This window comes from Salvia hispanica, chromosome 4, assembly GCF_029641045.1.
Source record: "Salvia hispanica isolate PSC_SH4W2 chromosome 4, Shi_PSC_v1, whole genome shotgun sequence".
Classification (NCBI taxonomy): Eukaryota; Viridiplantae; Streptophyta; class Magnoliopsida; order Lamiales; family Lamiaceae; genus Salvia; species Salvia hispanica.
Genome location: NC_142695.1, coordinates 14,253,531 through 14,392,227, shown reverse-complemented (window position 1 = coordinate 14,392,227; position 138,697 = coordinate 14,253,531). Strand labels below are relative to the sequence as shown.

General features: G+C 36.3%; 19 protein-coding genes and 2 pseudogenes across 25 annotated transcripts; 10 read left to right on the top strand and 11 right to left on the bottom strand.

The window, feature by feature from the left end:
- Positions 1-11,031: 11,031 nt before the first annotated feature.
- On the top strand, positions 11,032-13,797 carry LOC125194704 (putative polygalacturonase At3g15720). Its single transcript, XM_089056552.1, has 10 exons — positions 11,032-11,049; positions 11,466-11,618; positions 11,733-11,870; positions 11,970-12,125; positions 12,467-12,490; positions 12,597-12,804; positions 12,883-12,964; positions 13,086-13,194; positions 13,285-13,398; positions 13,467-13,797. Exons 1-10 carry the CDS (start codon positions 11,032-11,034, stop codon positions 13,701-13,703), a joined length of 1,239 nt encoding a protein of 412 aa, XP_088912678.1. The 3' UTR covers positions 13,704-13,797.
- A 1,532-nt stretch (positions 13,798-15,329) lies between these two features.
- LOC125194703 (putative polygalacturonase At3g15720) lies at positions 15,330-20,322 on the top strand. Its single transcript, XM_048092944.2, has 10 exons — positions 15,330-15,989; positions 18,120-18,269; positions 18,375-18,512; positions 18,613-18,762; positions 19,117-19,140; positions 19,217-19,424; positions 19,525-19,606; positions 19,709-19,817; positions 19,892-20,005; positions 20,089-20,322. Exons 1-10 carry the CDS (start codon positions 15,330-15,332, stop codon positions 20,320-20,322), a joined length of 1,869 nt encoding a protein of 622 aa, XP_047948901.2.
- Positions 20,323-21,805: 1,483 nt separating this feature from the next.
- Positions 21,806-24,829, top strand: LOC125192412 (pentatricopeptide repeat-containing protein At1g80150, mitochondrial pseudogene; annotated as a pseudogene). Its single transcript, XR_016128982.1, has 3 exons — positions 21,806-22,004; positions 22,110-23,612; positions 23,716-24,829. The product of XR_016128982.1 is annotated as a pentatricopeptide repeat-containing protein At1g80150, mitochondrial pseudogene (transcript).
- Positions 24,830-25,470: 641 nt separating this feature from the next.
- LOC125192965 (uncharacterized protein At2g34160-like) lies at positions 25,471-27,454 on the bottom strand. Its single transcript, XM_048090652.2, has 5 exons — positions 27,254-27,454; positions 27,091-27,139; positions 26,360-26,422; positions 25,996-26,060; positions 25,471-25,819 (listed from the first exon to the last, which is right to left on the bottom strand). Exons 1-5 carry the CDS (start codon positions 27,368-27,370, stop codon positions 25,730-25,732), a joined length of 384 nt encoding a protein of 127 aa, XP_047946609.1. The 5' UTR covers positions 27,371-27,454; the 3' UTR covers positions 25,471-25,729.
- A 2,610-nt stretch (positions 27,455-30,064) lies between these two features.
- LOC125192425 (Pectin lyase-like superfamily protein) lies at positions 30,065-32,754 on the bottom strand. Its single transcript, XM_048089991.2, has 9 exons — positions 32,463-32,754; positions 32,016-32,150; positions 31,731-31,901; positions 31,593-31,613; positions 31,274-31,481; positions 31,103-31,184; positions 30,928-31,036; positions 30,715-30,831; positions 30,065-30,595 (listed from the first exon to the last, which is right to left on the bottom strand). The coding sequence occupies exons 1-9, from the start codon at positions 32,703-32,705 to the stop codon at positions 30,296-30,298; spliced, it is 1,386 nt and encodes a 461-aa protein (XP_047945948.1). The 5' UTR covers positions 32,706-32,754; the 3' UTR covers positions 30,065-30,295.
- Positions 32,755-32,811: 57 nt separating this feature from the next.
- LOC125192426 (uncharacterized) lies at positions 32,812-34,398 on the top strand. Its single transcript, XM_089069740.1, has 5 exons — positions 32,812-33,021; positions 33,109-33,194; positions 33,285-33,348; positions 33,716-33,799; positions 34,165-34,398. The coding sequence occupies exons 1-5, from the start codon at positions 32,941-32,943 to the stop codon at positions 34,255-34,257; spliced, it is 408 nt and encodes a 135-aa protein (XP_088925866.1). The 5' UTR covers positions 32,812-32,940; the 3' UTR covers positions 34,258-34,398.
- Positions 34,399-40,343: 5,945 nt separating this feature from the next.
- On the bottom strand, positions 40,344-41,129 carry LOC125192721 (MAPK kinase substrate protein At1g80180-like). Its single transcript, XM_048090346.2, has one exon. It carries the CDS (start codon positions 40,982-40,984, stop codon positions 40,589-40,591), a length of 396 nt encoding a protein of 131 aa, XP_047946303.1. The 5' UTR covers positions 40,985-41,129; the 3' UTR covers positions 40,344-40,588.
- A 983-nt stretch (positions 41,130-42,112) lies between these two features.
- On the bottom strand, positions 42,113-43,787 carry LOC125191956 (protein CYTOSOLIC ABA RECEPTOR KINASE 9-like). The gene is made up of 2 exons (XM_048089398.2): positions 43,214-43,787; positions 42,113-42,878 (listed from the first exon to the last, which is right to left on the bottom strand). Exons 1-2 carry the CDS (start codon positions 43,779-43,781, stop codon positions 42,211-42,213), a joined length of 1,236 nt encoding a protein of 411 aa, XP_047945355.2. The 5' UTR covers positions 43,782-43,787; the 3' UTR covers positions 42,113-42,210.
- An 852-nt stretch (positions 43,788-44,639) lies between these two features.
- LOC125192866 (uncharacterized) lies at positions 44,640-50,813 on the bottom strand. 2 transcript variants are annotated; one of them, XM_048090536.1, is made up of 9 exons: positions 50,659-50,813; positions 48,143-48,340; positions 47,457-47,536; positions 47,023-47,082; positions 46,666-46,899; positions 46,526-46,588; positions 45,635-45,703; positions 45,467-45,535; positions 44,640-44,962 (listed from the first exon to the last, which is right to left on the bottom strand). In XM_048090536.1, exons 1-8 carry the CDS (start codon positions 50,666-50,668, stop codon positions 45,485-45,487), a joined length of 765 nt encoding a protein of 254 aa, XP_047946493.1. In that variant the 5' UTR covers positions 50,669-50,813; the 3' UTR covers positions 44,640-44,962; positions 45,467-45,484. The 2 variants fall into 2 exon arrangements, with proteins under 2 accessions (XP_047946493.1, XP_047946492.1); XM_048090535.1 differs by lacking the exon at positions 44,640-44,962 and adding an exon at positions 45,114-45,402 and having other exon boundaries at positions 45,490-45,535.
- Positions 50,814-53,122: 2,309 nt separating this feature from the next.
- Positions 53,123-58,271, top strand: LOC125193460 (uncharacterized). The gene is made up of 10 exons (XM_089070133.1): positions 53,123-53,423; positions 54,708-54,831; positions 55,233-55,319; positions 55,922-56,007; positions 56,076-56,294; positions 56,543-56,709; positions 57,099-57,257; positions 57,347-57,427; positions 57,503-57,557; positions 57,814-58,271. The coding sequence occupies exons 1-10, from the start codon at positions 53,313-53,315 to the stop codon at positions 58,006-58,008; spliced, it is 1,284 nt and encodes a 427-aa protein (XP_088926259.1). The 5' UTR covers positions 53,123-53,312; the 3' UTR covers positions 58,009-58,271.
- Positions 58,272-58,831: 560 nt separating this feature from the next.
- Positions 58,832-59,737, bottom strand: LOC125197481 (uncharacterized). The gene is made up of 3 exons (XM_048096232.2): positions 59,620-59,737; positions 59,394-59,447; positions 58,832-59,287 (listed from the first exon to the last, which is right to left on the bottom strand). The coding sequence occupies exons 1-3, from the start codon at positions 59,665-59,667 to the stop codon at positions 59,021-59,023; spliced, it is 369 nt and encodes a 122-aa protein (XP_047952189.1). The 5' UTR covers positions 59,668-59,737; the 3' UTR covers positions 58,832-59,020.
- Positions 59,738-64,571: 4,834 nt separating this feature from the next.
- Positions 64,572-67,067, top strand: LOC125196634 (uncharacterized). 4 transcript variants are annotated; one of them, XM_048095231.2, is made up of 3 exons: positions 64,608-64,710; positions 65,185-65,289; positions 65,602-67,067. In XM_048095231.2, the coding sequence occupies exons 2-3, from the start codon at positions 65,267-65,269 to the stop codon at positions 66,896-66,898; spliced, it is 1,320 nt and encodes a 439-aa protein (XP_047951188.1). In that variant the 5' UTR covers positions 64,608-64,710; positions 65,185-65,266; the 3' UTR covers positions 66,899-67,067. The 4 variants fall into 4 exon arrangements, with proteins under 4 accessions (XP_047951186.1, XP_047951189.1, XP_047951188.1 ...); XM_048095229.2 differs by lacking the exon at positions 65,185-65,289 and having other exon boundaries at positions 64,572-64,710; positions 65,480-67,067; XM_048095232.2 differs by lacking the exon at positions 65,185-65,289 and having other exon boundaries at positions 64,607-64,710.
- A 1,854-nt stretch (positions 67,068-68,921) lies between these two features.
- LOC125196174 (putative cytochrome c oxidase subunit 5b-like) lies at positions 68,922-71,764 on the bottom strand. Its single transcript, XM_048094581.2, has 6 exons — positions 71,625-71,764; positions 71,422-71,504; positions 71,269-71,319; positions 70,609-70,675; positions 70,447-70,526; positions 68,922-69,514 (listed from the first exon to the last, which is right to left on the bottom strand). The coding sequence occupies exons 1-6, from the start codon at positions 71,728-71,730 to the stop codon at positions 69,443-69,445; spliced, it is 459 nt and encodes a 152-aa protein (XP_047950538.1). The 5' UTR covers positions 71,731-71,764; the 3' UTR covers positions 68,922-69,442.
- A 74-nt stretch (positions 71,765-71,838) lies between these two features.
- On the top strand, positions 71,839-74,047 carry LOC125196173 (cytochrome c1-2, heme protein, mitochondrial-like). Its single transcript, XM_048094580.2, has 8 exons — positions 71,839-71,967; positions 72,124-72,209; positions 72,522-72,736; positions 72,824-73,073; positions 73,147-73,221; positions 73,368-73,478; positions 73,561-73,626; positions 73,777-74,047. The coding sequence occupies exons 1-8, from the start codon at positions 71,964-71,966 to the stop codon at positions 73,891-73,893; spliced, it is 924 nt and encodes a 307-aa protein (XP_047950537.1). The 5' UTR covers positions 71,839-71,963; the 3' UTR covers positions 73,894-74,047.
- Positions 74,048-84,064: 10,017 nt separating this feature from the next.
- LOC125193119 (26S proteasome regulatory subunit 8 homolog A) lies at positions 84,065-87,883 on the top strand. The gene is made up of 9 exons (XM_048090861.2): positions 84,065-84,371; positions 85,012-85,109; positions 85,868-86,092; positions 86,183-86,245; positions 86,322-86,485; positions 86,580-86,736; positions 86,856-86,954; positions 87,113-87,223; positions 87,507-87,883. Exons 1-9 carry the CDS (start codon positions 84,176-84,178, stop codon positions 87,645-87,647), a joined length of 1,254 nt encoding a protein of 417 aa, XP_047946818.1. The 5' UTR covers positions 84,065-84,175; the 3' UTR covers positions 87,648-87,883.
- Positions 87,884-88,178: 295 nt separating this feature from the next.
- LOC125193117 (boron transporter 4-like) lies at positions 88,179-91,599 on the top strand. The gene is made up of 11 exons (XM_048090859.2): positions 88,179-88,474; positions 88,772-88,870; positions 88,937-89,019; positions 89,080-89,272; positions 89,358-89,496; positions 89,576-89,908; positions 89,985-90,158; positions 90,230-90,442; positions 90,515-90,834; positions 90,954-91,233; positions 91,322-91,599. Exons 1-11 carry the CDS (start codon positions 88,443-88,445, stop codon positions 91,430-91,432), a joined length of 1,977 nt encoding a protein of 658 aa, XP_047946816.2. The 5' UTR covers positions 88,179-88,442; the 3' UTR covers positions 91,433-91,599.
- Positions 91,600-91,938: 339 nt separating this feature from the next.
- On the bottom strand, positions 91,939-95,526 carry LOC125193118 (uncharacterized). The gene is made up of 7 exons (XM_048090860.2): positions 95,025-95,526; positions 94,319-94,623; positions 93,413-94,093; positions 93,019-93,144; positions 92,713-92,916; positions 92,428-92,628; positions 91,939-92,353 (listed from the first exon to the last, which is right to left on the bottom strand). The coding sequence occupies exons 1-7, from the start codon at positions 95,290-95,292 to the stop codon at positions 92,246-92,248; spliced, it is 1,893 nt and encodes a 630-aa protein (XP_047946817.1). The 5' UTR covers positions 95,293-95,526; the 3' UTR covers positions 91,939-92,245.
- Positions 95,527-99,382: 3,856 nt separating this feature from the next.
- LOC125195937 (pectin acetylesterase 7-like) lies at positions 99,383-102,772 on the bottom strand. Of its 2 annotated transcripts, none has more exons than XM_048094228.2 (13): positions 102,502-102,772; positions 101,888-102,021; positions 101,737-101,819; positions 101,512-101,641; positions 101,250-101,329; positions 101,034-101,114; positions 100,818-100,942; positions 100,648-100,708; positions 100,424-100,477; positions 100,250-100,327; positions 100,061-100,145; positions 99,837-99,976; positions 99,383-99,704 (listed from the first exon to the last, which is right to left on the bottom strand). In XM_048094228.2, exons 2-13 carry the CDS (start codon positions 102,018-102,020, stop codon positions 99,597-99,599), a joined length of 1,158 nt encoding a protein of 385 aa, XP_047950185.2. In that variant the 5' UTR covers position 102,021; positions 102,502-102,772; the 3' UTR covers positions 99,383-99,596. The 2 variants fall into 2 exon arrangements, with proteins under 2 accessions (XP_047950185.2, XP_047950186.1); XM_048094229.2 differs by having other exon boundaries at positions 101,034-101,117; positions 102,502-102,770.
- Positions 102,773-103,790: 1,018 nt separating this feature from the next.
- On the bottom strand, positions 103,791-105,673 carry LOC125195938 (V-type proton ATPase subunit c''2-like). The gene is made up of 4 exons (XM_048094232.2): positions 105,474-105,673; positions 105,282-105,359; positions 104,258-104,428; positions 103,791-104,159 (listed from the first exon to the last, which is right to left on the bottom strand). Exons 1-4 carry the CDS (start codon positions 105,596-105,598, stop codon positions 103,994-103,996), a joined length of 540 nt encoding a protein of 179 aa, XP_047950189.1. The 5' UTR covers positions 105,599-105,673; the 3' UTR covers positions 103,791-103,993.
- A 667-nt stretch (positions 105,674-106,340) lies between these two features.
- On the top strand, positions 106,341-107,635 carry LOC125197383 (uncharacterized). The gene has a single exon (XM_048096119.2). The coding sequence runs from the start codon at positions 106,456-106,458 to the stop codon at positions 107,539-107,541; it is 1,086 nt and encodes a 361-aa protein (XP_047952076.2). The 5' UTR covers positions 106,341-106,455; the 3' UTR covers positions 107,542-107,635.
- Positions 107,636-132,530: 24,895 nt separating this feature from the next.
- Positions 132,531-138,142, bottom strand: LOC125199151 (uncharacterized; annotated as a pseudogene).
- Positions 138,143-138,697: the final 555 nt, after the last annotated feature.

Genomic DNA, 138,697 nt, shown 5'->3' with positions numbered 1-138,697 from the left:
TCCTGGGCTTGGCGGGATACTATCGAAGGTTCATAGAAGGGTTCTCCAAGATAGCGAGACCGATGACCCAACAGCTCAAGAAAGGAATCAAGGTGAATTGGACGCCGGAGTGTGAAGCGAGCTTTCAACTTTTGAAGGAGAAACTGACCACCGCACCAGTGTTAGCTGTGCCAGAGCTTGGAGTGAATTACGTAGTTTACACCGACGCTACGAAGGTCGGATTAGGATGCGTGTTGATGCAGAACAACAAGGTGATCGCTTACGCGTCGCGACAGTTGAAACCGCACGAGTTGAACTACCCCACCCACGATTTGGAGTTAGCTGCAGTAGTGCATGCCCTAAAGATTTGGAGGCACCATCTCTACGGAGTTAGGTGTGAAATCTTTACGGATCATAAGAGTTTGAAGTACTTCTTCGAGCAGAAGGATCTGAACATGCGACAACGGAGATGGCTCGAGCTGGTGAAGGACTACGATTGTGGTATCAACTACCACCCTGGCAAGGCAAACGTAGTAGCAGATGCTTTAAGCCGTAGAGACCATTCGCAACTCGCTGTTTTTCTGACAGAAGAGGAAAGCCTAGTACGAGAGTTGAGTAAGTTGCGGATAGAAGTAGTTAGAACACCCGAAACCATGGAAGGTCGAATCGACGCGTTAGTAGTAGAACCTGATCTAAAGACGAGGATCGTTGCAGCACAACGGCTAGATGTGAGATTGGAGGAGATTCGAGTCGAAGTGAGAACCGGTGAATCCGGAAATTTTAGCGAGGCTTCCGACAACGCTCTCACCTTTGAAGGGAGACTGTGCGTGCCGAACGACGAGGGACTTAGGAACGAGATCATGAGCGAAGCCCACGAAACCCCATACACTGCTCACCCCGGGAGCACAAAGATGTACCAGGATCTAAAGAAGTCCTTTTGGTGGAACGGCATGAAGAGAGATGTCGCAGCTTTCGTGGAGCGTTGCTTAGCCTACCAACGGGTGAAAGCCTTACACCAACGACCGTACGGGAAGCTACAACCGCTGGAGATCCCCGAGTGGAAATGGGAGCACATTGCTATGGACTTCGTGACTGCATTGCCAAAGACCCTCAAAGGGAACACCGCGATCTGGGTGATCATAGATCGACTTACCAAGAGTGCACATTTCATACCAATCCCCGTAACCCATGGATCGGATAAGCTATCTCGGATCTACATTCAAGAGATCGTGCGATTACATGGAGCCCCAGTGACGATTACGTCTGATCGTGACCCGAAGTTTACCTCGAAATTTTGGATTAGTTTACAGCGCGAGCTTGGAACACGCTTAAACTTTAGCACCGCTTTCCACCCACAGTCCGATGGACAATCCGAAAGAACGATACAAACTCTCGAGGATATGCTAAGACCCGTGGTGCTCGACCGAGGCGGAAGTTGGGAGACCGCACTCCCTTTGATCGAGTTCGCCTACAACAACAGCTTTCAAGCAACGATCGGCATGGCGCCATATGAAGCACTTTATGGGAGAAAGTGTAGATCTCCGCTTTACTGGGATGAAGTTAGCGAACGAAGAGCGCTTGGACTCGATGCAGTCGAAGAGATGGTCGAAATCGTTCGACAAATCCGCGCGCGAATGAAGGAAGCCCAAGACAGGCAGAAGTCGTACGCCGACGCCCGACGGACGGACTTACAATTCCACGCTGGCGACAAAGTTTTCCTCAAAGTATCCCCGTCGAAAGGGATAACGCGTTTTGGAGTCAAAGGCAAACTGAAACCGCGTTTTATCAGGCCGTACGAGATTCTAGAAGGGGTAGGACCCGTAGCCTATCGTTTAGCGCTGCCGCCCAGCCTTGGGAATGTGCACAACGTTTTTCATGTGTCGCAGTTGCGAAAATACGTGTTCGATCTGAAGCATGTGATTCGTTACAAGGATATTGATGTAAGCCCGGATCTGAGCTACGAGGAGCAACCCCAGATAATCTTAGATCGAAAGGTCCAAACCATGAGAAATAAAACCACTGCCTTCGTAAAAATTCAATAGAGAAACCACAGGCCCGAGGAAGCCACGTGAGAGCGTGAGGATAAGATGATAGAACTATACCCGGAACTCTTTCCATAAAGGTACCAAATTTTGGGATGAAATTTCATTTAAGTGTGGTAGGATGTAACATCTCGGAATTTAGAATCCTAATTTTAGAGCCCTAGAATTAATTGTTGATGTCGTGGAATCGAGAATGCATTTATTTCATGTGATGATATGGTCGAGTTGAGTCTAGGGTTTGCGTTGAAAGTTTGAAAAGTCAAACTTATTGATTTAATGATGTGGCATGTGATATATTAATTTATGAGATTTATGTGGTAAATTAATTGTCTAAGGGTGAGTGAGAATATTAGAGAAAATTTCCATAAATACTTGTCACCCTAATTCTTGAAATTTTCGACCCCTTGGCCTTTTAGAGGAGGAATTCTATTTTTCCGGATTTAATTTAATTCTTGGGATATTTATCCAAATTAAATCCAAGACCCAATTATTTCCTTTTGAAGAGAGAAAAATCGAGCCCCTTTGTTTCTTGGTGATTTTCGAAAATCACCTATTGTGGGAAGGAATGAATTATTTTATTTTAGTCAATCCCTTATTTGATTTCCTTCCATACCTAGAATTAAATTATTCTACCAAATCTTTCCATACTTCAAGAGATCTTGCCTTACCTTATTCTAGGCAATATTAAAAATACATGCCTTATTTAAATAGGCATAGGGACGCCTATTTCCATCCCAAGTTGGGAGAATCCTTATTTTTATTTTGCTCCGTGATATTTTATTCTACTCCGTAAAATATACCAAAACAAAATCTTGGCTAATTTAAAGGCCAAATTTTCGAAACCTACATGCCTTGGAACCCTAGAGTTTAATTTTGGTATTTCTTCCACCCTACTCTATAATATTGATTATTTAATTGTGGAGAATAACATCTTACCAAATATTCTAAAGATCTCATTGGACTCTATAAATAAGAACCAAAACCCCTAACCCTAGCCCCCACATTTTCGAAACCCCCTCCCCTAACTCTCTCAAATTTTTCTTCTTCCACACACCAATATTTTGTCATCCTTTGAGAAGAATTAGAGTTTGAACGCCAAGATTCTTGAAGAACTAAGTCTCTACTTTGTTTCTACCGATCGTTTTTCTCTAAAAAGGTATTATGTTTATGAGTTCTTCTTATTCTTCTTCTTCTCCTTCTTTTTCTTCTTCTAACCGATTAATCGGTCTTCTTGAACCCCCATGCATCTTGATTGAGTGAAAGAGGGATAAAAGGGATGTGGGAATATGTTCATGTGTGTGTGTGTGGCGTGAGTGTGTGTGTGGCGTGAGTGCGTGTGTGTGTGTGTGTGTGTGTGTCGTGTATGTGTGGGTTGAGTAGTGTGTATTTGATGGCTAAATAATCTTGTGAGAAAAACATGATCTTGATTAATTAGTAAGGATAAGATAAATCAACGGGAAAAGGGAAAAAGTATTGAGACATGCATGAGTAAGAGTAGTATTGAACCTAATTTGTGATATGTGCCTATGTGATTAAAAGGTGAACCTTTGGTTGCGAAGCCGGATAACGGAAAAGCGAAACTACTTGAAAACTAAGCAGTCGAGGTGGGCTTTACTCTAAAAACTCTCTTTTTATTTTGTCAAAAATATTGCTTGGTGTTATAAGGGTGGTTTAACTGTTATGCCATGCCTATGTTTGTTTAAATGTGATGTTGGATATGCTTATACGAATTCGGGTCTGAGTATGGGCCGCAAGCCCTACCAGGCTGTCTACAAGATGGGATCGGGAGCCGTCCTTGCTAGTCAGCCGGTCTCGTGGGCGAAAAGTGTGGCCACACTTTCGTCGCACCATGGAATGTTGTGACTGTTATTTTGGTGAGAAAATGGGGGATTATTTTGACTGGCCAGTCTATGGAAAATATATATTGTGATACTCGTGATATTTCTCTTATAACTGCTTAAAACTCGAGTTCACTTGGTATGGGTGGCATAACTTATAAAATGTTTTGGCAATGAGCTCACTGAGTATTTCAAAATACTCAGCCCTGCATGTGTTTTCCTTATGTGCAGGTTGAACGATGACGAGCGGTGGCGGATGTTGAGCATGATAATTAATTAAGATGGATAATCTGAACTTCAAGTGTAGTTGTGTCTTCATACATAGCTGCTCTTTTTCTCTTGGTCGTCTTCCACTGGTTTTTGATACACTTAGGATTTGTTTTTGGGATATATGCATCTTGACTTCGATTCGAGGCCTTAGCCCTTTTATTGCGATTTTGTCTTGGATATTATGTCGTACCCTTGAGATTTGATCGTTATTTAAGAGACCCCTTTCTCTTTCTCATTTAAGCTTCTAGGTTAAATTATTGCTTTAAATACTCTGATAGTTCTTTCAATTCTTTTGGTCAATACTCTTTAAATGAAACCCTAGCCTATGTTTACATCTTTAGAGTCGGTTTGGGTAGCAGCCGCCGCATTTATTGTACCCTAGGAGGGCGGGCTGTTACACCTTTAACTTAACATGAGACCCGACAAACCTGCACTTTCAGTCCTCATACTCAATCTTAACATCAATATTCTCCAGATCATCTATCGATTTATTAAACCCCTCTAAAATAGGTCAATCCAACTCACAAAGCATCTTTTCTCGCTTTAAACAAACTTCGATCACAATCCAGGCTCTTCCATTTCCATATCTAGTCTTTTGTTCAAATGAACTAGGACTTAAGAAAAATGCAGCCTTTATGAATTCGTCATCTATCATGTTACTTTCCTCTAACAGTAACATAACGACTATTATTCTGAAGATTTTCTACTTTTCAGTTAAACCTTCTTGTAGTCATTTCTTGTTACTTTAGGCGATGACTTGTGTCAGAAACTATTTGAGTGATCAAAAGATCCTCAAAACATTTTGTCACTCTAGGATATTTCAATCGAATCATCTTGACAGATCTATTGATATCCATCTTTCATCGCCATTAACCAAGACTTATCGAGCTACTTAAAGGAAAATAGTTTGACCTTATTCCTCAAAGAGTTTGTCAAGTACATGCATAATGCATTCTCGAACATTCTTCGTGGAATTATGTCGAGGAAACGGAGGACATGAATCATTGAGTATAAACTCCAAGCTTTCAGCAATGAGAATCTTATCCATATTCGTTTCCGGTCTACATAATTTAGGCATTCGAGTTTACTTTCTTTAAGGATCGCAGACAAATATTAAATGACATAATGAAGATTTGGCAAATAAACTTATTATTACATAGTCATGCTCAATACATAATCACAAATAACCACAAAACAATTATGTATCTAACAACAGCAAAATTAAAAAATTGTACCCTCCAAAGGAGGTTTATACGCATTAAAATTTTGACAATTTTACTGGTCACAACACCGACGAATAGTCCAGAGACCACAAAACATGGCATGGCCGCCTAATGTTGCCTAAACACAGCCATCAGATTTAGCATTACAGAATTTTATCTCTACAACACACTCCCATGATAATGTTCATGTGCTGATGACAAAATCAAGCTATCTCATAAATTCTTATTGAACCCTGAAACTCGTAGTTCCTTAGGATTATTGTCCCCACAAAGTGGGTGGCGATAATATTAGGAACCACTTTCTAGTTCATTCTATTTATTGTGTGAGAAGTCCGCCCTTATGAACTTACTGTTTTGTAGGATTATTGTCCCCACAAAGTGGGTGGCGATAATATTATAAACTAGCTTCACAGAATTTGGCAGACCAACCGATGGAGACCGTATACAACGCACTTGTTGTAATCATCACTTAGATATTTTGTATGGTTTTTGCATAATTATCACATAAGCAGATAAAGCAGATAATCCACTTAAAATAGATAAACACCAAATAAACAGATAAATCCATTTAATGCATGGCATTTAAACACACAGGATAATTAACGACAATTATTTAATTTAGTCAAGAAAGAATCAATTAAATAATTAAGTTTTATCTTGGATAGTGTTTATCCATTTCATTTAGGATTTATCAAGATAGTATTGACTATCTAAACACATTTAGGATTATTCTAGATTTTATTTCGATAAAATCAAATCCTACAATTCAAGATAACGTTGATCTATGATTATCATTATTTATATCATACTAGGATATTACTAGATAGAAACAATTCCACCATCATCCATAAGATAAAAATAAAATCCTATCAACCAAGATTTATACAAATCTTAATTCTATTTAGAATAGACATCCAGAATATATCAAACATTTCTTAGGATTTCTTAGATAAATAAATTTATCTTTATCCAATTAAATAAGGATTTTCTTATATATCATCTTTATCCTAATCTATCTAGGATATAAATCCAAATGATAAGGATAACTTGGATTAATACTTATTTTAATCCATCTAGGATTTGTCTTAATAGAATTAAATCTATTCAAAAATCCATAGGATTAAATAAATTAATATAAATTTTATCCTAATTCATCTAGGATTTATCTCGGAGTAAATCCATATAAATCCATAGAATAATATAATATTATATTATAATCATTCAAATCTATCCAAGATTTATCTAGGAACAAATCCATATAAATCTATAAGATAAGAATAAAATATTATATTATCACTATCCAAATCCATCTAGAATTTATCTATGAATAAATTCATATAAACTCATAGGATAAGAATAAAATAATACTCTAACTAGGATTTTATATTTATCTAAATCCAACTAGGATTTGTCTAGGGATAAATCCACATTAATCCATAGGATATAAATAAAAATTAGATTGTCATTATCCAAATTTAACTAGGATTCATCTAGATATTAAATCCCTACAAGTCCATAAAATAAGGATAGAATCTATAATTAATCCATGATTTAATACAAAATCAAATCATATATAATATATAAAATCCACAAGATATATTCAAACCTAATTTCCAAAATGATCTTGAATTATTTCCAAAATTGAATCCAAAGATATGAAAATCCTAATCAATTTTGGAAAGCGAAGTCACGGGACGAGACGACGTCGCGCATAGGAAAATCCTAATCTTGCACGCTGTCGGACTCCCTCTTAACCGCAGCCGCTGGGCTCCCACTCGTCTCGCCAGCTCGCCCAGCCTGACGCCAGCGACGCTGCTGCGTCGACTAAACTCCACCGCACAACGCCATCGCTGCAGCCGCACGCAACCTTGTGGGTAAGCGTCTTGGGGCTACGACGTTCTTGGCGTGGAAGTTCACGGCCAACATCATTACGATGCAGTTTCGAGAAGATCTCTTGCGGCGAATAATTCCATATTGACGCAATTCAAATTCCACCGTCCAAAAAAAAATTTGCGGCGCATGAATTGATTCCATGTGTTCATTATTTGTCAATTCCATAAAACATGTATTGCAACAAAATTAAGAGAACGATGATGTCAGGTAATCATTGCAAGTAATCAAAACAAATAATGACAAGATGTTCACACCAAGGAATATTCTCTTCGACATCAAGCCTTGCTCGTTCGGTGACGTGCAGCCCTGGCTAGAGCGCCGGCTGCGCGTCCTCACCAAACGTGTCATTGTTGTCATTCTAATCATGCATTCAAGCAATTCACATAACATGAAATTAATCAACATAATCAGAGCCAAAAAGTTGGCTTTGATACCAATTGCTGGGGTTTGGTGCCCCTTGCACAGCGAAAGACTTGTACAAAACAAATAAATCAGATACGGATCTATTTGACCGATTATGCGATTAATCTATTCACATGTTAAATAGATAATTGCATGCTAGAACGCAAATAATTCATGCTTAGAAAATATAAATCCTAAAACATGATTTCTACGGTTTAGGGTTACCGATATGATTCTCCAAAGAATCGACGATTGCTTGCGCCTTCTCCACGTGATGATCTTCAATACTAGACCACGAATCTTTTCTCTGATTCCCGAACTGTATCTCGATATCAGGGTGGGCTGATCTTATCAAAATACTGGGACTCAAATAAAGAAGACAGAAAATTCCTCACGGAGGAGGAGCTGAAAATTTCATCCTAGAGAGAAGGGACGAAAATTTCATGTAAATGAAATAATGATGATTATGTCTCATTTATTCTCCTATTTATATTAAGTTCCTTTTGAGCCCAGACAGAGATCTATGGAAGGTTTTGGATATAGGCTCCCCCAATTAGCTTTTTACTAATTAAATTGAACCCACAATTTAATACAAGCTTATATTGGAATATTACGAGCAGCCACTACAGAAGTAATATCCCCATCCAAATCCGAAATTACAAGTAATCCGGGTTTCCGTTATTTAAATTTATTTCTCGCGCTTAAGATATAAATGTCCATTAATTAATTAATGTCTGCTATGTACTTAATTAATTAATATCTTATTAATTCCAAGAGTGGACTTAGCAAGAAACACTTATTTATTATTCATAGAGTAATAAAACTCCAACTGACCAGTTTTCCGAATAATAAAACTTTTGTTCGAGCTCCTCTTGAGGACATTATCAACGAGACTCACCTCGTGCACGATTCAACATAATAGCAATCCTAGCACCGCTAGATATTAATCACCACTACCCAATATATCAGGATTATTGGGTTGCGAAAAACCCGCACCATTTGATAAGTCAAAGTAGTGCATAATCAATACCGTATGCTCAATGCTAACATATGTAGATTAAGAAATAGTATTTTATCAAGACCTAGTCTTTCAGTAGATAGCATAAAGACACGTCTTGCTGTTAGATCCGTTCAGTGCTATACCACACCAATGTCATCTTATTTCAGTAAGGCTTAGAAATATGCGTACTGACATTGCAACCTTTCACGATAGGTAGCCAAAGCCTATCTAGGTTGTGAAATTCTTTTTTTTCTTTTGCAAAGCATTGCATAGATCTGACCGTGTTACCTTAAAGTGGACGACGCCCACAACCGGTCTACTAAGCAAAAGACTTAGGCTTTGTTTGCTTCTTATACAAGCAAACACAATGTAATAATAATAGTGATTCTATTCGTGCGAGACTGCTCGAATAATACTGAATCGGGTTAAAAGTGGATTGTAGAGTTTTACGTATACAAGCAAGATTCTATTCGCGCGAAACTTGCTCGAAACATGTTTTTCAGTATACCAAACCTAACATCAAGATCAACGTGTTGTACGCTTTCTCTGCAACTTCCTTCTTCTTGGCTACCAGCTTCTCATCCGGTTTCTCATCGCCTTCTCCCTCTTTCTTGGGCTCAACCTCTTCGATCAGGGCATCCGCTAGCCCTTGCTGGATCAAGATCGCTCGCATCTTGATCCTCCATAACCCGAAGTCATTAGTGACGGTGAATTTCTCGAGATCAAATCTAGCGGCTGCCATGGTTCCCTCGGACGTCGCCAATTTGTGGTCCGTATTCGAAGAAGATGAAGAACTACCGAAGGCTTTGAGATATAACTCCAAGAAACTCACACAAATTGAAGAATGAGAGACAACAGTTTACGTGGTTCGGCCTTAGAGACCTACGTCCACGGAGGAAAACGATCACAATGTATTATTACTCTCAAGAATATAACAGGGATTTTACAAGATGAAGATGAACACATACACTCAAGCTATGCTCTCGTTTACAAAGAAACTCTCAAGCTATATGCCTCACAAAGATAGTGTGTGATGAAGATTATGAATCTAACTAACTCCAGCTGTGCATACTTGTGTATTTATACACTACCCGTGGTCCCCAACGGCTATATTCCCGAGCCAACCCGCTCCCTAACCGCTTTAACCGAATATGCTCCCAGCTCAACCCATAGCAGATTCATACTTTCACTTCATTAAATGCTTCCATCCTTAACAAGGGGCAATACAAGATGATTTGAAAGGGTTGACATTCGACGACATATCACCTAATCTGCCTAAGCTCTCAGGAGAGTTTATTTTGGTAAATACTTTTCAAATCGACATTCATCAATCGAAATGGGCTGATTTGAGCATTATATTCAGCATGATAATCATATATATGCTCGTCTTCTTCATAATGATAAAAGCCAATGAAGATGCCTTACCATGGATTCGACGTTATATTGCCAGCAAACAAAGAACGCAACCAACTAGTATTATTACAACCAACTAGCAATTTTCTTGTACGAATATTAATACAGTATTTATTAACTCATTTATGTATTTATATATACAGAATTTCATAGAAATATTTCTTGTGTTTTCTAAAAATAAGCAAGCAGCACACATGAAATTTCACGAAATTTTGAGGCATTGATATTTTCTTATTGCAATATTTTTTGAGATTTTTATGCATAAGATCCCAAAATTAATAAAAAAAATGTTTGAAACACAGAGCCTATAAGGGTTATAAATTTCACACGGTTGAATATTAGTGTTGAGTTTAAAGCAATTGTCTATATAATTTTCTGCATATTAATTTCCAAATAAATATACATTACGTTGTTTTAGAAGTTGATTGTCACTTTCGAAATCACTTTCAATCAACGATGTGAAGACAGGGCGTTTATATATCCATTTTCTTCCTAAATTTACGATTATACTTATTACTTTCGTAGATATATTTAGGACTAAATATTCTTTTATGTTTTGTCCGATCTCTCGCCCCTCTTTTGGGAAACCTTAAAGCAGTTTCTTGAATGGTTTTAAAAACCTAGCAACTTAATTTCATAAAATTTAAATAATAATAGAATTATCAAATTAATATGCTTATTTAATAAATTTTTGGAAATATATACATGATAAAGAAAAATTATTGACTTAGTATATCCCTTTTTTTAAAAAAGGGATATAGTAATAACTAAAGTGGCTATAGAATGAATCAATGAATCCAGAAACAATTGTCTTTTCAGAAATGGGGAAGAAACTTTAATGGGACATAAAAAAAATGATAGGGTGTTTTCACATCTACATATATGAGTTATTTGATTTGCAAGATTATATCGCGGGATTAAGTATGTATTGTGTTTGGTTCATGATATTGAATCTCACAGCTCAATCCTAGATGGATAATCATGTGATGGTTAGTCATAGACAACCCCCGGCCTACAACTTAAATAATCTCACAACTCAATCTTAACTACATTTCATGATTATTTTGTGTAACAACCCGCATATAGTATAAATCCAGTGAAGAGATTTAGAAAGTTAAGTTGGGGCAAATACATTGCAATGTTATAAATGAATCAAATCTAGTTTCAAGATAATACACCCATAATATGGAAAACTGATCATAAATTGACTGCATTAAGGTTTCTCACTATAAATATTAAACTTGTAGTAGTTGATTGGCATAAGATTATAAGTTCGTGAAAAAGTAAAGCATTTACATTGTTAAAAAGACAAATCAGAGACATGGTATACACTAATATATTTATCTTCTTGTGCGAACATATTCTACTGAACTTAACTAACGTTATATTTTGAAATGTAATGCAGGGTTTCATGGTGTACCTTTTGTTATTATTGGGTTCAATATTTGAAGTGAGTGTTGTGAAGTGCGCAAAAAGTAAAGGCTCATCTGATTCGGGTACAACATTTGATGTGACCAAATTTGGAGCTATAGGAAATGGGAAAACAGATGATGCTAAAGTAAATATTTCCACATTGGTTTAATTTGTTCTATAGAATGTTTAATTCTAAAATTAAAAGATTGAGGATCTATGATTGTCAATTGTTTGAACTAACAATGTTTTATATTAATAGGCATTTACATCGGCATGGGAAGCAGCCTGTAGCAAAGGTTTGGAAACAAGTAAGGTGACTGTACCAAGTGGAAAGACATTCTTGATATCTGCTATCAAATTTGCTGGCCCATGCAAATCAAGATCCATAACTTTTGAGGTAAGTTATGTAATTTTCAAGGTTAAGATGAATTTTAAAATATCCATTTTAAAAAAAAAAAAAATAGGTCACTTTCACAAGATTGATGTCATTTTGTAGATATTGGGATCCATTGTTGCACTTCCAAAACAAGCTTGGGGAAAAAGGGATGACGATGGTGATGCGTGGATCTTGTTTCATCAAGTTCAAGGGCTTTCTGTGGTGGGAAATGGGAAAGGTGTATTTGATGGCCACGGTGCTTCTTGGTGGCCCCATGTAAGTTTATATGATCGAGCTTCCTTCGTCTGAAATAAACGTCTTACTTTTTTACTGTTTGAGTTTTAAGAAATATGGATGGAAAGAATTAATTGTATATAAGTCAAACTTTTGTATATTAGTTTTATATAGAAATATGAGTGGAATGAATTAATAGAATTTGAACTTACTTGCCACGCTTTGTAAATGAAAATGAAATAGTGACATACATACTAAAATACTAGCAAATAAGGAGTCTTTAATAGCGGACATAATTTTAAAATTTTTAAAGTGCAACTATATGATTGTTTCTCATGGTATTCTATTAAATGTTTTGACTCGTTTTATTATTCTCTTTTCAGGAACGTAAAAATGATTCACCAACAGTAAGTTCAAGATTGAGCACCTTTTACAAAATACTAACAAATAATATATCAATTATAATCAGCATCTAAATTCTAACAATATATCTTGTGATAAAATTAATTTCAGGCAGTGAGATTTTCTCACTGTGACAACCTTCGTGTGAGCGGATTGAAACATATGAATAGCCAAAAAAACCACATTTCAATAAATGGATGCAATCATGCAAATATTTCAAATCTCTATATTACTGCACCTGGAACTAGTCCTAACACAGATGGCATCGACATAAGTTCTTCAACAAGTCTTTTCATCCAAGATTGTGTTATGGCAACAGGTATATTTACCAGTCCCTTTTCAAAATTTCAAATTTTTGTTAGTTATCTATACAATATAATCGTCGTTGCCGTAATAGGGGACGACTGCATCGCGATCAATGGAGGCACTTCTGATGTCAAGATTTCAAGGATCACATGCGGTCCTGGTCATGGTATAAGGTGTGATTCTTTGTTTTTGATCCCTTAATTAGTTTCGTCTCACAAAACTAACTCATACATGTATCCTCTATCTTCAATAGAATTATGTACTAAGAGAAATTCATGTTCTTGATTCTTGCAGCATTGGGAGTTTAGGTAAAAATGGAAAACACGAAGAAGTTGAAGGAATACATGTAGAAAATTGCACATTTATTAAGACCCAAAATGGTGTGAGGATCAAATCATGGCAGGTGAGATCAAATTAAACTGATATAGTATTCAACACATGTGATTTATAATAAAATCAAACTTATTAATTAAGTGCAATTGATATTATGAAGGGAGGGGCAGGTTTTGCAAAGAACATCATATTTTCCAACATAAACTTCGAATCAGCAGACAATCCTATTATTATAGACCAATACTACTGTCCTCACAAAACATGTGATACCAAGGTAAATTTTCAAAGAAACATCAAAATGCTGATCAAATTGGCAATTAATTTGAATTGTTGACATACTAGGTCGGTGCTGTGAAAGTGAGTGGTGTGAAGTACATTGGACTCCGTGGAACGACGGTGGCAAAGGACGCAACAATAGACTTGAAGTGCAGCAAGACAGTGCCGTGCACGGATATCGAATTCAGCGACATCAACATCAAAAGTGTTGGTGGACATGCTGGTAATGCTATAGCAAAGTGCACCAATGCTCATGGAACTGCTCGTTCTTGCACTCCTCCTGTCCATTGTGTCCAAACATGATTTCATTTTTAATACTAGATATTGTATTGGCATTTATCACAATTCACATATATAGCCCATATCTAGTGTTAGGGAGATATAAAACAGAGAAACAAAAACCGGATATCTGAAAGTCGTGTTTATCACTTTCAGATCAAATCAATTTTGGGGTTCAACCAAAATGTTTGATCGGATAAAATTCAGAGTATTAGAAAATCATATGTTTGTATTTTTTTCGATATATTGAACCAGAAAATGATCAGTAGAAGAAGAAGATGAAACAGTGCAATGAAACATTGCAACTGTTGGGAGATGAAACCGAAAATAACCGAATTTCAAAGGTTTCCTAAATTGCAATTTAGTCCTTCGACTTTCGGAAATAATATTTTCGGATGAATTTCCGATACAGCTCGACCCAAGCCAGGGGCTCTGCCCCTTGGACCCCACTACCCGGGGGCGCTGCCCCCGGACCCCGTTCATCTATCTAGGAGCTCCTAATATTATAACGAATTCAAATAAGCGTGCACTCCGCACCTCCATACTTAAATGATGTATCATTATAACAATAACCGATCATTCAAGTTAATCCAATTACACTAAAATATCTAACAATCCTCCCCTATTTTAGTGCAATCCTTGATTAACAAAAACAAGTCATCTCAAACATTCAAACTTTTGCATAAATGAAATATTGTAACGATTGAATTCCATATTAGTACATTACACATTCCAAATATTCGAATACCCCGGGTGTCTCTAAGGATTGAACCCTGGGAACTCACATTGAATACACGAAGATAATGTACACAAAAGTTTACATATGAATAGTTCTATCTTGACACTATATTTTACTAGCCTATGTCCTTATCCTTCATAAACATATCGAAACCAAGTCCCAGCTTCTTGAAGCGGCTAAACTTCATGCTTATATAGGTAGCTCCTTTATTCTTGCACCTACATTTGCAATTTTTCAAAAGAACTATTAAGAATCTATATTTTCAACCTCCTTAACTTGTAGGTCCGAACACATACCTTGGGACGAATTTTCAAATGTGTTCCAATCTCCAACATTAAGTTTTCCACATTGAATTCTGCATCTAGTGTCATACTAAATGGGAATTGGGTATCTTAATATCAGAGATTTGTAGTGGACTTTAATCCCATCCCTATAGCCGATTTGTACACAATATGTCGAACAAAGAAACGATGAAGGAAGGAGCGAAAGGTTTCGCAAAGTTAGATAAGTTTGTTGGCCAGGACTTTAGACGCTGGCAAAAGAAGATGCATTTCATGCTGACAAATCTCAAGGTGGTGTACGTTCTGAGTACTCCCATGCCCGAGGCTGTTGATAATGAAACTCTGGAACATACGAGGAGGCGGATGAAGTGGGAGAACGATGACTACATATGTCGTGGTCACATCTTAAACGGTATGTCTGATTTCCTCTTTGATGTGTATCAAAATGTAGAGTCTGCTAAGGAATTGTGGGATTCTCTCGAAGCCAAGTATATGGCAAAAGATGCCTCTAGCAAGAAATTTCTTGTTGGTAACTTTATCAACTATAAAATGGTTGATTCGAGGCCTGTCATGGAACAATACAATGAATTGTTGAGGATATTGGGACAGTTTTCCCAATATGATATGAAAATGGATGAATCTATTTCTGTTTCTAGTATTATCGATAAATTGCCACCTTCTTGGAAGGATTTTAAAAATAATCTGAAACACAAGAAGGAGGAACTAAACTTGGTCGAACTTGGAAGTGATTTCCAAATTGAACAGTCCATACGTGATATGGAAAAGAGTTCTGGTGGTAATACTAAAAATGTGGTCGGTTCTTCTGTGAACATGGTGGAAGAGGGTGAATCCTCAAAGGCTGGTAAAGAGAAACGTAAGTTTCAAGGGAAACGGAAGTTTCAAGGTTATAACAGTAAGGATGGGAATAAGAAGCCCAAACTGACTTGCTGGAAGTGTGGCAAATCCGGGCACTTCAAGAAGGATTGTAAGTCTGGAAAGGGTGGAGGAAAAGGGGAAAACGAGGCTGGTCAAAATGGATCCAAGGATCCGGAAAAGCAATCAGGTTCGTCTTTTGTACCTAATGATCATTCGGTTGAGAATTATTATACATCAATAATCTCTGAAGCATTTTATGTGCAGGATGATGATATCTCATGGTGGATTGATTCGGGTGCAACATGTCATGTATGCAAGGATCGTCAATGGTTCAAGGACTTAAAACCAATTGAAGATGGATCTTCCTTGAAGATGGGCAATGTTGCAACTGAACCAATCAAAGGAATAGGATCTGTTAGCCTAGTATTTACCTCTGGAAATTCGTTATTGTTAGAAAATGTTATGTATGTACCTGGAATTCGTAAAAACTTAGTTTCTGGTATTGTATTGAAAATGTTATGTATGTAGCGGGGTCCAAGGGGCGGCAGCCCCTGGCGAGGTCCAAGGGGCAGAGCTCCTGGCTGGGGTCGAGTCAGCTTGGAAATTTTTTATTTCCGACAAAGTTACTGTATCGGAAATTCATCCGAAAATATTATTTCCGAAAGTCGAAGGACTAAATTGCAATTTAGGAAACCTTTGAAATTCGATTATTTTCGGTTTCATCTCCCAACAGTTGCAATGTTTCATTGCACTGTTTCATCTTCTTCTTCTACTGATCATTTTCTGGTTCAATATATCGAAAAAAAATACAAACATATGATTTTCTAATACCCTGAATTTTATCCGATCAAACATTTTGGTTGAACCCCGAAATTGATTTGATCTGAAAGTAATAAACACGACTTTCAGATATCCGATTTTTGTTTCTCTGTTTTATATCTCCCTAACATCTAGTCGGCTAAACTCTGATTATAGAATGTTTTTGCTTATTATAATACAATTTCAAAGTCCTAATCGAATTATAGTACTCCACAACAATCTCTAACTATGATGAGATAATAAAACAATGATGTTGACATTGACAAGGAACCAAGTTTTACGTGCATTATAAGGATACATATATACCCAAGTAGCGCCTATGGACTTCCTCATCACAAAAATTAACCGAATTAATAACATGTAGTAGAGTTAGGCTCAGTTCATCCGGCTTGGACTTGACAACTCGGCATGCATTGCATCTCCAGCTTACTACTATTCGTTGATAATATGAATGTGTCTTACCAACCAAACTATGTCGTCGATAAAACTAGTAATATTTTGCATATACATAAGATTTCCAAGCATCCTGATAAAAAAAATAACATATCAAGTACTGTGACATCCAAGAAACATTCACAACCCAACCCCAATTATTAGGTAAAACTATAAAAAAAAAATTACTACTTAAGGATACAAAAATCGAGAGCATTGGAAAATTTGAAAAAATAACAATAATTTAGGACGCAAAAAGTGTTCCTAAATTAAGGACAAATTAACTTAATCTTTTGATTTTAGGACGCTTCTATTTGTGTCATATAATTTTAGTGGGACACCAACAATAAGGACGTTTTTGAAGCGTTAGTGGTATATTTAGAAACACAAATTATCGTCCTTAATTGCATTATAAAATGTCAGTAACGATTTTTTTTGTTGTAGTGTATACTATTCACCTACTGCATCAACATTTCAAATTTGAGCCAACCACAAACTTCTAGCCACAATGTATTTTTAATACATCATTTTTTTTTTTTTTCATGTATATATACATTAATTTGTGATATTTCTATACTGAAAATAAAAGATTAAATTTTTTAAAAAAAAACTATTTGATTAATTTTGCATAATTTCTTGAAGGAATAAATAACCTAGATACTTAAATTCTTAACATTTTAATAATAACAGAAATATCTAAATTTATATATTTATTTAATATTATTTGTAAATATATGTATATATTTTAGAAAAATTATTGACATAGTCAAGTTTCTTAGAAAAGGGATATGGTAATAACTAAAGTATCTATATAGAACGAATCTCGAAGCAATATTATCATTTCAGAAACGAGAAATAAACTTTAATGAGACATGCAAAAAATAATTTGGTGTGTTCACATGTTCATGCACATCTACTATATAAATCCAGTAGAGGTTAAGAAAGTTAAGTTAGGCAAAGAAATTTCAATGTTAATTAATGCACAAAAGAATCATATCCAGTTTTAAGTTAACACGCCCATAATATGGGAAAGTGTTCTAAATTGATTGGATTAAGGTTTCTCAGTATAAATATTTAACTTGTAGTGGTTGATTAGGACAAGATTACAAGTTCGTGAAAGATAAGGCATTGATAGACATTGTTCAAGAGACAAATTAGAGACATGGTATGGCACAAATATATTTATCTTATGCCTTGATAGTCGATCGTTAGTTGTTATCTATTCTCCTATTGTACTAACGAGAGATCATTATATTGAACGTAAATCGCGTCATATTTCTGAATGTGATGCAGGGTTTTATGGTGTACCTTTTGTTATTGTGTGTTGCAATATTCGAATTAAACGTTGTGAAGTGCGCAAGAATTACAAGCTTGGATTCGTATACAACATTTGATGTGACCGAATTTGGAGCTATAGGAGATGGGATAACAGATGATGCCAAAGTATATATTTTCATGTTGGTTTTCATTTGTTCTATTGTTCAATATAGAATGTTTAATTCTAGAATTAAAAGATTGAGGCTCTACTATTGTCTATGGTTTGAACAGGCATTTAAATCGGCATGGGAAGCAGCCTGTAACAAAGGTTTGGCAACAAGTATGGTGACTGTACCAAGTGGAAAAACATTTTTGGTATCTTCTGTCAAATTTGTTGGCCCATGCAAATCAAGATCCATAACGTTTAAGGTAAGTTATGTACAAATTTTCAAGGTTAAGATGAATTGTATATATTCTTTTTTTATATATAAAAATAGGTCCCTTTCACAAGATTTATATCATGTTGTAGATATTGGGAACCATTGTTGCACATCCAAAAGAATCTTGGGGAAATGGGGGTGTTGGTGAGTGGATAATGTTTCATCAAGTTCAAGCGCTCTCTGTGGTGGGAAATGGGCAAGGTGTGATTGATGGCCAAGGTGCATCTTGGTGGCCCAATGTAAGTTTTTATGATCGAGCTTCCTTCGTCCACTAATAAACATCTTACGTTTTGACAATCTGGGTTTTAAGAAATAAGAATGAAAAAAGTTAGTTAAATATGAGTTGAACTTTTATATACGTATTACTTTTGCAAAGAAATATTATTAGAATGGGTTATTAGAATCTGAGATCTACTTATCATATATAGTAAAAATGAAATAAAGTAGTAATAACAAAAACATAAAAATGGCAAATGAGACACGTATGACAAACAAAAAGAGTGGTTTTAAAATTTTTAAAAATATTCTATAAGTGCATAATATTTCTTGTATTATCATAATGTACTAACTCGTTTTTATTCTTCTCTCTTCAGGACCGTGAAAATCATTCACCAACAGTAAGTTCAAGATGGAGTACCTTGTAGTACTATTGTCAATTATAATCTGCATCAGAATACTAACAATTAATTTCAGGCATTGAGATTTTCTCATTGCAACAACCTTCGTGTGAGCGGATTGAAACATATGAATAGCCAAAGAAATCACATTTCAATAAATGGATGCAATCATGCAAATATTTCAAATCTTCATATTACTGCACCTGGAACTAGTCCTAACACAGATGGCATCGACATAAGTTCTTCATCAAATCTTTTCATCCAAGATTGTGTCATGGAAACAGGTACATTCCCTAGTCCCTTTTCAGAATTCAAATACTATTTGGTATTGGAATATTGTAATTAGTAGTTATCGATTCAATACAATCGTCATTGCATTAATAGGGGACGACTGCATCGCGATCAATGGAGGCACTTCTAGTGTACTTATTTCAAGGGTCACTTGTGGTCCGGGTCATGGTATAAGGTATGATTCTTTGTCTTCGATCACTTAGTTTTTGCACCCTTCGTCCCATAAAACTAACTCGTATATATCATTAATTTTAATTCCTATTTTGGTTCCTTTCAGCATTGGAAGTTTAGGTCACAACGGAAAATATGATGAAGTTGAAGGAATACATGTAGATAACTGCACATTTATTAAGACTCAAAATGGTGTGAGGATCAAATCATGGCAGGTAAGATCAAATGAAACCGTTAATAAAATTCATGTGACAATAAAATTTAATCAAGTGCATTTGATAATTTGAAGGGAGGGGCAGGATTTGCCAAGAACATCATATTTTCCAACATAATCTTTGAATTAGCTGACAATCCTGTAATTATAGACCAATACTACTGCCCTCACAAAACATGTGATACCAAGGTAAATTTTCAAATAAACACTCAACCTAATCAAAATACTAAACAAATTGACAATTGATTTCAATTTTGACATACTTGGATTAGGTTGGTGCTGTGGAAGTGAGTGATGTAAAGTACACTGGACTCCATGGAACGTCGGTGGCGAAGAACGCAACAATAAACTTGAGGTGCAGCGAGACAGTGCCGTGTACGGGTATAGTGCTCGAGGACATAAACATCGAGAGTGTTGGTGAACAAGCGGCTAATGTAGCACATTGCACCAATGCTCATGGAAGTTCTCGTTTTTGCAATCCTCCTATCAATTGTGTCGAATCTTGATTTCGGTGTTTTACAAATCTTGTTGTGTCATTTCTCATATATAGCTCATACACTGTTGGGCCCAACTCTAATTTTAGATGAAGAATGTGCTTAGTTTCAGTGATAATTTAATATATGAAGAACCTAGTTTTACGTCAAATTTATTTACTAGTACATACTCAAATTAGCAACTATGTATGTACGGACTCCTCACTACAAAAATTAACAGAATTGGAAGAAAAAAAAACGCACACCACTCACAAAATCACTTAATGCTACGCTCTAAATTGGGCTTATATGGAAAAATTCAATCGTGAGACTAGGCCGAGTCAGCCTCAAGTTGATTGGGCCTGGCAGCACACTTAACAACTCTACATTGCAAGGTAATTCAAATCTCAACTTATTAACCAACGGGTCGTAGCGCAGTTGGCAGCGCGGAACTGTGGTGATCTTGAGGTCACGGGTTCAAACCTCACCATCCGCTGGGAGACTTTCAGCCTTAATCCGCAAACCCGGTCGAGCAGGATTAGTCGGATTCCGCAAAAGTGGGTTCGGTATACCTGTGGTCAAACCAAAAAAAAAAAAAATCTTCCTTATTATAGTAAGTACAAACATAATTGGCACAAAATTTCCGGCTCTTGATAAAAATAACATATCAAGCTAAACTCTATTTATTTAAAATGTGATACTATAACTTAATTAAAACTCTTGAAATTACATGATTAAAATGTCAAAATTAGTTAGAAGTTAGAACAGGAGAACTTCAGGTGGCTTTGAAAAATTGCTCAAACAACCCCTATATTGAATTGCTTTTTCCATCGTTCTAGAATGTTCCTAAAGCCCCCTCTTGGAATATCATCCTAACTTGCACTTGGTCGAACATACCTTCTACAAATTGGTAATGCAATCGACAAATTTGTGACGGTCTTTTTTAAACCCGCCCCAATGCTTGCAAAGATGGTCAATCCTACTTAGTGGTCATGACCATTGAGTCATATTTTTGTACTATCATTTTAGTACATGTGCGCCAATATATCTTAATTCCTTCACTTCAAGTGTAAGAAATCTTCTTGCCTTGATTTTAAAAGGAATTGTTGTTGCAAATTTGAGTCTGGGTTTGAGATTGAGATTGAGATTGTTTTGAACCATTTAATTGACTTGAGAATATTAGGAAGAAAAGGGTTTGTTGGACGAATTAAAGGAAATGTAGTTTTTGTAGAAAAGGATAAGTAGCTGTATAAAAAATGTTAAACTAGTCGTTGCCCCAAAATGTAATTGTACTTGATCCGCTCTACCAAAACTAATGGGCTAATTGCCGTTTTGGTCCGAGCCCACTGTGGTGCTACAAGGAAACAAATAGCATTTCGCCACATCACCAGAGCGAAAAATTTATCGTGCAACCGCGTGCATCAGATCAGTAAGACCTCAATTCAGGAAAAACTGAATCCAAAACCTCAAACCTAAAATTCTCATGGGCGCAAAACCCTCCATCACCACCAGCTCCCCCTCCCCCACCCACCCAAACTCATTTATACATACAAATATATGTGTGTATGTATAGCCCGTCTCTTCTCCTGCCTTGATTATCTGATTTATCCGTACATTCTCTACACAAAGTTTATCAGTTCATTCGCATTGCTTTAGCTATTCCATCACTCGCAGATTACAATCTGCAATTTCGAGATACCCCATTTGTATTTTGAGTACGTTCTCTGCGAATTTGGATTGCACTTGATTGATTTTGTGTATTTCTTAAGATGAGACTGAATTAATTTTCCAAGATTATTCTTTTGATTTGGATGTGATAGGAGAATGCATTTTTCGGTGATATACTGATAAAATCTGCGATTTTGGATGGTGGAATTAGGGCTTTCCTAGAACATGCTCACTCTGCGACTAATTCGCAGGTTTGGCGCCGTACACCGTAATCTCGCCGCCGCAGCTTTTTCTTCATTCGTTGGAAAAATTAGTGATGTTAGCAGTAGAGCTGGAAAACCTAGTTCAGTAGATGAGCCTGCATTGGTTAAACTAAAGAAGGAAAGGGACCCTGAGAAGTTGTTCAATTTGTTTAAGGCTAATGCCACAAATAAGGTTGTTGTTGAGAACCGATTTATCTTTGAGGACACGGTCTCTAGGTTAGCTGGGGCAGGCCGGCTTGATTATATTGAGATCTTGCTTGAGCATCAGAAGACTCTGCCACAGGGTCGTCGGGAAGGGTTCACTATACGAATAATAATGTTGTATGGGAGGGCTAGAATGACTAAACATGCTGTCAATACGTTTTGTGATATGCATTTGTATGGTTGTGTGCGGACCGTTAAGTCATTTAATGCTGCTTTGAAGGTATTGACTGACTCTCGGGATTTGCAGGCGATTGATTGGTTTCTAAATGATGTTCCTGGTAGATTTGGAATTGTGCTAGATGCATATTCGTTTAATATTGTTATCAAGGGTTTCTGTGAGATGGGTATACTGGATAAGGCGTTTCTTGTCATGGCTGGGATGGGAACATGGGGACTAGCTCCTGATGTTTTCACGTACACCTCGCTTATAGAGGCCTGTTACAAGTCGAACTGGCCAGAGATTGCAAATGGGCTGTGGAGCCGGATGGTGTTAAAAGGTTGTCTTCCCAATATTGCAACCTTCAATGTGAGGATTCAGTTCTTGGTAAATAAGGGGCGGACATGGGACGCTAATAAGTTGTTGGATTTCATGCGGAGATTGAAGAAATCTCCTGAGTTTCCTGATGAGATCACATATAATTTGGTGATCAAAGGTTTCTGCAAAATGGGAAATCTAAAAATGGCTATGTATGTGTATTCTGCTTTTAGGAGTGAGGGCTACAAGCCAAATCAAAAAATTTACCAAACCTTGATCCATTATTTCTGTGAAGCAAGAGAATTCGACATGGCATACAACATGTGTAAACAAAGTATGGAGAACAACTGGTATCCTAGTGTGGGTACCATTAACAATCTGATCGAAGGCCTGGTCAGAGATGGAAAACTCGAGAAGCTTGATAAAGCGAAACATATTTATAGTCTTTCTTTGAAAAGGAAGCCTCCTTTTAATCCGGCTCAAATTGAACTCATGAAATCCATAGTATCAAGGAAATGAACTAATTTATTGTATGGGTCAGCCGTCTCATTGGGAGATAATTTAATTGATTGGTTATGAAGCAAGGTTGGTTTTAGCCTTGCCCTTGAGATACTATCTCTGATGACTGCATGGAATTTCTTCAGTCCGATTCTGGTTGTGCCCAAATGAGTTCTTAGTGAGATGAAAACTCTAAGAGGACAGCTCACTAAATTGTAAGTTGGTTTCACTAGTTTATTGGCTTTTTTACAATCTATAGAGCAAAACCAATAATGTATCTGTTAGTTGTTATAATCTAGATATTTGTGTTTCCTTCAGGTTTGAGGTGATTGCTGGATGCAGCCAGCGACTCCCGTTTGATTATGATGAAGCTCTAACAGTTGGTAAATCGAAGGGCTGCACTATTTTTTGTTTATTCAGCTGATTGCTGCATACTAGTTTAGAAGAATATACAGGAACAAGTTACAGTAGATTGCCAAAGTGAGCATGGGGGAGTTACAAAACAGGGTGCTGATTTGTTGTGTATTCACATCCTATTGATATGCCTTAATTCTACGACATACACTGACAGCACTAGTCTTACGTGTTAGGTTGTGTTAGTTCCTCCGTTTTCTCTTTGCAACTCCCTCCTGCTGATATTCCTTGTTGAATTCTAATGCATGCTTGACAAACTTAGAAAGCAAAATTTTTGTAACATGATGGAACTCATGTTTGAGTTCTTGTTCAATAAACCTCTAATTTAGCTTGCTAAAGAAGCTCACATCTTCATTTTTGTGTTAGTATTTGTGACATAGTATTAGTATGTTATTTGATCATGAGTAATTGTGAGACAAAACATATTTGATAGAATGACCTGGAATTTCTGAATGCAACTTTTTGTTTGTGTAGTTTATGAGGCTCTGTACAAGGGATGTAAAAATAAATTTTCGTCCATACATATATAAAAACTTGTAGAAGCAAAGAATTGCTTTGAAGTTTTTGTCTTTTGTAAGCACACGAGGATAAGGTCACCGATCATGTTCTGGTTTGCGATCATAATGGTTGGTGCAACTAGCATTTGGTTGGAAGTGAACTCTTATTATCTTCAAATTTATTTGTAACTGTTCCATTAGTATTTGAGCTCAATCAGTCTAAAAGTAAGTGATTATAGAATTTTATTCTAGTTAGGAAGTTCAACTGCTGTTAGTCATGACTATGAATTCTTTTTGCCTGTTTTGTGAACAGAGAAAGGCCAGCTGCCTATTCCTGTACCACGAGTTCGACTTAAGCTTGTTTCATGCCAGTTGTGTTTGCATAATTTTGAAACTAGACTACTATGATAAGATGTAGTGTTATGTTGATTTCCTTGCACAGTTGGCATCTTAATGCTGATTAGAGGCGTTTGCTTGTAATGACTTGTACTTGTATTAATTATAACCAGTAACCACCATTGCCAAGATTGATCTTTCACCTTTCATGCAGAGATTCAATCTGCGGTTTTGTCGTTGTCATAGATGATAGAGAGTTTTTCACAGTATTGTTGCCATAAGTTCAACTCTTGATTGATTTGAACTAAGTAGCTATTCCGGTCAGTTATTTGATGTTTCTGATGCAGGGCTTGAATTTAAGAGATTTTGATATTGCAGTTTCGGAGAATACAACTTTTTTGAAGTACATGACTCTATTGACATTAAAAATAAATTATGCTAACCAAAAATTGAAAGCACTCCCATAACTTGTAGTAGTATTAAAATAATGCTCTGACGTTTCAAGAAAAAAAATATATAAAAAAACTTTAGTAGCTTAACAACCAAAACTTAAAAAGTACATAGGCCAAAAAATCAAGAATAGTGATTTCAATTGTGAAAAAGGCGACTAATTTTATGAATAAAAAAGTACTCCATTATTAAGAGTGTGGGCTGTTATAAATAAAAGCTACTCCATAGTTTTTATAAATGAAAACAATTGATATTGCATCTCATTATTTACACAACTGATACGTCAATGTTGTGTGTATTCATGAAATAAAACATTGATATAGGTATCAGATATGCAAGGAGGCCATGACCTTGTTAAAGGGGTGCCATCAATATCTCGCAGAACAAGTAACAAAACATAATTTCATCAGGATTTTGTTAAAAGTGTTAATGAACAACATTAAAAGAATAGCTACACCTAAAGAAAGCCTTAAACCACCACACATCCAAGAAAAAATTTGTTACAAAACGTGAAGCCACATACCCACTATTCAAATTTTCTCTTGTGCCATTTTACACCACTCAAACTCACTCAACATCCATAACAGTAGGCATAATAATCAAAGACTGCTTCAAACATCAACTTGGATCCATGTTTATTCCTCACCATTTCCATTCTCCCTGGCCTCTTGGGCCGCAGCCATTAAGTCATCAAAATTTGCTGTTTTCCCAAGTACTACTTCAATCTGTATGAGAGAGAGACAGAGAGAGAGCACCAGATGTAAGACTTTAAAGAAAAGTACCTAAGCATCAACTCATGATATTTTTATCAAAGACTGGAAGAACACGTCCAGGATACAAATATCAACAGTTCAACACTACTCCTCATACACAGAACCAAACTGAACAGGAATCGACTTACCTTGGCTTTTTGGACAGGCCTTCCACGAGAATCATCCTTTATCTCCACAGTGGATGTCATGATTTCTACATATTTAAAAGTAGATGCATTTAGTTCAATCTTTGTAATATAGTAGTATGATGTATTGGTAACGTTAATACAGATGATTAGATACCAGCAATCAAATGGAAGATTTTTTTATTTATAGGATTACGCAATGTCCTTCATTTTGTAACACCATTTTATCCCACCACCCACCAAAGTTGCTGCTATATTTAATTACTCAATCAACCTTTTCATACCAGTGTGGCATTTTGTTTCAGAAGTAGCCTATGTTGGTTACAAAATAATAGTAAAGAATACGGGATTTTAAAGAATAACTCACTCTTCTCAACAGCAAATCCATTGTTCTTCAGAATTTCAGCAACTGAAACAACTGTTGAGATTGCTATAATAACATAAGAATTAAAACAAAATTAGTACAAAACCAGGAAACAGAGCATAAATAAAAAATATATACGATGCGATGCACTCAGAAAATCCAAAACAATAAGTATAAAGATTCATAATCAGCTCTCTAAATAATAAGCGTTGCTTCTCTCCGCCACATAATGGGTTCAGTAATGAGTTCTCATCCTATTCAAATGAGTTGTCTTTCACAGCACAGAAAACACCCACAGCAACTAGCAGAAAAATGACGACAAGGTTGCCAGCACAAATTCCAAATATACATTTCACTTCCACATAACTAACTGGTCTAGACTCTTGAGAGAAGCGCAGCACAATCTTAGAAACACTTGGAGCAGTGTAACTTAAGGCTCATCAGAAGAAAACAGTAATCTTACCACTAGACAAGCATTCAACTTGGAAGTAGTAAACAGGCACATTGCTGTTCTAGAAAATGGAAGTGGCTAATGAGCTACTCTTACAAAGCTACACATTATACAGCTAACTTTCCACAGTCAGCTAGCACCTACTTATTCCTTGCATAAAGTGTAGACCAACACAACTAAACAATTTAGCACATCACCTTTATATTCATCGATATATAAAACGAGAATCGAATCAAAAACAAGGAAGAACACACTTAATGTATAAGCAAGGATTGGAAATTACCCATGCCAAGTCCTGAAAGCTCCACCTCATTGTGTTGTTGCATATACCTCTAGATAAAACAAAAATAAACAGCACAGACTAATAAAAACCCAAATTCATGACAGTAATCGAAATTGAATTGAATAATCAAATACGGGCACAGAGAAATTTATTTATAGTATACCTTAGCGAGATTAACGTAAAAGAAAAGCGGCTTCTTTGTATTGGAGACCTGAATTCGGTTCTTCTTCTGGGTTTCAGTAATATTAATATTGTTCACTCCTTCCGTTATCTCTTCCATTTCTGCCACGATTTTTGCTGCCAAGGGTTTTAGAGAGGGCTAGGGTTTTTATTTTGTGATTTGGGAAATACCCCAAATTACAAACACATCTAAAGATATTAATAGCCAATAGACTACATTTTATGTCACTGGGTCATTCTACATATTTTTTGTTTCATTACATATCTGGACAGGACTAATGAATTTTTCTCGTTTAGCTCATTTTATCATTTTTTGTTTTGTTAAGTTATTATACTAATTCAATTTGATTTAAGAGGTGCTTTGATTAAATATTTATTTATCAAATTTCATAATTTAATTGGCTAATTAAATTTATTTATGTTTCTTTTTCTTTCTTGTATATTTTGAAATTAATTCAGTTGCAATATCGAGTCAATAATCATTAGAAAAATGATAAATTGATAACGGACAATATCAATAAATTTTTCATTTTCTTACTAATTTTTTAGTCGATATTAATTGAATTCATTTTAAAATAAGAAATAAATAAACTTAACTAATATATAAGTTAATTAATTTTTGAAGTCTATCATAAAAAATTCAACCAAATTAAAAATAAAAGTATAAAATCTCTTAAATCAAAATGCATAATGACTTAATGAAACCAAAAAAAATGTAAGAGAATCTAATGAAATAAAATCCATTGATACAAAGACCTAATGAACAAAAATTTTGTAGATTGACTGACCTAGTGAAACAAAATGTATTAATACAAGGATATATTCTGCCTAAATTTTACTAGGTAAATGTTGAATATGCTCAACGAATTTGAAACATAAGATTAGCTAAATGCATAATTTGTTGCTCTTTTTATCAAATCTTAAACTTCTATAAAAGCATGGAAAAATCAAGTTCGATTGCTTAAAATTCCTTATACTATTAGATACCGAAATTCTTTTACGATTCAAATTTGCTAAATCCACATTTATGTTTCCATTCAATTCTAAAGTTAAAGACTTTAGGAACAGATTAGAGTTTGCTGCTATAAATGCATTACAACAATAGATCATTAATGATGATTTAAAACTCTCTTGTGCATTAAAATTCTCAACCATTTCAACTTAGGCATTTTGGCTATATAAAAATAAAATAAAACATTTATTTTTAATATTGATTAGTAGTGGTACTTTTCCATATGAATATTATATTAGTATTAATGTAAATCACCCATACATAACTCAAAAAATCCCCATGAGGTTGGTGATTTAATTTTTTTTTAGAAAAGATCACTCTACATTAAATTTACGAAAACAAGGGAAAATATAAAATATTTCAATATCAGAGAAAAACACAAAGATCAAACAATATTAACATCAAGAACAAACTGAGATCGATCAACACTGTTTCTTACTTACTACTACTACTTTATTGGTAAATCAGATAACATGTGTACACAATATATATACTATATCATATATGGTTATATCACTCATACACAAACAATTTTTAATGCAATAAATTATTCATTGGATATAGTAATTTATATAAGTACTATAATAATTAGTAAACACCCCTTTTGATCATCTGGTCGTAGTTCTTCTCCATTGACTCCCTCCACTGTTGAAGCAGCTGTCGTCTAAACCTCTTAATAAATGCTTCTGCACTTTCGTTAATGTCTCCGGCCGGCTTCATCTCTGCTGCTCCTCGCTGCCGGCCCTCAACCGCAGCCTTGTTTATTGTGTACAAGTTTTGCGCTTCTTTGTTGTAAACCATTCTTCCCTTCTTTGGGATATGATTTAATTTGTGGCTTTGTTTTGCTTGTTTGGATCAAGTAGAATAATAGGCAATTCCATATTTATAGATAAGAATCATGAGATACATTTTTAATTAATTTGAGTTCGCCGTAGCTCGTAGTTAGATAATAATTTATTTCATACTGTTATAGATTCATTTGCATTTGATATGCCACCGTGATTTACTTTTACTAGATATGATGAAATAGAATATTTGCACAAAAAGCTTGATCTACACATGATTTTTGGGAGATGATAGAAGTGTACGAGATTCTTTGTGCTTCACACAAAGCACTTCTTTTCTTGTATTATCATCATTCATGTGATCTCTCTAGAACCAATTTTTCTTGCAATATATGTATAATTTGAAAATCTCTAAAATGGATCAAATCAGCTAATGCTTTTATTTTTAATCTTCTGATGAAAGTTATTGACAAAATTATTTACCCAAGTGTGAAGAAAGGTTTCAAGGGAGTTATCATAATCTTATGATCAATTTAGACTAGAACGTTTTAGTAAATTCCAGCAAATTAGAAATTAATACTTTCATTATTCTATGTACATGCCTTCCTCTTTTTTTCAATTTATGGACCAATAAACTAAATAAAGGTACCTATATAGGCATATCGAATAGAAAATATATTTTCAGTCTTTCCAAGGGGATATCAAATCAGGCTAATATTCTCAATTATTCTAGATGCATGGAACTTATAACTTATCGGATTAAATAGAGAGATTATCATTATTTCCTTCCTAGTCATTACACATTACAAAATGAATCAATTCCTACATAGGTAAACAATTACTATTATTCCCTTAAAAAGCAGGGAACTTTATTTTTTCGGTTTTCTTTTTACAGCTTCTTTTGAATTCTCGAACTTGTTTGTTTAGGACCTAATTTGGATAAGGAGTTTCTAGAACTTTAGTAGCTTTCAGATATGTTACTGGAAAGTGTAGAATATTAGGCAGCTAAGTTCTTTCTTTTCCACAATTAATTAAGTAACATAAGTAATAAATTTACGACAGTTCAAGCCATTAAAAAATAGATAAATCAAATCTAGCATATGCTCAGGGCATACATGAATACAAGCCATATTCACAGCAAACTTCAACGAATCATGGAGCTCGAATGTGATGCAATGGAGAGCATCAAGGCAGCAGCTCAAACGCTACCCACCCCTCACTTGTACGCTTAAATGGAAGCACGATCATCATCACTCTGCACTCTTGTTGGCTCGGACTTGATGTTGGGTAGAAAGATAGTCTCTGGATATGATAAGCAAGACGGAGGGCGTATCAGACCCGAGCTTGTCCCGTACGCCTCCCAGCAGAATGACTTTGCAGTCCCAGACAACGACACGAGCTCAATATCTTCCAAGTACAGTTTCTTGCATGGATGACTGTCGCTGCATGACAGCGTGATAGCCTCCTCTGTTGCTGATGTGCCTTTGATGTTCCGGAAAGAGATGCTGTCGATGCTCACTGCTGAAGTCTATTTTTTGCGAGAAGACACGATAATGAAAGAGAACTAATTAATCTTGGACAGAGTATATGTATGCTTGCAGATAACTCTTTCAAAATTGATTGAAAGTAGGATAATTTAAACAATACCTGGTTTGCACAGGGCGATGGAGAGTCGCAGTAATATTGATCTATGATAATGGGATTAGAGACATTATGCATTTTTATGTTCCGAAAGATAATCTTGCGTGCATAACCGCTGCCTCCCTATGAATTTCGTAATATGGAGACAAGACACACGGTTAGCAAAATAACAAATCTTTATAAGTATATCAAGATTTTAATGAGCTGTTAATGTATTACCTGCCATGTTTTGATCCTCACCCCGTTCTCAGTATCAAACATAGTCACCCCATCGACAACAATATTGTGCACTGTAGCTGATGACTTCGATTTTCCCAAACTTCCTATGCTACATGATGAGAAATATTAGCAATGTAGCAATTGTTACAAATTTTTTCAATCTTATAACTAATACCTTATACCATGACCAGGTCCACAGATGACATTCTTTATACTAATTCTTGTAGAATTACTGACTATGGATACACAGTCGTCTCCTACAAACAATTTTGAGGAATGTTTAAAGCTTGAGAAAATTATTGGAAAATATAGAAGCAACAAGATTCAGAGATTGCGAGCAACTAGCCTGTAGCAATAGTCGAATCCTTGAGTTGGACATGTGTTGATTCACTTATGTGAACCCCATCAGTGTTGGGGCTATCAGATGGTGCTATAACTCTGAGACGGGAAGCTACAACGTGCCTGCAGTTGGTAAACACCAAGTGATTCTTTTGACTGTTAACCAAAGTAATGTCCCTGATTTTCAAATTGTTGCATTTGTGGAAAGTGATAGCCTGCATTAGCATTCATTGACATCAATCAGAAAGGCCACTAAACAAGTCGGAAACGCATCTTCTTCTAGATTGATGAAGTGAAATTCTTGGTGAAATGCAGGAAGTACTAACCCTTGGTGCATCGGTACAAGGCTGCCAAAGAAAATTCACAAATAAGTAATATAAACATTTCTTCGTCAAGTAAAGAAAAGGAATGCAGTTTGACCAAGCAGTTCCTCGGAATATATTGAATGAAAAAGGCGTACATACATGCGATTTGTTTCTCTTGCACGATTGATCCCACCATTTTTCGCCCATACCATTGATCGCTCCACCCCCCTCTACTGTGAGGTCGTTTACATCATGGAAGTAGAGCCATTTAAGAGCATCAAAAGCATCCCAGACCTCAGGTTCTCGTGGAGCAACGATAGTACCCGAAATCTACAGCCATTGCAAAGCATTCAGTAGGTTCTGCTATGAGGGCTCGTCTGACATCTAACTAGTAAAAGCCTATAAACTGCACATGTTGAGATGGGAATGTATGTAAGATCTTACACTCAAGGTCACATGTGATTTGCAAGGCCCACCTAAGTTGGTAGGATTGACTAGATAAGAATTCCCAGAAGGAATAACAATTTTCGCAGGCGACGAAGACATGGAACAGGCAACCATCCAAACATCTTGCAGAATCTGATGCCACCAAAAGACAATAGGCTTCAGTTATAAATGCCAGTTAAAAATGGAAGCTTGCAACAATGGTAAGATAACTAGATAAGTATACAGCAATAGGATTACTTTTTTTTTTTTTTTTTTTTCTGGAAAACATCAAAATTCCAAGGAGTCCCAAAATGTGAGTATTATTAGCATGTCAAAGCACCAGCAATCACACAGTTGTCAAAGCACCGACAAACACACACGTCTCAAATAAAGAACGAATGAAATGCTAAATGCACTGAAAATGTGATGTTCGTTTGAAACAGAAGGAAAGTAGAGAATTTTGACCTTGCTGTCATCAGTGATTCCATCCCCTCTAGCACCAAATTTATCAATGTTTAGAACCACAGTTTTTTGGTTGTTGCTGTTTCTTGAGAGCCCAGATGAAGGGAGCTGAATTATGGAGTGGAAAGCATTTGATTTTGCAGTGTTTGAGAGAAAATAAAGGATGATGCTTAGTAAGTGAAGAAAAGAATATTTGATGGTGATTGGAGAAGAAGCAGATTTCATCTCAGCTAATTCACTTTGCATTTTTGTAACCGGATAACATTTATGTAGCTTTATTAGAAGTACTTTTTCTCGAGACAATGTTTCACATAATAATTTGACGACAATAATTTATGCGAAATTGAGTTTCTGCGTAATGACATAAACATCCTTCCCAATTTGCAATATTTCACATTTTTCCCAATTCAAATTAGGGTTGGATCAATCAATCCATAAATTTTCAAATTTTAGCAACGATCTCAAATTAAAGTGGGGATCGATGGCGAGTACAGCGTGCTTTATAATTGTGAGCAAACACGACATTCCGATTTACGAAGCTGAAGTTGGTACCCTCCCCAAAGTATGTCTGTGTTGTTCAATATTTGTGTTTTACTGAAATTGAGTGTAACTTGGATAGTAATGAACAATCCGTGATAAATGATTGTAGAAAGAGGATGCTGCTCATCAGCACCAATTCATATTACATGCCGCTTTAGACATTGTTCAGGACATTGCCTGGAATACGAGTGCTATGTGAGATCTCCACTCCATTCACTCAGTATTTTGTGTTTGATTTCTAATTTAATTCTGTGTTTTTGAAGTTTTTGGCATATTGTGAATCAGGTTTCTAAAATCAGTAGACAGATTCAATGACTTGGTGGCATCCGTTTACGTCACTGCTGGTCATATCCTTTCATTTTTAGATCATGTTAATGCTATATAATCATGATAAATTTTTTCAGAATCTTTCCTCCTCCCTAACAGGTAACCACAAAAGCGAAAATGACCCGAAATTATGTGTTCTGATGAAAACAATGGTGTTTGATATGATTGGGAAGTTGAATGCTAATTCTAAAAATCTTTAGTTTGATGGGGTGAGAGTGTGATTCACTTGATATTATGATTTTTTAAACCTGAGCTAACATCTTTCTTACACACATTGGGTTTTGGCAGAACTATCAAATGATTTTTTTGCTCCAATCTTAGATGGCTATTAGAACTCTCTGTAGCTATTCAGTACATATTTGATTCCTTAACTTTAAATCGTGATACATGCTCGGCTGATGCTGCTTCATGATTCTCGTAACGATGATGGAATCAAGAGCTTCTTCCAAGAGGTTCATGAGCTATATATCAAGGCAAGTTCTGTTATCATCTTTAATCTGATATGATAAATTATGTTGGAAGTTTTATATTTGTTCTCTTGTTTAGCATTCTGCTTATCAGATTCAAGTCTTCAACTAGTTTTGCCTTACGTAAATCAGTGTAATTCCACTTTCACTGCACTTTCCTACATCATGAACCTGTTCTAATGCTACAAGTAAACCAAATGCTTTCCTAATATGAATAGAATATCTTGATCTTCTCTACTCCCTACTGAAAAGCAAAGAGAAGAAGAAATTGAAAAGAAAACATGTTAGTAGTATATTTTGTGTTGGTGTTGACTTGTTTCATGGAGTATATAAGACTAACAAACTGGTAACTTGGATTTTAACATTTTCAGACTCTTCTTAATCCGCTGTATCTCCCTGGAAGCCGTATCACCTCATCGCATTTTGATACAAAAGTCCGGTCCCTCGCTAGGAAATATTTGTGAAGCCCCCCTTCAATTCAGTGGTGTCTATGTAAATGTTGCTTTCAGGTACAAATATATTTCTGGGAAGTTTTTGTTTCAATACATGTAATGGAGCATCTATTTTGTAAAATCCAATGTTGTTCCTTTGGTTCTTCATCACCATTTTTGTTTCTGAGAAACTCACTAGTCAAGTTCATTATCTATTTTCAAAATTTTATTTGACCAATATTGTAAATAATTAAATGTGCTTAAATGCTTAACAAGGATTAAATACTTATACTGTCGACAAGGTCGGCAATGATGGTAAGACTATATAGAGAGAGATTAATATTTTATTGAAGGTTGTCTCATTACAATTGTCGCTAGTTTATGGTGATAGACATAGTATTAGTGGCACATGACTTGTCTAATTATTTAATGGCTTCTTCGACCACGTAGCCAGATTCCAGATATTAACAAATTGTAACGACTTTATCTGTTAATAAATTATAAATATGATGGCGTGGATCTATATTTAGTTTGATTTTTGTGTCGTTTATATTCATTACTAAAAAAATTCATTTAATTCACTAATTATGAATCAGAGTCTCTTCCCAAATTCAAATAAGTGAAATCGGTTTGAACCAAACACATTCTCATTTGTGCACTAGTCTTTCATACTATTTTATAACACTGCATAACTTTACTACTAATTTGATTTTTAATAGTGTCACTGGTGCGTATTTTTCGAGCTTTCATGTTAATGAATTAATAACACACGAGTATATCAAATAGCTCTAAAATTACAACTTTTCTGTAAGAGTACAAATGTAGTTGTAGTAAAAGACTAAAAGAGTGTCGAACCACATGGAGGCGTACGGTTATCTAATTTGAAAGCAAGTAAATTTTGGGATTTTTGGATTGAGAAACCAAATTGAAACAAAAACAAGTGAATAAATAAAATGACAACACAAAATATAACCAAGAGAGTGAGAACATTGCTCCTAATATGCTCCAGATGTGAATTAACTTAATGGACCAATAAACCTATGGATTAAAGATTAATCTAATGAAAGTTGTAAATATCTCGTTCATTCTACTCACAGAACATGTTCGCAGATGCTTGAATTTAACCTTGCTGAACACTAAGATCAAATTCGTACTCATCGGATTATCACTCCTACAGTAGCGTGGTAAGCTCTAACCCAACTTCTAAGTTCCAACGTACATGATTCATTTACAAAATCAATTGAACATTCCTACGGAAGCACTGTAAATGTCCAACAATTATTGTAACGACATGTAAATTAACTTATCCAAGATTCATATGCTAAACACAATACAAATCTCAAACTTTGTATCTACGTTTCCACCTTTTAACCAAGTTAAAGAGACATTGGCTAAAAGACATGATGAAATAATAAATCAGGCCAGAATTATAATTCAATGTAAAAAGCACCGTAGAAAAAGATCATAAATTAATACTAATCCATAGAATCCAAAAGTAATTCACATCTATCAAAATTAGGAGCAACTTAAGAATTTAGTTACACATCCACAACCAATGAAGAAGAACCATAAAACTCATGAAATTGATGTGTAGATGGTATCAAATCTCCTCCGGGATGATGGAAGTCGAATGATTGCACCTCCATGAAGGGGTTGGCAGCGGAAGCGCTCACATAAATCAATTACATAATAATTCTGATCTATTTAGCAGATTATTTAGACAAATTCTATTCGCGTAATTATCACATGTATCATGCTCATAACTCAAATAAAACATGCTTTAAATTAATTGAAACCTAAAACATGCTTTTCTAGGGTTTAGCCTAGCGCCTTCTCCACGTGAAGATATTTAGTAGAAAACCACGGATTTTCTATCTGGTTCCCGGACTGTAAACTGATATTAGGGTGGGCTGATCTCACCAGTATACTAGGACTTAAATAAAGAAGACAGAAATCCTATCCCACAAAAGAGAAAAATTCGACCACTCCTAGGAATAGGGGGGGCGAAAATTTTGAGTATAAATTAAGTATTTTTCTGTCTCCTTTATTCTCCTATTTATAATAAGTCACATATTGGGCCCAGACAGAGATTTATGAAAGGCTTTGTATATGGGCTCCTCAAATCAGCTTTTTACTAATTAAATTAAACTCAATTTAATATAAGCTTAAAATTGGAATATTACGAGCAGCCACTACAGAAGTAATATTGCACTCCCCATCCAAATCCGAAATTATAAGTACTTCGGGTTTCTATTACTTGATATTTATTTTCCGCGCTTAAGATAGAAACATCCATTAATTAATTATTGTCTGCTATGGACTTAATTAATTAATATCTTATTTATTCCAAGAGATGACTCAGCAAGAAAATCTTATTTGTTATTCATAGAATAATTAAACTCCAACTAGCTAGGTTCCGAATAATAAAACCTTATTTCAAACTTCTCTTGAGGATGTTATCAAACGAGACTCACCTCGCGCACGATTCAACATAATAGCAATCCTAGCACCGCTAGATATTAATCACCATTACCCAATATACCAGGCTTATTGGGTTGCGAAAAACCCGCACCATTTGGTAAGTCAAAGTAGTGCATAATCAATACCGTATGCTCAATGCTAACGTGCATTGATTGAGAAATAATTTACGAGACCTCGTCTTTCAGTAGATAGCATAAAGACTGTCTCGCTGTTAGATCCATTCAGTGTTATACCACACCAATGTCATCTTATTTCAGTAAGGCTTAGAAATAATCGGACTGACATTGCAACCTTTCACGATAGGGAGTCTAAGCCTATCTAGGTTGTGAAATTATTCTTTTTCTTTGTTTAGAACTGACCGTGTTACCTTAAAGTGAATGACGCCCACAACTGGTCTACTAAAACAAAGACTTAGACTTTGTTAAGTTACTTATACATTTAAACATGTAATAAACATCCATTAAATGTAAAACATAACAACATTATGACAAAAATAATCTGTTTATTCCTTTGGAAAATAAAATAAGAGTTTTAATAGTATTCAATCACTCGAAAGGTGATTTCTAGTATACAAACTCTAACACTCCAATCTTCCTCACTTCCTTTCTCCTATCCTTTCCCCGCTCCTTTCTCGTCTGGAATATCTGAATAACCCCCCAGAAACCGCTCCAGAAACCAATTTGAAGATTAAATTCGGCAGTTTCCGAGAAAAACGCCTGGGCCGGGCGTTTTTTATGCCAACCCGGGCGTTTCCACTGTCCCCGGGCGTTTTTGTACTGCTCCGCGCAGCCTTCATCAAATGGTCATAACTTCTTCATCCGAGCTCCGATTGAGGCGTACAAGGTACCCACGCGAAGCTATTTCAAAGACGAAGATAACTGTGGTAAGATAAAAGAATTTGGACATCATCTTAATAGGAAAAGAACACTTTGAATCAAACCCCACCACTTTGGCTCATTGTAGTCACTCCACATGTACATTTATCAACTATATAATAATCAAACCTTAATGATCAATTGATAGATGATTTATATATACAAAATAGGAGAAAACTTAGAGTATGATTAGCACTATTTGATTCGCATCCGTCACGCTTCGATAAATTCTTTTGAACCTAGGGATGATTGAATAATTTAAGTTGTAGTAATAGAAAATTACTATTAATTTTTCTTGTGATCAATCGTGATTTCCTAATAAATCATAATCTACAAAAATTAGTATGACTAAATGTTTATCAATTTAGACAGCTAACAAATTCAAAACATATTTTTGTCATGGACCACATTGGAAAATAAGCTGCCGATTAAGTTGTGACAAAAATTAAAGAGTCTCCACAATAATGTCCGAAAACGGTAGCTAGGTTTCAGACACACTTTTAATTATGGAGTTGTTGCTCTAATATTTAGATCATTGTTTATTGTCCGAAAACGGTAGCTAGGTTTCAGACACACTTTTAATTATGGAGTTGTTGCTCTAATATTTAGATCATTGTAGTATAATTTTGTCATGTGTTGTTCATTCACTTTATCAGGTAATCTAATTTGTTAAATAATCAATTTTGGTAAAAGTCTAATAAGCCTTAATTTACTTGCTTTATTTTCATTATGGACACTCTCAACACAGGCCCCACGAGTATAATTTAATAGGTCTATAATCGTATCTTTAAAGTAGTATTTAGTAGGAAAATAATACTCCAGTGTCTAATTTTTGCTGTCAATACTCAATACTATATGCGTGCGCGTCCAATTTCATTATAATCACCTCCATATTTCGTATGTGCGTGTTAATTTTGATGTGAAAAAAAATACTCTAAGCTTTGGTATATAAGTATGTGTGTACTGTGTGTCAATGTGTGCGTATTTTATGGATTAAGAGGGACAAAGCATATACTCCTTCCGTCCCAGATTAAGAGTCACTTTTTGCAATAAAAATCCGTCTCAGTTTAAGAGTTATTTTTAGAATTTTCCATATTTGGTCATACAATTTTACAAAATTACATAAAAATGTCATTATCTACATTAAAATAAATCAAAACAAAAGTCAAAAGGGACCCACCTTCAACCAACTCCACCATCTCACTTTATTTATTACACACTCTACCATCTCACTTCATTTATTACACACTTCACCTCTTTCTTAAAATCCGAGTCATAACAATAAGTGACACCAAATATGGGACGGAGGGAGTAGGTAATAGGTTTTCCACTTTAATTATCTATGTTTGTTTTATTTTCTCTCTTAAATTTTTATCACCATCCAAAAAAAATTAGAAAACAAATTTCAAGATTGTTATAACATATGCCTACGTATACGTGCACGATAGGTTCCATTTTGATAATATGAGAAGTAAAGTATATATCATTCACGTTAAACGTAAGTATTTTACATCGCTATAATAATATAGACAATTCGCCCTGGTGCTCAAGCAATTATTCTTATTTCTACTACTTTCTTGTGACAGGGTATTATTCTTATTTGTGTAATTTCTTTTATTAATTCTTTCGAAGAAACGGTTTCGTTGATGCCAAATCTGATGACCTAACTACCTAATGCCAATACATGAGAGTATCAGGCAATAATTATTAGGGATCTGAACAAATACGATTCACATATTTTTTATTTTAAAACGGTCGTTAGGCCATCCGCATCCCTCTCTCTTATCTGTCTCTTAACCGTCTCATCTATTTACTATTCATGGGCCTTACTGTACTTTTCACCTCATCTCTTAACCATCTCATCCCTTAACTATTCATTCAATTTCATTTTCTATTTTTAATTCCAACAAATTCAATTAATAAAAACACACTTCATTAAATAAAATAAAAATTACAATTTAAAGGCCTAAAAAATTTAAAAATACATAATTAAAATCCTAAAAAAAATTAAAAATACATAATTAAAATCATAAAAAAACAAAAGAAAACATACCATTAAAAAAAATTGAGTGAGAATAGAGGGAATGATTTGGTATTTATAGAAGTGATTGGAGGCTTTAAAAAAATTGAAAAAAAATTACAAATTTGAAAAAAACAGCTACAAACGGCTAGTATAATTTATGGATTTTTATATATATATATTTTTAAATTTTTAATTTTTTTCTGATTTTAAAAAAAAAATCAATTTTAACGAATATAAACGACGCGAGTGGGCGTCACGCACGAACCACAGCTCGCCACGTCGCCAAGGCGCGTGGCGAGACGTCTCGAGGCCGGTCTCTTCGAAAGGAGACACGGGACGAGATGTCCCGTCTCGTCGAGACAAGATGGAGGCTGCATCGCCGTCTCGATGCGGTCTCGTCTCTTCGAGGCGAGGCGAGATAGAGCCCGCATCGAGACGCGATACGGATGCCCTTACTAGTACTTTTTTAAAACGTTGGAATAAATACTTCTACTAGTCTACTACTACATGTGGTATTATATCATTTGCACTAAATTCATCATATTATCTCGAAAAAAAGGTAACGAAACGCCCCGCAAATATTTTCATTTATCCATAAGTAAATCAGTAAATATGCATACCTTTCCAGAAAAGAAAATAAGATTAGTCAATCTGTTACTATATGATTTCAAGATCGATCGAAATATAAACGATAAAAAGTCATCGAAATCTGGCTATTGTTCGATCTTCAATCATCGAAGTTATTCAAATCTCAAATCTCGTGTATTTTTTTTATTAAAAGATGCTTAAATCTCCACAATATTTCCCCAAGTATACACAAAAGCATCAAGAATTTCCACTGATTTCTAAGATCCACACATAAATTACTCAAAAAGAAAGAGGATCTATAAGCTACCTAAGGATCAAATCCACGAGGAAATAGCAGAAAGACAACAGCAAGATCAATTCAATTTTCTCGATTCAAAACCTCATCATCAAGGAATCCTCACATCACGCGCTTACCGGACTTCGGAGGCCGGCGGCGCGTCTTCTCGCGTTTCCCGAAAGCACCGCAGCATCCGAACGCCGAAACCCTAGGCGAAGGCGGTTCCACCGCCGGAGAAACCTTTCCGGTACGGAATCCCCTTCCGCCGTTGGATCGGCTCCTATCGATCGCCAATCCAGCAGGCGGCGGTGGCGATTTCTTCGCGGCGGTGGCTATTGGAATTGGATCCTCTTTATTCTCCTCCGTGGTGGTGGTGGTGGTGGCGGTGCTGCTGCTCTCCTCCTTCCGCTCGTTCGCGACCTTATTAAACTGGTCGGCGAGGAATTTGTCGTCCCATACGTATCCCGACGAGCCTTGTCGCCGGAACGATATAGCAGATCTCTGCAAGCTCTCCATTACTGACCTCGAGATTTGTCTACAGGTCTAGATATATTTGTGTTGGATTGCTGAAAACCGGAGTTGTGGTTGTGGGAATTCCGTAGGATTTTTATGAGATTTTTCTCCCAAACTCTTTTGGACTGCGGAGATTTCTTTGTGATGTTTGGAACGGTAAGTAATTATATAGGATAATTTTGCATTATTTTATTTATACAAATAATTATTTTAGGTAAAATTGCATTTGAAAATTGAAATTATACTAAAAAAAGACTAGTACTCTAATAAATAAGATATTGAAAGCTAGGCAATCCAAATGATGCTAGAAAGAGGATTATCAAGAATATATAGAAAAGATATGATCATTATCAAATTGATGTGGGACAAGAATGAGTGTTCAACATGCCCATACACGTGTGAGTTGGAATGCTTTACCGGACTTCCACACGTGCAACGGAAAAGAAAGATAAAGAGATCCCCATCGAGTTGGACATGTTCTGATACATGTAGAAATTAGCCTCTTACCTTATAAAAATACCTTATAAGGGGTGTGTATCTAAGAATATGTAGATAGATAGTGTACGATCATCGTCAAATCGATGTGGGACAAGAATAGGAGTTTCAATAAATTTTGGTACAAATTCGGCCGATTCTTACTGGAGTTACGGAACCGCTGTGTGGAGCGCCCATAGCTATTTGGTTAACATGGTATTTTATGGTAAGAATTTGATCACTTATACCTCACACCATAATACACATAATGGAGAATAAATTCAATAACATGTGACAATGTACCAAGATCCAACAATACTTTCCAACCTCAATATCCAATAAAAAAAAAACAGGTGCAACACTGAGACATCCATAGATTAACTATACTTATGAGATACCTCTAATGATGAGATACCTCTAATGGAATAAAGACTTTGATCCGGGATTCATAATTATTCTTAAATTTTAAGATTAAAATGCAAGTATGAATTTGAGAATCAAAAGAGTGTGTTATAGAGCTATTTACTATGAGTGATCACTCTTGGTATTGAAAAAATATCATGATTTGATCGAGAAGGTTCCCACTCATCATTACAAGAAGTATTTATAAGTTTAAATTTTGGACAGAACTAATACTAAAGTGTTGAAAGAACAATATACACATAAATCCATCTCTCTAAAATGGGCAAAAAGCTACTCCATACATCTACAAACACTCGTTCCTAAATAATTTTCTATATACATGTGCACAAAACCTAAACAGGCAACTCAGGTTGCAATTGAGGTTGAATTTCCAAGCAAGTTGAAATTCTGTAAGCAATTTGTGTCATATCTGGCCTTGCCTCACAATCCTCAAGCAGAGCAACATTTGCAACTTCCACCAAAAATTTGAGTTGTTCAACATTAACATCACCAACTTTGAGCTTAGGGTCCAACATTTTGACCATGACCTCCACATCATCGCTCTTCCGGTACTCCTCCGTCCACTCAGCCAGCGTGGACGAGCCCTGGAGCGACTTCATCCCCGTGATGAGCTCCAGGAGCAAGACTCCAAAGCTGTAGACGTCGCTCTTTGGGGACACTATCCCCGTGTCTAGGTAAATAGTGTCGATGTAGCCCAGGGAGCCCTTGACTGCTATCGGGGTGTGGGCCCTCTGGGCGTGACTGCCAAGCTTGCAGAGGCCGAAGTCTGCAAGCTTGGCATGGTCGTCATTGATGAGGAGCACGTTGGACGACTTAATGTCGCGGTGTATGACAGGGGGGTCCGCCACTGAGTGGAGATAATCGAGGGCGTACGCAATGTCCAGCGCGACACTGATGCGATTGCGCCATGTCAGCGTGCCCGAGTAGTGGCCCTGCCGCGTGTGCATACGGTCGAATAGGCTCTTGTTTGGGACGTATTCGAGAAGTAGCAGTTGTTCCCCTGTTTAGAGAGCAGAGTGATCATTAGACTATTTTACTATATGGTGTCAATTTGTACTTAGTTTACCTCATATACAAAAATATTAATCAATCAAGAATTTTAATCCCAACTTATATATTTGCATGGAGTGAAAAATCAAAATTCATAAATAGGTTGTGCAGAATGGTACAATTCTTTATCGAACTGACTCAAATTTAAAGCCTACATATATATACTGCTGAGTTGATCATTTTCTTGTTTCGGCCTAGCTATATTATTGGATAAGTTAAAATTTCAGTCTACAGTCGACAACCCGATTTAATATCATGTTAGAAGATTATATCGAAAAGGCCTACCTTTGTCGAGACAGAATCCGAGCAAGCCAACGAGGTTAGGATGAGAAATCCTTAGCAAAACCGAGACCTCGTCAAGAAACATCTTCTGGCTGCCACCTCTCTCCGCCAACACACGCTTCACGGCGCCGAATCTCCCGTCTCCAAGCTCAGCGAGGTACACATAGGACGTGGCCCCGACCCCAATCCTAATCCTAAAATCGCTCGTGGCCACCTTGAGTTCCTCGAGGGCGTACGTCCTAATTATCGACGAAGCAACTCTTGTCTTGTGATTGATCGCTTGTATCGAGTGATCTGGATTGCTCTTATCCGCAATCTTGCTCGATGATCTGCGGTCGCGATCATTGGACTCGATGTAGATGGCCCATTTTCGTACAATGACGGTGAGGATTATCACCATTGCTATCGCGCCCATGACCAAATAGCTTCGTCGATTCGACGTGGAGAAACCAAGGAACCACATTCTTGCTTGTGTCTCTCGAGATTTATGATTGATTCTTGTTTTTTCATTGTTTAGTTTTTGTCTTGAATGTGTGGATATATAGGGGTTTGATAAGTGAGGAAGATTCATGAATTTGTATTTTTGCATGCCTAGATTGTGTTTGTGTTGTGCATGAGAGAAAACATGTGGATCACAAGTCATGGTTGTGTGACTTGTGTCTTTTATTGTGGTCAATAGAGAAGACTTCAAATTCTTACTTATTTATAGTGATTTAATGCCGAGTTTTGTTCATGTGATGTTGATATGTGTTGTGGTAATTTTGTGGTAAGACCGTTAATTAAACAATCTGAGTGATTAAATATTCTCTTAACCAAAGCCATATAGACAAAGGGCAATTCTATTTGTCTCATATTCAATTTGAAATTTGGACTTGTTCTTAATACTTTATATCATAATGTTCACGGAATTCACTTATATGTACAATAATATAACTTATTCTTAGGCCTCATGGTAGTGAAGTTCACATAAGTTTTTATTCGAAACAGATCAACAAACGAAAAGGGGGAGAAAAGAAGTGAATTGGGTTCATTCATCTTTATTTTCCTTTGCCAATAAAGTCATTTCTAATTAATTTGTATTTCACTACATACCAATGAGTTATTGCATAGCACCCCCCAAAAGAACCATCAAGATAAGCTTGTTACAATGAAATAAAATATAAAATGTTGTTCAAAATTGTCGACTTAATTTGTAATTTTGCACTTTGTTGGTGAAAATGACCTAAAGTGCTTTTTGACACATGGAAACGATAATTTAGTTGGCCCCATTCATTATTAGGACATTATTTCAAACTAAATACCACATTCGTTCCCACCACTAATTTCTAATTTACGTCAAAAGGTATCATCATCTCGTGCCCAAAATTGTCAAAAAAATAATCAATACTTGCAACAAAAATTAATGAAAAACAATCCACCGACTAAAACCTAACACAATATGTATTTATATTATTTTGTGCTTAATTGATCCTTTTTCGTGTATCCTTCACATTCAAGAAAAACCATCTTCTTAAAGGCTTTATGAGATCTCTTAAGTTGAACAGCAATGCTAAACTGTAGATGTAATGGTTAAAACTAGAGACATGATGCAGAGGAAAGGGCTATAAAAATCGAACAACTGGTGGACTTACAGCTTCGGCCATCCAATCAAGGTGCAGCTCTCGGTGATCCGACCAGCGTTATAGGGATACCTGGAGGTGATTCCAGTCCGATTTTCCCCAAGAAACTCATTGGTCACGAAACATAAGCCCTCTGCACGGAACCAGCACTAATCAACGAGCTTTTATCGCTTCAAAAAGTTCTAGAATCATATGTCTAGAGCTCTTGAGATTTAGAATCAAGAATTCTAGCAAGGAAGCCAAGTGAGAATGAAAATTCACCAAGAACTGGAAAGAAGCTAATATAATGAAAAAAGTCGAATCATGGAATACATTTCGATAAAAATGTAGCGTGGTTATAGAGTCGGTACAGCTGATGGATACACACAACATGACAAATCACGTAGGATCTACAAGAATAACTAGTTTTCTATTTATAGGCAACAAATACATAAGAAAATTCATAGAGCTAATGCATCTGTTCATTCAATTTGTTCAATCTAATCACGATACTAGGCTATTGGAGTTTTCATAGTAATATCCCAGGAAAGGAAGGAAGGACAGCAATAAGAGCATCACCATATCCAACGGGATCTGAGAACATAAAAGTGAATAAGAAGCGTATCAGTGGATGCAAAACAAGAGATTGAAGAACTACAGAGTTTACTGAAGGATGCTAACCGCCATCTTCTTTAAGTATCTTAACGACCTCGCCAGAAATGTCGGACTGCCAAAAAACAAATAAAAGGGAATGAATGGATGAATGTATAATTTTAACATGCATAGTGTACAGTGACAGAGAATGGTGATTGAAACCAGGCCAAACCTCAACAGGTAGTTCACCACCTAGTTGTTCGATGTAGCAGAGCACCTGACCCTCCTTCACTGTATCCTTCTGTTAAGCAGTATCATAAACTGTTCAGTTGAGGAAATTGCAGATGATATTATAGTACAAGGGTGCTAATAATGAGCCATGGTAACAATGTTAAACTCGTCCATAAACGAACGAACAAAATATGGAAGCTCACCTTTAGAATTTTCATTCCATACCAAAATATGTATAATTGATATAGAGAATCCCATTGAAGGTAACTAAACTTGGATAAATGTCCTTTTCCACTTTAACATTGGCAAAATCTGTAATGTCCCATATCGAGTGGGTAATGGACTCTTCTAGCCCATTGTGCCGCTATAGCACTAGAGCCCCACCCCTCATGTGGGCTTGAGGCGTTATAAAATTTTATGTTTAAAAGTTGTAGAATATAGAGCTCTGATTATGCAAGTTGATATTATAAATGACATTTTGATGAAGTTGTGGTATTATGAATGAAAAATACATTTCAAGATTTATTTTGGGCAAGACAAATGGTTTCAGCTTTTGGCAACCTAAAATTGATACCCCGGAAGAAACCCATGAACCCATTACATAAGACTTTCGATTATGTGTATCGCCATAATATGCTTCAGCAATTGTGGCAAGAAAACAAAGTCCACCACTGAGAAGCAAAATCAAGTTAAAATGCATTTGAAAGATGCATCAAACTGGAGGGTTCTAATGCACCAATTTATATTTGATCGATTGATCTGAGGTTATCCATACACCAAATAATTAAAAACAACTTGTGTCTAAGAAGACCCTTTGTTTCTTTTGTCCAATATTTTCTAAAACCCAACAAAATAAAATAAACAAAGCAACACGACTTGAAGAAACAGATACCTCTTTGCAAGATGGAGGAGCACGTTTCCCTTTAATCGTCCTAGATCTCCTAAAGTATCCAACCTACATCACAATAACAAAAGTTAATGGCTATATTGAAGAGACCATCATGTATATGAATAGCACCCGTGCATTCTTACCCTTGGAGATTGAAGTATCGCCAAACCTTCATCCACTGCCTTGTCAAGCAAGGTCTGAACTCTTCCAGAGAAAGATGATGATTTGGTGAGGGCTAAAGGCGGTGACGGTTCAGAATTATCAGAGGCAGGGGTTTCAGTAACTGATTGGGCAGCAACTGGCGCAGGAACTGGAGCTTGTGGAGGAGCACTCTGCTCAGCCGATTCTCTAGTCACATGTAATTGAAACTCCCCAAGCTAATGATGGGAAATATATATAAGAAACCAGACAGACTATTAGACTTTCTTAATAGAAGCATTCATTGTGTATATAATCTTGCCGAGGATGAAAATATAAAAGGAAATGGTGAACTTTCTTACTTTAAGTTCAAACTGCATTACTGATTTTGTGTCACACATAACTGTCAGAAGAGATTCTACCTGCAAAATGAGAATTTAAGTAAGCCCTCATTTATGAACTGTGTGTGTTCATGAGTGTCAGAAAAGCATAACAATTAACAAGTACAACAAAATGTGAATCTTTGCATAGGATTCAGGCAAAAATGAAATTGAATCCTAATGGGTAGTTGAGCATTAGAAATGAACTGATAGGAAACTGAAGGTTATAAAGTGACAACTCCGGAAAACATCAGTAAATTCCCCACCTTGTACTTTGGTCCATTAGTCCAAAACTAATGTTCAGTATCTTTCTTTTCATCAGAATCAATCTTATAAACAAAGAATGCAATGAAGTGACAATAAATCCATGACTAGGATTATACAAAATTATCTTCATGCAAATAACAAAAACTCACCTCAAACGGATTGGGAACGTATGTGCTTGGCACATCAGATGACAGACTTTCTTCAGGGTTGTCCTCCAAATTTGTAGTGGCTGTTGGTTAAAGAATATGAGAAAAACAAAGTAATCAAGGCTGTGACATCGATCCATCTGCCAACATCTATCACACACTATAGGTAACATAAGAACGAGAGGACCCTCTCTTCCCTATCACTGACATTTCCATTTTCATTTTCATTTTCATGTTCTTTTTTGGCACAGAATTTGACTGCCAAATGTGTATCTAAATACTGCAAAACGTGCATCTAAATCCGACACATATATCATTTTTGCTTCTTCTGACATATAAATCCACTGAAACAGGTTGAGCTCAAAATGTATCTCCAATCAATAACTCACATTATTCAAAATGATCAAGTGCCTACAAAAATAAAACAGATGAAAATTTCCGAGACAGATAAGCATAGTCCACCTTGAGAAACCAACTCATATAGTAATAAGAACCACAAAGTCTGGGACTAAAATCAATAAACTCACTCAAAAAATATTCTTAATTTTCTACATCTTTTACTACTTTTAGAACATGCCACAGAAACCATCAAACAACTACAAAACTATCTCTCAATAAACACAAGTATCAAAGCTAAACAGAATGCATGCAGTAACTTAAACAACCTAGCAAACAAAATTAGCACTCACAATCAGGCCCAGCCTCGGATTTCGAACTCCGGCACCCAATCATCAAAGCCTTGTTTGATTTGTATGACAATGCCAGATCATCAAAGGGCACATATTTTGGGGCCTTCAAACCATACAAAGTCTGCAAATTGATGAATTTGGGTGTAACAATGCCCCGTTCCAAGTTTGCAACTTTAAGGGTTGAAGTCCCAAAACCACCTGAAATATATATGTATACATATCAAAACCCACAAAATTGATGATACACATTCTCATCTCGGTGCAAGTTCCACAAAATTCTTCTTGCATAAATTTCTGGGAACTAAAGCACGAAGATTCCACGAAATCGGGAAGAACAGAGTGAATGCAGGATATGTTACGGGTGGGATCGATCAATAATCGTTAGAGCACTCCCAATGGAGTTCCCTTATTTCTCCCTTATTTCTCCCTAACTCCTGCCACATCAGCGCCACATCAGCATCACATTTTATCCCCAGTTTTTAGCCAACCCCTACAATGGTTTCTCCCTTATTTCTCCCTTATTTCTCCCTAACTCAACATTTCATTTTTACATCATCACTAATTTAATTGTTTTATTTTTATATATAATAAAGCTAGCTTATTTAATTTATAAAGATAAATCAAATAAATAGTAATAAAGTTCGTTGTATTAAACACGGGTACACATTACAACGAAGAAAATTAAAAAAAAAAAAAGTACACGAATGGAAATAAAAAATCAAAAAAAAAATTCAAAGAAAAAAAAATTCAAGGGCGGTGGGCGCGGTTTCTATTTGCCCACAATTCTTCGATGATATCGTGTTGTAGTGCTTGATGGGCCTCCTTCTGGTGTATGTCCATGAACGCCTGGAACCGTTCATGTTCGTTGTGCGGTACACCCTGGCGGGCGGACTCGGTTGAGACACCGTGACTCGATGATGCAACACTTGGGTCGTTGGTGACGTCGAGGACGCCTTCGTGTTCATCTTCGATGATCATGTTATGCATGATGATGCACGCATACATGATATCGGCAATATCCCCCTGGTAGAAAAAGCGCGTCGGACCCTTTACCAGTGCAAATCGCGATTGGAGCACCCCAAATGCCCTCTCCACATCCTTGCGCGCAGACTCTTGCGCTCGGGCAAAATACCTTCTTCTATCTCCGAGTGGGCATCTGATCGTCTTCAGAAACACGGGCCATTGCGGATAGATGCCGTCAGCCAGGTAGTACCCCATGTTATGCACATTGCCATTGGCCGTGAATTCGATGGAGGGGCCTAATCCGTTGATCCGCTCGTTGAAAAGGGGCGAGGAATTGAGAACATTTAGGTCGTTGTTCGACCCGGCTATACCAAAATAAGCATGCCAAATCCAAAGCCGTTGGTCGGCAACGGCTTCAAGAATGATGGTGGGATGCGTACCTTTGTAGCCGGTAGTAAACTGGCCTCGCCACGCGGTTGGGCAGTTCTTCCACTGCCAGTGCATACAGTCGATGCTGCCGAGCATCCCCGGAAAGCCGTGGGTCCTCCAGTGCCAATCCAGTAGGAACTGGCAGTCAGCTGCGTCCGGCGAGCGAAGGTAGTGCTCCCCAAATATCTCTCGCACGCCCTGACAGAAATTCTTCAGGCACTCGTTGCCAGTCGTCTCGCCGCATTGCAGATACTCATCGAACATGTCGGCGGACCCTCCATATGCCAACTGCCGGATGGCAACAGTGCATTTCTGTAGGGGCGATAGTCCGGGCTTCCCTGCTGCGTCTCGCTGGAGCCGGAACTCGGGGTAACGCGCGGACAACGCATTAACAATGCGCAGGAAGAGGGAGCGGCGCATTCTGAACCGGCGACGAAATACATCTGCCGGATAACGTGGTTCCTCCGCGAAATAATCGGCGAACAGCCGATCGTGCGCACCAGTGTGGTTGCGAGGGATGTATCGGCGCCGCCGGCGGATTGGCCGTTGGGGGGGTGGCTGCTGCATTCGAGCGATCTCGCTTTGTATGCAGCGGGAGATATAGTTGTTGATTGGGTTGTTGGCGAAACCCGCTACATCCCATCCGGTGGGAGCGGGAGGTACCTCTTCTTCGGAAGAAGAATGTGATATTTCCTCGTCGGACTGAGCACGAGACGATGAATCAGAACTCATTTAATAAAGATGGAGAGAAAAAAGATTGAAAATTTGTGTGAATGAAGTTTGTGGGTGATGAATGGAGGAAGAGGATGAAATATTTATAGGGGTGGGATAAAATAGCCGTTCGGCCAAAAAAAAAAAAAAAAATTTTAAAAATCGCCGATTATCGCCGAGCGTCGCCCACAGTGGCCGGCGATCGCTCGGCGATAATCCGGCGATAAATCGCCACTCGGCGAAGCAACGGTAACATTATCGCCGAATTATCGCCGACTTCGCCACAATGGCCGGCGATAATTCGGCGATAATCGGCGATTTATCGCCGAGAATTCGCCACCTCCATTGGGAGTGCTCTTAGAGCAATTACATAAACGAGAATTGTTAGGCAGAGAGGGAGAGGGAAGACTAACAGGCAGCCATGAGAAAGTGATGAGAAGTTGATAACAGAATTGTGTTGTCGGTGGTGCGGCAGTTGGTGGCGGAGTGACTCAAGAGTTCAGATTCTCTAAGCTTTCCACAAACGATTAATTATCCTTTCGTCTCTTTTCTTATTCTTACTAGTATTTTATTAGACCTCCATGTAGCAGTAAATAATTTGGCTATAATGGACACACGCTTAGACTATGTTTGACACACGGAAATTTGTATTTGTATTTGTACTTTGAAATTGTAATTGAAGGCCTAAATTTAAGTTCTGTTGTTTGGCAAGTACTTGTTATATAAATATATGGATTTAAATTGATTTCTAATTCTAATTCTAATTTCACAATTTCACGTTTGACTCAAAGAATAGTTCTATTCTACTTGTATATACAGTATTGGAGAGTGTCTGTATTTATATAAACTAGTATCACACCCGTGCATAGTACGGTTAATTTTATTTAGGGTCTATAATTGTAAATTTATTATAAACACATACTCACGATAATACATTTGATAAAAGTAGTAAATTTTGTTAGTGTAAAAAGATTACTTATTCTTAATAAATCTATCATTTCGTTGCAATATAGTGACCCTATACACTAAAAACTCAAACATTGAAACCTAAATCCTAAACCCTTAACTTTAAAATATACTCATCATGACCAACAAATGAGTCAACTATCAATAAAAATTTTCCTCTATGCCAGTTCAATTTTACTTTGTTGATCACTTATCTGTTTTGAGGGTTTTAGATCTGTATTCGATATCTTACACTGCATCGGCCTACTTAATAATCCTTACTGAGAGCCTGAATCTTTATAGTTGAAAGGTCTGAGCCTTTCTTTTTATCCAAAAAAAAAAAATTTGCAAGTGAATTAAATTGATGCCACACGGTACTCTACAAATTCTTCAAAAACTTTTTCCACTTTTACTTTTTCCTGATTATCAAAAAGTTAAATATTAAAACTTTATCGCTTTCTCAATTTTAATAAAAAAAAGTATTACTAATAAATTGCGTAAAGAAGAGCATATTTTAGGGATGTTCCAATTCTCTTAAGAATTGTTAAAAATATTTAGATAAAATTCTTATACAAACGATACTATAACTATTACAATTGTAAAACAAGCAATAGTAAGAGGAATGAAAATATTTAAAAAAAAAAAAAAACTGTAAGTCGAGTCGAGGAAAGTCATTTTTCCACAAGACAAATTATGTTGTGCTAAGGCTCTCGGATTGACGTATTATCTCCAAAAATAAAACGACTTCCTCCTAGCATGTAGAAACACCTCAAACTCGCTATGCACTGGAAAAGTTGATGGAACTCCGAAAATCAAGCAATACAACTTATAAAATACGCAATGTAGAGCACTTGAGAAATGAGGAAGGATGCTTTTAGTGATGTGTATTCCATATACAATTCCAAGCCTTTTATCGGCATAAAATAAGATAAACGCCTTAAACAATAAAATTAAGATAATTAAGGTTATAAGAGGTGAAAAGTCAAAGGGCTACCATGATCACATTCCATAACTCACGCCATTTATGCACATGGATGGAAAACGCCTAAGCTTATTATTATAGTTTTCATTCTTAAATGTCTAAATTATAGTAGTATCTAAATTATATATTTAAGCTTAAATAGTAATTCCATAAATATCCCCATATCTCCCCTTGGTAATTCCATAAATACCCCTATAACTTTCCCTTTATGTATGTATAGATAAGGAAAATTATAAACGCGCGACCATATAAGGAAGTATGGCTAATTTTAAATTTTAAAATCAACTTTCTACGTAATTTGCATTTTTTTATAAAGTAATAATAAACAATTTTAAAAAGTGGGCAGTAAAAGCTTTAAAAAATTTATATCAAGTTCAAGAATAATGTAAAGGAAAAATAAAATAAGTCTCACCTATTTAAAGACACATTGTTTGAATTTTTAAAAGAAATAAGTGAAAAAATTAATAAATATTGATCTCATTTATAGCACTCGCTCCGTCCCCAAAGAATGTGCACTTTAGGTTCAGCATGAGTTTTAATGCATACTTGGTAAAGTAAGAGAGAGGTAGAGAAAAAAATAAATAAATTATTGTTAGTGAAGTATGACCCATCTCATTAAAGAGAAAAAAGTTCCAAAATTAGAAAATGCATATTTTTATGGAACTGACTAAAAAGGAAAGAGTACCTATTTTTATAGGACAGAAGGAGTATTAAACTATACTTAATGGAGTAAAATATAAGTCCAATGAGTTGGTGGAGAATTAAGTAAAAATGAAATGACAAAATATGTAAGGTTTTGATGGAAGGAATACTTTAATATAAATGTTACTTAGAAAACTTGGTTATTTATATTAAAAATTGTAAAAGCTGTTTAACTAAATTTAAAATCAAGGGCCAGGAATGGCGGGCGCGGGTGCAGCGAATCAAAGGTACGACCCACCACACGGCGCACTCTACAAGAACCCGCAAAATAAATTCATTTCCCCAAACCCCAACATTTATACGAGCTACAAATTGAAAATTTCAGAAGAAAAAAAACTAAATTTTAATTGCCCTCAGAGAGATATACGTTGGGGAACGCAGAATTTGAGAAAATTCCGATCGATATACATTTAATAGAGAGTGAAGGAGTGAAAGAAAATGTCTCTAACGAGCGTGAAGATGTCGGAGGATGTGTGGTTGACGTGTCTGACCCATGCATTGTCCACTGAGACTGAGGAGATCATGGGCCTTCTTCTTGGTGATATTCAGGTTCACTAATTTCCTTGCTTTCCTTATGTTAGCATTTTTGACGGGGTTCAGCTTTCTTCAACTTTGCGTCGTTGTTTTGTTGTTCCAGTTTGGTTTTTGTAGGGAATGATGCGTTTGTAGATTTTTAGGAGTTTATACATTTGCTTACAGAGCTTATTTTGAGGACATTCTTGTTATTGTTCCATTTTATGATTTAGCTTTGTAAATTAGTAGTATTAAATTTTATGGTTTGGTCCTATTTCAAGTGCACATTGTGGTTTCACTGATTATTTTGATGTTTCTACCCAATGGTTTCGTAAGTTATGCCTTGTTGACTTACTGATTGCAAACCATGTGTTTCTATTATAAGAAGAAAAGGAGTCAGTGTTTAGTTGCTCAACTGGTCAAATTAGGATTGAGCTGGGTAAATGTGAAAATCTTACCGGAAGTTTGGATTTGGTTTAGCTAGAACTAGGATCTTGTGGATCCCATTCAGTTAAATTTTGTGTTTAAGTGTTTATAGGAGTATTTGTTATTTTCACAATTCAAGTTAGGATGATACACTTACTGGTTTGGAGGAATTGACAACCAGAAAGAAATAAAAAGGGTGTTAGGAGGAGTTGCTGGAAATGTCGATTAGAGTATTTGACAGTGCTTGGATTATTGTGAGAGGTTCTGGATTATGGTAATGATAAGCTGGGAACTTATGAAGTATTTCACTTGCAAGACCATATATTATTTTTGTCCTATGATTTTTGGGACTTTTCAGCAATGTAGTCTTCAAATTGTTTTGAGCTCCATCTGCAAAGGCACTTATGCCTGAAAATTTTAAAGCTTCCAAAATTGTGTTTTTCCAAGGACAGAAGGACCTTAAGTGCACAGGCATTTGTAAACCTGAACTGAAGGATTGAGATATTAAGGTTCTGAAGCGCATGTTGTTAGATTTTGCTATATTCAAGTTGAATTTTATTAAAGTAGAAAGTCGTCCACGTTGATTCCATTTTCTTTTGTTCTTCTACTTTTTGGAAAAATAACGGTCATCTATTATCTATTAGTTGTAGTAATGACGGAATAGGTGATTTGAAGAGAGCAGCTTTCTGCAATGATCGGGTGTTAAAATTTGTAATTTAGTAGTAACTGATACCGTAGAGGCATGTAGCTCAAGCCATTACTTACAGCCAGCTACCTGAACTTTATATGTTGGCGGTATATTGAATCAGTGCACTTCTAGTGAAATCTTTAGCCACTCTTTAAAGAATTTACTTCTTCTGCTGATAATGTTTTTGTTCTTTTTTTTTATTTTAGAGCACAAAGAATGGTGTAACTGCATTGATCTGGGAAGCACTTCCACAACCACGTTCTGATCGACAGAAGGATAGAGTTGAGACTAACCCAGAGCAGCTGACTGCTGCATCAGTTCATGCTGAGATATCCTTTTACTACATATTTATCTTAGTATACTTCTATGGATCTTGTTGAAAATTGACTGCAAAGTGAAATAAAAAAGGCAAAAGGAGGAAATTGACAAGAATAACTTTAGATGTACACTAGTAGCTTCATATCAATTAGTATGTTTTTTTACAAAAAGTACAGATCTAAAAGTGGGCTTTTTGGTAGAATTTTTGTGCGCTTTTTCTATTAATAAAACGGACATAAATTTCGACTGCAAAAAATCTTTAATGCAGCGACATTAATTTTCTTAGTACCCTTTGTGGCTGCATTTATGCAGAGCATTTGTTGGAGAATTCGGTTATTATATGCCATTTCTTTGGCTTATGTGTTTTATTCTGTTGGTTGTTGATGACTTTGTCCAATTAACCTTATAACACAGAATGACAATGGCAACGGGAACTACAACAAGAGTGATTGGCTGGTATCACTCGCATCCTCATATCACAGTCCTACCATCTCATGTTGGTGAGTTTTTAAATGACTCAGTATGATTATTATGGTGTGATTTGGCTGTGTTTGCAGAATCGCAGTTTTACTTCACTACCTTATGTTACATTGCGTTGTTAAAAAAAAGCAGAAATCATTAGCAATCTTGCTAGGACCCCTTTTTTAAACCCATTTCTTATTTCTTGCCTGGCTTGGTTTTAGTTCTTCTGAATTTGTATTTTTACCTATTATTATGTCCATTTATAGAACCCATGGATTCTGGAGTTCTGTTCTCCATCGAATTCGAAAAAATTTCGGTACTAGATTGACTTGTGTGCCCTATTCCGAACTAGCTAAGTGCACACTCTGAGATAGTTTTCCTATCAATACTGTCTAGACTGTAGAGGTTATGAAATCTAAAAAGATTTGTGCAGTTGGTTAATATTCCGAATATAATCTTCAGTGTTTCTGATACATTAATCTTTTGGCCGGAGGCTCTTTTCAAGAGAGAGGAACTTTTGCAATATCAAGGTGTAGAATAACAGTCCTTTACAAAATTGACTAACCTTGGTTCTTCTTTTCCGCTTACTCTTTTCCTCACCCGCTATGGTAATGATACTGTTTTTCTGGGATTTCTGCAGATGTGCGGACTCAAGCAATGTATCAGCTATTGGATCCTGGGTTTATTGGTTTGATTTTTTCCTGTTTCAGTGAAGATGCTCAAAAGGCTAGTGTTAATACTATTATCTGCGTTGTAATCAGTTTTTTCTTTTTGGCTAATATAGATCATTACAGGTCGGAAGGATTCAAGTCATTGCATTTCAGTCTATGGATGGGAAGCAGGGTCACATGATGCAACCTCTTTCTCTCACTCCCGTTCAAAAAAGTTCTGTTATAGATTTAGAGTCTTCCATGAGTTCTTCAGACAATGCAAATGCTGTGTTTGGCTCTTCCAAAGGAGAAACTATGGAACAAGACACTGGAGATTCGGAGGCAGCTGGTAGGGTTTCGAAGGTATGCCTGAATCAACAAAGACTTGATTTCTGTGCATTTTCTGTCTCTCAAGTCTATGATGGCTTGGTTAATAATAATTCCATGTAGCTGATCTGTTAACTTTTCGATACAGAGTTTTTCGTAGTTTCCTTAGAGTCAAATATACTGGGCTACTGAAAATAGTGTAGAGTGAAATGCATTCTTTTCCACTAGTGTATTTGAATGATTACTTGATTGCTCATATATAGTAACTGAATTTGTCTTGCTAGGGCTCGGGGAAATCACCACGTTTGGGAGGTTTTTTGGCTAATGCTACTGCTAATACAGGAAACAATAGTCATGCTAACAGTTTGAATGATGCGATTAATGGTTTGGATCCCATGGATATGACTGAAGGTATGCAAGAAGCGATGCATTTGTCAACTTTGGAGATGAGGTAATGTGAGTATATACTCTTATCACTTTAATATTCCATTTCCTGAACTCATTGTCAACTGATAATTTTATATCGGTTCTAGTTTGACTATTGTAAAATGATATTTTGGCATTTTAAGAATAGATAGAATAAGAAATTGGAAACTTTTACCGTTGATTGCTTGAGTTTGGGCTTCAACAATGTCACTAAATATTCCTTAAGCATTAAACTTTTCCAATAAAAGATTATGCCAGTCGATTTTGTCTAGTCATCTTTATTCTAGGGTCTTAATGTTAATTCTCTTACTGCCTAAATTATTTTTCTCACATTTTACTTTTATCTCCTTGTGCTGCCTTTGTTCCGCACATCTATTTTGTCTCGAATCTTAAACATATTTTGTTTCCTGGCAGTGGTGCAGAATATATCAGAAAGGAAATTCCTCTTCATGTTCTCCCTACATCATCCCTTCTGAGTATCGATTCTCCTTCGTCATCCTTTACATATCTCCAACGGGTACTGTATGAAGAAGAGAAGACTGCATATAATCAAGCGATGGCACAAAACACGAGGTGACATTACGTGACTCGCATAACTCCCATTATCTTCTTTGACATTTTATTTTGTCATCATTAACCACCACTATTTGATGCATCTTCAGGGACGGCAAAGTTCACCCCCTCTCTTTCATTCATCACACAGCCACATACAAGTCTTCCATGTGCAAAATGATTGAGTACTGGTAAGAATCATCAAACCTTTTCCACTTTGCTACTTTGGCTCAACATTCTGACAATTTGTATGTTGCTCTTCGCAGCTTGAGTCCTGCCATGACTGTTCTTCAAGATCGCTTGAGAGAAAATGAAATTCAGGTAAGTCATGCATTGCCCTAAATGCCCTTAAAGGTGTGGAGTTAATTTTGTAGTTTATGTTTCACCCTTGTGTTGGTAAGTCATGACTGTTTGTGTGATTTTGAGCTGTTCTTGTCTCGACTTGCCTAAATTCATCTTCCCTTTCCCAAATCAATCCCTTCCCCCTTCAGCTCACCCTCAGTCAAATTGAGCTGAAGTTTCATTTTCTGGCCCAACTTTTGTCGACCTTGCTTTAGTGTGGCTTTTCTTGAAACAGTTAAATCTGCTCGCGGAAGAAGCCAATCTACTGGAATCAGAGGTCTCAAGAGGAAGCCCCTCAAATTCGTCTCCTCGCTCTCCATCTCAGGGGTATCGGAGTAGTACCTCCGGTCACAGGGACCTGTATCCGACGGACTTGAGCCAGGTGAAAAATGTGGGTGGTAGCCGGAGCCGAAGAGGGTCCCAGTCGTGAGAGAGCTAATTCTAGTGTGAGCTGAGCCTTCCCTTTTTGGTGCTAAATCTTGCAATCGTTTATGCCATCTCTCTACCTGCTATTTCTGCTTGTCTACTAACTACTGTCATTTTGTCATGGAAAGAAACAAGTTTAAATATGGCATATTCATTAAGTGTGTAATCACCTTTTTTGGGATATACTGGTGAGTGGGGAACCTCCGTTGTTTCCAAAGGCTACATTTATATCAACATCTCATGGAATCTCATTTATAGTATATTTCATTTATACTCAAATTTCCGTAATATAATTAGTACAAGTGTTTTTAACTTCTTTTGTTTGCAGATTCAAGTACTCATAATTTATTGTTAAATGAACAGAAATTTAAAGGTGAGTTGAATTTGGGATCTTTGGCCTCAAATATTAAACACTCTATTATACGTGTCTGCATTCTTAGTTTTTTCAAAAATGTTTTTGTTCTTCATCATGTATTACCGTTTTAAAAAAAATACTATGATAACCGCATTCAATTATTGTGGAAGATAAATTGTTCATGTCTTTAAAATTTCATTCGATTTTATGAATTGAACACATAAAAGCATCATAAACTAATCGAAAATAGAACAAAGGCCATTTTCGTGAAAGAAAGGTTGTTCATATCTTTTTAGCGTCAATCTACTTTACATAAAAGTATCACAAACCTTTTTAAAATATTAATACTACAAAAGAGAATATCCGATATCTTATAGTAGCAGTACATAATATAAATAAGGATAAGATCTATAACTTGCATTTTTACGAAAAAGGTATAGTTGGTGATCGACTCTTATTTTGCAATAGAATATAAGGGGAATTGAACGATATATCAAATAATCAAATCATCCACATCCTACAATTAAATAAAATCCTATGAAAGATGCCTTGGATAAGATGCACCATCAAAATCAAACAATATGTATGCACCAACAAAGACTTATTTAAAAATAAAGTGAAATTTCAAATCTAAAAGTGATAGTGTGTAGTAGTAGATGGTTTAGTTAGGGTGGTGTGCATAGCCAGGCCTGTTGGAATAAGTTGATTGATTTGCACTTGGATTATTCGAGTTGTCCAAGCTAGCAGCGTTGCTGTAATTATGGGCGTCGGGAGCGCCCGCGAAGGTATTTTTGACAACATCGGCTGCCCCAGAGGCCACGTTGGCCGCGCCTGTGGCCACGCCACGGGCAAGGCTGGCTGCCCCGAGCACGGCTCCTTTGCCAACATCAGCTGCGCCTTGCGCCATGTTCAGAGCATGTGTTCCAGTCTTTTATTTTAATTAATCCATAAAATGCATAAGTTTTTATACATCAATGACTTTTTAAAAATTAAAAAACAAGAAAGAAAGAAAGGAAGATTAAAAGAATTCGTACCTCTTGAAGGAAATTTTGGTTCTCACCTTGATCTTGCAGGTTATCTCTTCTCATCTAGAATGAAGCCATGATACAATTGCTCATGTTAGTGACTTGAATCATTATCAAATTTGATATACTTAGGAGTTTTTTTTTTTTTTTTTTTTGTATTTTGTCTTCTTAATGAAGCTTATAGTAGAACAATTTAATACAGACACAAACATCAAATTGCATAGAAATTAAATACCTGAGCTTGGCCTGAGAATGAGGTGTTGTGGGGACCTTGGCCTGCCATTTTTGTTTTTTTCTGCCTTAGGAAATTGAGACTGAATAGGAATCTGATGAATGCTTTGATTTTATCACAATTTTACAGGTGAATTTATAGTTAAAAATACGTCTATCTTTGGTTTTTTCAATTAGTAATAATATGTGCCTAAATTTATGCATCACTTAACAATCGGAGCGGCGACGCGTACAAATTGGGAGATAATTTATCAATAGAATTTCTTTGGAGTTTGTAGAAGTCGTTGTGTGAGAATGATGTTGGAAAATTGAGAGATTATTTCACCATCGAAATTGTAATACTACCACTTACTAATACTATAAGTCAATGATTGATATTTATTATATATAAAAAAAATATCTTTTTTTGTCTTACTATAAATGAATTATGAAAAAACACACCTTTTTCATGAGAATCCTAGACCAAGTATTTTTTTATATGTTATAATCTATCCTACCGCACCCATCATTAATTAATAAAATCCAGCATAATGAAATGTTTCTTTTACTATAATTGGTTGGTAATATAAACTACAAATGTGTTTTAATCGACTCCATAATTGTGACATATTTAATGTGATATATACCAACCACTCAAGTATTTCGTGCACAAAAGAACTCTAATTTAATAACTTTTATATCCTCTGATTAAAATTAGGGATGGGAATATGGATATCGGGTATTGGGTTTATCCGTACCCGACCCGATATCCACCGGGTATGGATACCCAATATCCAATTTTATGGGACTGGGTATGAGATTGGATATTAAATTTAAGATAAATCGGATATTGGGTAATCCGAATGGGTATCAGATATTACCTGAATATCCAATTTATTATTTAAAGCATTTTTTAAATTAGGTTTAGCCATTTTAGGCTTCTAAGAGCTGGACTAATATATTTACTAATTACTAGTACTATAATTTACTAGGTTAACTTTCTCTAAACTTATATAAATAAGTCGATCTCTCTTACTCTAGGTCACGACTTCTCCAAACTCTCAAGTTTTACGTATTGACCAACTCATGTGATTTTTATATTTTATTATTTTAGTTAATTATTTTGACTTAAATTATATTATTGGTTGCTTCTAAATTTTAATTAAATGCATAACTTTTATTATTTTACTTACATATTGCATAATCAATCTCCATAAATATAATCATATATTTAAAAATAAAAGTAAACTATTTTTTTTAGTTTTATGCTACAAAATAAATGCAACATAAAGATATAGTCAATTTATTTTTTTTTTTATATTTATTTTAATATAATAAAATTTGAATTTTTTTAACACATGTAAAGAGTCGGGTATTTGGGTATCCGATACGTCGGGTATGACCTGGAGCAGATATTGGAGAACCCGAAAATATATCGGATCGGGTTTTGGATAGACATTTAAATGATTTTCGGGTTTGGATCCCCGATTTTTTTGAGTCGGGTATCCACAAATACCCGTATTCCCACCTCTAATTAAAATCAATGGCTTTCTCACCCTCCCTTCAAAAAATAAATTATACGAATTCTCTTTGACTTCTCATCTATATTACTACTAAATTATCAAATTGTCATAATTAAGTATAGTTCTTTTGACATGCTAGAACTATTTTGAGCAAATATGACTTTGAATAGTATTTCGAGAAAATCATCGACTTGAATCATATACTATATATATTACATATTAATATTGAAACTATATATATTACATATTAATATTGAAACGGGAGTGATCAATTGCTAATTCATTATTTAATTGCTAATTACAACTAATTTAAGGTTATAGGATTTTAGAAAACGTATGGTCTACAATTTGCAACGTGTAGTTTTCGTTTTTATTAATAAAATTAAAAATGATAAAAGAAAACTCCAAATTAGGGTTTTGGGTGAAAATGCCAATGTAGTGTTTCGAAAATATCAACACAATGCTTTGAGAATGTCAACACAATGCTTTAAGAATGTTAGCCCATTGCTTATATTGACAATCTACATGTATTATATTGACATATTTTATATAGTATGTTGACATTTCTGCTTGTACGAAAAAATTTAAAAATTTTGAATTTTTTTTTCAAATTTTGATGTCGGAACATATGCATGTAGGATATCGTTGGAATCCTTATGATATTATCTTTAATTTGATATATGTTACTTCATCCGTCCCACAAAAGATATCACACTTTTATTTTTAGTTTGTCCCACAAAAGATGTCACATTTCTATTTTTGGAAAAAGTTTTCTCTCACATTAATAGAAAAATTATATTTTCTCTCTCCATTTAACACACAAAATAAAACCTTCTAAAATCTCGTGTCATCCCATAAGTGTGACATTTTTTGTGGGACGGAGGGAGTATATGAATTTAAAGTTTTTGGATTTATTTTAAAAGTTAGTTATAACTAAACATGTAGTTAATTGACATTAATACACCTATTGATATTTTTTGGAATTAATCATATGGCCTTAATACGTTTTTCATTAATTGTATTAGCATTTAAGGATTAATGATCTAAGCCCTTAATTTAAATATCTAATGACTATTATTTAGTTATAGTTAGCAATTAAATTATCAATTAGCAATATAACACTTCTCGTATTTGACAATGTGTCTCGTTAAAAAATTGATACTACTTTTATTCATGTCACTATTATATTCTCATGACATCCTTTTATTCATGTCACTATTATATTCTCATGATGTCATGAGGTAGATTAGCCCTATCAAGCATGCCCACTAATATAGAGAATTTATTATAGTCCATATAATTACAATTTACACATGCACATATAAAACTAATTAGACATATACCAAATTTATTGATGAAAGTATAACGAGATTTAGAGGGGTGGGTCCTTTTAAATTCAAGGCGCCTCGAAGCATAAATTATGCATAAAGAAATATCGGCGAACATTATGATTATTTTAAAGGGTTATATATCTCCTAATATGACCTATATGGTCATGGTGAAATTATTAATTTTTAAGCTTTATAATAAATTCAAGGCGCCTCAAAGCATAAATTATGCATAAAGAAATTTCGGCGAACATTATGATTATTTTAAAGGGTTATATATCTCCTAATATGACCTATATGGTCATGGTGAAATTATTAATTTTTAAGCTTTATAATAAATTCAAGGCGCCTCAAAGCATAAATTATGCATAAAGAAATTTCGGCGAACATTATGATTATTTTAAAGGGTTATATATCTCCTAATATGACCTATATGGTCATGGTGAAATTATTAATTTTTAAGCTTTATAATAAATTCAAGGCGTCTCAAAGCATAAATTATGCATAAAGAAATTTCCGCGAACATTATGATTATTTTAAAGGGTTATATATCTCCTAATATGACCTATATGATCATGGTGAAATTATTAATTTTTAAGCTTTATAATAAATTCAAGGCGCCTCAAAGCATAAATTATGCATAAAGAAATTTCGGCGAACATTATGATTATTTTAAAGGGTTATATATCTCCTAATATGGCCTATATGGTCATGGTGAAATTATTAATTTTAAACTTTATAATTTTATTATACTATGAGAAAATATATTTTACTACCAACCGGTTGTAGTACAATTGAAGGGTTCAAACTTTATTACCGCTGGAAAACTTTGGTCTTAATCCACAAATTCAGTAAAAAAGGATCAATCCGATTTTATTGATAACGAATCCAAACAAAAAAAAATACTATATATTTTACTCATTTCGTATCGTATTTTATTGGGCTTAACTGGCCTTATAAGGCCAAATTAATATCATAAAACTTAGTGTTATATCCAATGAATTTGGATACGATTAAGAAGATACTGATATGTACTAAATTCAATGGTATTGACCTTTTCGAATATAAAGTTGTCACAATGATATCCTGGATGATTTCAAGCGAAAAAGTTGGGAGTATTAATATTCCATTTGATATAAAATCTACATTAGTAATTATTTTTGCTGGGGATTAAATGTAAGGAATAATGGCTATCAAATAAATGGGCTATTAGTAAATGATTAGAGCATCCGCAATGGTCGGCTAGCGACCGGCTAGCCGATTCGTCGCGCTAGCCGATCGGCTAGCCGAACCATTGCAATCGGCGAGGACGAAATCGGCGAGCGGATCGGCGTGGGCTGGCCGATCGCTCGTTGCTGGCCGAAGCGCTGGCCGATCGGCTAGCCGCCATTGTGGCGGTCCGATCGGCCAGCGATCGGTCAGCGCTATTTTTTAATTCCTTTTTCAATTCTTTTTTTAATTTTTTTTTAATTCTTTTTTTTTAATTTTTTTTTATTCTTTTTTTTTTATTTTTGAAAAACTATATAAACGCGATTTTCTCTATCTCTAAATTTCTTTACAAGAGCAACATCTAGCGATGGACAACAACAACTAGCCCAATACAAAATTAAGACCTAAAACAAAAACATGTCATACCGTCGGGCCGGGGGCCCCGTTCGGCTAGCGGCAAACTATAACGGATTCAAGGCATACTAACATTTTTTTATGTATTTTTTTAATAAATTAGTGAGGAGTAGAGTGGGGCGGTGGCTCGTGTGTGGAAGCCCAGATTTTTTTTTATTATGCAATTTTTTTTATTTTTAGTTAATGTACTTTTTTTTAAAAATAAAATTAATGAATTTTCCCGTATATGTCTCGTAAATTTAATTCGGTAATTTAATCGTGATTTTAATTCCGTAAATATAGTATATTTTGAATTATTTTTATTACGGCTGGCCTATGGCTGGCCTAAATCTGATGTGGCAGGTGGATTTTTTAGTGTTACTGACGTGGCAGGGGAGAGAATGACTAGCCTATTGCTGGCCTATGTACCATCGCGGATGCTCTTAATTAAATTTTAATTGAATTTGATGCTTATGCCGTTATAGGAAAAGCAGAAGGGTATTCCGGTAATTTCAGGTAAACAATTACAAGAATTTAGCCCTTCTTCTACCTGAACATATTTTTTCTTTCACCCAGCAGCTGTGCCATTTCTGAATTCTTCACCCCTTCTCGAAACTTCCTCTGCCCGAATTCCTACCTGAATTAGCACTGGATCGGGCCTAGGTATGTTCAATATTTGAATATTTTGCGCTTTTACATCGGATGGAATTTGTTTCGTTTAATTCTGTGAATTTTGTGAGATTTGGATCTTTTTCTAGAGTTTTAATGGGGTTATTGTTGCTGTAGGCCAATCACGTAGGGTTTATGGCTTGACATGCTTGATTTGCTAGTTTTTATTCATGATTATTTGATAATTGCGTGATTACTTTCATTAAAGGTGATTCTTTTTTCCGTTTTTTTTTCTTTGGAAGTAGATTTTGTGAACTATCTTCTGTCTACCTCTTGTTTTTCGTCATACTTGAGATTTTTTTAATGTTCGTAGGGTGAGATGAGAGAGAATGTTTTGAGTTTGTATGTTTATTACTCGGGCATACAAGCTTTTAACCCGAGGTTTGTATGGTGTTTGCTTTTGATTAGGGTAAAACCGATTTGATTTGTTGGATCTCGGTAGTTATTGTCTTTCTTATCTTTTTTCAGTGATTTGCTTTTGTATAAAGTGGAGTTTTCGATAAATTAATGGTGAATTTCCAGACCACGTCATAGTTTTTGAGTTAAATCGATGGTAGTATCAACCAGCATTTGGTAAATTTTCTACCTTGTTTAGGGTTTTCTGGAGGTTGTACCTTGTTTCATATGCTTATGTTAAAAAAATCAAATAAGTTTCATAATGGTTTCGGACTTTTGGTGAAGAAATATGTGTGGTGATGTTTCATGCTTTCTGTTATAAAAAGTTTGTATTGTCTGACGTTAAAACGATTGAATTGGATGATAGGAAGCAGTTTCGGCGTGCAGAAGAACAGATCTTGTAGTTCTTTAATTTCTCAGAATGCCAAAAGATAGGAGGGTGAATTCGTCATCTTTTGACCGGTCTATGGTGTCCCCTTATTCTTGCAGCTCGAAGGTATCAGATTGCAAGAATGGCAAAAGCTCTTTGCCTCAAGTCGGGGATGAGAAGGAGTGGGAAGAAGTTCGATGCCCTATTTGTATGGAGCAGCCTCACAATGCTGTCTTATTACTCTGTTCTTCCCACGAGAAAGGTTGCCGCCCTTTTATCTGTGACACAAGTTATCGACACTCCAATTGTTTCGATCAGTACCGGAAGTCATCATCGGTAGCAGAAAATTTACATGCTTTATCAGAAGAACACCAGTCTAAGCTTGTATGCCCTCTGTGTCGAGGGACGGTGTCAGGGTGGGATGTTGTCTATCCTGCAAGAAAATTCTTGAATTCTAAGAAAAGAAGTTGTTCTTTAGAAGCTTGTAGCTTTGGTGGGAACTATGCAGAGCTGAGGAAGCATGCTAGGCTCGAGCACCCATCTAGACGCCCATCAGAGGCCACTCCCAATCGTCAGGCAAACTGGACAACACTGGAGCAACAAAGGGACATCGAGGATGCACAAATATACCAGTCAGATATGGAGTACGATGACTTTGACATGTGGGCTGACTGGGATGAATTGCTTGCAGATGATTTCTGGAATTCAAGAAGTGAATTACTGGAGTGGATGGCAGACGATTTTTGGAGTGGAGGAAGCTTGTTTGACTTACCGAGTGGTATATCCAATTTTGAGGATGATCTATCAACTTTAAGTGGTATCTCTATGCCACTTTTTGGCTCGTACTTTTCATTCCCGGGGGATGACATAATGGATTCTGGCAATTCAAGAAATGGAGATGATGACATGATAGATTCTGGCAGCTCGAGAAGCGGAGGAGATGGGCCACAGTGGGGTGGCGTATCTGGTTCAAGATTGAATCTTCATTTGGGAAATGCCGCAACAAATTCAGGGCCCGGGCCAACTTATCATAGCGAAAATGATGCAAATGTTTCGAGGTCAAGACCAAGCTATCAAAGGGATGCTGATGCGTTGAATTCAAGGTCGAGGTCTGGCCATCACAGAGAAAATGTAAGAACAACTTCAAGCAATAGATCTAGTTATCACAGTGTCAATGATCCTGCGAGTTCAAGGGAAAACAATCCAAACAATTCAAGATCAAGGTATTACAGAGAACTCGATCATGGAAGTTCGAGAAGGAGATCAAGTTATCGTAGGGAAAGTGAGCAGCGTGATTGGAGGTCGAGGTTTCCTCGTAGTAGGGAATTTGTTGCTCCCGTTAGAGGGTTCGGTACAAGGAGTTTTCATGGCTCCTCAAGACAGACGCGTAGTGAAAGGGGTGGTCGAGGAGATTGAGAATGTACTAATATTCTTGTATTTGTTGCTTTCTTTTTGGCCTTTCGGATCTATCCTTTTCTTTAACTCTGCGAGCTCTGTAATTTTTTTTTTATTTATGGTCGATTTTGTTTGTTGTCCAACTGTAGTACCTGAGCTGCACATACAGTATTATGATTGATTTTTTGAATTTTCTGATGATGAAAATAAGAGAAGAAAGTTCCAAAAATATGGGTGGTTGGAGTTGTTTGGTTTTTGTCCTTGACCATCTTTTTTATTGCAAGTTGTAACTAAGTTTGCACGGTCCAAACAAAGTTATAATCCGGAAATTTATTATTTCTTCTTTTTATTCAAATCTTTATTTGTTTATTAAATCATCTCATTTTAAATTCTTATAGCGTGCATCATTATTATAGCTTAATCTGATGAAATATTTTACAAAAGTTTCAGAAAGATGAGGAATAGCCGAATAGTAATAGTTGAACGATTCATTATCATCTAGAAGCATTTTTACCACTACTTTTCTTCGGACCAGTTGTGATATTTGATCTAAAAGCATTTTGGAGTGATGCTATGCAGGTGCAGCTAGGGAGAGGTGCAGCTAGGGATGTCAATGTAGCTCGCAATTCGTGGGCCGACCCGAATAGCCCGCCAAATTTACAGGGTTAGGACTGAAAATTTCTAGCCCGATAAAATTACAGCCCGATTAGCCCGCACCCGATTAATCCGCAACCCGTTAGGGCCAGGCCCGGAAACCCGATAAGATTTCTATCGTTCTATTTGTTTGACTCTAATTCGAAAATTCATTGGTTATTTTATAATATAGATTACTAAAAAAATAATTTTATTAACATAATAATAGATATATAAATGAGAAACTTCAAATTCATTAAAAAATATACTTATAAATTTCTAAAACATGCTTTAAAATTTCTTGATTTTATGTTTTATTTTACATAAATCTCAAATATTAGTATTTGGTCATGTTTATGTTTGAGTTTAAGCATATATCTCAAATTTATCATAATTAAATATTTTACATTTTATAAATATAACTAATTTTCACTATTATTTATTCGATTGAGCGCATGTTAATTTTATCGTTAGCAACCCGATTAGCCCGCCGGGCTAGCCCGAAACCCGAGCTTTTAGGGTTAGGGTTGAACTTTTACAACCCGAAAAAATCACAGCCCGATTAGCCCGCACCCGATTAACCCGCAACCCGAATAGGGTTGACCCGAAACCCGATGGGCTGGCCCGATTGACATCCCTAGGTGCAGCCATATAATATTGTGCCACACACCTCTAAAAAAGAAATATAAATGAAATTTTTTAACAATTTGGTTATTTTTAGATTTGAAATGATTGATAGATTACTAAAATAAAACGACACAACAATAATTTAATTTATCTCTATTTATTATTGGTGGGAAATGGTATGTAAAAGTATTTGAACAACAATAAGATTTAGTAATTTATTACTAGTACTATTATTTTTTTATTACTAATAGTTATTATTATAAATATACTTTATTAGCAAACCGGCATCAAGAATATTCCGTAGCTACCGACCACTCGTAGGATCTCTGGCCTGTAATATTTGAGTATGTCATAAAAATAACTAGTCTTATTGAAGAAAATCAATAATGACGATATGCCCGTAGACAGAGTCAATTGTAGACTAAATTTTTAAGTTCAAATTATGATATTCATAAGATGGTCATCTAATTTTTACGTCATAACAATAACATAATTGAATTCATAATTATCGTATGAAGTAGTAATATAAATAAGATATTGAATATTTTCTGAGGAATTCGCCAATATTATCTATCTACCCTAAATTCGACAATATTAGCAAAATAAAAATTCTCCATTAAACCATTCATTCTCATTACAGTAACACAATAAATGGGCCTATTACCGGAATAGATGTCGACACTTCAACTTAATATTGCAATGATCAATTGCTTGCATCCACAATCCAGCCAAAAAAAGAAATCAACTTTCAACGGGAGTATTGTGTAGTTGCATTACATAATAATTTTACTTAAAACATAAAAACATCAATTCTAAAATTCTAATATGGGCCAATGTGCTGTATGGAATTTATACACATTATATAGAAGATGTGACTAGACAGCATAACTAGCGATTATATATATTACTTCAACCACCTTCGGAACTCGAAAAATACAAACAATATAGAAAAACAAAAAACAAAAAACAAAAAACAAAATACAAAAAGATATTGGATTAAAAGTGTGTAGTCTGAAAGTTCCGCAGAACAGCAAAATATAACTAGACTCAACTAATTGCTGTCAACAATTATTGTATCCTCAATGGTTTAAAAAATTGAAATCCATAATTTCTATGGATCACCTTCCCATGTTTTAAATCCCAAAAAAAGGAGAGGAGAAGCAGGTTCAATTGTTGCCAAAGCAACAAGGCTATAGTGAAAGCAGATCGTTCCGAAAACCAATGAGTTTCGAAACCTGAAGAATATTAGAAAACTCCTCATCCTGTCACCAGATCTTATTCTGGCAGAAATTTGCCGACTATCTTCTAGTGGTGATGACCGCCATCATCTCCATCTCCATGTCCGTCTGGAGGTCCACCAGGGCCTACCACATCTAACTGTGGACAAGGAAAATTTGTGAAATTTCGTCGGAAATAAAGCGTTCAGAACATGGATGTTCTGTATAGTATTTGTGTAACATAAGTGAAGCTTATTTCGAATTTTCAGGGTGTTACTAGTGAAGCACTACTAGCCACAAGTAAAGCACATAGAACATAGCAATACAGTAATCATCTACTCAGCCTAACATTATACTGCTGAACTCCAATACAGCCCCATGACAAACCATGGGAGAGATAAAGAAGCATGGGCAAGAAGGTGATGCAAAAGAAACTGATTTAAGTATGGAACAAGTGGCCTTCACTAGAAATGCGCATAAATTCTTAATAGTATGAATTAAGAACATACATTTTAAAAAAATCATAATTATGATTGATTTGGTTTAATAAATTGTGTTGACTCTATTGCAATGAATGAAAAATATATTTCAGAAATCTTCATGTATTACAACTTCAAAAATTCAATTGAATTATGTCCAAAGAAGCATAAAGCTCAGGTAATTGTTGTTGTCACACAATCTGTATAGAATCATCTAAAGACTAGAAAACAGGTAAATTACAACAAAAGAGCTGCTATCAGCAGCCTATCCCTGAATTCATTAGTAATGTCCACTCGCTCATTTGCAGCTTGTTGCATTGTTAAGCAATTGAAATTTGAAGCAAAGACATAATTATTGTGATTCCATAACATTTTCATCTGATGAGTTTTTCCAGACAAGTTCTTACATCAACATGGTTACAGAAACGTGAATGAGTCTTAGAATCGCAAGGATGAACCATGTGTGGTTGTAAGTTAATAACATATCTATGAAGCTTTCGTGAATCAGTTGTTATGACATTAAAAGGACTCCAAAGGTATTATAGCGAAAATTAAAACATAAATCTTTTTATCTTTGATTATATGCATTATTGCTGAAGCTATACATACTCACCGTAAAATACTGTGAGCATACTGGGCATTCATGTGGGCTGCCCTTCTCTAGCCAAAACCAAACCACATCATGCTCATCCTCTGTTGAGTTTTGGGCAGAAAACTGATTATCACACCCAAAACAGAGCCAACCAAACAATTAAAGAACACATAAAAGACTTACCGCCTTCACCACCAGGGCATCCCACAATTCTTTTGTCGTAATAAGACTTTATCACGGCTGGGGATTCCTGCAAACCAAAAAAAGGTAGATATACAGATTCTCCTTTGTGTGCATTTCAAACATTTCAAAGCGAGACAGGAAACATAAGTGAACATTCTTTAAGAAGATAAATGAGTGAACATGCAACACCAATCAATCCTACGCAATAGAGGTTGCATCTCAACACTGCCTCGAACTTACCCCAGACCCACAAAAGTAGTTACACGCATACAATTTACAGAAAATAACACAATTACCAGATTGGTAATATAGTCTTTACAAACAGGCATTATGCCATCAGCTTTAAAAGACTACAAGGAAAGCAATGAAACACAACAGAAACACTCAACAAATCCAAATCAAGGAGCTTCTCTCAGTTGAGTATAAAAAGCTGGAGGGGAAAAAATCAGAGAGATGAAAACACAGAGAGTGGATATGAAGTACAAATACATTTGATCAATAAAACATTTGTGGCCCATACATCTTGATTTCCAGTTCATGCCTTGATGTAGACAATGTTCTATGTACATTAAACATTTCTTAGTAGTCCTAGTTCAGAAGCTAAAAGACAAAATAATTCCATCATAAAACATGAAAAGAAGGAAGATTCATAAGGCTAACCTTCGTTCCAAAACGACCCGATGGGTGGTTGATTTCGAGAATGTCCTTTCCCTAGTATAAAACGATTCTATAAATATCCAAAACAAACCAAAATACTAATATTCAATTGATAAAAGCGAAAAATCTAGCCAAAGATAACGATAAAATACTAACTTGAAGCTCAGCTTCCAACTCCTCTCGCTCATGACCAGTGGCGATCGGCACTACATCTTCCACTCTTAATGCAGAAGCATTTCCTAATTAAAAAAAAAAATCTCGTTTATCATTTTTCATTCATCATCGTCGTAGTCATATGCACCAATCCATATCATAAAAAAAGCTAATTAAAATAAATTAGGGTTAGGAGGAGGACCAACCAGATGCAGAGAAAAGGCGATAGAAACCAGCTGGTCGGCTTGAAGTGGTGGTGGCGCATCGAACGGGCCTGAGAGTTCGTAGCTGAACCGCGAGCCTTCTCCACATGATTCTGATCCGAGAGATTTCACTCTCTCAAATTTCTCAACAAGACGAAGAATTGAAATGGAAGAGAGAAAGAGAGAGACTTTTGCGTATTCACTGTAGAGATTAAAAGGGTAAATTAGTAATCTTATTTCCTCTGACGTGTACCGCCGTACCGGTATATGGTGGTGAGTCTAATCTGAACCGCTCCTTTTTCCTTCCTCCTCCACTCTGCTAATTTACGAGAAAGACTGAAAATGAGTAAGCTTTTTAGCCCTTTCTATCTATACTTGTGTTTTTGTTCAGTTTTCTGATTTTAGTGATTTTCTGCATGCTCCTTCAATTTCCAACCGCAAAACCTATGGGTTTTATTCGCTTCATTATTTATGTTTAATTTTTTTTTTTATAACCAAACAGGAACTGGAAAAATTAATAGATTGATCAAGCATTTCAGTCGTCCAGGTTTTTTGAGCCAACCTTCTGTTGCAGCCTCCGTGCTCAAGGTATTGGAATTCATTTTTAAAAAATACTAGTAATAAATAAAAATTCTTTGGCGTAGAGATAGCAACAATTAAATAATGAAAATGATTTTTTTTTCTTTCTGTTTTAGAGAATTTGTTTGACAGTTTGAGAAATTTGCAGATTTGGTGTGTTAAAGTTGGTTCATTTGTAAACCAAACCAAGAAAAGTGGGATTTTTTTAGTACTATTACCATTCTTGGAATGATTGCATTTTATGCACTATACAAAAATGCTTACCTCATATGAATGTTGGTGGATACTGTTTTTGTTTAATTATCTGAGCTAATTTTCCAGGCTGCTCCTTTGCTTATTCCCAAGCCTGGTCAAGCTCAATCTGGCTCTTCAGGCTCACAGTTTTCCAAGACAATTGCACTTTTTGGTGCCGCAGCTTCCGGGTTTCTGGGGTGTGCAACAATAGCATATGCTTCCGATGAGGCTGAGCACGGTTTAGCTTGCCCTAGCTATCCATGGCCTCACAATGGCATCCTCAGTTCATATGATCATGCTTCGTAAGTAAATCACTTTTTGCCTAGTTATCCTGTGCAACGGTTGTGAAAGATGTTTTTTTACTGTTGAAAGCTGAATTTCATGGGCAGGGTTCGTCGGGGTCAACAGGTTTACCAGGAAGTTTGTTCATCATGCCACTCAATGTCACTTATTTCGTATCGTGATCTTGTCGGTGTGGCCTACTCTGAGGAAGAAACTAAAGCTATGGCCGCTGAGATTGAAGTGGTTGATGGCCCTGGAAAGTTGAGTGATTGTCTTCCTCAGCCTTACGCAAACGAGCAAGCTGCAAGATTTGCAAATGGAGGGGCCTATCCTCCTGATCTAGGTCTTATCACAAAGGTGAGTTCTAAAACGTTGAGTTTTCATCTCAAAGAAAATCCACTTGCTGTTTCTAAGTTTTGTTCTGCGACAGGCCCACCATAATGGTCAGAATTATGTATTTGCTCTTCTAACCGGCTATCACAATCCTCCTCCTGCCGGTGTCATGGTAATTTGTCCTCTTACCATTTTACTTTGAAAAGCCATGAATAGATCTGTTTTCTGAAGAGCTGTCTTATATCTTTCCGAATAAATATGTTAGTATGTTATAGTTATTAAAACTCCACACTTTTATACACCTGTTTAATACTGCAGATCAGAGATGGGCTTCACCCTCATTTCCCTGGTGGGGCGATCGCCATGCCTAAAATGCTTGATGATGGTGCTGTTGAGTATGAAGATGGTACCCCTGCAACTGAAGCACAAGTATGTTTCGTCTCTCGTTTCTCTTTTAGTTAATATACTCACGCATAATGAATCATAGATATGAAATGTTCATCTTGTGCAGATGGGAAAAGATGTGATGACCTTTTTGTCTTGGGCTGCTGAACCAGAGATGGAAGAACGGAAACTGGTAAGTCTTTGTTTCTTCCTCTCATGATCTATCTTGTGTGTCTGTTCATTCACCGACTCATATATCGTGCTTGGCTATTGATAGATCTTAGTATTACGGTGTTTTCTCTTAGTAATGCAATGCCCGGTTGCCTAACCATTGCTCATGCAGATGGGTTTCAAATGGATCTTCGTACTGTCACTTGCTCTTCTGCAAGCCGCGTACTACAGACGTATGAGGTGGTCGGTTCTTAAACCGCATAAGGTGGTCCTTGATGTAGTCAAGTAAATAGCATGGCTTTCTTGCATCATGGGGTTGAGATCGGGCTTTTGCTTTTGTACTCCGTATGAGATATACTGCATCATGTAAAGATACAGATTTTCAATTTCCCTGGGTGGTGCTTCGGGACGATTCAAATCAAATGTACCAATAACTTTTATCATCCCTCCAGTTAGCAGCATGTGAGTGTTTTAGAATTTAATGGAAAAAGTTCAATCGCCACAACTGTCTCAATCCTAGGTTAGGCCTTAAGTTAGAATCACAATTGCTTATGCGGACAGTCACATACGGTTCTAAATACACCGACACACGAATAAGATAAACCCATTCCAACATATGCTGCTCGGCATTTATAGGTTGATTCTTAAATAAAATAATAATAATAATTAATTTATTTATTTATTTATTTATTTATTTTTATTATTAAAACCAATCTTGAATAATGTCAAAATAATATTTTAAACTCAATAATCATTATTTTAGTAATTTTTTATCTAGTAATCTATACTTCTATACTACCTTAAAAGCAAGGTTTTTTAGGGGGGAAATTTCAAGGAACGGAGCCAATTTTCAAATTATAGATTGGGAGGTAATTTGTGAGAAAGCATGACATGGTTGATTGGTTGGGTAATATTTTACGCCAACTTGTAGCAAAAATGTTTTGAAATATGGACTTGCTTAATGGTTTTGAAATGGTTTGGGTAATGTTTTGATTGGTTGGGTAATATTTTACGCCAACTTGCTTAACCCTTAGGGCCCGTTTTTTAACCCGGACTTCTATGGAGTTTAAAATATGGACCAAGTGTCCGCGTGACAAAATACTACTCCATCCGTCCTGCTTAAGATAACACGTTTTCCTTTTTAGTTTGTCCCAACTAAGATGACACATTTCCTTTTTTGGTAACTTTCTCTCTCCAATTAATATACTCAACCACTTTTTCTCATTCCTATTAAAATATTCATCTTTCTTTATCTCTCTACTTTAATACTTACACCCACCTTCTCTCTCTCCAATTAAACACTTTAACTAATAACTCCTAAAATCCCGTGCCGGCTAAGCAATGTGTCATTTTAGCCGGGACGGAGGGAGTAATAATCAATCAAATCATCTTACGCAACTCTCATATTAAGATTTTGAAAGGATTCTCAAACTTGAATCCAAATACAAGGTTTATTAGAGTAAAAAACAAGTACTCCCTCCGTCCTACTCAAGATGGCCACATTCTTGAGTGGCACGAGATTTTAAGAAGTATTGTTAGGTGGAATAAAGTAGAGAGGAAAAAAGTAGTTGTATATTTTAATGAGGAGAGATGAGAGAGGGGATTATTTCCAAAATTGGAAAGTGGTCATCTTGATTGGGACAAATAAAAAAGGAAAGGTGGTCATCTTGAATGGAACGGAGGGAGTATTTTTTTAGAGCTAAAATTTTAGGGGGCAAAATGCCAAAATGAGACCATAAAGGATGGTATGGGTAAATACACGAGTTACATACACGTTGTTCTGTATATACCAACCCAATAAACATACTCCATAACCCTGATTTTAGGGGAAAATTTTAGAGAAATAGAGCCAATTTTCAAACTAATTTTTGGGAGGGAATTTGTGAGCAAACAAATGGTTGTTTCCACGAGAATGCAATGGGAAAGGTTTTTTCATTTTTTTTTAAATTTTAATTATTGTATTTTTAAAAGCTGCAATGACATCAGATTATCCAATGGTTGGTACAATTAGATATCATGAACCTCATTTACATGTTTAGACTGTAGGGATACAGAGTGCGGAAGCGTGATAAATTCAACCAAAGATAATGAGAAATTGATAAAGATAGTAAAAATGACACAAGGGTTTTTAGGTGGAAAAACCCTCCGTAAATAGAGGTAAAAAACCACCGGCGAGAGAGCCAAAAATTCCACTAAAATATTGATGGGAGTACAAAATATTTTCTCCAGACTAACAAAACAAATAGCCAACAAATTCGCTACAAGGATAATAATCCCAAAATAAGAAGTAGAGAACAAGAGAAAATATAAATGGAGGAAGAGCTATAAATTTGATGTGAGAATAGCGTATGGTGTTGTGCTCTGGGGTTGAACATTTGCAACAAAGAGGAAGCCTATTTATAGGCAAATGCAGCCAACTACTTGAAGACTTAGAGTATGAAATCATTTAAGGCCATTAATGAGATAAATTAGTATGAACTCATTTAATAGAATGGCAAATGTAGTTGAAGGTTGGCCGCAACTTTTGACTCCCCAAAGGAGAACATTCCCCAACAAATCTCCACCTTGGTCTCCTTTTGAGTGGAATACTCTCTCGCCATGAACTCTTGATTAGTTACAAATTATGCCCGCTAAGTCCAGACAATGATCGAGTTGGAAGTGGTTTGGTTAACATATCTGCAGGATTTTCAGTTGTGTGGATTTTCTCCACAGTAATATCTCCTGCATCAACAATATCACGGATGAAGTGGTGCTTAATATCAATATGCTTGGTCTTTGAGTGATGCTTGTTGTTCCTGGTCAAGTGGACAACACTCTGACTGTCGTAGAACACAACAAGAATGTCTTATTGTAGACCAAGTTCAGATACCAAGCCTCGGAGCTAGCTAACCTCCTTCACTCCTTCAGTAGCAGCAATATATTCTGCTTCAGTGGTAGATAAAGCTGTAACAGCTTGAAGTGATGAATACCAACTGATAGCAGAACCGCAGAGTGTAAAGATATAGGCTGAAAGTGACCTTTCCCGGTCTAAATCACCATCATAGTCGGCATCAACATAACCAACTACGCCTCCTGGATCAGACTTATGTCTGTCAAATACCAAACCAATATCAGGAGAACCCTTCAAGTAACGAAGGATCCATTTGACAGCTTCCCAATGCTGTTTGCCAGGATTGTGCATGAATCTGCTAACAATGATAACAGCACAAGCCAAATCAGGCCTAGTACAAACCATAGCGTACATAAGGCTTCCGACTGCGTTAGAATACGAGACATGTAACATGCGCCTTTGGTCCTCTTCGAACTGTGGACACTGATCTGATGACAACTTAAAGTGGGCGGCAAGTGGAGTATTAACAGCTTTGCAATCTCGCATTCCAAATCTGTCAAGCATCTTCATATCATACTTTTCCTGTGATAGAAAAAGTTTTCCAGCTTGACGATCTTTATTAATCTCCTTCCAAGAATCTTCTTGGCAGGACCTAGATCCTTCATATCAAATTCATTATTGAGCTGCACCTTTAATTTGTCGACAAGAGTTTTATCTCTTGCAGCAATTAACATATCGTCAACATATAATAACAAATATATGAATGACTCATCAGATGTCCTTTGAAAATAAACACAATTATCATAACTACTTCTCGAGTCGCCATGTCCAGTCATGAAGGAATCAAACCTCTTATACCATTGTCTTGGTGACTGCTTCAAACCATAAAGAGATTTCTTCAAACGGCATACATAGTTCTCCTTTCCAGGAACAACGAACCCCTCCGGCTGCTGTATATAAATCTCTTCCTCAAGATTACCATGAAGAAAAACAGTTTTCACATCTAACTGTTCCAGCTCCAAATCATACAAGGCAACTAGAGCAAGTAATACACGAATTGAAGAATGTTGAACAACAGGAGAAAATACTTCGCTAAAGTCAATACATTAATGTTGATCAAAACCTCTTACAACAAATCTTGCTTTGTACCTTGCATTCTCAACACCGGGGATGCCTTCTTTTATCTTAAAGATCCACTTGCAACTAATGACTCGTTTGCCTTCTGACAACTTCACCAATTCCCATGTTTCATATTTTAGAAAACTCTTGACTTCTTCTTGCATAGCAGCAATCCACTTTGATGAGTTGTCACAGAGATAGCTTCGGAATAATTCTTAGGTTCACCATCTTCACCCATCTCTTGTGCAATAGTCAATGCATAAGCAATGTTGGCAGATTCTGCGATCAGTCTTTGAGTCGGCTTTCTGGGTCTTTGTTGTGGAAGTCCTTGAGCCATAGACCACGGTTGTGGTAAACCTCGACACTGAGGTGGATGTTGTTGTGGACTCCTTTGGTCAGCAGTGATTTCATCTTCTTGAGTGGTGGAAGAATTAGGGACATTTGCGTCCTGAATAGGAGTTTCAGTCTCAAACTCCACCTTCTCTTGAGTATCCTCCTGATTATTTGTATAAGTGGAGGGAACAACAATATCTTTTCCAGAAGATAGCATAGCATTTTCATTAAAGGTTACATTTCGACTGTGAAATATTTTGTGAGACTTAGGGTCATACAAACGATAACCTTTAACCCCTAAGCCATAACCTATGAAAATGCATTTCTTAGCACGAGGTTCCAATTTTCCCTCGTTCACATGAGAATAAGCAGGACAACTAAATAATTCTAAAATTAGAATAATCAACAGGGTTACCTGACCAAACTTCTTCTGGAATTTTGCAGTCGAGTGATCGATTTGGTGAGCGGTTGATCAAGTAGCAAGCTGTTGAAGCTGCTTCCGCCCAAAATTCTTTCCCCAAAGTAGAATGGGAGAGCATGCAACGAACTTTCTTCAAGATGGTTCTGTTCATTCTTTCCGCAACTACATTTTTGTTGTGGAGTTCCTGAAACGGTGAAATGCCTGGCAATACCTTCTTTCTTGCAGAAATCATTGAACTCATTTGAACAAAACTTGAGGCCATTGTCTGTCCTTAGCCTCTTGATTTTCTTGCCAGTCTGGTTCTCAATCAATAATTTCCACTCTTTAAAAGTGGAAAATGCATCATTCTTTTGCTTGAGAAAATAGACCTAGAGCTTACGTGAGAAATCATCAATAAATGTCAACATATAGTGACATTTACCTTTGGAGGGATCTCTCGATGGACCCCAAAGATCTGAATGGATGTAATCCAAAGTACCTTTGGTCCTGTGAATGACTTTGGGAAAACTAACATTTTTCTGCTTACCAAATATGCAATGTTCGCAGAAATCTACCTTGCCGGTACAATGGTTACCAAGATAGCCATTCTTCTTGAGAATTTGGATTCCCTTCTTACTCATGTGGCCCAATCTCAAATGCCACAACTTGGTGTCGTCTTTGTTGGAAGAGGCGACGGCTGCAGAACCTGTAACAGTTGAACCCTGCAGCAAATATAAACTGCCAGATCGAATTGCCTTTAGTAACACAAGAGATCCCTTGGACACTTTTAGAACTCCACCTCCAGCTGAGTATCTACACCCTTGAGATTCAAGAATGCCTAGGTAAATGAGATTCCGTTTCAAATCAGGGACATGTTTGACACCGGTCAGAGTTTTAACAACTCCATTATGTGTCTTGATTTTGATTGTACCTTTGCCGACAACTTTGCATTGAGCATCGTTTCCCATTAAGACAAGACCACCATTAAATGATTCATAGGTGGTAAACCAGTCTCTATGAGGAGACATGTGACAAGTACAACCAGAATAAAAAACCCAGTCATTTTTAGACCTTAGCTCAGTATCAGAAGCAATAAAACAATCCCCATCAGATTCAGTTTATGCAAAACTAGCTTCGGCAGATTTATCGGGTTGCTTACCCTTATCTTCTCTGTTTTGCTTATTTTTCAATTTATAGCACTCAGAGATTTCGTGCCCTTTTTTCTTGCAATAACGACAATACTTAGAGTTTTTACCTCTAGATTTTAGTCGATTTGGATTTATTTTTACCGTTGGAACCTACTTCTTGGTTTCTCCCTCTAACTACTAGTCCCTCACCCGAACTTTAAGAATGAGTTTGGGTATCAATTTTTTCTTTGGACAGTAGATTAGATTTGACATCATCAAAGCTCAAGGTAATACAATTACCATAAAGCATGATTTCTTTGAAATGTCTATATGAGGGTGACAAAAAAACAATAAGTAGTACGGCTTTATCCTCATCATCAATTTTGACATCCAAATTTTCCAAATCAATTATGATGGAATTGAATTCATCAAGATGAGATTGAATGGGAGTACCTTTAGACATACGGAGAGTGAAGAGTCGCTCCTTTAATCGGAGTTTATTTGCAAGAGTTTTGGTCATGTATAAAGACTCGAGTTTACTCCATATACCTGCTGCACTTTTCTCATTGATGACTTCACGTAGCACCTCACGGGATAGACATAATTGGATTGTGGACAACGCCTTTTCATCCATCTCCTCCCATTGCTCCTCCGTAGTAGTGGATGGCTTCATCATTTTGCCGGATAGAACCTTCATCAGGCCATTTTGGGCAAGAACAACCAGCATCTGGACTCGCCAAATAGCAAAACTAATTTAACATCAAATTTCTCAATGTCGAATTTCGTCGACATATTTAAAAAAATATCCCAGTTGAACTATAGCAGCTCTGGTACCAATATGTAGGGGTACAGAGTGCGGAAGCGTGATAAATTCAACCAAAGATAATGATAAATTGATAAAGATAGTAAAAATGACACCAGGGCTTTTAGGTGGAAAAACCCTCCGTAAATAGAGGTAAAAAACCACCGGCGAGAGAGCCAAAAATTCCACTAAAATATTGATGGGAATACAAAATATTTTTTCCAGACTAACAAAACAAATAGCCCACAAATTCTCTACAAGGATAATAATCCCAAAATAAGAAGTAGAGAACAAGAGAAAATATAAGTGGAGGAAGAGCTATAAATTTGATGTGAGAATAGCGTATGGTGTTGTGCTATGGGGTTGCACATTTGCAACGAAGAGGAAGCCTATTTATAGGCAAATACAGCCAACTACTTGAAGACTTAGAGTATGAAATCATTTAAGGAGAACATTCCCAACATAGACTTATAGTCAATAGGACATAAGGCTTATTTTAACTAAACCAATTATACTACTCCCTCCCTCCCGCTTTAGGAGTCCCGGTTGAGTCGGGCACTTGTTTTAAGAAAAAAGTATTTGAATGTGTAATAAATAAATATTGTAGTGGATGTTGGGACCCACTTTTAATTGAGTGTCCAATAAATAAATGTTGTAGTGGATGTTGGGATCCACTTTTAACACTTTTTTATTAATTTTAGTGGATGTTGGGACCTGCTTTTAACACTTTGTAGGCATTTTTTATTAATTTATCTCAACCGGGACTCCTAAAGCGGGACGGAGGGAGTATCAATCAATCATACTCCATCAATTTGCAAAAGATTTAACTAAATCAATTATATACACCAACAGATAATACACAATTACCAGTTAATACTTGCCTCCCAATATTAAAGCTGAAAATTTAATCAATCAATTAAATCAGGTGCAAGACTAATCCAAAAGTGATTTCTTGATTTTTTTAATTAAATATATTTCAAAATACAGTTTATTCTTTACACCAAAAGATAATACACAAATTACCAGTAAATCTCCAAGCATTATAGTTGAAAATTTAATCAATCATCAATCAATCAAAGTAAAATTAAATCAGATGCAAGACTAATCCAAAAGTGATTTCACTTTTGTTGATTTTTTTTAATTAAATGTATTTTAAAATCCAATTTATTCTTTCCACGAATAAACAAATACACGTTCCACTTTAAAAACCCTGCTAATTAATAGAGTGTAATTTTGGGTGATTGATATTTGAGTAGATGGAAATGATAATTCAGTATTTTGTAAAACGAAGTGCATAAATAGTGATTGACAATAACTTTAAAAATGATAAATCATAGGAGTGTTTGATTTACTTAATTAGAGTGAGAATCTATCAAAATTCGGACGCTAACCTAAATTTTATTAGGTTAAAATATTTATATATCTATAGGATTTGCAGTGAAAATTTTGTTTGCCGACATGAAGATAAAAATTGGTAAAGTCCTAGCCGCCATAGCCTAACTAAATTTCTGAAAGACAGATTTTTTATGCAACAAAAGGTTTTGGGCAGCAGTTTGCATTGTATATCGATTGGAGTGCATATAGTATATCTTTCCACATGGGTTTATCAATGTATTTACACGTTTGATGTGTATTAACCTACGTGTAATATTGTGGAGCTTTTCTTGAAATGTAAATTTCCCACAGAATTTCTTCTATAAATAGTTGATAGTTGGCTTATTAATCATCATCTCTCCATCATTAATAGGTGATAGGTGTTGGTGAATGGTTGATAGTATATTTTGTGAATGGCTGATAGGTGTTGGTGATGGTGTTATTGGTGATTGTAGTGATGGGCGTGGACAAGTTGTTATTTCGGCATATTTATTGTTGAATGTAATGGTGATCCTTTGCGGAGTATTGTTTCTTCAACTTATCCAACATACGAACAAAATGTTGAGGATGTGTCTTATTTAGAAGATCGAGCTATATTAGCGCCGACTTTAGAAGTTGTTGAAATGATAAATCAGTATATGATGGCTCAAAGTGGTTTGGAGGATCGAATTTATCTAAGTGTTGATAGTACAATGCAATGTAGTACGTTCTGGTATTTTAGATGAGATTCATACTCCGGAATTGTTGAATGGGATACGATGTTCTGTATTCCAAATCATGAATTACATCTCAAGATAGGCACTCCAGTGATGTTGTTGAGAAATATTGATCATGATTTGGATTGTGTAATGGTACTAGGTTGGTTATTACTAGACTTGGAAATTATGTTTTGGAAGCAAAAGTTCTTACAGGTTGTTGTGCTGGAGATTTTGTTTTTGTGCCTCGATTATGCCTAATCCCTTCTGATATCAGGTTGCCTTTCAAGTTTCAACGATGGCAATTCCCATTGATTGTATCTTATGCGATGACCATTAATAAGAGTCAGGGGCAATCCTTATCCCATGTTGGTTTATTTTTGAAGAAACCAGTTTTTAGCCATGGTCAACTTTATGTGGATATTTCAAGGGTTACAAGTCGTAAGGGTTTGAAAATTTTAGTATGTGGAAATGAAGATGAACGTTGTGATGTTACTGACAATGTAGTGTACAAAGAAGTTTTTTGTAATGTATAATGTATTTTACATTTTATTCATTGTAATTACCTATGTATATTTTACAAAGAAGTCTTCTTGTGTTTTTTTTTTGTTTTGTGTAGTCATCTTTAGGTTCTGTTTATGAGTTGCAAGAAAGTATTAGGCTCTGTTTTGTTTCATGAATTATATGCAGCAAATACATGTTAGAGTATTCCTTTTATATATTGATTATATATTGACCTAAGCAGATTGATTACTAAGGATGTACATATTCTATGGCAAGTTAAAGCTAGATGGAACTTTAGGGGATATGTGGCACCTCATACTATGATATTTCAGATGCTGTAGTTTTCCTAATTTTAATACGTAAAGCTGCTTAATCATAATTATAGTTTAAGAAGTTTCTCTAAATAATCTTTAGTTAAAAGTTGAGCAAATTATAATGATTTTGTTGGATTATAGAATGAGTGAAAAAGGAGCCATTGAATTGATGTTTTAGTGTTGGAGTACTGCTCCAAGTCTCTCAGTTTAAATATATTTTTCATCTCACTAAATTGAATATTCTAAAATTTAATAATAACAATCATAAAATAAATGATTAATATAACCCAAAGTTATGTACTAACACAATTGATATAAAAAGTTCGTCAGCAGCGCAATGTGCGGGGGATGACTAGTTTGTCTTTTCGTACTGAGTTTATTTAAACAACAAAGTAATTTAAAATGAGCTATTAATGTAGGGAAGTTGGTCTCTAAAATCATGAACTTTGCCTAAAATTTGGTATTTCCCATGAACTTTGAAATTGGTATATAATATCACGAACTTTGCATTTTGTTTGGTATTTCCCAAACTCACTCAAATAAAATATTTTCATCAAAATCTTATTTAACATAGGCAACCTTGATATGTTTTATAATATTTGAAACCACTTTTTAAGTTCATAACATGTAGCATTAAAAGTCACGTTGAAAACCACGTTGATTTAATTGTTCCAAGTATGATAAAAAAGCCTCGTAAGTTAGTCAAATATAGCAAAAACATGTCGTGGGAAATACCAAACAAAATGCAAAGTTCGTGATATTACATACCAATTTCAAAGTTCATGAGAAATACCAAATTTTAAGCAAAGTTCATGGTTTTAGAGACCAATTTCCCATTAATGTAATTGACATGAACGTTTGGGGCCGAAAATGCATATCATGAAACCCTGGGGAATTTCTAAATTAAGCGAAACAAATGTCCTATATAATAAATAAAAATAAGTAACAAAAAAATTGAGGCGGTGTAGACTGTGAGACTCCAAATTCAAGGACTGTGGTACCCTTTTTGGCTTGGCAAAGACGAAAACCCAATTATTCTCCGATCTCCTCACATATCGAACGACGACGTATCAATGGCGACGGCGGCGATTATCGCTCGGCAGGCCGATGAAGCGAAGCGCCAACACCAACAGGGCGCTGCTTCCGGCGGCGGTGAAGGGCTCCGCCAGTATTATCAGCAGACTATACAGGATTTGCAGCTGTTGTCCCGTCAGAAACATCACGATCTCCAGCGTCTCGAAGCTCAGCGCAATGACCTTAATGCTCGAGGTTTTCTTCAATTCGCTCATGGATTTAAATGATATGTGTAATTTTAATTGTTGCTTTGCTGAAAACCCTAGGGTCTGTTGTAGTAGTTTCGCTTTCATTATTCTCTACAGAGCTCTCAAAATGTGAAATTAATTGCACCTCTTTTTTAGCTTTCTCCAGCTTCGTATTCTGTTTATTCTCGCCTTATCAATTTATATTGGGTTTTGTTATGGGCAGCCTGTAGTTGATAATTTGAAAGAATTCCAATCCGTTGATTGCCTTATTTCGGTTCTATGGGTTTATATCATATAGTTGTTGGAACTTTTCTTCAAAAAAAGCAGTACAGCGGAATTTTACAGTCTGTTAAATGCCTGCTTATGTTCCTCAATGAGAAGCAAGTAATTTAAGACATAATTTTAAGGTTCATGTTGCTAAAAGCATCCTCATATTATGTAAGTTCTGTGTTTATGTTTTGCCACACTCAGGTCTTCTATGAATGTTGATTGTGACGGAGCTTTTATCTTAATCTAGATACCATTATTGTGTTTCCGAAGCGCTATGAGTAGAAATTAGGTCATAAATCCTAGATAAGAACAATATCATTCAAGTAAAAGACATGCTTGGCATTCTTATAAAAAACTACTTGCTTCCTTAATGACAGTGCGATCATTAAAGGAAGAGTTGCAGCTTCTCCAGGAGCCTGGATCATATGTGGGCGAAGTTGTCAAAGTTATGGGAAAATCAAAGGTCCTCGTTAAGGTTGGTTTTTAACTACTGTCAACAACATTTCTTAGTTTTTTTTTGTGGGTGACAATATCAAATCTTTCAATACCATTTTGTCTCCTTCACTCAGTGTTATGTATGTAAATAAGAAAAAGAAGAAAGGAAAGGAATTATGGTCTTCTGGTCTAGTGTGCCTTTTGCCTAATGCTTCCATCTGACACTAGAAAAAATGTGTTGTTGTATCATTCTTTATTATAACTAGACATCCTCGTGCCTGTGAATGCTTCTTCCATTCCATGAATGTAGCTGCTATTAGTAATGGGTTTAGGCAACCTTTAATATGGAGGTGACAGTTAAAATGTGTTTCTTGTGTTATTCCTTGTTACTGCTACAGAAAAATTCACGCACTGAATTAGGTCCGTGAATATCATATATTTGAATATGCAAGTATGCAACCTAGACATATATTTGAGTATGCAACCTAGTTACCTAGAATAAGTGGTCGGAAAAATAATACTTCCAGGGTGTTATTTTTTAGTATTTACTTTAGGTGTTTGGGAGGTCTGAGTTTGAGATTGCAACAATGGATCCACCAAGAAATAAGTTATATTCAAATTCAACCTCCTTGACTGAAAAGATAGGGGGAAGAGAATGGTTTATGGCTTCATTTTACACTAAGAGGTTAGAGGGAGATAAAAAACATGTGCTATGTCTCAGCCTGATATATTGTTATATTTGCTGTCACATTGTAACATTCTTTCTCAATTAGTGTTTATTTTGCTCTCTTTGCTTAGGTTCATCCTGAGGGCAAGTATGTAGTTGACATTGACAAGAGCATTGATATCACTAAGATTACCCCTTCAACAAGGGTTGCTCTACGTAATGATAGTTATGTGCTCCACTTGGTCCTGCCTAGTAAAGTTGATCCGTTGGTGAATCTCATGAAAGTTGAAAAAGTTCCAGACTCCACTTATGACATGATTGGTGGTCTTGACCAGCAAATTAAAGAGATAAAAGAGGTACTCATTCTATGGTTTCACTTTATTACAGTTTGAGATAGTAAATGTTAGAGAACTATCTTTTTTATATCCTTATGTCTTGTGTTATAGGTGATTGAGCTTCCAATCAAGCATCCAGAATTGTTTGAGAGTCTAGGAATAGCCCAACCAAAGGTAACTACCGACACATCGTACTATTGTTACTTGACATCCTGTGTTTTCTAACATATACATTTTTGGACTTCTAAAGGGAGTGTTGCTATATGGACCTCCTGGAACTGGTAAGACACTGCTCGCAAGGGCAGTGGCTCACCATACTGACTGCACTTTCATCAGAGTTTCGGGCTCTGAGCTAGTTCAAAAGTACATTGGAGAAGGCTCTAGGATGGTTAGAGAACTCTTTGTCATGGCCAGGTTAGTTCTTTTCAGCAGCAAGTTATCAACCATCTCGACATATTTAATGAAAATGTGTTTCCTATGATGCATTCCTGATCATGTTTTTTGACAGAGAGCATGCTCCATCCATCATCTTCATGGATGAAATTGATAGCATTGGATCTGCTCGTATGGAATCTGGAAGTGGAAATGGGGATAGTGAGGTTCAGCGAACTATGCTGGAGCTTCTTAATCAACTTGATGGCTTTGAAGCCTCTAACAAGATAAAAGTATTCCTTACTGCCTGCTGATTTTATACCTAATCTTATACTTTCCTTTTGATTCTGTTAAAGATTCATCATAGATGAGTTTAATGACAATTTTGTGTCATTTTCTATGCTCTATACAGGTATTGATGGCTACCAACAGAATTGACATTCTGGACCAAGCTCTTCTTAGGCCTGGAAGAATTGATAGGAAGATTGAGTTCCCAAATCCTAATGAAGAGGTTAGTGGTGCTTGTTCTAATCATACATTTATCTGTATAGTGGACTTGATGCTATAAAACTTTTGAATTCTAATTGTTTCCTCATAATTTTCATATGTAAGTCTAAATTGATATTTTTATTTTGACTCTGAAATACTAATCTGTGGAAACTTCTCCAGTCTCGGTGGGATATCTTGAAGATTCATTCAAGGAAAATGAATTTAATGCGAGGGATTGATCTAAAGAAGATTGCTGAGAAGATGAATGGAGCATCTGGTGCAGAACTCAAGGTATGCCTGGTGCTTGCTTACATGAAAGTTTACCTCTTTAAATTAGTGAACTATATAGGAGTTCTTGGTTATAGGTATTTGGATGAAAAATCAGAAATATGATGCAACAGCTTGACTTATAGTTACTGCCTAAATTTGAGTCTTAATGAAATATGTTGAAAATGATGTTTTCATCAGAAGCACAGATTCCAAGCAGAACTCGCCTCTTTTCCTTGCATCTTTCTGAACCAAAATTAATAAAGCTGTTGCCCTAATAAACTGTGGAACTTTGTAATTTTGGCAGGCTGTTTGCACTGAAGCCGGAATGTTTGCTCTGAGAGAGAGAAGGGTTCATGTCACTCAGGAGGACTTTGAGATGGCAGTTGCCAAGGTCATGAAGAAGGAAACCGAGAAAAACATGTCTTTGAGGAAGCTCTGGAAGTAAATGAATGATAGAATGGCATTACCGTTGGTCTGGGTCATGAGGGTCCTTAGACGACTTACCAAATTTATAATCAGCCAGGCAGACTCAGTTCAATTTGATTACTCGTAGTTCATATGATTTGATGTATTTGCACCACTTGTTATAATTCAGCTTTTGTGCATTCCTTTTCTGCTTGTTGCTCTTGATTGGTATGGACTATGGATCTTGCTGAATACAGGGCGGAGATATTGTTCGTATGCACAGAAATTATATTCCAATCGCAGAATGCTTGAGAATAGAGGACTAAAAAGTCGTTTTTAGAGGATGCCTCAAATATTTCTATTCTGTTATATTCCTATCGCAAAATGCTTGGGATATAAATATATTAGTACTATAATTTACAATCAAGCATTAAATATGAGATATAAGGGCTACACATTATAATTAGTTCTGTCCTATTCAAAATAGATATTTACTAAACTTTAATAACTTACAGCCTATTAGTTCCTTCTATATAAATATGATCTACGTATCGTACAAAAGTATTTAATTTTTATATTTATAGAGCTGAATTCTGACTTCTCATGGAACTAAAAATTCTCTGTATAATTAATAGGAGTACTATTTGAACTCAATCCAGTAACCCCAGAACGTAATGGATGACAAAAATTATGTGCTTAATTCATATTTAAACATTTAAATTCACAACTTTCCAAAATAAAATTCTAAAAAATTCTTCTCCAGACACTACAAATACTCATGCAAAATCTTATTTTATGTATGTAAAACATATATGCTGCATGCATAAATTTATATATGGACTTTGCAGCTGGACGCGTCTTGATCAGGTGATCATGAAAAATGTGCTACAGACTTGTTACTTTTTCCAGTGTTAAAAGTTTAAGGATACATAAATAATCCATGCTCAATTGTCTTCATCATTGATTTCATGCACCAATAATGGTTTTCAATTCAGGTTGGAAACTAAATTTTTGGCATTGACTTTCTCAGCATTCAATTATACTATTCCCCAATTTTCTCTGTTTCTGTGCACTCAAATAAACGCCTGCATGTCTACTTATATGCAAAAGCCATTTTTTGCAATGTGTGTGACTTGATACTACACTAAAAGATATTTTCACCAGAAAAATGAAGGGTCCATTGAGTGGGATTAGGAAGGATGTTAATGCTAGAATATTTTGTTACAAGCAGGATTGGATTGACGGCTTTCGCACTGGATTCGGGTACTTATTATCTCTTCATCCTTCAAGAAGAATAAGAATAAGATGATCTTGTTTTGTTTGTTTCAGGATACTTGCTCCAACTACCTATATCTTCTTTGCATCAGCTCTTCCTGTCATTGCCTTTGGAGAGCAGATCAGCAGGGAAACTGGTAAACTTAACTGTCTTTACTTTTTTGTTTGAGAGTTACTGTTTTCTTTTTTCATCTCAGATGGGAGCTTGAGCACTGTGGAAACTCTTGCATCGACTGCTATCTGTGGCGTCATACACTCGATCATAGGCGGACAGCCACTGCTGATACTAGGAGTTGCTGAGCCAACTATGATTATGTATTCTTATCTCTACAAACTTGCCAAAGGGAGACAAGATTTGGGGGAGAAGCTCTTCTTGCCTTGTGCTGGATGGTACCTACTACCATAATAGCATCACTTTTTTAGTACTATCTTTTTCCAACACATTCTTGTTGATGCTGTGTTCTTAATTGGACAGGGTTTGTGTTTGGACATCTCTCCTCTTGTGTCTTCTTGCAATCTTTAATGCTGCTTCAATCATACACAAATTCACCCGAATCGCAGGGGAAACATTCGGCATGTTGATCACTGTCCTCTTCATCCAAGAAGCTATCAAGGTATATTGATTACTATTCCAAATCACCAACTTTTACATTTTTAGTGATAATAGTCTTATTTTCCTGATTCATATAATAGGGAATGGTGAGTGAGTTCAAGATTCCAAAAGATAAGGATCCTAATCTGGAAAAGTATAAGTTTGAATGGCTCTACGCAAATGGCTTGCTTGGTGTCGTCTTCTCATTCGGCCTCCTATACACTTCTTTAAAGAGCAGACGAGCACGATCATGGTGGTTTGGGACAAGCAGATTCAGAAGCTTTGTTGCAGACTATGGCGTGCCGTTGATGGTCTTACTCTGGACTGCAGCGTCATTCGCCATACCTAATCGAGTCTCATCTGGAGTTCCTCGAAGATTATGTAGCCCTCTTTTAATGGAATCACCCTCTCTTTACCACTGGACAGTGATGAAGGTATCCACATTTTTGTTGTCATGTTAGAAATTTTAAGGTTTCTGTGATGGTTCAGAAATGGAGTTTTTTGGAACAGGACATGGCTAAGGTTCCTATGTTGTACATATTTGGTGCGTCGCTTCCGGCTGTAATGATAGCCGGGCTCTATTTTTTCGACCACAGTGTCGCCTCACAGCTTGCTCAGCAGAAAGAGTTCAATCTCAAGAATCCATCTGCTTATCATTATGATATCTTGTTGCTTGGTTTGATGGTACGGAATTAATTAGGCCTATATTTTTTAAATTGTTTGAATGCCGTTTGGTTTGACAAATGCGCGTGCAGACTTTACTGTGTGGATTGATGGGACTGCCTCCTTCGAATGGAGTGTTGCCGCAGTCTCCTATGCATACGAAGAGCTTAGCTGTTCTTCGGAAACAGATCATTAGGAGGAAGATGGTTGAGTGCGCTAAACAAGGCATTAAGCGCAATGCGAACGCCTCAGAGATCTATGGAGAGATGCAGGCTGTTTTCGTTGAAATCGACAACTCTCCTGTTGTATGTTTCTTCCTCGAATATGAAACAAAGTTTTGGTGATTTTTGTTATGACGACTGTGAATGTTGTTGCAGACCAACAACGTCGTCAAGGAGTTGGAGAAGTTGAAGGCTGCAGTGATGAAGATCGAAGAAGAACACGAATCAAAATGCATATCAACGGCTGAAAAGCTTATTGACGAGCACTTGCCTGTTCGTGTGAACGAGCAACGCCTGAGCAACTTGCTCCAATCTCTCCTAGTCGGGGCATTGGTATGCAGCATGCCCTTGATCAAGCGAATCCCAACGTCGGTTTTATGGGGCTACTTTGCCTACATGGCCATCGATAGCCTTCTCGGTAACCAATTTTGGGAGAGGATGGTCTTTCTCTTCGTTGCACCCAGTCGTAGATACAGGTAAGTTTTCTCTTGTAAACTAGTAATTTTTTTACCTAACATTTAGTATTACTTTTGTATCAATACTTGATTGTAGCTAACAAAACCTATTTTTCTGATCATATGTATAATGTGGATAGGGTTCTTGAACAATTTCATGGATCCTATGTTGAGACAGTGCCATTTAGACACATTGCGGCCTTCACTATTTTCGAGTTTCTCTTCCTGATTGTGTGTTTTGGAGTTACTTGGATTCCGGTGGCCGGGGTTCTATTCCCATTACCCTTCTTCCTTCTCATCGCCATTCGGCAGCACTTGCTCCCGAAGATTGTCCAGCCTCAGTATCTTCAGGAGCTGGATGCTGCCGAATATGAAGAAGTCGAGGGAACTTCACAACGCTCCCTCAACTTGTCCTCGAGAGTGCGTTTTTTCACCCAAATTTGGTTTGTGTGCGTGTTTTGAGTGTGTTTATGCTAAAATTGGATCTTGTGATGAACTATTTGATTAGGAAGTGGAGGTGCATTTTCAAGTAATTGAGCAAGTGGAGATGGAAATGTGTGATGCTGAGATATCGGATGAACTATCAACAAATAGAGGAGAGCTCAAGGTTAGGAGTTAGGAGTTGGATCATTTGCTTTAACGTCTAACGGGGATAAACGCTCTCATGACAAATGATTGATTTGTATTTTATGTTTTTATATTTTTCTTCTGATGAAAAAAATCTGGATATTAGATGAAACAAATAATTTGTTGGAAACTGAATTTGAATTGTGTAATTTTTTGTGATGTTTTAAGTTGTTCAAAATTTTGCCATTTTTACTTTATTGACTTAATAAAGTACTATAGTATTTATTCTCTAACATGTACTGAAACGCATCTCAAGAATTTTGCATCAACACGTAAATAATTCAATCAACACACAATTAACCAGAATTATTGAACTCATGAATAATTAAAACGATAAGGTCTAAACATTAAATCAATAATTAAATTACCATCAAAGTCAATTAATATCTTAACCCTAAAATTCTAGAAAATTAATTACCCATAGAACCTAACAGAAGAATGTACTAAGTAATTTAATTCATGTCCAACAAAAATCCAAACTAGATGAAATCAATGAAGTAAACTATTCAAGTTTTCCCTGGGATTGATGTACTAATAGGAGACCCAAATTTGTTGTTTTACAATACACAAGACTGTGATTACTCATTGTATTACTCTTCTCCATTCATTCAAGTGTTTTACAAAACTCATGTTTAATCAAACTTCCAACAAAAAAAGAAAGAAATAAAATGAGGGAAAACATAAATAAATTGCAACCAAAAGGAGAGCACAACTTGGGCTTCTTCCTCCTGGAGAGAATATACAAGACAAAACTACCTACCAACTAGTCACATAAGTATGCCCAATCAGCCTATAGCTTTAGCAATTATGGTGTTCGTAAAAGCTTAGTAATGAATGGAGATATGGCTGCGAGCAACGCCTTCGGACATTCCTCATGTGGAAGATGGCCACAACCAGATATAGCCACCATTCTCTGCAGATAGATGAAATCAGGTGATGAGAGAGGAGATTGAAAGAGATTAAAGATGTGAAAAGTGAGGAACTCACGGAATTTAGTAGTTTTGAAGACAAAGTCTGAACAGACTTTAAAGGGACAAGAGCATCTTCTGTCCCTGCAATAACTAAAACTGGCAACTCCTCAACTGCGTTGAGCATCAGTGCTGCGGTTTGTGGTTGTAAGACAGTTTCATATGATAGTCTACCGATTTCACGAAGGGCCTCCTCCCAACCTTCCACATGTAATGGGGCCTGGCATCACCCACAGCAGTAAAAAGTAAGAGTCGTTAGACATTGGTCAATAAGCAGAATTGTTAGACACATGAAAAATACTACCTTATATAGGCTCAAGACTTCAGTGGTTAGTTTGGTGGCATCGTACCAAGCTCGCCGATTCACTACTTGGGTGATCTCTGTTCGTAGCAGAGGACGCACCATGTGCTTTTTCCTTAGACTAGTGCGTAAAAGTATTCTGGCAAAGGCTGGAACTAGTTCTCTCGATAAACTAACATTCAGCAATATGACACCCTTTATATCCAGCTGAGAATATAGCAAATGAAACTAATTCTCAATCTCAAGTTCTGTATTATTTTGTACCAAAAATCACATTTACATCATAATAAAGTCTCATAATCAGCTTACATTCACAGAATTTGCTGATGACCCAAGTTTCTGCACAGCTTTCAGGGCAAGTAATCCTCCATCATCGTGGCCAACTAGCACTACTGAGGAAAACATCTCCGTGCAAAAAGAAAGTAGCAGATCCACCTGATAAATTTAAATCCTATCATATTTCTGACACATGAGCTTTACAAACCATAAAAATAATAATGCTTATAATTATAGAAATGCTCAAATGCAGGACCAACCTCCTAAGAGAGTAGTAGGGACCCTTAAATGATATTTCACGTTTAGAATAGTCGTTGCACACATTATGACGACCTATAGTTGCAATGCCAGAATCATATGCAGTATACATTTTATTCTTATCTATGCTAAGTTAAGCACATCACAGATACATAAGACTATCTATTACCTGACTATCAAGCTTGTAAGGATTAGATGATTGATTTTCCTCCCAATCATTCTTCACTGGCCTTGATGTCAAACCCCATCCAGGTCTGTCAAAAGCAGCAACAGGACAACCTGCTTGTTCGGCAAGAGTGCTAATTATCTTTCTCCAAGAGAAGACACCACCTCCAAATCCGTGGATTAGAACAATCCCACAATTTTCGACCACATCCCCATTTCTTTCTACCATTGGAGACCCTAACTTGCTGAGTTCAACCTCCTCAAAAGACTCATGCAAGCTCAAAATAGGCATGTCCTCAGATATTGGGGATGTTGGAGTGCTCGCCAGGAGGGGAGTTTCAAGCGGGGAACGACTACTATAGAACTGGTTACTGATACTCCTACGAAGACTATACTGGGTCTTCTGTGGAATGCATAATGATGGTGCATCAAAAAGTGTAGTGGAGGATAAAGAACGTGAAGGTGATCCTGGCATGTGTATCTTGTAATGAACCGTTAGCCCAAGACAAGAGAGGAATAAACTGTCCTTGTCAGCAAGTAAACTGACTGGAAGTTCCCCATCATCCAGCACCAATCCCGGTGATCTTCTCCTCGTGACACTCTCACTTCGGAAAGATTTCCCTACAGGAGTGGGTGATCGTGGAACCTTCTGGTAACCAGTGAAAATCATTTTACAAGAAAGCACCTGATAATCAAATAAAAGTATATTAGCTAAAACCTTACCTAGAGCAAAATAGATATAGAGTATTAGGAAAAATATATTTCATCATCTTTCTTCATATAATAACATGATATGAGCATGTTATGTTCTTAAGGACATTCTAATGACATTGAGCACCCATTTAAAACAATTCAGCTTTGCCTAAACAATGAATAGAAAGTACAAAGGTATGAAAGATGATGAACTAACTGCCTCAGGGTCATGGTGAAAACTGAATTTCCTTCTAGCTTTGCAACTTGTACGATACGCCACAACAATGTGGCCAAGAGCAAACACAAGAGATGACAGAAATAACACAGGCATCCCCCAAGATTTCTTCAGGTGGATCTTTTTCCTCGAAAGAGAAGCCGATGCTTCACCATCAAGTTGTGAATGAAGAGTGAATACACACGCCTTGATGGAAAGAACAAGCATTGAAAGGAATGAGCAGATTGTTACAGTTCCTAGATAGGGACCGTGTGATAATGCTGGGCCATCACACATTGTATATACACCTGCTCACATTCAAAACTGATCAGAAAAGGGCTTCACAACTCTTAATTTGATCAGTTCGTTAGTGCCAAAGCTGGATACTCGAAAACAAACAAAAATGTCAGTTCAAATATAGTTAATTATAATCCCTGATAAGTAAAACATGTGTTATATACATTCTGTAAGGAAACTAAAACAAAATCATAACTCAATCGCACTTTGAATCTTATTCAAGATTGCAGATTTATCATTAGGAGCAACAACTCTAATTTTAGAATTGCAATTTACTACATTTGCCATATGAGTTAATTATATAAAAGGACACAAACACACATTGGCAAAGCAGAGAGGTTGGTAAAATTAAAAAAAAAACATGGTCTTTTGCATTCATTGCAGCAATAAGTAAAGAGAGAAGGAATCGTACAGATGATAAGGAGAGATCTGATAACGGAAACAAGAGGAATATCCAGAAGCGAGCTCTTGAAGGCGTATCTCTCCAAATGTTCCCTAAAACTAAAGCAATTCACGCACGTAAAGCTAGATATCAACAAACAAGGAAAAACAGCGTCGGCAATCGCCACCACCACCGGCAACGCCACCAGCAGCAGCGACGAAACCATCGCCACCATGAAATAAACCGTCCTCACTCCTCTCCGCACCTTCTCCCACCACAAACCGCCCTTCGCCATCATCTTTCAAGTAGAAAACAATCGGAATGTGGATCGATGGGAAACCAGAACTCCACAGAAATCGCATCCCCGGCGTCACAACACAGAGATTGAACAAATTACAAAAAGGAATTGGATAGAGAAAGAATGAATTTTCTTCTTGTCGGAGTGTTTTTATGATTATGAATGTGTGAGAAATGAAGGGGGAACAGTGTGTGCTGTCTGTCACTTCAATCCGAGGTGTTATCATCGAATCAAATCAAAAGTCTGTTGTCTCAACTGTCAAATATTTGAATAAAATTAAATTATGTATGGAGTTGACAGTTGGTGATCAAATAAATATTTACAGTATATTTTAGTTGAAATTTTAAACTAATTGGTGTGTTATTTAATTCTACATGAACAACTTTAGCAATTTCCCAACATGCACATCACGATAAATAGAATCAAAATATAATCAGAATTCTACGATACTCATCAATAAAATAGAATTGGTTGTAAGTAACTTTTGAAAAATATTCCATAACTTTAATAAAAAACATCAATAAGGATATTAAGGTCAATTTACAACAAATTAGTTGTAAGTAACTTTTGAAAAATATTCCATAACTTTAAAACGCATATAACTTTCTCGATTTAAATTATTTTTTCGCACAACATATATCAAATTAAAGATAATTTCATAAGGATTATAATGAGATCTCACTTGCATATGTTCTGATGTCAAAATTTGAAAAAAAATTTTGAAAATTTTTAATTTTTTCGTACACAACAAATGTCAACATATTATATAAAATATGTAAATATAATAAATGTAAAATAGTATCATTTTTAAAGCAATGTGTTGACATAAGAAATGTGTTGACATTCTCAAAGCACTGCGTTAATATTTTCAAAACACTATATTGACATTTTCATCCAAAACCCTAATTTGACAGTGTTTTTTATCTTTTTCGATTTAATTAATAAAAACGAAAATTACATATTTTAAATTTTAGACCCATAGATTTCTAAAATCATATGGTCTTAAATTGGTTGTAGTTAGCAACTAGAGAGTGGGTTAGCAATTGATTACTCCCCTTAATCGATATATCATGCACATTTCTTGTAAAATATTAAAAAGACAACAAATAATTTGCGATTTGTTTTTTTTCTTTTTTTTTCTGAATAGATCTAATTTGTAAATACTAATTTTATCCAAATAATTATCTTTCATAGTAACAAATATAGCCAAGAAAATAAGATAATTACGGTGACATGGTGAAAGACATCTTGATGATACGTAATGAGATGAAAATAATTATTTTTAATTTGCATAATTATAAGGTGGCGCCGCCCAAGGATTATGACCGTTTGATATTAAACGTGATTACATGCATCATTGACGTTAACGGAAGACATGCTGTCGGCTCCATAAATCTAACTAATTTTGCTGCGCGGACCCCACCATACCATTATTCATTCCAATTTTATTGTTTTTTTTCTTTTGTCCCTTTTACCAACGGCGAAGTTGTAACAGGCGGAGTTGTAACAAGAGGGAAAATCTCACAAGATGCTATGCATAATAAGCTTACATCATAGTAGAATTTAGAGTAAAGGCCAAATGTGGTCCCTAACATATGATCGTTTTATTAATTTGGTCCTTAGCATTATCTTTTTACTTATTTGGTTCCTTACAAATAAATTCGGACCCGAATCGGTCATCACTTAACAGATGCATAAAAAAATAGACGGTGCAATCACCAATAGTCGGCTGCACAACGCCGCTGCTGTTATCGTTCCGAGCAGCCATCGTCACCAGTGCTACTGCCGATTACTCTTCGCCTGAGGTTGCCGTCGTCGCTCAACAACCCCGACAACATTCGAACACACCCAAAACTGCCCGCATTCACCCCAAAAGATAAGTTCTCTTTACAAAAATTATGTTCTTTTCGCAATTTTCGATTTGGCCGCGGAGGTGTTTGATTGGTTGTGTTTGGTTGAGATTGGTTGTGTTATTTGTTAGAGTTATGTTTTCGATTCTCAACTGATTTATATGCTATGAATTGGTAATTTGAGAGGGGAGGTTTATACCTTTTTTCATAACTTGAATTGTGGTGATCAATGTGAAGGACAAAGAGATCCCTATGATTTCTGTCAAAAGAATTTGAGTATGCTTGAAAATTCGAAAGAAATGGTGGAGACAAATTACCTAAGGTTGGATTTGAGATTGGCCGTGCTCTTCTGTTTCTCTTCCCTTGAATTTGCAGTTGGTATGAAACTGTGGTTTTGCCGATTGTGGAATGAAGAGTGTTTGTGAGATTGTGAATTTCAGGGAAAGATGAGAAATCGTGTAGTCAAATTGCATCACCGTCTATTTTTAGGGGGTTTTGTTAAGTGAGGACCGATTCAGATCTGAGTTTATTTGTGAGGGACCAAATAATAAAAAAGATAATGTTAAGGACCAAATTGATATAACGGTCATATGTTAAGAACCACATTTAGCCTTTACTCTAGAATTTAAAAATGAACCTTTTACCTTTAATACTATGAGTACTTACTACCTCCCTTCATCACATTCAAAACGAAGCATACATTTTATACTGCTAAATGCGAATTATGAGATGATAGGAGTATTAATAGGAATACTTAACATTGGCGCACACACAAAATGTCAAGGAGGGGGGCTTAAGCCCTTCCCAAACTAATTTTATGCATTTTTTTAGTTGTAAAACATTATAACTTTGTTAGTACTTTATGTGAATTAATATGTAAAAGCTCTTATTGAAATAATAAAATATAAAAAAATTATTATCTCATATACAAAATTTAGAATATATAGCCTCTATTATAGTACTAATTTTTTGCATTCGCCCCTGAATACGGGATAGGTCGGTACGGTATACCGTACCGAGAACCGCATACCGTTTTGAGAACTACGGTATTACAAAATTCGGTATGATACCGCATTTTTCGTATACCAATATTGCGGTATACCGTATCATATTTCACTTTGCCATACTTTAACGGTATACCGAAATATGATATCATATTTACATATCCAAAACAATAAAACTCCACCAGGATCAAATTTTTTTCATCATTCAAATCAATAAAACTTCAATAATCAAATCCAAAAAAAATTATGAAATCATGGACAACAATGTCTTCATTTCTTGAAACATAGAGTGGTCGGAGTTTTGACGTTTTTTTCCCGGAAGTTAAGTTTTAATGGTTATTTTCTTTTTAATATATATAGAAATGTAGTCAATTGCAAACTTATCTTTCCTATAAAGTGTACAAACTAAAATTTGGAATATTTGAATTCTAAGATACTATGTAATCCGAACAAATTTTGACAAATTTTGTGGTACAACATTTACATTTTCTGCATATCTTGAATTGTAATTTGTGTCATTTCTTTAGTCGTGTCCCCAGATGATTACCTGTATATTATGAAAAAGTGTAGTAGTACTCAATATTTCAATCTGTCAGTAGTTGAATTTTTGAAGATTATTCTAAATAATTACATTGAAAAAGAATGGGGCCCCCTTATCACAATTTTTACGTTTAAAAAGGATGGGCCCCTTATCATAATTTTTAAAATGGATCCAGTTGAAAACCTTATCATTACATTTACAAATTATATACTACATCATACATGCATACACAGAAATTCAAATAAAACCATATAATATGAGTATATTATATCCAGAATGTAAGAATAAATAAAAAAGGCTATAAATGATGGACCCGCAGCAGATCATATGTCAAAACTTTATTGCTGGCGCATTCAAATCACGTTAATTTAGCTTTTAAATGTTTATTGGCGCGCTTATTATTTTAGCGACTTTTACAGCACCCCAAGATTGCGTTTTTTGCTGCACTTGATTTTGATTCGACATCCATTAAAATAAACTCAACTTGTATAAACAAATCCATTACATTCACAAAACTTTCAAAAAAAAAAAAGTTCACTAAAGTTAAACTCAACCAACAATCATTAGAGTTATTGTCAACGAGAAAGAATAATTTACTGAATTTTGAATGCATATCCTCCCTTCAATCAATGTTATTAATAACATGGTGTGGTATTCTTCTACAAAACAAAATTGGAATCATAATAATAGTATCATTGTCATGGAATCATGATATTATTAAATTTCTCGAATATTAATGCACACACCGAGTTCGAGTTGCTAGTATTTCATTTGAAAATATGAAGCATACACTTATTTTTTTTATGAATATAAAGAAGATTACATTGGATAAGGGAAAGGTAGGAGTTTTAGTTGATTCAGAGGAAAAAGTAGTTAGCAAATGGAAAATCTTATTGGATTATATACCAACTACTCACAAAAGGAATTGGTACAGTTTTTTGGCGAGTCACTTTTAGTATCTATTTCTCGGAAAGAACTTCGATCAAAATACCAATCTGCAACTGCTTGCCTCATCGTCTGAAAATTGCATATACCAAATAAGTTCAGCTCACCCCAAAAGAGATATGGTACTATGAAAAATATAATTTGTTTTCCTAGATAACCACATATAGATCAAAATTGAGAAATTAAATTGAAAGAAAATCTTACTCTATTTGCAACTGTGAGACATGTCCATTCATCTGATTTGAGGACATGGTCATGAAGATAGCAAGAATGAACAAACAGTCCTCTGTTCGGAGAGTTGTGGATTCGTCGCGCTAATGTCTTTATAAACGTCCTTCGAAAATCTGAAATCACACATATTGAAAATGAAAATATTTTCATTTATTTGTTAATTGGTTCACAATTGGAGTAATGGAAAAATAGTTTACCTCTCATAATTCCTAATTCAGTAGAGCTGCAGCTCTTTAAGTTATTGGTGCAATTTGTGACTCCTCCTAGTACGAGTGATGTTAGCTGCAGGAAAAAAATAATAATATATAAATCAAACCAATATATAAACTAATTAATTAATTTATTGTTCTAATTCTTGTCATAAATCAAACTAAAATATATGATACCTGAAATCGATCAAAAGCTGATTCTAGTACAAAAAGTGGCGTTTGGATATCCTCAACCAAATATTCAGGGAAGAAGCACTAATATATGATTATGATTAAATATTAGCATCTCAAAATAGACTTAGCAAAATTAACAGAATGAGAATTTATGAAAATAGATTAACAATTCCTCACCAAACTCGACTTCCTCTTTGATGTGCACGTTGAAGGCAAGGACTTGGCCAACTTCTGCAAGCCACATTTGAAAATAAAATTTACATTTAATTAAAAGCTATGGTCAGTTTTAAATAAGTTATATAGTTATAAAATCACATAATTCTTAATTTTCTACAATTGCCTCAAAATTATTAGCAAAAGGGCTGGAAAATGGAAAACATAAAAGTTAGGAAGATTAATACGTGTGTTGTAATCACATCACCAAAAAACTGTTCCCTGCTCTTGTATCCATGGTGACCCTTTCTGTCAACAAAACATAAAATGCATTAATTGAATAATATTTCCTATAAATACATAATAAAAAGTACTTCTATGAGAAAAGCTTTGTTTAAGAATACTTATTTGATCTTACGCGTGAATGAAAAATCCAGAATCGGAAATGCACTTGACTCGAATCTCATCGGAAAACAGTTTCCGAAACTTATCGCAATGCAAGATTGTTGCTAGTCCACCCGCTGAGGTCCCTGTCAGTATAGCCTGTAAACAATAAAAAGCGCTATCAAATTTAAAGAATTAGTAGTACAAAATATCGAATTAAAGTACAAAAAATATTCATGAAAAATCTTACATTCCGAGCATTTCGCATTCCTTTAGCGAGCATTTCTTCCATCATAACGTTAAATATTCTTGCACCCCTAAACGTGAGGTTCTTCTTCAGAAACAGTAGAGTAATTAATCAAATTATACATAATCTGTGCTTTTATTATTCACTGGTCTAAACACAAAATGAAAATGAACATTTTAGTTGAGATTACACTCTAAAGAAAGGGAAAAAAAGACTTACTGCATGGCTGTGTTCAATATCCGACATAAATGAGGAACCATCACAGTAATAAATGAAAACCTTATGCCAATTGCAGAAATCTAAAATAAAAAACAAATCAAATTAGCATCCAAACCATAAAATGAAGAAGAGTCATTTGATAGATCAAATCCCCTATCAAATATTTCATTCTTATTCACTCATTACTTAGCTCATTAAACATCACTTTTATTAATTCTTGGGTAAAAAGAACATACATAACTTAGGAGGGATTGATATTTACCCGGATTAGAAGCACAATCGAAATCCAGTATCCCCGAGAAGGTGGTTTGAGAAGCCATCAAGTGACTACTCCCTAACCTCGAACTTGATCTGGCGCGACAATCGGATATATGGTTACACCATCCACCACCCTAAAAGTTCAATAAAGAATAAAAGTAACCATTTTCAATAGGATACAAAAAGATGGAAACATAAGCTAAAAACAGAAAAATAGCAAATGATTTACCACCAAATAAACTATCCAACTATGAGATCCGGTTCCGAATCCCTCAACGTACGAGTAAGCCGGTGCACTTCCGTCTAGACAAACTATACCAAAACAACAAATTATGTCTTTTCACATTATTTGATATTTATTCAATGAAATTAAGCCAAACCTGCTCCTTTCGATATGGCACTGGCGAGAAAAGTAACAGTGACATTGATATCTCCGTGGACGTGATGAATATTCATCACAACAAGAGTGAAAATCAGTAGACAAGCCATGGTGATGCATTTCATTTTCCCCATTCTTTTAAATGAACAAATCATAGTACAATCTAAAATTAGTACTCCATACAACAAAGCGTGGAGAAGATACAAAAGTAAGAAACCAATTAGGTGAATGGCAGTAGTATTAATTAGAAGTTAGTTTGAGGAAACAAGTAGATCATGAAAATGGTTGGGGCAGAGAATTAATGCCGAAATTATAATGACCAAATAAATACGAACACATGATAGGATGAAGTCATTAAATTATGTACTTATGAATAGAATCTAACTAAAAGCGAAAGGAATACTAACCCATTAATAAAATTGTTTAAATAATTAACAATAAAGTTAATTAAGCAAATTAAGCTCATAACACGTACTAGTTCCCAAAGAGTAGTGAGTACTTGAAGAAATAAAGTAGAAAATTAACACCAAATTTACAACTTGCAAGAAACTAAGGAGAATAAGATTCATAATTCAAAGAAAGAAATGGTGAATTGAGAAATACAGTAGTAGATACCTGATTCAGTTGCAGAAGATTGAATCAAATAAGAATGAGTTAGATTGTTGAAAGCTAAGGAATCAACAAAGGGGGAGAGAGTAGCATTAACAACTGATTTATAAAAAGATGTAACACATTCACTGAGTGTGAACACTAAACTTGCTAGAAATGGGAGAATAAAGAGGAGAATTCCATTTGCGCGCTCATATATATATCTTTGTTAGTTATCTCGGAGATTCTCCTTCAAAAAAGATAAGAATATCTCTGCAGATTTGATTGAGTCACGCCACCTCACCAATAACTGTGTAGGCCTAGTTTGGCTGTTTGGGATAAAATTTGGGCTTCACTCTTCATAATAGAAATAATATGGGAAAAGTAAGTAGTAGTAAATTTTTTTTGATGTAGTACTGTATAAAAGTTTAAGCGAAAAAAATGACGAACATGATAAAAATAGTTCATAATATAAAAGACAACAAAATCAACAAAACAATAAAGCAATTGTTCTATCTAAAGTACACGGAAGCAAGAAACCAGAAGCAAACAAACAAAACACATCAGAGCATGATCCGTCAATCCTCGTCCACCAAATAGTAATGCTAGTCTCATTGCCACCGAATGAGAAATTCCAATAATCATCTCATAGCAGTTATTGGATGATATTACCTATCATAACCAATTGACACGATGCTTAAAATCGAGACATCATCATACTTTAGTGTGTAATCTAGAGATAGTCTCCAACCAAATCTAGTCCAAAGCCATGAAATCCTTGTGTGTGTAAAGCAAGTCGGGCTAAGGAGCTGTCTTTTGATTGATCGGATTCCGGCAACACCGGCTTGTAGCTCTGCTGTTAGAACCCATCAACAAATTCCGTCTCATTTGCCACCATTGTTTAGAGGTGGTGATTGTTGTCAAATGAGGTGAACCTCGTTCTTCACCAACAATCGTGAAAAGATGGTGCAAGACCCCTGGAATACTCAAGATCATCATTAGCAACCTCGTAGTTAGGAATGTACCATTCCTTGCTGCAAGGAAAGCCTAATGATTCTGGTTCAATCTTGTGATGGAGCTTTGGATTGATGATATAGTTGAGGCCTTGAGTGGCAGGCCCAAAATGTAATGGCAAATGATTCATTTGACCAATGTAATGACAGTTAACGAAAATATGTTATATACACAAAAAATAAATACCGCCAAATATAATTCAAAACAATACCACAGAAATATCAAATGGGCAGTTTTTATTGAATGCAAGTAATTACAGACAGAATCCAAAAGAAATATAATTCAAAACAATACCATAGAAATATCAAATGGGCAGTTTTTATTGGATGCAAGTAATTACAGACAGAATCCAAAAGTTGGCGATTGTGGCGCTCCAAATTATCGCCAAGGTTGCGTGCTAGAAAAAAGAATTTCAAAAATTATATATCTCAATTTACTACACACTGCAGGAAACTGGAAAAGGTTACAAACAAAGGGATAAATAAAGGATGGTATTCATGAGAAGTCACTTAGTTGGCCATGTAGCTTGAGCTGACATTATAATGCCTACAATGACTCCAAACAATCCAAGTGCACTGCCAAAAATCTCGATGACAAGGATCTTAACAAAAAGAGTCGAGTTTTGGGCATCAGATAGTGCACAGCTGCTGCCTATGATACCAACGCATAGCCTTCATGAAAGCAAAAGAGCCACAAAGGGGGGAATGTGAGATGAAATTGCTCTAAAATACTAGTATAAGTTTATCTGATTTGACTGTTTAGAAATTACCCGCAGACAAGGTTAGCAAAGCCCACGATAATTCCAGATGCAAATATGGCATAGCCAGCTCTCATGGATTCAGGGTCATAGATCTTTGCCTTAGGCACACTATCAAGCTTTGTTTGTAGAATGATAGCAACAATGACTCCATATATAGCAACAGCCTCACAGAAAATGACACTGAGAGGAAAACATCGGAAAGAGGTCAAGTTATATCATCGTTAATACTAACAAACAGACACGAATAATTAAACTTTCATCTCCTCAAGTGCAATGTCAGCACGCACAAAGAGTAGATAACCTCCATAGATGACGATAAATATATGGAGCAACAACAATGAGGTTAATTAAACAGCTATGCACATAAACTCTTGATTAAGCAGTATGAAAGAAGTGTTTATGAACCAGCAAGAAAAGCAGGTAAATCTCATTCTTGTAGACTTGTCTTAATCTTATACTCCTTATAGTGTTTTTCATCACTGTTTTATTGTCCTTCACTGAAGAAAACCAAAGAGTAACTGGTAAACAGAAAGAAAAAGAGCAAGGAATATCCTCATAATGACTAGGAGACAATACATCCAATGTTCACAACTCTCCCACCTCACATTCTTAACACACCAGATTCAAAAACTTGAGAATAATGTGGCAGAAATAATCGTAATTCTAGTTGTTTCCAGGATTTGACAATCAAGATAATCCATGATTTCTAAAGATTGGATCTTCTTTAAGAATTAAGAAATATATTAACCCTAAGGAACTAGTGAAGATTGGATCTTCACTAGCAACTCGCCCTCAATAGGAATTTATCAACAGCTAGAGAAGCTCATTTCGATTATAAATTGAGCCACATCGTCAGGCGTCAAGCTAATTGTGTAACACACCCAATCCTCATCACTTCGGTTCACTTTTTATAAGATGCAGATACCGTACAAGTGTGAATTTGAGATAGTTTTAACGGATCGGCTAGGGGAAAAATTCCATCAAAAGTAAGACATCGGTAGATCAAAATCCATCTCAACCGATACAAGCATACCTGATTAGGTTTTTGGAGGTAATGCGAGGAGCTTTGATGGCAGCACCAATTAAACTACTCCCCGTTATGTAAATTCCCCTAAAATGAACAAAAAATCACCAATTTAAGACGGAGATCGCACGAAGTAAATAAACAGTTGTCATACATCGCAGAGATAGATGAGACCAAAAAACACGGTAATTGAAGAGATACCAGGCGGCGCCGAGGACGGAGACGCCGATGGAGATGGCGATTCCGATGGCGGAGAAGGTGTAGGGAGAGATCCGAAGCAGCGCCTGGCCCCAAGAGCTCGATGAGGTCACCATCGTGCTGTCCATGCTCAAGATCGGAAGATTTTCTCAGATCGAAGAAGGAAGAATAGATTTAGAAGGAATTATTGGGCTATTTCATTGGGCCCAGATTTGTAATCCAGATTATAAATACTCTGATTAAATGGATATTTCACAATCTGAATTTAGTCCAACCCAATTTGAGACAGATGTTCGTTAATGATAATAATATCACAATTTTGTGTGAGATTTCGTTAATGACTTGCGCACTCAATGTAATCTACTTTTTGTGTGAGATTCCGTTAATGACATGGTGCACAATTTTTCGATGATCGTTATCAAACTTCTTTGTTTATCCATTTTGGCCCGAGTCGCATCTTATATGAGCCAACTCAGTGTAAGTTGTTAAATCAAATGTAAATCAAACTTTATGCACGAATTATACTTTAAAATGTCTACCAACAAAAGGATTACTTTACTTAATTTATAAAAACTTACTAGTTCATAATAAGAATCTTTTAACAAGACTGGTGATTGTGTAAATACGTAGAAGGAGGGGCAAGTTAATCATACAGATATAATACTAAATCTAATTAATTTGGGGATGGTCCGAGACAGAGGGCATAATACTAAATCTAATTCAATTAAACTTAGGTAAATAAAAAATAATCAAAATCATTGTTTAGTTTCCAAAAATAGAAAATACAATCCTTGTTTACGTTGGAATGACACGCCTTCAAAAAACAAAATCTTGACTTCCCTTACTCTATATTTCATCCAAAACCTCAACTTGAAACTCAAGCAACTTTTAACACGCGCATTTGTATCAGATTTGAAAATCAAGATTTCTGATTCCACCTTCTAGCATTTGTTTATTGAACAGAGCAGAGCTTCTTGAAAAATCAATGGCTGCTCATGTCCGAAACAACACCAACACCAACACCAACACCAACACCGATGACGGGTTCGCCCTTTTCCGCGGAAGAAAGACTGCTTGCAAATCCAAGGCCCCAAAAGGAATTGTCATCAAGAAAACGATTAGTGTTTGGCCTGAAACCATGTGCTCGCACAATGGGAAGAAGCGGAAGTTGCAAAGTAGTAGTTCAGAGGAAGAATTGTGCAACAAAAAGGGACGGATTCCTCTTCCTGATTATCCAATTGTTGGTGGCTACGAATGTTTGGGGAAGATCAGTTATGGCTCGTGTGGTGTAGTCTACAAAGTTCAACACAAGCTTACCTCCCAAATATGGGCTATGAAGAAGCAGTTTAGTGGTAGTGGTCTGTCTGAGATCAGCATCCTTCAATCTCTCGACGGCAAACATCCCTCCATCGTCGGATTCAAGGAAGTCGCGGTGGATGCTCACAGAGGCCTTTACTTGGTGATGGAGCATATGGACTTTGATTTGAGAGGATACATGGCCGAAGAGGTCCTCCCAATTCCTCAAGTCAAGATGTTGATGAAACAGTTGATCCAAGGCGTCAACTTTCTCCACCAACACCGACTTCTGCATAGGGATCTCAAGCCCTCCAACATCCTTGTCAACAAAGGAGGTGAGTTGAAGATATGTGACTTCGGGTTGGCGATGAGGTTCGGGGACAAATCTGAGTCCACTGTGGGGACATTGTGCTACATGGCGCCGGAGCTGCTTCTTGGAGAGAAGAGCTATTCGTGTGCGGTGGATGTGTGGGCGGTGGGATGTGTGATGGCGGAGTTGTTGTTGAGGAAAGTGCTCTTTAGAGGGAAATCCACGGAAGATCAGTTGCACGAGATATATTGTATTCTTGGTCATCCGGATAACAACAATGTTGATACTACAATTTCATCGGCAAAGTACATGCTTTCTGATGCTGGATTTGATCTCCTAAAGGGGTTGTTGACTTGTGATCCAACCAAGAGAATCACATCACAATCTGCTTTGAATCATGCTTGGTTGGCTGATGGATTGACTCCTACTCAATACATGGAGAAACCCAGATTCTGTCTCTCTTAGTTGGGGAGTATAGTGTAGTTGCTTAGCTAGCTACTAACATTCCATGTTCTTTTGGTAAATATAGCCATAATTTGTAAATTTGTTTAAATATAAATTCAAGAATCCTATTTCTTTCCATATTTGTTTATTTTCCTTCAATCCTCACCGAGAAAATCTTAATCCACCTTATCTTTATTATCTCTCTGTGAACTTTCTTCCTCTGCTTAGTTCATAAAAATTGAATCATTTCAATTTGTCTTTGCCTAATAGCTGTGAGAAAGTCAGAGGGGAAAGGGATTGCAGAAATGCAAGCTGTTTTACATTGAAAAACTGTAGTTGAGGAAATTTTGAGTAGTTGATAAAGCTGTTAGTTTTGTTAAAAAAAAGGTTATGGAGTTGCTGTTTGTTCTGTGTTATGGCTGAGCTTTGGGAAAGTGTGGTTGTCTCAGTTCTGTTTTGGGGGTTTGCTGATCAGGTATTAATTGTGTTGGTTTAATACTACATATATTACTGTTAGAAAATCTGTGTTTGTATACTTAGTTTCCATTAGTAATTTTGGGGTGCTGCTTATTGTTAGTACAACTTTTTCACCTGAAGACATGTGTTGCTGTCAAAGATTCTGCTTTTAGTATCTTCCATGAGTAATTGAAATTTTTTTCTTTTGATATGAAACAATTTAACAGATTAGCAAATGCTTCATTGATAACTCCATAGTATGTCTCGTCTTCGTGTTTCATGGTGTCTGAGCTAGTGTTGTTTATGAAAGTGATAAGTTTTTTGCCTAAAATCAAAGATATAGCTTATTTGTTGGTACATTAATCTCTGTCTGTCTTGCTGTTGTTTGCACGGTCTAGATTCGGATGTTTGAACTGATCTCAAGGGATGTTGCCTCGTTCTTTTACCAAATCGGTTGTCTGGATGTATTGTTGGTGAGGTTGAGTCAAAAATTGACACTGAAGTTGAACAAGTATAGTACTAATAGATATTCAAAATCTTTGAAGTTTACAAATTTGTGCTATGGCTAGTTACCAAATCAACTCTGTCCAAACTGTCTGCTTTGTAGTTACTCTTGCTTTTGCAATATGTAAAGTTAGGTGCTTGGTCTTATAATTTTGCTCCAAGTCCTTAACCATGTGCAGTGCTCTTCCAACTTGATTGAAACTTTGTGGTAATTATTCCATTTCATCTTCCAAGATTCATATTAAACATTTTAAAATTGTCTAATTTCAATGAGCATTTACATGAATTGCTAACACCAAGGGTCTCTTGGTGAATACATATTAAACTTGTTGTCTAACTCTCCATCCCATAAGCCTTTGAGAAGGAAAACATGTTGACTATGTGATCATCCTGGATGCGGCTGTCGCGTGGGTTGCAGAGGTTGGCGCTGGTGTGGTGGTTGAGGTTCTTCTTGATTTCGTATGAGCAGAAGGTTTCCTCCAGCCCATTGTAGCATCGTCCTCGTCTTGGAGAATGCTCCTCTTCACTTTCCCAATATGATCAACAACTTTAGAAGCCATAAACTACTAATCCAATCCCAGTCAATACCGCTAATAAACAAATCTTAACTCAACCAAAAAAACAACCTAAAACTCACTTTAAAATAATTTCCAGCCATTACAAAAATGTCAAGTTCAACTAAGAATTGGACTGCACAACGAAAGCATCAACAACTCAAAAACTATCATTTCACAACATAAATGATAGTATTCACTTGGCCCGCGCTTGGAGCCGGCCAACGTGAGCTCTGCTTTTAGGCAGCCGGAAAATTCCATTTCTGACGAAATGCTTCCCATATCCATTGACATTTGCAAACTGCCTGAATTTGTAATTTTTTTTAAAATTTTCGTGTTTGAGAGAATAGAGTGCAATATAGAGCGATTTTGATTTGCCATGTCGATTTGTTCATTTGTTGTGATGGAAAGCGTGTTTATGATTTTTAGTGAAGTGTGAAGTTTATTTTTAAAACTACTACTTGATCTCCAAATTATAGATATCACAAAATAGCAAAATAAGTTATTTATTGACAAACTGAGGAAATAGTACTATTTTTAAATGTGATTTATTTCTTACTCCAATTTATTGTTGACTATTCGTGTACCTTTTTAATTAAGTTGTTGGTTTTCTGTGGTTTGTCTAATGAAAAATAGATGTACATGAGCTATGAAATTACATCGATAAAAGTTTTTAAGTGTAATAATAGAATCCTACATGGTTTTCATCACATATAAGTTATAAACATTAAACAAAATAGTGTGCTTGGAAATTAAATAACAACAGTTCAATACTGTTAATTCACTGCTTAAAACTCAGCATACTAAGCACTCTTACGTTGTTACATGACAATACATTAATGACAATCTTAAAAAAAACATACAAACAATTCTCACGGCCGCTCTAATGATACATTTAAAATTAAACTTACTAATTCAAAACATATAGAGATTAATCAAGGTGGTGAATTAGACATTTTATCCTTCTTAATTAAGGGCAATGCAAAGCTACTCCTCATTGGAAAGTCCCTTGAGAAGGTCCTTTGCATGAAGCCCAACACCATTTGCTTCTGCCCTTTTCATCACCCTCAGCCTTTTGCATGAGTTTGCAAACATCCTACAAATAAATGCACACAAACTAGGTTTAGAACCCATCACCCTCAACATGTTTAAAAATATATATATATATATATATATATATATATATATATATATATATATATATATATTGATACGGACTTACCAATCAGACATCAGGAAGTGCAAGCCCAATCAATGAGCGGACCAGCCCAAGGGCGCGACGAACCAGAGCCCAGCAGGCCCTCGAAGGATCCACGACGGAAGAGCCCAAGACCGGTGCGGAACAGGCCAAGACCTAGCAAGTACAAAGACTATGTTTCCCACTGAATGTATCTAGTTGTTAGGATTTGCTGATTATTTTCCTTCAGTTGAGAGTTGTTCGTTAGATTAGATTGAGTCAACTCCTCCGGTTTTCTTCTTGGTTCTTTCCCGAGCCGTAAGTCCGAACCAAGTAGGGGGAGTTCTATAAATTGTAGAGCTCCCATAGATCGAGTCATGATTGAGAATTAAGGAAATAAACATTCTTCTTTCTCAAACCCTGCTCTCTGCTCTCCAGATCCTAACTCCTCGTTGGGAATACACTAATCTTGTTCACATTCCTTTACTCCAAATCGATCTGATAAGACTTTTGGTTTTATCATCTGGTGCTTATCATTTCGACCTCATCCTATTTCACACTATGTCCTCATCCACTCCTTCGACAGACGATGTGTCCGCGGAGTATTCGATCCAAGAATTGGGTCAAATGCTGTTCGATGTCAAAGTCCGGATGGCGAGCACCGAAAAGAAGATCATGTCCAACCGCTTTGATCACGAAGCATTCACACGCCAGCAAGCCCAGGTGAATAAGAGTTTGGAGGATCATCTTTCCAAATTACTTACCGCTGTCGACAAACTGGGCACAAAACCACCTGACACACCGTCAACTCCGGCTGCCCGAGGGTGGAAGATACCGGCCTCCATCACTCTCAAACCTATCACGTTCGACCCCGATACGTGGCCAAAATTGAAGTTTGACCCGCCACGCTTCGATGGTGACAACATCATACGATGGATAAAACGGATACAGAAATATTATAATCATTCCTTCACGCCTCTTGCTGACCGCCTATATCTCACAGAATTCCTGCTTGATGATGCCGCTGCGGAATGGTTTGGGTATTGGGAGGAGAACAATGATAAAAAGAACTGGGATAATTTTCTACTTGACGCCAAGCTGAGGTTCGATCCCGATCTTTACGAAGATTATGTTGGACAATTGGCTACTCTTCGGCAAACAGGATCGTTGGACGAATACCTGACGGCCTTTGAACCAGTGCTGCAGAAGGTGGGTAATGTGGGAGACTCAACGTTGACATCACTATTCATTGCAGGCCTTTCACCATCACTGAAGGCAGAATTACTTACACGCCGGCCAGCATCCTTGTGCGACGCCATGGCTTTAGCACAACAACTCACTGCTTGTCACTCAGTTTCGGCAGTAAGCACGCCAATTACCAGACCATCTACTGAGTCCCGGGATGCTAAACAGACCACCAAGTATACCCCGCCTCATGCCAGACCAGCGCATACCCCTGGACGTAACAACCGTGAGGGTCCCCCAAAAGACTATCCTATAATCCGGATTTCAGCGGCGGAAAAGGCAGAGAAAGTCAAACGAAATGAGTGTTTTTACTGCCCAGAAAAATACTCCCGCTCTCATGTTTGCAGTAAGAAATTTTATGCTTTGATGGGGGAGGATGACGTTGAAGAGATTCCACATACATCTGAGAGATCTGATTCGGAGGAAGACGCAGAAAATATGGTTATTACTGGTGACGTATCAACGATCCATGTTATTGGACCCAAGCTCCGACCACGCTCGATACGATTGACAGGAAAAATTCATGGTTCACGGGTATCGGTATTGATTGATGGCGGAAGTACCCACAATTTCATTAAACCGGCTGTTGCAGAACAACTAAGTCTACCTGTTCATTCCGTGACCCCATTTCGTGTGTTTGTTGGGAATGGCGCGTCCTTACGCTGCAATTATGCCTGCTTAAGCACTCCGATTTCATTGCAGAGCCATTTGTTTGCTATTGACCTCTTTAGTTTGCCTGTGGAAGGTCCCGACATTATCCTCGGTGTACAATGGTTGCAGGATTTAGGTGATGTTACCAAGAACTATCGGACTTTATCTATGAGGTTCGAATGGGAGAATCGCCCAATTATGTTGCAAGGTGAAGCCCAAACACCGCAATCAATTTCTTATAATGGGCTGTTTGCTCTAATGGAACGGGACCCAGAAGTGGAACTCTATGAAATTGTTCCTGTAGATGACCACCCAACTGCTACCCCGGCTGGTCAGCAGATTCCTTCCCAGCTTCAGCTGATTCTGGACGACTTCACAGCTGTATTTGATATCCCGACAAGTCTACCTCCGGCTCGTCGGTGGGATCACCGAATCCACCTACCATCGACAACAAAACCAGTCAACGTGAGACCATATCGGTATCCGTATTTTCAAAAGACGGAAATCGAACGCCAAGTCCGTGAAATGCTTTCTCAGGGTGTTATACAACATAGCACCAGTCCATTCTCGTCGCCCGTGCTTCTAGTTCGAAAAAAGGATGGTAGCTTTCGATTTTGTGTTGATTACAGAGCACTCAACGCCGCTACAACGCCAGACCACTTCCCTATCCCGACAGCGGATGAACTGTTTGATGAGCTACACGCTGCGAAGGTATTCTCGAAACTGGACCTTCGTTCGGGATACCATCAAATTCGTATGCATGTAGACGATGTCCACAAGACGGCTTTTCGTACTCATGATGGCCACTTCGAATTCTTAGTGATGCCGTTCGGTCTTACGAACGCCCCATCCACCTTTCAAGCTGCAATGAACGCAATATTTGGGGAGTTCCTGAGAAAATTTGTCATCGTCTTCTTTGACGATATATTGGTCTATAGTTCCGACATCGGGCAACACCAAGATCATCTCAGGCGCGTTTTGTCTATCCTCCGTGACAATTCCTTTTTTATCAAGCGTTCAAAATGTGCTTTCGGTGTCTCCTCGACTGAGTATCTTGGCCACCTAATATCAGATGGTAACCTGCAGGCAGACCCTTCCAAAATCGCCTCTATGATGGCATGGCCCCGACCATCGAACGTCAAACAACTCCGTGGCTTCTTAGGTTTGACGGGCTACTACCGCCGCTTCGTCAAGCAATATTCTTTAATTGCGGCCCCATTGACAGAGCTCCTAAAAAAGGAGGCTTTTATATGGAATGAAGCAGCCACAAAAAGCTTCGAAGATCTGAAAATAGCAATGAGTTCAACACCGGTTTTAAGACTGCCCGACTTCGCCTCCCAGTTTGTGGTGGAAACGGACGCCAGCGACCTCGGTATCGGCGCTGTTTTATTACAACACGGCCACCCCTTGGCCTATTTCAGTAAAAAACTTGGACCCCGCCGGCGACTAGCCTCTACCTATCACAAGGAACTTTACGCCATCGTCGAAGCCGTCCAAAAATGGCGACAATACTTACTCGGCCGCGAGTTTATCATACGGAGTGACCAACGAAGCCTTAAAGAGCTGCTATCTCAAGTTATTCAAACGCCGGATCAACAATTCTATGTGAGAAAGCTCATGGGTTTCAAGTTTTCTGTAGAATACAAGTCCGGTGCTTCAAACAAAGTCGTTGATGCTTTATCGAGACGCGACGAGGCTGAGTTGTCAGCCCTGTTTACACGGCCTATTCCACTCATTTTGGAGACTATTTTGGAGGAAAATTCCTCTCTGCCCGACTTGATTGCGCTGCATTCAGCAGTAAAGCAGAACACAGCACCTTCTCATATTTCTGCTTCAGATGGAATGCTATTTTACAAAACTCGGGTTTATGTGAGTCGAGACTCCAAGACTCGACGTCAGATTCTGGAAGAGTGCCATTCGTCTCGGACAGCGGGTCATCCTGGTGAGAAACGGACCTTCACTCGCGTGGCAACTTCTTTTTATTGGCCGGGTTTAAGGCGTGACGTCCGTGACTTCGTTGCTTCGTGTTTCACATGTCAAACCACGAAGTACAGTCGAGAAAAGCCTAACAGATTAATTCAGCCATTACCAATCCCAAACATGGTGTGGGATGCGGCTTCTATGGACTTCATTGTTGGCTTACCACCATCCCACGGATACACGGCAATTATGGTGGTCGTCGATCGACTCTCTAAATATGCACACTTTGGGGCATTGCGGACTGGATTTGATGCTCAACGGGTAGCCCGCCTGTTTGTCGATACGGTGGTCCGGTTGCACGGTTTTCCGGCCAAGTTACTGTCGGACCGTGATTCGATCTTCATGAGTGAATTCTGGAACGAGCTATTAGCGTTAAGTGGAACTAAGTTACAGTTTACTACTGCCTACCATCCTCAGACCGACGGTCAATCAGAAGTCACTAATAGAGGCCTGGAACAATACCTTCGAGCGTTCACGCACGACCGGCCATCCCGTTGGTTTGATCTGTTACCTTGGGCCGAGCTCGCCATGAACTGTTCCATCAACGAGAGTATCGGTATGTCACCATTTGAAGCTCTGTACGGCAGACCACCCCCCAATTTATTCCAGTCATATTCGAGGCCCTCTCACAACCCATCAGTTGCTGCGTTGCTGGAAGAACGTGAAGCTACATTGAGACTGCTGAAGGAGCGAATCGCTCGGGCACAACGATCGATGGCTGAGTATGCTAACCGGCATCGAAAAGATATTGAGTTTAATATTGGGGACAAGATTTTATTGCGACTTCAACCATATCGTCAGAGTTCGGTAAGCAAACCTCAATCGACCAAGTTGGGACAACGTTATTATGGGCCATATGAGATCACCGAATGAATAGGAAAGGTGGCATATCGTCTTCAGCTTCCAGTGGATAGCAAAATTCACAATGTATTCCATGTCTCGTTGCTTCGGCCATTTGTCAAAACCAGAGATGCGGCGGTCGACCTCCCTGAAAATTTTGATCGCCACATTCCAATGGATATCCCCGTTCGAGCTTCAGCCAGTAGGGTGGTGTTGGTGGATAAAATTCCCGTAGAACAGTGGCTGGTGGAATGGTCTTCGGTAAAGTCCAGCTCACCGACGTGGGAGCCCGTCTCTGTACTCAAATCCAATTTTCCTCATCTTCATCTTGAGGACAAGCTGGTTTCGGTGGGGAGGGGAGATGATACGGACTTACCAATCAGACATCAGGAAGTGCAAGCCCAATCAATGAGCGGACCAGCCCAAGGGCGCGACGAACCAGAGCCCAGCAGGCCCTCGAAGGATCCACGACGGAAGAGCCCAAGACCGGTGCGGAACAGGCCAAGACCTAGCAAGTACAAAGACTATGTTTCCCACTGAATGTATCTAGTTGTTAGGATTTGCTGATTATTTTCCTTCAGTTGAGAGTTGTTCGTTAGATTAGATTGAGTCAACTCCTCGGGTTTTCTTCTTGGTTCTTTCCCGAGCCGTAAGTCCGAACCAAGTAGGGGGAGTTCTATAAATTGTAGAGCTCCCATAGATCGAGTCATGATTGAGAATTAAGGAAATAAACATTCTTCTTTCTCAAACCCTGCTCTCTGCTCTCCAGATCCTAACTCCTCGTTGGGAATACACTAATCTTGTTCACATTCCTTTACTCCAAATCGATCCGATAAGACTTTTGGTTTTATCATATATATATATATATATAGGGGTGTGTTAGGGTCCTTACAGCATCTTAATGTAAAACACAGCACTAATCACAGCCCTTAGATCCTTAGATTGGATGGCTGTGATAAGCTACATTATCATACTAAAAATGTACATTATTCGCCGAGGTACATTATTAGAATGGAAATGTACATTTTAAGACTAAAACTGTACATTATTAAACTAAAATGCTACATTATTATCCGAGCTACATTATTAGTCTAAAATTCTACATCATTAGATGACACGTGGCATTAATCTAACCGTTAGATCATAAGATCCAATGGACTGCAAGTGTTTTGAGTTTTACTTATACTTAGCGTTCTGACCTGAATACATCCCTATATATATATATATATATATATATATATAGGTTTGTGTTAAAATGACAATCCCCCTTAAGGTAACACCATACCACCAATCCTAGCCAATCATTTGTACACATGGACAAATAATCAGCTGCCATGTGGCAATCATAAAAATTGCTCAAGGGTAAATTTTCGCGGACTGCAATATCCAATACGCAAGACTGCAATTTTTCTCGCCTGCAATATCTAATACGCTGGACTGCAATCTATAGATTGCAGTCTAGTGTATTGGATATTGCAGTCTAACGTTTATAATATTGCAGTCTAGTGTGGTGTCAGAGTGTCATTTTAAGAGTGTTGTAATTTTAACGCACCCATATATATATATATATATATATTTTCCATTGTGCTTTAATAGATTTAATATTATATGCTCTAGGAGTATATCAAAATGCACATAATTGATTAGTCCTCAAATGACTCTGCACCAAAGACAAGCGATAATTATTTTTTAAAAGAAAAGGTAAAAAAATGAAATTTTGGTGAGATTCTCTTGTCAGAGAAGTTGTGGTCACAATAATCATGAGTAATGATGTTTTTGACTTAGAATAGTCACTGCACAACTTTGTACTCTCAATTTCACAAACACAATTTCTTGATCTATTTTATTTTATTATTAGTTTTTATAAATAAAGTTTAGAAGACAAAATTATAACCTAAGATTAATTGCCGGTCACGCTTAGAGAATGTAATCTACTTTAATTAGTTATATCTTGTGGCCCAAATAGCCAAAATATTATTCACGACAGGTAATAAAGGTAGTATAAATAACATTAAAAACACATATTAATTATTGAACTAAGAAAAATAAATAAGTTAGAAGGACATATTCCTGGAACATCTCCAAGAAGCATCCAGTCCCCATCTTTGTCCTCATATATGGGAACCCATTCATTATTTTTTTCTTCCTCCTTCAATGCTTCCCCTGTTTACATTTCAAATCAAATTCAGAAAATTGTTTCTGAAAAACTAAATTTGTTTTCCCGGATAATTTGCAATCATTCGTTATTTATCATGTTGTAAACACATGACTCCAAAATCAAGGCTCAAACATGTACACTAGTTGGAGTATAGTATGTTAGAAAGGGAGTACAATGTTATATGAATCTCAATATCCATATAAACGACTCCTTTACTATAATATATTAGTGCAAAAACATAGAGGGATTCCCTCTGTCTACGAATAGGAGTCACGTTTTTCAATTTTAATTCGTCTGCGAATAAGAGTCTTGGTTCACTTTTACCATAAATGGTAATAGGATCTCATCTTCCACTGACTCATTCCACTCACATTTAATTTAAAATTAATATATACAAGTGGAACTCCTATTTCAATATTTTTTTTCCTCTCACTTTTTTTAACATTTCTTAAAACTCGTGCCGCTAAGAAGACTTGCAATGGCGGAAGGAGGCAGCTCCTTTGGGTTTTTTAATAATATTAAAAAGGCCATAACATTCTCGTTACTCGTGATAATTGACCAATACAAGAGGCATTGGAAACCGTATTCCATGGGTAATAGTTGGTCATTCTCGAAATTGGATTATCTCTCCATCGTTTTTCTGAGAAACGGCCAAAGGCAGCTCCTTTGGGTTTTTTTTATAATATTAAAAAGTCCTTAACTATCTCGTTACTCGTGATAATTGACCGCTACAGGAGGCATTGGAAACCGTATTCCATGGGTAACAGTTGGGCATTCTCGAAATTGGATTATCTCTCCGTCGTTTTTCTAAGCAACGGCCAAAGGCATCTGCCTTTGGGTTTTTTGCATAGTATTAAAAAGGCCATAAATTTCTCGTACTCGTGATAATTAACCATTACAGGAGGCTTTGGAAAACGTATTCCATGGGTAACAGTTGGCATTCTCGAAATTGGAGTATATCGCCGTCGTTTTTCTGATAAACGGCCAAAGGCAGCTTGCCTTAGGGTTTTTTTTATAATATTAAAAAGGCTTTAACTATCTCGTTATTCGTGATAATTGACCACTACTGGAGGCATTGGAAACCGTATTCCATGGATAACAGTTGGGCATTCTCAAAATTGGATTATCTCTGCGTCGTTTTTCTAAGAAACGCCCAAAGGCAGCTCCTTTGGATTTTTTAAATAATATTAAAAAGGCCATAACTTTCTTGTTACTCGTGATAATTGACCACTATAGGAGGCTATGGAAACCGTATTCCATGGGTAACAGTTGGGCATTCTCGAAATTGGATTATCTCTCCGTCGTTTTTCTGAGAAACGGGCAAAGGCAGCTACCTTAGGGTTTTTTTCATAATATTAAAAAGGTCATAACTATTTCGTTACTCGTGATAATTGACCACTACAGGAGGCATTGGAAACCATATTCCATGGGTAACAGTTGGGCATTCTCGAAATTGGATTATCTCTTTGTCGTTTTTCTGAGAAACGGCCAAAGGCAGCTACCTTAGGGTTTTTTCATAATATTAAAAAGGCCATAACTTTCTCGTTACTCGTGATAATTGACCACTACAGGAGGCTTTGGAAACCGTATTCCATGGGTAACAGTTGGGCATTCTCGAAATTGGATTATCTCTCCGTCGTTTTCTGAGAAACGGCCAAAGGCAGTCTGCCTTTGGGTTATTTTAATAATATTAAAAGACCATAACTTTCTCGTTACTCGTAATAATTGACCACTACAGGAGGCTTTTGAAACCGTATTCCATGGGCAACAGTTGGCATTCTCGAAATTGGATTATCTCGCCGTCGTTTTTCTGATAAACGGCCAAAGGCAACTACCTTTGGGTTATTTTTTTATAATATTAAAAAGGCCATAACTTTCTTGTTACTCGTGATAATTGATCACTACAGGAGGGTTTGGAAACCGTATTCCATGGGTAACAGTTGGCATTCTCGAAATTGGATTATCTCGCCGTCGTTTTTCTGATAAACGGCCAAAGGCAGCTACCTTAGGGTTTTTTTTCATAATATTAAAAAGGCCATAACTTTCTCGTTACTCATGATAATTGACCAATAGAAGAGGCTTTGAAAACCGTATTCCATGGGTAACAGTTGGGCATTCTCAAAATTGGATTATCTCTCCATCGTTTTTCTGAGAAACGGCCAAAGGCAGCTTCTGCCTTTGGGTTTTTTTTCATAATATTAAAAAGGACATAACTTTCTCGTTACTCGAGATAACTGACCACTACAGGAGGCTTTGGAAACCGTATTCCATGGTTAACACTTGGCATTCTCGAAATTGGATTATCTCGCCGTCGTTTTTCTGATAAACGGAGAAAGGCAGCTTGCCTTAGGGTTTTTTTTATAATATTAAAAAGGCTTTAACTGTCTCGTTACTCGTGATAATTGACCACTACTGGAGGCATTGGAAACCGTATTCCATGGGTAACAGTTGGGCATTCTCGAAATTGAATTATCTCTGCATCGTTTTTCTGAGAAACGGCCAAAGGCAGCTACCTTAGGGTTTTTTCATAATATTAAAAAGGCCATAACTTTCTCGTTACTCGTGATAATTGACCACTATAGGAGGCTATGGAAACTGTATTCCATGGGTAACAGTTGGGCATTCTCGAAATTGGATTATCTCTCCGTCGTTTTTCTGAGAAACGGCCAAAGGCAGTCTGCCTTTGGGTTTTTTTTTAATAATATTAAAAGACCAAAACTTTCTCGTTACTCGTAATAATTGACCACTACAGGAGGCTTTTGAAACCGTATTCCATGGGTAATAGTTGGGCATTCTCGAAATTGGATTATCTTTCCGTCATTTTTCTGAGAAACGGCCAAAGGCAGCTGCCTTTGGGTTTTTTTAATAATATTAAAAAGGCCATAACTTTCTCGTTACTCGTGATAATTGATGGTCGCATCTTCAAAGTTTTCTGGCCAAGTCACAAGGTTATTTTCGAAATACGTTGTCATTATGCACGTGGTCTTAATGTGTCATAAACGTCGTCGTATGTGTGTCGTTTCGCCACTTTCACATGGTATGCAAGACTGCATAGTTTTATTAGATCTTAGGTATGATCTCGCCAATCTCTCCATTGTAAGGATACAACCAAGTTTGAAATATATATATTTTTGGTTGTATCACTCAGGAAAGTGATATTGCAGTTGTCAACTTGCAACTGAGTCCTAGCACGTTCAACCTGTCCTACTTCTTAGGCACTCTATAATTTCAAGCATAGCTTGAAGTCTCATACTTCAATGTATATTTGATAATTACTTAAATGCTACCCAAGCTTCATAGGGCTTCTACGTTTGCAACAAAGTTAAAAAATTTCACATTTCACTTTCATAGTGGTTCTATACAATACCTCGTACTTCATCGGTCATGAATTTTCACCACACAAACGTCATCCATATATTGCACAATTAACATGTTTATTTGAATAGCATATTTCACCACATAAATCATTTGATGTTCCATAGCATATCAAGCATCGTACATTAATGTACGTGAATATCAACACTTAGTCAATCAAATCATCCATGGAATCGCATTTCATAAATCATGCAGTTCATGCTCATCCGTATCCCAATCACAACTTGCAACTACACGCGTACCATGCTTTGCATTTCACAGTTTCATAGTCATGAAATTTCAACCACATAGGCATAAAGTTGTGTCGTTCATGGAAGCAACATGTATTTTCTTCGAGTTAATTTAGCAGTTCCGTAGACGTAATATCAAATCTCAACATCAACCAACACAAGTTTACAATCATACTTCACGTTTCACAATTCATGTAATTTCAATCATATAGAATTTCATCTATCCAACTCATAGAAGTCTAACACATTTTCATTTGCTCACATCATTCATCATTTTGGCATAGTCGCATTTAGCAATTTCACATTCATGTATATTCATCATATCATGCTCCAAGCAAAATCTCAAAACGTCACATTAACTTCTATTCCATTGCAATTCCCAACATTTCATAATTCAAATCAATATTCATCGAGATACTTGTTACCTCATTCTTCGTGGTTGGACGGAGACGAGTCTTGGTGTTGAGCCTTCGACGATTATCACTTAGTCAATTTACACATGCTTAGACTTTAACTCAATAAGACTCTTGGGTCCAGAGCGGAAAGAACTGATGCACTGATACCAAACTGTAACGACCGCCTTTCTAGGGTATAATAAATACGACGATCGCTACCTAGGCGGACTTAAATGCAACAAAGAACATAGGCTAGAGTTTCATTTAAAGGGGTTTGACCAAAGTATTTAATGAACAACTAGGTATGAGAAGAAGTAATACCCTAACAATTAATTCCAATGAAGAGTAAATATCCAAAAATTCATGCTCAAAACGACAGGGGCTTAATGCGTTCCAAAATGTATCATGTCTCAATATACTAAACAAAATGAGATAGTTCCAACTCAATCAAATGATAAGAAGATAACGTTTCATATTTCAGCGGAAGCATCCAAGAGAAAAGTGAGGGTTCAGAAACACCGATTAATCGGTTAGATGAGAAAAGATAGATCAAAATACCTCTTCTTGATATAAACGATCGTTAGAAACAGAGTAGAATCTCGATTCTTCAATAATTCTTGAGGCTTCAACTTGAATTCTTCTCAAAAGATGAAGAACTCTTGGAGAAAAGTAGAAGAAAAATTGAGAGAGTGGGAGAGTAAAGTGGCGTGAAGTAGAGAGAGGAGGCGTGATTTTGCTTCTAGGGTTAGGGTTTTCTCTCTTATTTATAGAGTTCAAGAATAATCACATAATTAAATAAATAAAAGATTTGAGAAGATTTGGTGGGGAGGGAGTTGGCGTGAATTTGGGTAGAGAAATATAGGGTTTTCGAAATCTATGCTATTTAATTAGCATATGATTTAATCTGGTATTTCACGGAGTATAATAAAATATCATGGAGCCGAATAAAATAATAAATCCTTCCAATAAAAATATGAAAGTGGCGTGAATTTGAGTTTTCCCACAAGGAATCAAATTAAAATCCTAATTTAAATAGGATGGCAACATCTCCTTAGATTTGGCAAGATTTGCTAGAATATTATATTTATTCATGGAAGAGAATAAATAAGGGATCAAATATTATAATAAAATAATCCTTCCTCCCAAAATAGGAGATTTTCAAAAATCTCCATGATGTGAGCATAAGGGTCGAAAATTCCATGGAGGAATTAGATAATAATTGGACTTTAGATTTAATTTGGATAATTATCCCAAGCAATAATTAAATCCAAGAAAATAGGATTTCTTCTCCAATAACGCTAAGGGTCGAAAATTCCAAATAAAGTGTGTATGATCTTAATGAAAATCCTATTTAATATCACTCATCCCTTAGGGAATAATTCGCCCCAATATTATTTCACCCCGCGCCAAATATTCACACGGTTACATCACAAATTCAACCCTTTTGACTATTCCACCTCATATTCTCAACACATTGACCTCCCAACGGCCATGTCATATATTCCACATCTTTGACTATTCAACAACCACGTCATATACTCAACACATTTGATTATTCGATTCAATCTCAACTCTAAATCGCAATTAGGTCACAAAGAAAATCATGCAATTAATTCACTCATCAATTAATCCACATACTTCATAGCATTAAAAGCATTTAATGCAAAATTTTAAGACTCGAAAATTAGGGTTCGAAAAAGTGGGGTGTTACATTCTACCACTCTTAAAAGAAATTTCGTCCCGAAATTTGGTACCTTCATGGGAAGAGTTCCGGGTACAGTTCCATCATCTTGTCCTTAAGTTCCCACGTGGCTACTTCGTGCCCGTGATTTCTCCACAGTATTTTAACAGAGGCAATAGATATGTTTCTCAAGATTTGAACCTTACGGTCCAAGATCATCTGGGGTCGTTCCTCGTAGCTCATGTCCGGATTCAAGGCAACTTCTTCGTAGTGAATCACGTGCTTCGGGTCGAATACGTATTTCCGCAACTGCAACACATGAAAAACGTTGTGCACGTTCCCAAGGCTTAGCGGTAGCGCTAATCGATAGACTACGGGTCGTACTTCTTCAAGAATTTCATAAGGTCCGATAAAACGCAGTTTCAACTTTCTTTTAACACCAAAACGCGTTATCCCTTTCGACGGGGATACTTTGAGAAAAACTTTATCGTCGGCGCGAAATTGTAAATCAGTTCGTCGGACGTCAGCGTATGACTTTTGTCTGTCCTGGGCTTCCTTCATTCTCACACGAATTTGTCGAACAATTTCAATTATCTCTTCGACTGCATCGGGTCCGAGTACCCTTCGCTCGCCAACTTCATCCTAGTAGAGCGGTGATCTACATTTCCTTCCATATAGTGCTTCATACGGCGTCATGTTGATCGTTGCTTGGAAGCTGTTGTTGTAAGCGAATTCGATCAGGGGTAGTGCGGTCTCTCAACTTCCGCCTCGGTCGAGCACCAAGGCTCTTAGGATATCTTCGAGAGTTTGTATCGTCCTCTTGGATTGCCCATCGGACTGCGGGTGAAATGCCGTGCTAAAATTTAATCGTGTTCCAAGCACGCGCTGTAGGCTAATCCAAAATTTTGAAGTGAACTTCGGGTCACGATCAGTCGTAATCGTTACTGGGACTCCATGCAATCGTACGATTTCCTTTATGTAGATCCGAGCTAGCCTGTCCGACCCATGTGTTATAAGAATCGGTAAGAAGTGCGCACACTTGGTAAGCTGATCTACGATCACCCAAATGGCGGTGTTCCCTTTTAGGGTCATTGGCAAGGCCGTCACAAAATCCATGGCGATGTGCTCCCATTTCCACTCGGGTATCTCCAGTGGTTGTAACTTTCCATCCGGTCGTTGATGTAAGGCCTTCACCTGTTGGCAGGCTAGGCAACGCTCCAAAAATACTGCTATATCTCTCCTCATTCCATTCCACCACTACATGAGGCTTTGGAAACCGTATTCCATGGGTAACAGTTGGCATTCTCGAAATTGGATTATCTCGCCGTCGTTTTTCTGATAAACAGCCAAAGGCAGCTAGCTACCTTTGGGTTTTTTTTATAATATTAATAAGGCCATAACTTTCTCATTACTCATGATAATTGACCAATACAGGAGGCATTGGAAACCGTATTCCATGGGTAACAGTTGGCACTCTCGAAATTGGATTATCTCTCCGTCGTTTTTCTGAGAAACGGCCAAAGGCAGCTCCTTTGGGTTTTTTTAATAATATTAAAAAGGCCATAACTTTCTCATTACTCGTGATAATTGACCACTACAGGAGACATTGGAAACCGTATTCCCCGGAACCCAGTTCCCGTTGGAATTGTAGTATCCTGCGGCATTTGCTTGCTCCACATCCAGCGGGTTGTCCGGCTGATCATATGGTAGTGTTGGGGCTTCTTGGCCTCCAGTCGGAGAAGGTGGTGGAGTGTTCTGCTTGATTGTAGTCAGCAACTCCTTCTTTAATTCCTCCATCTTCAAATCCATCCGTTCCTCCTGGTCAGTAGCCGAAGCACTCGATACCCTTTCTCTGTTGTACCCATCTCTCGCGTTGTCGTACGTCTTCTTCGCATTCAACAGCTTGCGTAACACCTTTTTGGCTTCACTTACTCTCAACTGGGTGAAATCACTTCCAGATGATGAATTCGCCAGATCCTTGGTTTCCTTGTTCATCCCTTCATAGAAGGTGTGGTGCACCTCTATCTCCTTCATGCGATGGTTGGGGCATGACTCCAGAAGACTCATGTACTTCTCCCAGTACTCGCTCAGGGTTTCATCATATTCTTGCCTTATGCACGATATTTTCCTCTTCAATGCACTTGTCTTTGAAGACGGGAAAAACTCGGCTAGGAAAACTGACTTGAAATCGGCCCATGTATTGATAGAGTCGGCTGGCAGGCGCATGAACCAAGTGTTGGCCTCTCCCTTTAGGACAAAAGGTAGGGCCTTCAATCTGTAATCGTCCTCGCTTGCTCCTGCTGGCCGCCTCTGTGCCTTACAGATTTTGCAGAACTCATTTAAGAATTCGTATGGTCCCTCGTAGCTCTTCCCACAGTACGTCGGTAGGATTGCGATAACGTGGGGTTTCACATCGCAGGCGGTCTGGCTTGGGGTAACCACTATGGCTTGTGGGGGATCTCCGTCGGCGTGTGCGGTAAGTGTTGCGAGCTCGGGATCGTCCTCACCTTGGTCAGCCATTCTCACTATTGTTCTTACTGGTTGGGGTGGAAGCTCCGGGAGTTGGTACTCTAGCTCCTCTTTTTCTTCGTCGCTACTCGTGCCTAGGTCGGACAGTGCTGTCGACAGGCCAGAACGAGTGGTAACGAGTATTGTTCCTCGGGGAAGTATCCTTGGTGTCCACTGGCCAGGAGCCGAGCCACATTTCATAAACAGAAAACAAAAAGAAAAGAAAAATTATAAACAGTATGTACACCAAAAAGATCACACACAATAACAGATATGAACGCCATCCATCCCCGGCAACGGCGCCATTTTGATAGCCTTTTCTTTTAGGTACATTCCTCGGGTTTTCGTATGTAATTTGGAGTGTATCCAACAGATCAGGAAGAGATTCCCGACCCAGCTGAGTCGTTGGTACGACAACCGAGACCTGGCTTCAAACAAGTTTCCTCAACCACTTCTACTGATTAGTATAATGGAGGTAAGGGTCGAATCCCACGAGGATGGACACGTTTTGATAACTGCGGTGACTTTCCTAGGTGTTTTTGGTTAGCTACCACGCTTGGGTTGAGATTTTACCTAGACAAGAAATAAAGGTGGTACTCTACTGACTAGTAGGCGTGAAAATAACAGGCATGTGGTGGTGTTCGTGAAAGTAGGGGACAAGGTGTCTCAGAGACATATGGAAAGTAGACAGTTACTAAAAGAGGAAAATTAGACAACAAGATGTATCTGGTGGCTGGGGGCTCTCTGACAGGTCTGGATAGTACAACTGGAAAGTAGGGAACAAAAGCAAAAGTAACTTAAAATTAAAAGAGGTCCAACTAAAGTTGATTTTGACGTTTTCTTCTTCACCAAGCATTGACAAAAATCATATGAACACAAACACCATGACTAACTTCAGATTCATAAATTCAAACTCAAGATCCATCGATTAAAATGCTCAAACTTAAATTAAACGGTGAAACTGCAACTTTACTTCTACTGACTGACATGCAAGGTGGTAATCACGACGTAGAAAAGAAACTCATGCACAGAAATTTGACTAAACGTAACTGCAACTTCAAATCAACAACTCCAGATAAGAAAGCACTCAGAAATTAAAAGCAATAACTAGATCTAACTTTCCTAGGCAGAATGAAGCAAACTCGAACCAAAGCGACATGCGAAATAGAAACTTCATAACGTAAATGTTGGAAAATAACAAAGTACTTCAAAAGAGCAACAACGATGAGTGTTTGCAACAAAACCAACGATGAAAACAAGTAAAGATTAAACTAGAAAGCAAAGTAACGATTGTTTGGCCACTTCGGGCGATGATACTACTACACTACTACGATAACTGGCTGGAACGGCGGACTGATGACTTCTCCGGCAGACTCTTAGACGTCAAGTGACCATGGCTGTGGTGAGGAACGAGAGATTGGACAATGCTGAAGGACTGATCTTCTAGAGAGAATTCTACTAAGTGTGTTTTGAACCGAGAACTTCGAACCGAACTCTAAGGAACCAACTCTAAAGGGGCGAACTCTTCCTCTCTCTCCAAGTGGCTTCTTTTATAGGGAGGCTTGCCCTTGCTTTTAGGGTAGACTTTCTCTGCGTTTTGACCTTTTTGCCCTTGTCAATGATCATCCCAGCTATCCTCCTTCTCCATCTCGAGCTTTTTTTTTCTGGCATGCTTCCTGGTCAGTATTGCACCCTTCTAGCGCCCTTTTCACTTGCGTCACCTGAATCGCCTCCTACTGACTTGGATCCTTTAATCCTGCACACTTGAGCAACTGTTTTGCAGATAACAGTGGCGGACACAGGTGGAGGGATGGAAGGGCTTAAGCCCTCCCCAACAAGTTTTTTTTCATATTTTTTCTATTTATAAATTTTTTGAATATTAATGATAACAGTTTTCAGCCCTTCCCAAACCAATATAATTGAAGACTAAATTTCTGGAATTGAATTATGTGAAGGGGCTGAACAAATTTTGATAATCGAAAATTTGCAGAAGATAATGAAAGAAGAAAATGGCTGATGAAACTTTAGGGAAGAAGTTAGTAATATAATATTGAAAGTCACATTTAAAAAGTACCATTTTGACTTTTGAGCTCCAATTAATGTTTTCTTATAAAATTATGAAATTTATCCACGCTATAAATTTTGATCAATGAAAACTTCCTTAATTCCTTTTGTTATGTTGCATAAATTGTTAAATTTACTTTTAAATATAGCTAAAATGCTTAACAAAGATTCTTTTTTCTACTTTTCAAGTTCTTCTCCCGTAAATCATTTCCTTAACTTCCTTAATTCCTTTAGCTATGTTAAATTTATGATGGGTTAGACTAGTGTATATGATTTTTTTTATGATATAAGTATTATTTTTTTTATATATATAATACTTCCTCCATTCTAAGATAGTTGGAAATTTCTTTTGGACACATGATTTAGGATATTGATGTGTTAAATGTTAAAGTGAAGAAAATAAAATAACAGAGATAATAAAGTAAGAGAGATGAAAAGAGAATAAAGTATGAGACAAGATAAATTTTTTGCCAAAAAAGTAATGATTCAACTACCTTGTGACAACCCAAAAAGGAATACAACTCAACTACCTTGGATAGAAGAGTATAATACTCCATCAATTTACAAGAAATATAAATTCTTTCATTTTTGAACTGTTTCTTAAAGATAGAATCTTTTTATTGTAGAAAATGGACCCACAATCCACTTAACACTAATTTCACTACCTTTTTCTCCTCATATATCTTATTTTACCCATTTTTTTTAATTTTCTTTTACTTTACAGGTTTTGCATTAAAACTTGTGCCGTTACCACAGTTTCTGTTTTTATGAAATGGATGGAGTATATGATTAAGCCCCTACTATTAAAATTTTCTGCGTCCGCTACTGGCAGATAATACATGCATTTCACTACATACTGACCAGTAACCAAGGCTTAGAATACGACTTATCAATACTCAACACATTTGATTATTCGATTCAATCGCAACTCCAAATCGCAATTAGGTCATAGAGAAAATCATGCAATTAATTCACTCATCAATTAATCCACATACTTCATAGCATTAAAAGCATTTAATGCAAAATTTTAAGACTCGAAAATTAGGGTTCGAAAAGGTGGGGTGTTACATTTTAGGAGAGGGAAGAAAAAGGGTATGAAGAGATAAGGGAAGTGATGAAAGAATGAGAGAGATAGAGAGGGCAAGCTTTAAGCAACAAACATAATGAGTGGGAATTATATGGGTGGTGGGCTAGGGCAAATTAACCTATCTTTTCTTTATTCAAATAGTATCTTTTTTGCTTTTTCTTAGTACTATAAATTTTCAATCTTTACTGTATATATATGCATGCAGTAAAAAGTGAAGGCGAAATTAAGGTAGTGAAACATATTTGTATGATCATCTAGTACGATATATATACAGAGGGGGTGAAAACTAAAACTCAGAAAAAAAGTATGAATTCAAGTGTACTTTTATTTGAAATTTATGATATAAGGCATTTACAAATGAGCGTTTGACAGTTTCTTGATTCAGACTCCACGTGCATTGCCCTTTATCATTCAATTAATCTACAATGAGACAATGAACTGGACTGGGACCCTACATTTTAAGCCTGGAATTAAGCCTGAGAAAAATAAATGTATAGTTATTAATATCAAACCATTATCTCATAAATGCAATCATTGTCACTTCTAACTCTCTGTTAACTACATAGTTGAGAAGATTTATTAATGGCTTTGAAATATATTCCTGATTGATCTTGTGTCACGAATGCACTCTTGTTTTCCCTTTTTTCTTTTTGGATTATTTGGCCCATTATATTAATTAATCATATTTATTTCACATAAGACATGAATATTAGTATGAAAACATGCATATCGAGGGGGACCGTGGGATGGAGATTAAGACATTAATTATTAATGAGATATTTGTAGACTAACTAAAGATGATTACACGACAGTTAGTCGTGATCAAGCTCCTAACATTATATGCTTCTAATCACACTCGTTCAACATAATAATCCATGATTTCATGGCACGTAGAAGACAAATAATTAAGACATTCACCATTCACCAACTTAATTGTCTAGATTTGATTGTTAAACTAAATATCTTGCTTATAAATTATCTATAATCGTCGGCCTCATCATTTTCTGATTCGATGATTGTTATTCATCACAATATATATGCTATTAATGTTTCATTAGAAATCCATGAAGCACTAAATTAAAAATATTTTTTGACGGTGCTTGATATCTCCATTATTTCAATAATTCGTTGCTCCATATTCTTCTTACAGTATCATTTAAATATTTAGTGTCATATAACCTATGTAAGGACACACACTTGAAGGAAACAGTACTATTAATTGATGGCACAATCTTATCCACAAATTCATAATTTGAACGACAAGTGAGATTATTATCTAGATTAGGAATATGGCGCCATCATGTGAAATAGTTAATTAGAAACCTTGAGAAAAAACAATATTTTGCTTTCGGGTACAGTTTCACTATTCATTCACTAATGGAGAAATACAAATCCTAATTATATTTGCTACTACTATTGTTTACATTATGTGTGTGTGTGTGGATATCATCAAAAAATGATGATAAACACTACAAACATAAAAACACTAGCTAGTTCAATTTATTGTACCTTTTTCGGCCTAAAACTAGTGCGATTTTCAACGAGAACTTGCTAAATCTACCAGCCGTTTTCTCTCAAAATTACTCCTAATTTATTGGGTTGATATTGAGGGAAAGAAAACTTATTTGTGGAGATATAAATATATATTGATGAATTGATGGGGGGCATGGAGATTAGGTCAATGATGGTTGTTGGGAGATAATCAGGAGACAGATGATCAAGATGGCTTACCATCCTCTAACTAATTTATCTAATCATGCACAACTATTTGTCGGAATTAATGCATATCTTCTTCATTTTATTTTTACCCATCTCTTTCCTTTCCTTATTCCTAAATCTATTTACTTTCACAATGTATTTTGGTCTTTTATTTCTCAAAAGTCTCGCGTTACATTCAAATTTAATGTAAACAGCAAGAAAAAGATGAACTTTCAATTTATTTAATGACTAGCTAGACTTATTTGCATTCCCTTTTCAAATTACAAATACTAGTATTGTTGCCAATCTTAACATGATTTCTAAATTTGGGCAACATAATATTAAATTAAAAAGCTTTATTTTCTAATTAACACCTTAATTTCGATGGCAAATTGATATCCAAGCTTGGGACAAAGGGTTCAGTTGTACTATTTCAAAAGTAAAATCCGACTCCAACTCCAAATATAATCAGTTCCAACAAATAATCGTAAGACCATTTTGTATAATACATGTAATGAGTTGACACTAGTATTTTTCGTCCAATGAAAAAAATCATACAGCTCAAGAACACAATATTGAGAACATGGGTTGATGGCTAAAGGGCCCTTTCATTATTTATTACCGACAAGGTTACAGTTGGGCAAAACTTTGAGCTTATTATAAACTAGTATCACACCCGTGCTATGCACGGTCCATTTTATTTTCTTCAAATAATAATTTTTAAAAATAAAAACAATAGTGATTTATATTTTATAAATTTTTAAATGAATATGATGAATTACTTAATTAATGTAAATGAGAATGGAAAGTTATTTAATTATTGAACGAAGAAACGGAAAAAATAAAAAAAGTCAGTCAAACAGCATAATTAATCTCATTAATCAATTAATGATCTTATTCCCATTACATTTGTTAATTATTTTTGGGAATGTAGAAAATTAAAAATTCATTTATGTATGGTGCATATTAAATGACCCATTATACTCATCAATCTCATTACATATTTGATCAAGGTTGGACTTTTTCTATGACGAATTAGTATTGAATTTTATATTATTGTTTAGTTGTTAGATTATTTCTATGATTATCATTATAAAATGCTTGGTTATATGATTAAAATTATAGATCCAATTAATTTAAATTTTTTATTATAATAAATTTTTAATCAATTTTAATTTTTTAATTAATTATTCAATTAAATAAAATGTTAACTAAAGTTTAATTAATCATTGAGAATCAGGAAGCGATAAAATTAAAAAAAAAAAAAATTTAAAAGAATAACCCCATTAATCTTACTAAGCAATCAATGTCATTTCTCATTAATCACAAATTAATCCATTAATTACGAAGCAATTCAATTATGTTATTGATTATTTTTGGTAATTCTGAAAATTCAAAATTGCTTTCCACCACCGATTGTTTATTGATTATTTTCAGTAATATTGCAAATTCAAATTATATGTAATGTTTATTTTACAAAACAACTCATCAATCCCCTTACTTAAAAATCAATTAGCATTCAATAATTCTCTCAATCAAAAATCAATTAATAATTGACCATCAATCAAGAAATAATCAATCAAAAAACAAGAAATAATTACGAATAAACTCATTTAAGTAAAAAAAAAAAATCTATATATGTCATTTCTTATGCTTCAAGCTTTACCTTCACATATAATAGTCCCTAGCACTTCATCATCCTGCCGGCGACATCTTCTTTATCAAGCTAGTTTGTACTTCAAACAAAAATCAATTATAGATCGTGTATCGCAACTTTGCATTTGCACTTCAAAAGTTCATGATATAAAATTGTGCAAGAAGCTCAATATTAAAAATCACAATCCGCAAAAGTTTATCACAATAAAATACTCATCAATTTCAAATCCAGATTCGGTGATGTTCATTCTTCTTCTTCTTCTTCTTCTTCTTCTTCTTCTTCTTCTTCTTCTTCTTCTTCTTCTTCTTCAAAATTGTACAAACACACATCGTCAACATGTGATAAAGCATTTAGTTCAACAGTGAAACACTACAACAAAACAATCAAAACTATTAATATGGATACTGAAACAACAACCATCATACTTCGGCAGTCCCCTGAATCAACAGAAAGAAGGAAAGGGTGTAAGCATGATTAGTAACCTACAAGAGGAATGTACCTGTAGAGAGGTGGGATCAAATAAACTATAGAATCGGATTTTACAGGAAGTTCACAGGAGAAATTGTGATAGTGTTGTTTGCATCAAATGTTATGGGTTCTTTTACTGCCGGCTCATGTCTCTTGACCCTGAAGATGAAAGAAACAAAGACTTCATCAATAACATCACTTAGCAATAAAACAAAGTAAATACTGAAATATGATATGGCTTCTTACTTATACTCCAGCTTCCCGAAATTACAAAACATTCATTCATAAGTTTTGGAAAACTTCCTTGTAAACAACATTAATAGTAGAATACATAGTCCCAGAAACTTCATCATTACAAACCAAAATTTTCAATCCCTCACGACTCGTGACTCTAGACACGGCGACATACAATTGGCCGTGGCTAAAGACAGGTTTTTTTAAAAATAATCCCACATGCGCAAGAGATTGACCTTGGCTCTTGTTAATTGTCATAGCATATGACACCGACAAAGGAAATTGTCGCCGTTGAAACTTGAAAGGCAACCTAGGATCAGAAGGTGTTAATGACATCCGAGGAATCAACACTTTATGGCCTTGATTATCAGCACTTAAGACTTTAGCTTCTAAAACATGATCACCTAAACGCGTAATGATCAATCGTGTCCCATTACACAATCCATTAGCATGATCTATGTTTCTTAACAACATAACAGGAGTACCAACCTTCAACAACAACTCATGATTTGGTGTACCAGAGCACTTAAGATTGTTCAAAAATTCTATCGAATGTATCTATGCAAAACCATTAGAATTTTGATCAGACTTGGATATGCTATCTGAGCTCAAATAAACACGGCCATCCGATTGATCCAAAGAAATCATATATTGATTAACCAAGTCAACCACATCTAACGTTGGAGCAAGTATAGCTCGATCATGCAAATGGCAGCTCAAATCTTGATTGTTCATATACGAAGGATAAATAGATGTAACAATGTTCTGTAGAGGATCACCACTATTGGGCAATACAATATCAGTAGGAAGATCAACACTGACTTCACCATCATTAGGACCACTAATAACTCCATCTCCAATAGATGCAATCCACTCAGAAAATTCCTTCAATTTCGATGCTTCCTCACCAGATTTAGTAGCAAGAACTCGCATATTTTTAGTCAAGTCTCAAAACTTTACAACTACTCCAAAGATATGATGAGTTAATAGTAGCATTCACAATATCTTGTCGGCTACCTTTAGGCACAACTGGTAAAATCTGTTTAAAATCACCCCCCAAGACAACAGTTTTCCCACCAAATGGCATCTCCATGCTCAACTCATTGCATACTCTCATAAGGTCACGCAAACTCCGTTCAACAGCTTCCACACAGTGTTTGTGAACCATAGGAGCTTCGTCCCATATAATAAGTTTTTCTCTCACAATCAACTCAGCTAATGCACTACCTTGTTTTATATTACAGATTGAATCTTCATTAGGATTGATAGGAATCTTAAACCGAGAATGAGCTGTTCTCCCACCAGGTAACAATAGTGAAGCAATACCACTGGAAGCCACATTCAAAACAATATCACCTTTTGAACGAATAGCCGCTGACAATGTCTTCCAAATGAAAGTTTTTCCTGTGCCTCCATACCCATAAACAAAAAATAATCCACCGTGATTAGAATCGATAGCAGACATTATCGTATCATACACGTGGTGTTGTTCATCGGTGAACTTCGAGACATAGATTAAATGCTCTCTTGCCAAGGCTTCCCGGTCATAACATAGCTCATCAGTAACCAATCTATTATTAGAACTTTCCAACGATTGTGTCCTTGGATATGGCATAGAATGAAAGTCATGCAAAGTTCTCCCACCATTAACTAACAATTTCTCAATCTCAAGCAATCCTAAATTTTTAATCTCATCATCCCCCAACAACAAATCTACAATAATTTAAAAAGTCCATGTAGTGTAAAAAAACCAAAAACATTATAATGAATGCATATAAAAGCTACGCTTTTAAAAAAATAAAATACCTGGATGATGTAAGAGTTTGCGTTGTTTATGAACAACATCTTCGCACAAATATTTCCAACAGCTTGTCCACACAATATCTGGCCGTGCAAGGGTTTCTGATAGTAACAAACTCACAAACAACAATCGTATTGAATGAGCCGAAGCCCAAAAAGAAGCCTCGGTAATGCCATCAATGTATTCTCTATCATCGTCCAACAACCCCAATGCATAGCAAGCATCTCGAAATGTAGCATACTGAATACCATTAACACACTTAATGTCTTCATAAGATGTAGCACCACGAACGACATTCAGTAAACATCTCAAGTAATACATATCACCAGAACCAGGAGGAACATAAAACATTCTCCCGATAGAATACCTTTGTTTTCTAAGTGTCCAAGTATCTGTGTTCCATACAAACTTCGTGGGGAATTCTGCGTAAGTGAGATTTCTTCCTTCCACAAATTTTTTATTTGCTTCCATCCAAGCCAAAAATTGGCTTTCACGCACTGTGTTGCGATTCACGACACGTTCCAATGGCTCAGAATCTTCAAAAACCACATATTGTTCATTTGGTAGATGAAAACTCAATCTTTCAACAGTCGGATCCTTATGTTGAATGTCATATCCAAATATTCTCCAAGCGGCTTCACAGGATGATATGTATCTACAATCATAAAACAAACTAATCTCATCCACATTTTTTTCCACACCATCAGAACCAGTTTCAAAAAAAGAGGTCGTCACGCGATCATAACCCTTGTTTATGTACTTAAACAAATACTTGATTGATCGCGATTGATTGCACCATTCCACATTAATATGACCTCCATACTTCAGAAGAAGAAAACGATTGTGAGGAACTACAAATCGATTATCCAAAGACACCCCATCCTTCAAGATAACACGACCATTATCTCTACGCCTGTAAATAGGATAACCATCATCATCAAAATTAGTTTCTGCAATATACCTCTTGGGGAAGTATTTCGTACATCTTCCGTTAGCCATACACGGAGATGATTTTCTAACAATACCACAAGGACCATGAACCATAAATTCCTTGACATTCGCATAATAGTATGGATCAGCTTGGGCATCAAGTATTTCAGCAGAAATGATCTCATCAATACGTCGAGAATCAGGTTGTTTATCCTCTTTGCTTAGGAAAAGCAAAATATGTGCATGAGGTAATCCACGCTTTTGAAATTCGATGGTATAAACAACTGCATAGAAAAAATTTGAAAGCATAAATAAATATATATATATATATATAATACTGTTTAAAAAGTTGAGACAATTTAACCAAACGTACCTCCTTTTACATCCCCAAAAAGTCTCTTACTCTTAAGATCCCTAATTAAATTATCTAATTTGATTTTAAAAACCCGACATATAATATCAGGCCGATCAGTTGGTTGCAAGCCTTTGGGGTCAAGGAATCTTACAATTTCTGGCCACTTTGGGTTACAAGTAAAAGTAATAAACAAATTTGGATACCCCACCCATCTACATATAGACATAGCATCTTGATAGTTCTGAATCATATATCTAGCGCCACCAACAAAACTGGAAGGCAAAATAATGCATTTCCCATGTTTTGAGCCATCTGTCTCTCCTCTCAAAACTGCATCAGCCAAACCCTTGTACATCTCAGCACGTAATTTTTTTTGTTGGGTCCGTACAAATCTTAAACGGCCTGCCTCAATCATAGTATATGCATCAACAACAAATTGTTGAAATAATCGCCGTGAGAAAAGAATGGTAGAACACTCATCAACTCTCTCATGTAACCGATATGAAAAAAATTCTTTTGGACTAATTCGACTCCTAGAATCATGTCCAGAAGATTTCGAAAATGGAATGTCATCTGTATAACCATCCTCACCATATGGGAATAAAAGAGGATATTGAAGTGGAAGATAAAAAGGATGGATCTCATTTATACGCTGCAATCGCCCAGATTTATATTCTACTATAATGTCTCTGTCACCAAAAGCTTCATCTAAATCTCCCACAATAAGAATAGCAACCTCAGACACAGAAGGAAGATTATGAGTTCTCCCATCTCTACCTCTTTTACCAAGCAACCTCAAATGGACATTCTTATTATTTTCTTCATGAAGTTTTTCTTTGGCCCTTCGAAATGTTTTTACTAACGCATTATTTTCGTCCAGCATCTTTTGAATATCTGATATTATTTCGCGATGAAGATTATTTGCAACATTCTTTTCCCTAAAAAAATAGTATAATTACTTGGAAATATAAAAATTAATAAATAAATAATTTAAAAAGTGAGAATATAAAGCACATACCTCACGGACATCAATCTATGAGTCAATTCATTTTCTGTATCATAGATGTACAATTGGGCAAATTTTGGCGAGCAACCATCTAACGGCAACAAACTGCCAATCAAGTGGTAATTTTGGCCATGCAAACGGAAAATAGGAGGCGCACGACCGGTGTTTAAGCTATTATCAATTTTACCACCCAACGAAGTAAAGGCAAACATTGAATTATAAGATCGAATATTTTTCAAAAAGTGGACACTTTTCAAGTCTTTAGAGAACATTAAATCATGTAAGACTTCTGGAGGACGAAGAAGCTTAGGAATCTCAATCTTCCCATTCATACAACATTTTGAAAATTTGGGTTTCTTTGCTTTAGACGGTTTGCCCAATCGTTCTTCATACCAAAAATATGCACCACAGAATGAACATAGAAATGAAGCATCACCAATATCCCAGAATTCTACAAAACATTAAACAAAAGTGAGCCAATAAAAATAAAACAATGTACACATTCAATAAAATTTATTACACGGCAATGCATGGGGTATGGCCACTACAATTTTTTAAACAACTACTTGAATTTTAAAATCATTATAAGTAAACAATTTTAACAATGTATGGGGTATGGCCACTACATTTTTAATGCCTGCCTAACTTAAATAATTTTTATTAGTGTAAACTAATTATATGGCCTGAAAATATGAATTAACCATTTTGCATTTAAAATTAGAAAATGAATCATTTAAACCCTCTATAGATTACACCTTTTTTTTTAAGAAAAATGATTGTTTTTAGTTTAAAGGTCTAATATGGCCCGCCTATAATATAAATATGTGGAAAATAATACAATACATTTTGTAAAACAGAAAAATGACTCTGACTCTGACTGTTAGACTAATAACTAAAGCAAATTTACATCACAAAAAAAACCTAAAGGATGTACACCACTTCTCCTAATGAGATTTAAGATATTATTTATCAAAACCTATAATTTAAGATTGCACTGGTGAGACACTTCCTAGTCGAGCTTCATTTTATTGCAATATAGTGATCCTATCCACTAAAAACCTAAACCTTGAAACCTGAAATCTTAAACCCTCAACTTTAAAATATACTCATCATGACCAACAAATGAGCCAAATATCAATAAAAATCTCCCTCCGTAATATAGTTATATGCTCATATTAAGAAAGTGCTTTACAATCGGGCTATGTGAACGGTAAATCAAAAAAAAAAAAAATTCCTAGCATTTATCCAAGCATCTATTCACCTAACGGTATTGTTTATTGGAACCAAAATAGTATTTTGTTGAAGCTATACATGTATCCTATCTAATCAAATAATTGTGTTTCAGAGGTATAAGGAATGTAATAGAAAGAATGGAATACATATACGGATGCTAAAAATATGAAATGCAAAGCTAGACTCAGTAAGATGACCATTCAAGGAATATTTAAAACACTTACATATCAGATTGAAAGCAAACCTGTGTTGTGAAGCTCCACTGAAATGGATTTAGCAATTTCCTCTTGTGCAGAAGCCGTTTTCGGTTGTAAAGATTTTAGTTGTTTTTCCATTGTCTGTGTTCTGGAGAAAAAAAATCAGTACTAAAAGTAAACTAAATACTTCAAGAATTGTAATGGTTATTAAAAACTTATTCATATCACAAAACGTTACTAAACCCATAACACCTCTTAATTAACCAATCATATATAAGTTTAAAACTATTTTAGTGCTATAGCTAATGTTGTGATTGGGATTTCTATCAGTTATATTAATACGTTTAATAGATAGTTCCTAAGATATGTTAAAATATAAGGATCCTATTTTAAAATATTTTCGCTCATTTATCACCAAAAATCTTTTCACTTTCCCTTATTTATCATAAAAACTCTACAAAACTTTTCACTTTTTCTAAATGATTTAAGGAATATTGGCAACTTTGTTTATTGGTAAAATTCAACCCTAGCATCTCAATAAGTTGATTGCGTAGGAATATTAATGTAAAAGTTGGATAAATAATGCTTATTATATGGCAATTAGTGCTCCATAACAATGCATTGAATATTAGCATTAATATAATTATAACAGTTACAAATAAAGTGGAATTAAGGTAATTCAATAAATTTGTT

What these genes read in the sequence shown, in the direction of transcription:
- LOC125194704 (XM_089056552.1), top strand. An exon ending in CAAGATCCATAACTTTTGAG is followed by an intron (nt 11,871 to 11,969) that starts GTAAGTTATGTA and finishes GTCATTTTGTAG; the next exon opens with ATATTGGGATCCATTGTTGC. An exon ending in ACAAAACATGTGATACCAAG is followed by an intron (nt 13,399 to 13,466) that starts GTAAATTTTCAA and finishes TTGACATACTAG; the next exon opens with GTCGGTGCTGTGAAAGTGAG.
- LOC125194703 (XM_048092944.2), top strand. Translation starts at nt 15,330, where the DNA reads ATGGATGAATCTATTTCTGTTTCTAGTATTATCGATAAATTGCCACCT. An exon ending in CAATCAAAGGAATAGGATCT is followed by an intron (nt 15,990 to 18,119) that starts GTTAGCCTAGTA and finishes AATGTGATGCAG; the next exon opens with GGTTTTATGGTGTACCTTTT. An exon ending in AGATTGTGTCATGGAAACAG is followed by an intron (nt 19,425 to 19,524) that starts GTACATTCCCTA and finishes TTGCATTAATAG; the next exon opens with GGGACGACTGCATCGCGATC.
- LOC125192965 (XM_048090652.2), bottom strand. Translation starts at nt 27,370, where the DNA reads ATGGAAGAGATAACGGAAGGAGTGAACAATATTAATATTACTGAAACC. An exon ending in TGGATTTGCTGTTGAGAAGA is followed by an intron (nt 26,061 to 26,359) that starts GTGAGTTATTCT and finishes TTAAATATGTAG; the next exon opens with AAATCATGACATCCACTGTG. An exon ending in GGCCTGTCCAAAAAGCCAAG is followed by an intron (nt 25,820 to 25,995) that starts GTAAGTCGATTC and finishes TCTCTCATACAG; the next exon opens with ATTGAAGTAGTACTTGGGAA.
- LOC125192425 (XM_048089991.2), bottom strand. Translation starts at nt 32,705, where the DNA reads ATGCAAAGTGAATTAGCTGAGATGAAATCTGCTTCTTCTCCAATCACC. An exon ending in AATCACATGTGACCTTGAGT is followed by an intron (nt 31,902 to 32,015) that starts GTAAGATCTTAC and finishes CAATGGCTGTAG; the next exon opens with ATTTCGGGTACTATCGTTGC. An exon ending in GCAAGAGAAACAAATCGCAT is followed by an intron (nt 31,614 to 31,730) that starts GTATGTACGCCT and finishes TTTCTTTGGCAG; the next exon opens with CCTTGTACCGATGCACCAAG.
- LOC125192426 (XM_089069740.1), top strand. Translation starts at nt 32,941, where the DNA reads ATGGCGAGTACAGCGTGCTTTATAATTGTGAGCAAACACGACATTCCG. An exon ending in AAGTTGGTACCCTCCCCAAA is followed by an intron (nt 33,022 to 33,108) that starts GTATGTCTGTGT and finishes AAATGATTGTAG; the next exon opens with AAAGAGGATGCTGCTCATCA. An exon ending in GCCTGGAATACGAGTGCTAT is followed by an intron (nt 33,195 to 33,284) that starts GTGAGATCTCCA and finishes ATTGTGAATCAG; the next exon opens with GTTTCTAAAATCAGTAGACA.
- LOC125192721 (XM_048090346.2), bottom strand. Translation starts at nt 40,984, where the DNA reads ATGGAGAGCTTGCAGAGATCTGCTATATCGTTCCGGCGACAAGGCTCG.
- LOC125191956 (XM_048089398.2), bottom strand. Translation starts at nt 43,781, where the DNA reads ATGAATCTTCCTCACTTATCAAACCCCTATATATCCACACATTCAAGA. An exon ending in CGGATTCTGTCTCGACAAAG is followed by an intron (nt 42,879 to 43,213) that starts GTAGGCCTTTTC and finishes CTCTCTAAACAG; the next exon opens with GGGAACAACTGCTACTTCTC.
- LOC125192866 (XM_048090535.1), bottom strand. An exon ending in GTGGTGAACTACCTGTTGAG is followed by an intron (nt 45,536 to 45,634) that starts GTTTGGCCTGGT and finishes GTTTTTTGGCAG; the next exon opens with TCCGACATTTCTGGCGAGGT. An exon ending in GATACTTAAAGAAGATGGCG is followed by an intron (nt 45,403 to 45,489) that starts GTTAGCATCCTT and finishes TTATGTTCTCAG; the next exon opens with ATCCCGTTGGATATGGTGAT.
- LOC125193460 (XM_089070133.1), top strand. Translation starts at nt 53,313, where the DNA reads ATGTCTCTAACGAGCGTGAAGATGTCGGAGGATGTGTGGTTGACGTGT. An exon ending in CAGCTGGTAGGGTTTCGAAG is followed by an intron (nt 56,295 to 56,542) that starts GTATGCCTGAAT and finishes TTGTCTTGCTAG; the next exon opens with GGCTCGGGGAAATCACCACG. An exon ending in GCGATGGCACAAAACACGAG is followed by an intron (nt 57,258 to 57,346) that starts GTGACATTACGT and finishes ATGCATCTTCAG; the next exon opens with GGACGGCAAAGTTCACCCCC.
- LOC125197481 (XM_048096232.2), bottom strand. Translation starts at nt 59,667, where the DNA reads ATGGCAGGCCAAGGTCCCCACAACACCTCATTCTCAGGCCAAGCTCAG. An exon ending in CATTCTCAGGCCAAGCTCAG is followed by an intron (nt 59,448 to 59,619) that starts GTATTTAATTTC and finishes GCTTCATTCTAG; the next exon opens with ATGAGAAGAGATAACCTGCA. An exon ending in ACCAAAATTTCCTTCAAGAG is followed by an intron (nt 59,288 to 59,393) that starts GTACGAATTCTT and finishes TTAAAATAAAAG; the next exon opens with ACTGGAACACATGCTCTGAA.
- LOC125196634 (XM_048095229.2), top strand. Translation starts at nt 65,534, where the DNA reads ATGCCAAAAGATAGGAGGGTGAATTCGTCATCTTTTGACCGGTCTATG.
- LOC125196174 (XM_048094581.2), bottom strand. Translation starts at nt 71,730, where the DNA reads ATGTGGAGAAGGCTCGCGGTTCAGCTACGAACTCTCAGGCCCGTTCGA. An exon ending in TCGCCTTTTCTCTGCATCTG is followed by an intron (nt 71,505 to 71,624) that starts GTTGGTCCTCCT and finishes TTTTTTAATTAG; the next exon opens with GAAATGCTTCTGCATTAAGA. An exon ending in CGGGTCGTTTTGGAACGAAG is followed by an intron (nt 70,676 to 71,268) that starts GTTAGCCTTATG and finishes TTTGGTTTGCAG; the next exon opens with GAATCCCCAGCCGTGATAAA.
- LOC125196173 (XM_048094580.2), top strand. An exon ending in ATCTAGGTCTTATCACAAAG is followed by an intron (nt 73,074 to 73,146) that starts GTGAGTTCTAAA and finishes GTTCTGCGACAG; the next exon opens with GCCCACCATAATGGTCAGAA. An exon ending in CCCCTGCAACTGAAGCACAA is followed by an intron (nt 73,479 to 73,560) that starts GTATGTTTCGTC and finishes CATCTTGTGCAG; the next exon opens with ATGGGAAAAGATGTGATGAC.
- LOC125193119 (XM_048090861.2), top strand. Translation starts at nt 84,176, where the DNA reads ATGGCGACGGCGGCGATTATCGCTCGGCAGGCCGATGAAGCGAAGCGC. An exon ending in CAATGACCTTAATGCTCGAG is followed by an intron (nt 84,372 to 85,011) that starts GTTTTCTTCAAT and finishes CCTTAATGACAG; the next exon opens with TGCGATCATTAAAGGAAGAG. An exon ending in AATCAAAGGTCCTCGTTAAG is followed by an intron (nt 85,110 to 85,867) that starts GTTGGTTTTTAA and finishes CTCTTTGCTTAG; the next exon opens with GTTCATCCTGAGGGCAAGTA.
- LOC125193117 (XM_048090859.2), top strand. Translation starts at nt 88,443, where the DNA reads ATGGACTTTGCAGCTGGACGCGTCTTGATCAG. An exon ending in TCATCCAAGAAGCTATCAAG is followed by an intron (nt 89,497 to 89,575) that starts GTATATTGATTA and finishes TTCATATAATAG; the next exon opens with GGAATGGTGAGTGAGTTCAA. An exon ending in GCACCCAGTCGTAGATACAG is followed by an intron (nt 90,835 to 90,953) that starts GTAAGTTTTCTC and finishes TAATGTGGATAG; the next exon opens with GGTTCTTGAACAATTTCATG.
- LOC125193118 (XM_048090860.2), bottom strand. Translation starts at nt 95,292, where the DNA reads ATGATGGCGAAGGGCGGTTTGTGGTGGGAGAAGGTGCGGAGAGGAGTG. An exon ending in CTTACAAGCTTGATAGTCAG is followed by an intron (nt 93,145 to 93,412) that starts GTAATAGATAGT and finishes TAAATTTATCAG; the next exon opens with GTGGATCTGCTACTTTCTTT. An exon ending in AAGTCTTGAGCCTATATAAG is followed by an intron (nt 92,629 to 92,712) that starts GTAGTATTTTTC and finishes GGGTGATGCCAG; the next exon opens with GCCCCATTACATGTGGAAGG.
- LOC125195937 (XM_048094229.2), bottom strand. Translation starts at nt 102,020, where the DNA reads ATGGGGAAAATGAAATGCATCACCATGGCTTGTCTACTGATTTTCACT. An exon ending in TGCCATATCGAAAGGAGCAG is followed by an intron (nt 101,820 to 101,887) that starts GTTTGGCTTAAT and finishes GTTTTGGTATAG; the next exon opens with TTTGTCTAGACGGAAGTGCA. An exon ending in CAGCTTTTGATCGATTTCAG is followed by an intron (nt 100,146 to 100,249) that starts GTATCATATATT and finishes TTTTTCCTGCAG; the next exon opens with CTAACATCACTCGTACTAGG.
- LOC125195938 (XM_048094232.2), bottom strand. Translation starts at nt 105,598, where the DNA reads ATGGACAGCACGATGGTGACCTCATCGAGCTCTTGGGGCCAGGCGCTG. An exon ending in ACCTCCAAAAACCTAATCAG is followed by an intron (nt 104,429 to 105,281) that starts GTATGCTTGTAT and finishes TTTTCCTCTCAG; the next exon opens with TGTCATTTTCTGTGAGGCTG. An exon ending in TTTGCTAACCTTGTCTGCGG is followed by an intron (nt 104,160 to 104,257) that starts GTAATTTCTAAA and finishes GCTTTCATGAAG; the next exon opens with GCTATGCGTTGGTATCATAG.
- LOC125197383 (XM_048096119.2), top strand. Translation starts at nt 106,456, where the DNA reads ATGGCTGCTCATGTCCGAAACAACACCAACACCAACACCAACACCAAC.